General features: G+C 36.8%; 3 protein-coding genes across 3 annotated transcripts; 1 reads left to right on the forward strand and 2 right to left on the reverse strand.

Moving 5' to 3' along the window:
* Positions 1–49,728: 49,728 nt before the first annotated feature.
* On the reverse strand, positions 49,729–66,585 carry FBXO15 (F-box protein 15). The gene is made up of 10 exons (XM_070942423.1): positions 66,416–66,585; positions 63,243–63,350; positions 61,973–62,077; positions 60,677–60,922; positions 60,314–60,523; positions 59,208–59,337; positions 56,836–56,915; positions 52,685–52,830; positions 50,530–50,654; positions 49,729–49,998 (listed from the first exon to the last, which is right to left on the reverse strand). The coding sequence occupies exons 1-10, from the start codon at positions 66,577–66,579 to the stop codon at positions 49,729–49,731; spliced, it is 1,584 nt and encodes a 527-aa protein (XP_070798524.1). The 5' UTR covers positions 66,580–66,585.
* Positions 66,586–69,716: 3,131 nt separating this feature from the next.
* TIMM21 (translocase of inner mitochondrial membrane 21) lies at positions 69,717–76,796 on the forward strand. Its single transcript, XM_070942424.1, has 6 exons — positions 69,717–70,239; positions 72,988–73,050; positions 73,150–73,247; positions 73,880–73,953; positions 75,583–75,688; positions 76,285–76,796. Exons 1-6 carry the CDS (start codon positions 69,945–69,947, stop codon positions 76,375–76,377), a joined length of 729 nt encoding a protein of 242 aa, XP_070798525.1. The 5' UTR covers positions 69,717–69,944; the 3' UTR covers positions 76,378–76,796.
* Positions 76,797–91,476: 14,680 nt separating this feature from the next.
* Positions 91,477–106,890, reverse strand: CYB5A (cytochrome b5 type A). The gene is made up of 5 exons (XM_070940647.1): positions 106,602–106,890; positions 99,203–99,331; positions 97,824–97,853; positions 96,485–96,519; positions 91,477–95,139 (listed from the first exon to the last, which is right to left on the reverse strand). Exons 1-5 carry the CDS (start codon positions 106,749–106,751, stop codon positions 95,061–95,063), a joined length of 423 nt encoding a protein of 140 aa, XP_070796748.1. The 5' UTR covers positions 106,752–106,890; the 3' UTR covers positions 91,477–95,060.
* Positions 106,891–110,601: the final 3,711 nt, after the last annotated feature.

Genomic DNA, 110,601 nt, shown 5'->3' on the forward strand with positions numbered 1-110,601 from the left:
GAAAAATAGAATCTAATGACTTGTCATTCATACTATTATTGATTTAAGCTGTCATTTGTATTATTTTTATTGAATCTTTTATTTTAAAAAAGTTAAAAATTGATTCAATCTAATATAAAAACAAAAAGAAAGAAAACAAAGAGAACAAAGCATAAAGTACAAGAAAAGAATAAAAAATAAGAAAAAATAGAAAAGAAAACAAATACAAAAATGTGGCTTTTGATATTCTTCACAATAGTTATAAATGCAATTATATTTTGACTCTCTCTAAAGTTACATCATAATATTCTTCTTTCTATAATCTATCCTGTCTAATCATCAAATTACAAGTTCATTTTTTTCATTTTTACAGTCCATAAATTTCCCACCACCAATAAATGTGTTTATTCCATTTTTACTCTAATTAAAGAAGTTAAATTTATAACTAAATAAATAAATAAATGCTATATTTATTGTTTTTCCCTATCTTCTGATATCAATCCAATAGTATTAAATAAATCATATACCTTACTAACATTGATATATAATATACTTTTTCTGACTTTTTATTTGACCTATTAAGAAAGCCTGGAAAAGTATATTATACCTCAATGTCATTTATGTTTCTTCTCTTTGGTTTTATATGTTTATGTGCTTATTTTATATGTTTATTTTATATATACCATATATTTATTGTTTTTAGACTGCTATGGAGTTTTTAACTGTTATGTTGTCTGCCACTTGGAGTCATGTTTTTGTATGAAGCTTGGCTATATATGTATGTGTAATTCATTAATTAAGAAGTTCAGAAAAGCAAGAAGTACAGGGAGTGTATCCACAAAAATTGAAATATTTCTTCTCCAGCTCTTCATTTAAAGAGTGTTATATAAGTAGGAAGGGTAGAAATAAAGAAGGCACAGTTTTGTGTCTGACAGCTGTAGCTTCTAATCACACTGGTTTCACAGACTGTGCTTAACTACAAAGGTGTTCCATAAATTAGAAAATGTATTTTGTTTCATACAGAAGTTCACTCAAAGAGCTCCAGAGCAGGTCACAGTTTGGCCAAATCAACCAAATTGAGAACATTTTGATTGTCCTGAATTGCCATCAAAGCAAATTTAGAAGAGTCTTTCATGATGAGTACAGATCAATGAATGAACTTGCCTCCTTTCTTCCATATGACTTTTGAGATACCACTTCCCCTTCTTCCTTAACCTTCTCTTCCCTCTGTTTCCCTTTGCATCTCTAATTAACCAATTAATCTGTCTCTTCTTCCATGACCTTCCTTCAACTTTCCTTGTATTACCTTCCTTTGTTCACCATCAGTGTTCTTCTATCAGTCCTTTGAGGTAGATCCAGATAAGAAGCACAAACAGTGAGAACTAATACTACCTTTAATGTAAGGTTACAGTAGCAGACTCTTGCAAGTCCCAAAGCATTTCTCCTGCACTTTACTTATACTTTCCAGGAAACTATATCTCCTTCTGAGATGCTTACTATGTCTCTTTTCCTTCTGTTGCTTGAGATAATTTTTGCATAACAGTTGTTTAAACCAGGAGTCTCCAAATTTAGCAACTATAAGACTTGTGGATTTCAACTCCCAGAATTCCCCAGCCAGCATGTCCAGAAGTCTTAAAGTTGCCAAGTTTGGAGACCTCTGATATTAAGCTGTGGCTCTTCCTCCTGTCTCCCAGAGCCTTTCCCACAGACCATTACACCTTCTTTATTTCTCTGCTTCCTCTGGCCCAAATTATCTCTGCCAGGATTACGTGAGATCCATGTCCAGTTCCAACATATGTGTTCCAGGTCTCTTCCCAGAACTCCCTGCTTCATACATAGAAGAAATTTTTGCAGAAATCTTCTTAAGTAACATATAAAAGTGCTATGTATATATGAATAATATATTGTTCTATGCTTTTTTTTGTCAGGAGCAGTAATATTAATAGAGGTTTTAGTTAAAAAAAACCTCTTGGAAAATCCTAGCTATTCATATTTCTCTCCTTTAGCATTCCATGGTTCATCAGTGTGCTATCTATCATTTTCATAACTACCTCTGACAAACATTGTAGGAGGATAAATACTCCCTTTATCAGAGCCTGCTTCCTAAATGTAGAGCTGCTCATGAAAAAGAACTACTAAACCAATTCATTTGAAATCTGTCACGCTTGAGTCCCTTATCTTGGATTGAGACTGGCTTTCTCCCTTCATGAAGAATAGATTTCCTGAAAAAATCATTCAGTTTTTCAAAAAGTGAGAGCTCCTCATTAATTTTTAATTGTAGTTAATAACAGGCGCAACACTTTGAATTTCCACCTAAAGATTTGAGTTCAATAAAGCAATTTCAGAATCATGCTGTTAAATTGGGCTATATTTTTTAATTGGAATCCAAAGCACATCTTATACCAGCACCAGTTTTCTTTTTTTCTTTCTTTTTTTTTTAATAGTTTTTATTAATAATAAAAAGAAAAAACAAAACCAACATAAATACATTGAAACAACATACAAAACGAACACACATCAATTCAGTCCAATGACTGACTCTTAGAAGATATTACAACGGTGGGTTATTTTTCATATTTCTATTTGTATCAATATCTACAGTCACCTATTTACTTAGTTATATATGTGCATATATAGTTGACTCCTTATTTACTTCTATGCATTTCTATTAAATAGTCGAAAATCATCTTTATATTCCTATTTTTGCCTCCAGCCAGCTGTACCATCTTTGCCATACTAAATAGTAATCAGTATCATCTTTCTCTTGTATTTCTTTTGTGAGCTTATCCAATTCTGCACATTCTGTAATTTTAGCTATTATTTTGTCTTCTGTGGGTAGCTGTTCAGATTTCCAATGTTGGGCAAAGAGTATACGTGCTGCTGTGAGGATATGGATAATCAGATATTTTATTTCTTTGGTATATTGTGCTGTGATTATTCCCAATAAAAAGGTTTCCGGCCTCATTTCCAGTTTTTGTTTCGTAATTTCTTCAATCATTGTTTTGATTTGTTGCCAGTATTGTTTTGCCCTTCGGCATAGCCACCAGAGATGATAATATGTCCCTTTCTGTGATTTACATTTCCAGCACATCGGAGATGTATTTGGGAACATCTTGGCTAGGCGCGCCGGTGGGAGGTGCCATCGGTAGAACATTTTGTAAAGGTTTTCCTTGTAGGGTATAGACAATGTCATCTTGTAATTTATCTTCCACAGATTCTCCCATTTATCCAATTCAATAGTATATCCTATATTTTTGGCCCATATTATCATATTCTCTTTGACAACCTCCTCTTCTAATTTGTATTTTAATAGGTACTTATAAATTTTGGTAATCATTTTCTGATCTGTACTTTGTAATATTTTATCCAATTCATTTGGTTCATTTTGGAATCCAAATTGTGCCCGATCAATTTTATATCTTGATTCTATTTGCATGTATGGCCACCAATCAATGTCTATACCCTGATTTTGTAATTCTTGTCTTGTTTGTAATTCTCCTTCACTGTTCAGTAATTCTTTGTAAGTCCTCATTTTCTCTATATCCATGGCATTGGGATATATTAGTGCTTCCATTGTCGATAGCCATCGTGGAATCTTGGTATAATGTTTCCTAATCTCTTGCCATGATTTGTACAGTGATTCTCTGATAATATGTTGCTGGAAGTATCCGTGGTGCTTGTCCTTTCCCTCCCACAGCACCAGTTTTCATGAACTCACTACACAATTTTTTAAAAGGCAATTCCCATCTATTTTCATGATTCATGTTCAGCATGAATAAGGAGGAAAAATTGTGATATCGACTGCAAAATTAAGTTGAAATGTTGTAACTTACAAGAGTAACTTTTTAAGTGACTGAAATAGTTGGTAACTTTCCATGGATTGCTGAATAAGTTATTATCTCAGTCATTTAACACTAACTATTATTCTATTGCTAATGATCTAATTAGAAGAGCAATAAGATTCTAAGAATATGTCAACCTCTTGCAGAGAACTCAGAAGAGTGTAGCATCTGAGGATATTCTCTGCATTGCCATCTCCCACTGGGGCATGAAGACAAAAAGTTTTATTTTGATTCCACAAAGAATATCCTTTAGATATTAAATGTTTTCATTTTCACGATTGCTAAAATCCATTTAATAAACTTAATGTTCACCAAATGACCTTTTGCGTTCGACAATACTGTAAATGGCAATGGAGTGAAATTTTTACAAGCAAAACTTTGTACTTTCAATAAGAAGATAGGATAGGTTTGTTAAAATGGGCAAGTTACTTTAAATAAGTGCGTATAAAATTAATTAACTACTGACTATTTACTTGGCCAATGCTTATGAATAAATTCAAAACATTGCAAAAGAATGAATTATTTCTGCCTCCATAGAAACTATCCAGTTTTCTCTGGATCTTCTCATCACTTAGGGATAATGTAAAATAGATCCCAAAATATTCAGGAGAAAAAAACAAAAGCCAGTGTTTATAAGCAGCTGTTTATAGTTATACATATACAAATCTACTGGTTTTCTGGAGCATGGGAAACTAAGAACTATGATTCATTGGCTGTCAGTGAAGAGATACACCATGTTCATCTTGTAACCTATTTCTACAGACAGGAAGTAATTCTTGACGCTACAGCATTTTAAATTTGTTAAATTGTAGAAAAATATCTACTAATACCTACAGTTATAATAAAGAGTGTGTTTTATAGCAGAAAAACAGTTTGAGAACAGTGGAACAACTACTTATCATTCATTCATTCATCCATCCATCCATCCATCCATCCATCCATCCATCCATCCATTCATCAATCAAATGAATATAGCTGCCCACCTAAGCTATATTTATCTGTAAATATAACATGAGCATTGTATTATTAATTCTGTCCTGCAAGGATGGACAATCTTGTGATCCTAGGATTGTACACAAAATGGCTCTGTCCTTCATTCAAATCATTACTGTGATTCTATTCAAGGCAATGTTTTATCTTGGAAAATTGAATTGCTCTGCCCTGATGCCACGAATCATCTCAGGCACAAGTCCCATGGATCGAAGCAAGGCAGCTGCACTGACGCAATGCTCCAAAGGGGTTCTTCAGTCAAAGCTTAATCAAATCAAAGCATCTCTGCATGAACCTAACATGTAGTCCTTAGTCTAACTTCAAAAGGTATCTCTAAGTGATTTGAGCAATCTTCCTTCTCTGTGGCAGACCGTTGCACATGGCATGACAAAGAAAATGAGAAGATGTTGTCAGAAAGAAAGAGGAGAGAAGAAAGTATACCGGTTTATTCAGAATTGCTTCTAATTATTTGTGAAACTTCACAACAGGACAGCACACAAGAAGAGCTGAAAAAATTCCATAATCCTTTTCCCCATTCTAAGGATATCCTAAAAGAGAGATTATGGTTATTTTAACATAAACTGACATACAGCCTGCAACAGATTAATCCCCAAGTCATACTCTTGTTATATGAAAAGCCACGTACCTATAGTTTAGCACATTTTAAAAGATGAATTGCACTACAATGCTGTAGCTATTCTCTATTACTTAGAAGGATAGAGTATGTACGTACAATATGTCTGCTTTTTTTTAATAAAGGATCTTTATATGGCTCACTTTTAAAACTCAATGCTGCTAAATCCTATACTTTTTCAGCAGAAAAATTTGCATGGGATGGGAAATGATCACATAGTTAATGGAAAGATTTCCCTTAGCAATCAGGAAAAATAAAATCTTGAGACCCAATCAAAACCTGAAATGCAAAGTATATGAATGCATTTCTCGATGTCTTTTTGAGATTGCTCTTCTGCAACACTCAAGGGAGTCTTTCCTAAAATACCACAACCTTGATCCAAATCACTTGCTCCTTGAAGTTGTGTTAGTGTCTGTCTGTCTGTCTGTCTGTCTGTCTGTCTGTCTGTCTGTCTATATCTATCTATCTATCTATCTATCTATCTATCTATCTACCTACCTACCTACCTACCTACCTACCTACCTACCTACCTATCTGTCAGGCCTGGAAGCCATCTTTTGCATTGGACCTTCAGGCCTGCCCCTTGGAACCCTGACTCTATCTATCTATCTATCTATCTATCTATCTATCTATCTATCTATCTATCTATCTATCTTTTCTTAATAGCTAGTAAACTGGGAGGCAAAAAGGTAAGCTGTATAAATATATCCCTGGAACTGCTTTTAACAGAAGGAAAAGACATCAAGAAATGTTTGTGGTTAGCACCAGCACCCAAAACATATTTGGGGAGACCAAGATTTGTGGGAAGGAAGTTGAATCTACTCTTTGTCTTTCCTTCAGTATTCCAGATAAAGCACTAATGGAATGATAGCTTCTCTTTCTTTAACTATGTAATAGAATGAGATACTGCAATTCATTACTATATATGCAAAGTGATGTCAAATTAGTCAGCCAGCAATCTTTAATCAGTGAACAGCCATGCTAAGAAAAGTTTCAAACCATTTATGTTTTGCATGTTGTTACTCATCATAAAACAATTGCCTCAGGAAAAACGAGGGATGTAGCTTCTTCCCTATATTTAACTTTCATTAAACTTCAAATTAAACAAAACACAATTATTTTAGCTGTCCTCATGCAAGTGTTGGACTAGAACTCCCATCATATTCAACAAGTAAGACAAGCCAGATAAGGAAATTTATTTTTTAACCTGGGTGTTAAAAAAAAAAATTTCAAAGGCTCAAAAACTAAGCCTTCCATATTAGTATCTGGATTCATAATCCATTTGATCATTCCCATGCTTTTTCTGTCATTTTAATTCTCAAACTGCAAGAGAGAGCAAATAATTATATAAGTAATATTTTTCAAAGGCTTACACATTAGTGAAATCAGTTGTCAGCAATTCAAATTGCTGGTACTGTTCAAGGTCCGATAGCAAATCTTGGATTTGATATTTTCCTTATATTCTCTGAGCAAGGTATTCGTTTCAAGGGTGTAAAGACATTTGAGTCACAAATACACAATTGTAAATGGATGCAATTTCTTTGAGACTCCCATCAAATATCTGAACAATTTTATAAATTCCATGTTCTACTGACAGGTGTTTGTTTCTAGTTATTAAGCACAAAAAGACTCTACTGACACTATTAGAAATTGCCAAGTCCCTCTAGCTATAGCCACACAAGCACAAAGTGATAGAAAAATGATGATTGAATGGAAAGCTGCAATTCAATCCAACGGGGAAAGCAACAATGGTGGTTGTCATGGTAACAAGGACATACTAGCAGAGACCATCATTATTTGTACTCCTTTAGAACTTGATTCCCTTGTCACTAACAAGTTAACACCACCCCAAAATACTGGCTGAATTTATACACTACGCTATGACGTAAGTTGTCTTGATGTATAGGTACGTTTACATACATACTCATCATGCTAATCACTTTTGGGACAAGCAATTTTTTTGAATTTTTTTTTTATTTTTTCCAATATAAACATACATATTTTGTGGACAGTGCATTGGTTGGGTCGAATCTTTTTTATACAACATTAACAATAATAATACAAATAATATGTGGGGTTCTAATCTTCCAACTTCGAACAATACTAGTCTCACTTCATATTCCTTTTACATTTTCCCATTGATTCATTTAAGCATAAATAACATTTCTTTGCACCCTGTGTTTGTTATCCTTCCATATTTTAAAAATCACTATTATTCCACCATAGCATCAATATTTCAAATATATAGGATTATACCAATTATTAACAATATTCAATCCATCACGGGAGTTTATCTCAAAATCCCTACCATTTCTAATCCTTAATATTTTAAATTCACAATATATTTTAACACACTGTTAACATTAATACTATAGTTAAATTGCCTACTCTTAATTTACCATCTACTAACCTAAACCTATTGGGGTTATGGTATTTTTCCATTTTATTAATATATTTTCTCATTATCCGTCATCTTTTGATCTTTCTAAAATTCCATCATTTATTGATTTTTTGGTCAGCCTTTTATCTCTCTCTCTTGGAATCTTGTATCTCTCTTTTTTTTTTTTTTTTTGTGCCTACTAATCTTTCTCTTCTGGGTGCCTGTTGTCTCTTTCTGTTGCATTGTTTGAACACCCATCCACAAGACTTCCTTTTGTTTTGTTTTTTTAAGAGGTTTTTCTCTTTTCTCTCTATACCATTATAAATTGAGAGGTTATGTAATTGTCTTCTATTTATTAATCTTTTCTCCTCTTTGTTCTTAACTTCTTGCTTCTCAATTTTGTTTTCCCCTTCCCCTGTTTTTCTAATTTCTCATCTATTTCTTTATTGTGTTCCTCTTTTTCTCCCAGTTGTTGAGTAGCTTCTACATTCATTTTTGTATCTTTAAATAATCTCTTTGTCATCATTCACACATATTTTTAACATAAACAATATTTCTTCATACATCTCTAAATCCATTTTATAGTAATTTAATACAAATTATATAAAGTATCTTTCTATTATTCCAATACCTCAATATTTAAGAAACTGCTTAATCAAATTACATCAATTATACCTCCAAAACCCCACATTTTATTTCATAATAGTTTAGAGCCTTATTGTTCCCCAATTATATATCTCCCAATTGTCCAAATTTTACAGTCTTATTTCCTTCTTCTCTCTTTGTATGTATTAGATTAGCTTTCATTGAATATACTGCAGTTATAGCATTGTAATACTTCTCTTTCTCCAGTAGATGGCTCTCTTATTCCCAAATCCAACATTAAGCAATCTGTCAAAAACAGCTGATAATCTAATAAATTCAGAGGGTTTAAAAATTCAAATAAACAAGTAATTTCTCCCTAAAGTCACTTTCAAATTATTTGAACTTTTTTCCAAGCTTTCTGTACTTTATAACTTCTCTTGGGCTTTTTCTGCCTTTTCGTTTCTGGTTTTTTTCCCTCTCTCCGTGTATTAATTCGCCGCTATTTTAAACTTAGGGCAGAGGTCCCCAATCTTGGCAACTTTTAGACTTGTGGACTTCAACTCCCAGAAATCCTCAGCCAGCAAAGCAAAGCAAAGCTGGTTGAGGAACTCTGGGAGTTGAAGTCCACAAATCTTAAAGTTGCCAAGGTTGGAGACCCCTGCCCTAGGAAAACAATCCATGTTGCTAAAACAAACAAACAGCCCACATTGCATCTGTTTTAGGGGAGGAGGTTCAATTCATTGCCCAGTTGGAAGACTGAAATGAAATGCTCCAAGCTGACAGCATTGCTTCTAATGACATTCGGCTCCAGATCAGATCGGGCTTTTTTTTTTTTTTTTTTTTGCATGAAAGAGGAAAACAGCGAATGAAAACAAAAAGCCTCCAGCCTCCGATGTGAAGCAAATTAAAGCCTCTTTCTCTCCTTCTCTCCCCTCCTCCCCCTGCTTCCCTTTTACCTTTGTTTAATGCTCTGGAAGTTTTTCTCTCCCAGGCAAGAAGCAGCAGGGGACAGAAGCAGCAGCCACTGACTTGCAGACCACATGAAGCCCTTCACATGTTCTCTGGCAAGCTGCTTCCTCTACCCTGCTCTCTTGCGTCCGGAGCCAGTGGGGAACCACATGGCAGCCCACGTGGATCCCAGGCAGCGGAACTCAGGCTAGGGAAGGGATGGGCAATTGTGGCACTTTTACAACCTGTGGCCTTCAACTCCCAGAATTCTGGAAGTTGAAGTCCACAGGTTGTAAAAGAGCCACAATTGCCTACCCCTGGCTAGGGTAGGCTGGCGCCGCGCGAGTGGGAGGCGGGGCGGGGTGAGGGGCGGGCGAGCCAGCAATTTAACAAATGGTTCGGTGTGCTGCGGGGCCAATAAATTACAAAAAAACACCGAACCGTTTGTTAAATTGCTGGCTCGCTCGCCCCATTTTATTGGCAATAAATAGTAGTGCGGAGGGGCGGGGTGAGCCAGCAATTTAACAAAGGGTTCGGCCGAACCCCCTAGAACCGGCAGAATCCCACCACTGAAACCAAGCCAACCATTCAAGGAAGGTCAGTGCAAAAGACCATTATTAGCCCTTTCTAAGTATTCTGCTAATGGACATATAGTAAAATCAGAATGAAATATTACAGTTAGAGGATTCTCCATCTAAATTCTTAATTATTGGGCAAGAGAGACCATTACAAGTTTACGTACAAAAATCTCAAATTAGATCCCTGCTACCTTATGAGAGGCTGAAAGTCTGCCTGACACCTTGAAGAATTGTTTGAGGCAGCAGAGACTACAGCTGACCAACCTTTCTTTAGTTCTTCAAGGTCCCATGACAAGCATTACAGTAAAATAGCACAGCAATAGGAGAAAGAGGAAAGAAAGATCCCTTTTATAACGTAAAAGATTACAGGACCATTGGATTTATCAGAGACTGAATATATTGATTCACTTTAATTTCCTTTAAGGGTTGGTAAGAAATAGTGCTGATATTATCCACTGGCACAATCTTGGAGGACAAAAAAGAGTCACTTGTGACCTGTGGGCTATGAGTTGTCCCCTCCAATATAGAAAACAGCATCCCTGAAATATCACTTTCTCTCTCCATAATCTGTTGCCCTCCAGATGTGACTTCAGATCTCAGAACGTTTATGAGATTTTAGATCTGCAGGTCAAATCCTATGAGGAATGTTTATGGGAATTAGATATATCTAGCCTAATAAGAATTAGGGGTGACATGATAGCTGTCTTCCAGTACATGAGGGCTGGCATGGAGAGGTGTTTGCATTGACTTATTCTCCAAGCTCCTTAGAGTAGAACGAGAGGCAATAGAACAAACTCTTTTAAGCTTGTTAAAAAGAGATGCAACATGGACCTAAGAAGAAACTTTCTTGACAGTGATAACAATTAATCAATGGAACAGCTTGTTTCCCAGAGTGCTGGAAGTTTTCAAGAAAGGATTGGACAACCATTTGTCCGGGATGATATAAAACCTCCTGCCAGGGGCGGAGGACTGGACTAGAAGACCTCCAAAGTTCCTTTCAGCCCTATGATTCTATGTCACTTTATCGGGGGTGGGAGGGTAGGATGGGGAATGGTGACTAAGGTGTGTGAAGAATTACAACAGTCTGAAAATGAAAGAAAGAGACACTAGATAACTAATCAGAACAGCCATCAGCAGATTACTATACTGTGCTACATTCACATCATTTGTTTACCTAAGAGTACAAAGAGGTATATCTCCAGAGACATGAGCATCTCATAAGCCACACAACTCTCTGCTTCAGACTAGGGCTTTGGAGATCAGAAAACAGTTTGTAAAACCTTAGGCAGCTTGCTTTCTTCATCTTCTTATTCTGACCCAAAAGATTTAGGATTGCTGTGCCTATTAACCCATTAGAACTTTGGGAAGCTGACCTCAATACTCACAAGCTAATTTGGATCATGTTCTACCCTAAGCAATTTGCCAAATGAATGTTGTTGCAACGAAAGCGGTAATAGAATGCACAAGGAGGTTGAATTTCAGGACTTTAAAAAAAAAATATCTTCTATGACGTGTTCAAAAACAGCAGAAAGAGCACAGCCTCTCTGATAGTCTACAGTAACCATGTAGATTTATTATACTTAGGTAAATAACTCAGCTTATTTTCTGCAAAGATTCATTAAAAATGGATCATGATAATCAATTTAGAGGACAGCAAATGTTTATTAATCACCATAAACACAGCAGTCATTTAAAAACAAATACAGAACAACTGCTTTTTTTTTACCTTCCCTGCATTTTATTAATAACAGTACAGAATAGAGTACCATCTCAGAAAGTGGTTACAGAAATAGAAGACTGAGAACATTTTGATACTCAGCCAAACTTATTACTCAGATGGAGATAGATAGATAGATAGATAGATAGATAGATAGATAGATAGATAGATAGATAGATAGATGGATGGATGGATGGATGGATGGATGGATGGGTGGGTGGGTGGGTGGGTGGGTGGGTGGGTGGGTGGGTTGGGTGGGTGGGTGGACGGACAGACAGATAAAATGGTCCATGCTTATTTTCACAGCTCGGTCTTTCGTGAAAGGATAGTTAAGCCTTCCTTAAGAAGAAAATAAAAGCTTGAGTTAAGTTCTTGCATTTTGGCATATATTGCTTTGCCTAAGATTATAGTTTAGAAATTTGTGAAGATACGTGTATTTATGTACACATTCTGGCACTTATCTTCATTTCCAACAGGAATTTGTGCATTGCCTATTCATAACGTTATCCAAAACTTGTTTTCTAAAGGATAGACCCCTTTTTTTTGTTATTTGGGGGTGTTTGTCAATAGTAATTGTTTTTTTTTTATGGTAATGATCCTTGACTTGAAGGTGCTGTTCCATTAAATAGACAATCCTCTCTAACTTTTTTAATTAGATTTTTTTTTCTTTTTGAGGGTAAGATGCAAGAGAGAAATTGGGAAGAACATAGTCTTTTTTAGTTTCATTTAGAAAAGAAAGCCATTTGAAATGTTAGTCCCCAAGTGGCATTAATGTTTGTGTGATTCTATTTGTTTCCGTCAATGATCTAAGGAAACAGGTGCTCAGTCTTTCTTCCATTTGACTGGTTAGATTGAAATACATAAACTACACCAAAGAGATCAAAATTAATGCATTTAACTCAAAATCATACATAGCTGAGGCGTCCATTTCAGCAAACATTCACTGTTCCCTGCAGATCTATCTGTTATTTCTATATAGCAAATATGTTTCTAAGTGCATCTGCCACTTTACCTCCATTGGGATAAAAATTAGTGAGCTGTAGAAAGAGGGGTTTAATGGAAAATCTGTTGGTAACCGTTTTTTAAAATTTATTTAATTTAGCCCAGTGCTCAGGGAAGTGTTACTGTTTGCTTGTTGTTGTTTTTTAATGTTTTACTTTAGTCATCAGTCATGGTCTATTTAAATAATACCAAAATGCAGATGTACAGACTACTGTTATCTATTACAACACAATAAATGATGGCACTGATCTAACAATGGGAAAGATTCAGGTTTTTCATAAAACATTAGAGCAGTTTTCTCCAATTTATTCTTCAGCCCATCTTGGCAAAGAAATTTGCCATCCCATGTACAGAATCAACACCAAACAAGAAATGAAATTGTAGTTTGGTGTTGGGGTGGGGTGGGGTGGGATGGGAGAGGAGAGGATGAGAGAGTAGAGTGGAATGGAGGGGTGGAGTGAAATAGAATAGAATAGAATAGAATAGAATAGAATAGAATAGAATAGAATAGAATAGAATAGAATAGAATAGAATAGAATAGAATAGAATAGAATAGAATCAGTGCCTTTAACCAGCATAAGAATCCAACAGCAATTCACAACTGAACAAAACTTTGCTACCCCAAAGATGCTTTTCAAAAGGCAACTGGTCCAGTTGCTTTTTGAAAAGCACCTTTGGGACAACCAATGACTTGGATGATTGAGAATCTCCATAGACAAAACCTTACTACATTCTTGGAAAATAGAGTGGCAAAGTGAACAAGTAAAATGCAAATTACATGTATTTAGAGCAATCCACACAATGAATAAGAAAAAGAGCTTTGAGTCCTGCACACTAAATATAGTAGACTGGTTGTAATGTAGTAAAACATTGCCTATTGATTTGATATCCATGAAGTCGATATGCAAAATGCTTTGTGCAAAAGATGTTATCATGCTTTCCCTCCATCAGTGTCACAAATAAGGCTTAGAATCTTGCTGATCTGAGTGTTCTTCACTGTATGGTAGAGGATATTTTATCAAGTTATTTGCAGAATGTAAAAGAACTATGAAAGACGTTATTGAACTGGACCTATTAGGTTTTAATACTAATAATATGTAATTGGATACTGGATTTCCTTATTGATAGGCCCCAGTTTGTACGAGTTGGAAGAAAAGTTTCCAAATCCATCTCCTTGAGTACAGGTTCCCCACAGGACTGTGTCCTGAGTCTGCTACTGTTCACCTTGATGACCCATGACTGCTGTGCCAAATCTGTTCCAAATCATATTGTGAAGTATGAGGATGACACGTCAGTGGTGGGTTTTATCTAGTAGGACAATGAAGATACTTATAGGAAAAAGGTGAAGACTCTGGTGGACTGGTGCAATAAAAGTAACCAGGTTCTAAATGTTAATAAAACAAAGGAGATCGTTGTAGATTTTAGAAAGAGCCAGCATAGTCATACTCCACTCATTATCAAAGATGCAGCTGTAGAAATGGTCAACAGTATTAAGTATCTGGGAGCGCAGATAACTAACAATCTAAATTGGTCTCTACACCCATCATCCTTAGTGAAACATGCAAACCAGCATCTGCATTTCCTGTGTCGGATGAGGAGAGCACATCTTTCTTCTTCTGTCTTGGCCACTTTTTACAGAGGCACAATAGAGAGCCTTTTAACAAACTGTGTCACTGTTTGGTTTGGTGACAGCAGGGCCTCAAACAGAAAGTCCATACAGAGAGTGGTAAGGACAGCCAAGAAGATTATAGGAAGATCACTTCCTGTTATTCAGGATACTGCTTATAAGCTATGTGTTTAGAGCTTAAAGCATTGTTAGAGACCCCACACAGCCACTTTACATCTGTTTCTTGTTGCTCCCCCTGGAGAGGAGGTTTCAAAGTATTTCTAGCAGGACTACCAGATTCTGTAACAGCTTTGTTCCCTATGCCATCCATCTGGTAATCTCGCAAGATTAGTTTTTCTTGCCATGTACATATATACATCTGAACTAGACTGTGTTATTTCTCTGTGTCATATAATATATGTGGGTATATGCATAATTTTGTATTTATTTATTTATTTATTTATTTATTTATTTATTTATTTTGTCATGTTTATGTAGTGTATATTGAAGGTGGTGACCCTTTGAGAGCTGTATGCGACAAAATTTCATTTTAATGTATGCTGATTAGTGTACATTCAAAGTGACAATAAAGTTATTCTAATTCAAATCTAATCTTGAGGCAATAAACTGAATTTTTAGATTTTTAGAATTTTTAGATCACGAACGCTCTTTAATTACTTTCCTAGCTTTAAGTGATATAAGGATGGAGCAGGAGAGTCACAGAGGGACAAATAATTGGCAGTGGTTTTCTTCCAGATAAATTGCCAGAAGTAATGGTATCTGACAAACTAAGATAGACCAATGATTCACTCAGAGACTTTTATCTTAACCAGTATTTTAGCAAAAGTTTCTCATTTGAGATAGTAGAGATATATTCAAGTTCTAATCACAAAATCACATTTGAAGTAGAGCAGAAAACTCACAGTAAGGTTCTGAAGAGTTTAGATTAGATAGATTCAAAATATGAATGAACCGAACATGTACAAAACTAGCTACCAAACCTCAGCTCCAGTGCTTTAACCCTGAAAACATTCATGTGACTGCTACGCTCCCATTGCAGCTGGGAAATATGATGTTCAATTATATGGTATTTGACATTTTATCAAGAACTTTGGCTTTCTCAGTCTTGAGACTCAACAAAGAAGCAGCTTTACATATATAAGTGGGAGAATAACCTTATTCTTCTGGTTTTAAGGAATATATTCTTCATTGTTCATTATCAATTTTTGTTGATTGTCTTTGTATTCTAAAACTGAGAATATGAAGCAGTATGTTTCTAAGTGATCTAGATTTCATGATAAAGGGTTGAATTAATCTCATTGATATTACATGGATCTTTTTTATTTCTTGTATGTTAATTTGATTTTAATCTTTATAATTATGTAGGGTTTTTTTTTAATGTACAACTGCTTTTGTAGTTTCTGGCTGTTATTATCTGTTATATTTCACCAATACATTTTTTTGAAAAAGATAAATAAACACCTTTACTTCTTTAATGGGATGGCTATTGATTTTCTACAAATAGTGGCAACATCATTTTGTGAAAAGCAACACTTTGTTTTTTCGGTAATGCTTTCCGATAACTCCTGGCCCATAGAAGTGAGGCTTGTCATATGGATCTTGTTTCTTTACTTTTTATTCTCAGCCTATGATAGAAAAAAGTCCCTAAACAATAGGATGAACATGAGTTTTATTAACAGCTTCTTTATAAATGTTATTTTATTTTTTGTTCATTCATTCGTTCGTTCGTTCATTCGTTCATTCATTCATTCATTCATTCATTTTAAAAACCATTCCTTTTTTCTACTAAATGTTATTTCTGAATCTGTTGCTTTCCATATTATTGAAATTCAGTGTTGTGCTGATCAGCTATGATGAGTGAAAAGAAATAACTTGGTACATTTTACTGGACACAGTATCCCTTGTGTGTTGTAGCCTGTTGGCTGCCGGCCCCTTGCACTGCCAAATTAGATGAGGTGAAGTGGGAGTCAGGGCCAGCATCAAGGCAATCTGAGAGCTCCGAGGGGGAAGAGTGAACAGAGCTGTCAGAGATAGAGACAGAGGTGGAGCCTAGGCCATCCATCAGCCCCCAGATGGAGAGGCAACAGCCCCCAGGTCCGGAGGTGGCTGATGAGGAAGAGGAGGAACAGCTGAGTCCAGTGCCTGACATGTGGATGTGCAGAAGGCAGAGAAGAGGAGAGCAGCAGGATGCTATGAGCTAGTCCTGGTGACGGAAGAGCCATCACTGCTAGCTAAGCCCCACCCTAGCTCTGAGGATAAAAGGCAGGGGGTGGAGACGAATAGGTGAAGCAGACAACTATTAGTCTCATATCGGTCAGCCACTGATATTCTGAACTTCTGAATCCTGTCAGGAACGTTATCAGAATTCTTTCTTGGAATCTGCGGCGCTGAGAGCTGGACGCATCTTCTGAGCATACGTGTGTGTATGTGTGTCTGCTGCTGGATAAGAGGACTTCCTTTACGAGTATGGGTAGAGGGAGAGACTCCTCATGTGTTGGGGCCAATTCTGGGGAAAAGCTAGTGAGTGTCGCTTTCTACAGGCTCTTAGAGTTTTCATTAGTCTGCTGTGTGAGAGAGAGAGAGACTCTGGGCCAGGGCTGCTGTCGCTCCTAATAAAGGGAACATTTAATTACAAATGGCATGCTTCAGGGGTGGGTTCTAAAAATTTTTTACTACTGGTTCTGTAGGCGTGGCTTATTTTGTAGGCATGGTTTGATGGTCATGTTACAAACAATTCTTTAGGATTTAGCAGAGGTACTGGTCTACCAGGCTTTTAACTGCTTGCAGAGCTATACCAGTCTACCCATTTATTTTTGGAGCATTCCAGTCTACCTTTTGTTTTTGGGGCACACTGGTCTACTACTTTTACCGCTGATCAGCTGTAGGGTGGCCTTTTGAAGCACTGCGGCAAGAGTTTAAACAGTTTTTTGCCACTCTGCATCGGAAACCGCTTTCAGGCAGCTTGGCCTCAATTGCCAAGCTAACACCACCGAGCGGTTTACAAGGAGTGGATAGGTTCTAGCCAATCAGTTGGGAGACTTCTTGGCTTCTCAATTTAAAGCTAAAGTGTCTTGTTTTTTTCTCTCTTCTTTGTCAAGTGAGCCCTGATTTTTTCCTTCTAGCCGATCAGCTGGGACTCGGGAGGCAGCAAATAGATTGGGGGCGGGGCCAGGCAGAGGTGGTATTTACCGGTTCTCCGAACTACTCAAAATTTCCACTACCGGTTCACAAGAATTGGGGTAGCAACCCACCACTGGCATGCTTGTTATGTTTGGGAGCCAGGTCAGAACATTGTGTATACCAGGTAATTGAATGTTGATCTATCTAGATGGACCTTTAATTTGCTCCAATATGTCATTCTTGTTCTGAAAACTCTAACAAGGTCTGGGATAGTATTTTTAAAAATGGAAAATCCAGGGCAATTATCATCAGTGGCAAAGTGTAGTGATTCCTCCTCTAAAATTTGAAGGCACCTTCCACCACTGTATCATCTGTAATTTAAGATAGGGCAATTTGGGGAATGAGTAGACTCTGTTCTAACCATTAGAAAGGAAATGATTTTTTTTTTAATTCTCCCTTCTCTTTTGACATTCTTTCTATAAAACCCCTGAAACCTTCAAACTCACATCGGCTGTGATTTTCCTCTCCTGGAAAAGTCTCTCCAAGAAAAAGAGAAGGTCTACTGCAGTCTTTACACCCTGGTTTACCATCATTCTGTGGGAGAAGAAATTTGAGGTGTCAAGTGATGTTTTTTAAAAAAGAAACGTGACCAAGAGACTAGCAGTGATATTCTTAATAGCTTCTCTAGACATGTGAAGACTTGCTGTTTAGTGCTGCTCATTTTGAAAAGAAAGATCTGATGGGTCAGAAGAATTACCAGGCACAAGATGAATGAACCGCTACAGTCAAGGTCACTTGATTCTTGGCAGTAGGGATAATAATGGAATCTTTGAAGAATAATAACTCATATAACACTAAAGAACGCATTCCGACTAAAAGTCTTTTATCTTTTTCTCATCTCATGACAGATGAGAAGGTAGACCAAAAAAAAAAAAAAAGAAAGCAAATGAAGCAAATAAAGGTCTTAAAATATTCTATCTCTCTTTTCCAAAAGTTCCATTACAATACGAATATATGCAGTTATGAATCTTTAGCCCTTCTACTCAATTAGTCCTTGCATTTAATACTCTTAGTTATAAATGTAGGTTTCCCTAACCGTACATCAATATTTATTATTCATGTTTTATTTATTTGTTCTTCATGTTTTAACATTAAAGAAATACTTACCTTCAATATAAGCAGAGAAGCAGTTTTCAAAATGTTGGCTGGCTTGAAGTAGATCTAATTTCCATGTCTTTTTATACCAATGCACTTTTGCAGATGTCAAATAATGAGATAAAGCGAACAGAGCAACCAAGAACGCATAAGAAGTGATACAATGGACTACAACTGAAAAGTGAAGTGTTGTGCTATGTATTGCTATTCTATATGTATATATGTATCCATCTTTATTCAAACACACCTGTCTACATTTTTAGGCTGTCCTGGGGGATATAGCGGCAGCAACTGTCTTGATAAAAATCTTCTACTTCAAAGGGTACTACTGCTTTCAAATGACTATTTTGGGTAGGCTTATTAAAGCTGGAAGTACATATGCCAGAGATAAAGGAGGCTAAGAATGGAGGATACTGAGCGTTGTACTTCAAAACCTAACAAGTTCCTCAATTCTTAAGCAGCAGCAATATCTTTGAATAAAGGCAGGATTTCTCCTTTGGAATAGTAATATTGCCAACATGTGCTTAGAAAGTTATGTATGGATATGAATAAATGTTATCTACTTCTTAATTGAATAAAGGAGAAGTACAGCTCCGGTGAAAATGCAAGTTAATGAAGTGAGTCTATCATCTTTTTAAAATAATCCTGTGTTCTCACATGCAATGAACATTTAACCCCACAAACGTTTGTATCTTTTTTTTTTATTGAAAAAGTTTTTCAAATACAGATTTTTCCCCCTTTCCCCCCCCCTCCTCCCTAACCCCCCTCCCCTTCCCCTCCCCCTGTGGTTTCTCCAGAATAAAACCCAAATTAATAACAGATTATATAATACTTTACCATCCTTTTTACTCCACCCCCCCATATGCTGACCCTTTCTTTCTAACAATATTATTATATCCCCCTTATACTATATATTTCAAAGCAACATTCAGCTGTAAAATTATATAATAAATCCTAATTCTAATCCTAATTTCAACTCATAATCTATCCATTTCCTCCTCCCCCATGCATATATCTCTTAATTCAAATCTTTTATGTATATTAATATAACATAACATCCCTTTTCCTAAACTAAACAATCAGTAAGCTAGCCTATCACCCACTTCCCTGCAGGTCTACCATACATAATATTTTCAATATCTTTGTTCTTCTGCCCACAAAAACTAAAAAATATTTCCATATATAGATAAAATCCTCAAATGACTTTAAGCTTGTAATCCATATGGTATCTTCTGTAATGTCTTTCAACTGGATTGTTAATTCCATCACCCATGTTAGGGTAACATCAAATTCTAGTTCCAACAGTATGTTCAGTATCTTCAATTACCATCTGCCCCCATCAATAATAAATGTTTTTGTATATAAAAAACCACCCAAGTGACTTTATATTTATATTCCATATAGTGTCTTCTGTAGTGTCTTTCACCTAGATTATTAATTCCAACCACCGTATTAGGGTAACAACCAGATCTTCTGCATGCCCCAGTCCCATAATTCTCTTGCCTTATAGCTCAGCATAAACATAATCCATTTGTCAAAGAGTCCAAAATAGAAAGTTCCAATCCACTCAGTTAAAGGCCATCTTCCACATCCCAAAAACACAGCACTGCAGAGATCTGTCACTCTCCTCAAAATAGTACAAACCAATACTTTGCCTCAACTATATTTTCATGTTTTTAATCGTCTCTTAAGTAACTGGCATTACACTGTTGTTTAGTCTAAAAAATTTTATTTTTGTAGGACCTGCTTCTTCTTTTCTTAACTTTTTGTGGCTTAGATCTCCATCCTGGTTGCCTTTCTAGGAGTTGTATATCAACTGATTGATTTCCATGCTGGTCTGTAACTTGATAAGTCATCACATTAGAATCCAAAGCCGCCTCTCTTGTATTTATAGGTAATCCAACTATAACCTCTGAAGGAGAATCCATAAGCGGCTCATCCACAAAAGCCTCTGTAAATTGTTGTTTTTCCATTACCTCCGCCTCCATCTGCTTAGCCTGGGTTTCAATCTCTTGTTGATTTTGCTTTTCTTTATTCCCCTCGTGTATTATACATGGAGATGTTGAATCCATTTTAAGAACCTTATAATAAAATTCTTCCGCTTTTTCAACAGTATTTAGTTGATATCTTTCTCCTTGATATCTCAATATTATTCCAACTGGAGCATCCCACCTAAATGGGATGTTTTGTTTCTTTAGCTCAGTCACCCAAAAACCAAAATCCTTTCTATCTTTTAACATCTTGGGCGGCAGCTCTTTAAATATCCAAATCTTCCTTCCATATATTTCAAGAGTGGAGTTAAAAGACTTTTGCACAATATCATTTCTTATTCCTTTATTGGTAAAGTAAATCACCACATCTCTAGGCAACTGCCTTTGCTTTGCCACCCAAGAATTTGCTCTGTAGGCCTTATCAATCTTACAGGATACCTCTTCAGGACTAACCTTTAAAATCCCAGCCAGAACTTCAGCAGACATCTTTCTCAAATCTTCTCTTTTATCTTCCTGTATTCCCCTAATTCTGACTGCAAATTCCATAAATCTGAATTGCATCATTATGACTTCATTTTCAATCCTTTGTTTTATATTATCTGCATTGTAAGTCTTGTAGTCAGCTTCCTTTATTTTTGACTCTACTTCTGAGCTATTTTCTTGAATCATTGTTAAATCATTTTCAATTCTTTGTATTTTATTATCCAAATTATGAATTTTATAATCAACTTCCTTCATATTAGACTCTATTTCTGAATTAAACTTTTCATCCATCTTTATTATTGCGTCTAAGAAACTTATCATATGTTGCTTGAATTTATCATACTTTTGTTGAACCAACTCCTTAATTTCCTGTCTAAATTTTTCAAGGTTCTGGTTCACAATATCATCATGTCTTGCCATCTCCTCCAATACAAATTGTGTTAGATCTTTAAAACCATTCCTCTGCAACTGCAAACTCAAAGCTTGTTCATGTGATTTATAAATGGGGGAGCCCCCCCCCCCACAGCTTGTTTGTCTGGCTTTGTGAGTTTTAACGCCATCCTGCCACACAAGCAGATTTTTTTTCTTTTTTTTCCCCTTTAAAAAAGAAAACTTCTCTCCAAACAATATCAATATCAAGTCTCTAAGAAGGAAGAAGCATGAAATAAGAATTTTTCTCTTCACTTCTAGCCAGCACTGTTATCTCAGTTACTTTGTAACATATTAAACTAGTCAAACGGAAGGACTTTCACTTTCAGCTCTTCTCAAGCCTCAGCCAGTCGCCATTTTAAACTTTCTTTTTTTTTCCCTTCCACTCTTCTTTGCTTTTAAAATCAGTCTTAAGGTTGTTAGAAGTACTTGCAATTTAGGGTCCCAGGTCCGGATTTCATCCTGCTTATTCAGAAGGTCTGTTAGTTTTCGTTAGTTGGTCTGGTCCCATCGCCTGGCTCTGCAAAGCGCAGAGTTCTCCCGAAGCCCAGAGCAGCAGTGAGGAAAATGGAGAGCCTCATCCTGCTTCCTCCCCAGAGGTAAAAAAGAACCCTGGGGACTTCGCAGAGGGCTCTACCTGCCCTCGCCGGCTCTGTCTCATGTTTCCTTACAGAAATGGAGTTTTTCGAGCTGCCTTTCAGCTGTAAAGGCGGCTCTTTACGGGCGACGGGGCTGGCGGTCTCAAAGGACCGTCTGGCGGTGACGGAAGCCAGACCGGAAGCCAAACGTTTGTATCTTTTAAAGGAGGCATTTGCTGTCAACAAGCAGCTTAAAACTTGATTCAAATTACCTCACTGTGTCATTTTATGGATGGCCATAAAATAAATCTGTGTCTGATTCAGGGATAAAATGAACCACAATTTACACTTCTCTTTAAGGTTTTAGCATTACTCTGAACTAAGTACCTGTTTGTTTCAATACTGAAATAAATTCATGAAGACTAGATTGCCTTTTAGTTATATATATTTTACCAGAAATATCGTATCATATCTTGAACCTTCAAATTTGCATCAATTTAAATTTTTATTATTTTATTTTCTCTGAAAAAAATTAATTAGCAAAGAACATACAGTTGATAAGTAATTATTCAACTAATGCAGGACATACTGAACTGTCAGTAATTTATAACCACACCCAGTGGAAACTTCAAAATATGGGTCAGTACTATCATCAGAAGAGTCAAAACATAATCTTGAAGTGTTTATTTAATCAATATGTAGAGGACTTCTCAAAGTTTATCCAAGCCAGAAGCCTCTGCAGGGGGATAGGAGCAAGGAAAGGAACATATATTGTGGTTATAATATAAATCCTGTGGCTTACACATTTGCACATTCTGCCATTTTTCCATCAGGGCAGCAAATGCCTCTGAAGAGTTTTACTTTCTTTTTTTATGGTTTTATAGTTTTTGCAGTTTTATTGTTGCAGTGAATTGCTCAGATTGTTCCAGTTTTATTGTGGTTGGTTGTAAGCCATCCATACAAATCATTAAAATAAATAAATAACAGAAATTGCAGCTAGAAAAAAAATGCAAATCCATATAGAAGGGTTCTTTGAAACCAGTGGTGGATAATCAGATTAACTCCTGGGTCAAGTAGGCATGTATTAACATAAATGTCCCAACTCCTTCACAAGCATGTGAAATGCACATACATTATAGAATTCTTTATTGGCCAAGTGTGATTGGTCACACACAAGGATTATTCTGCATTGGCACACACGCTACAGTCATCCAGGTTCCAATTTTGTCACAGTGGAGACAGTGGGAGGCGGTCTTTTTGATCTGGAGGTGATACTTTGCTGTTGCGAGAGTGGCAAATGACTCAGAAAAAAAAACAAGACAGGGAGGCTCTTTATAATAATTATTTACAACACAGACCATAATGTCAGGTTTCTTTCTGCCAGAGATATTTCCCTCTAGCTTTCCTGTTAGCTGCTTTGTTTTCATCTCCTTTCTCTCCAAGTCCCTCCCAGCTTTCTAAGCTAACAAGAGAGCAGATGAAAAAGAAGGAATGGACAGGAATTTAATAGTCATGTACTTAGCATGCCTGGGATCTTCTCCTGTTGAGCCAAACACTTGATTCTCTGTTGGATGAAGAACAACTCTCAGGGTCTTCTATTCAGTCCCTTCTCAGACACCAGGGTTCATCAGCTTTCTTGGGTGTTGGGTGAAGTTGACACCTGCAGCCAGCATCTTCCCATTCTTCCCTTCTTCCCATCTTTAGGTCTTGAGTGGCTCTCTAATCCCTCTAGGTCTTTATTTCCCTCCTTCCAGGAAAACCACACCTTGATCCTTATTCTCTCTACCTGATCAAGAACCAACATCTGCTCTGCATACTTAACTTTTCTCTCCAATTTTTTTCTACAGTTACTCCATTCACCCTGTGCCAGTTTTCTCTCTCTCTCTCTCTCTCTCTCTCTCCCTCCCTCCTCCCCCTCCCTCTCCCTCCCTCCCTCTCTCCCTCTAATTTTTAGTCAGACTGGCTACATGCCCTAGCAATAAGGAGGTTCCAGAACTGAGTTCCCAACCCTGTTTACCAGACTGGACCAATTGGATTGCTGTCTTCAATATTTACCCACAATAGTCTTGCTCAGTCAGTTCACCAGAGCTTGTGACTATACAGATGCTCTTCAAAGTCACAGTACACTTGCTTTCCCCCTTTTACTCACTCTACTGGCTAGCTCACATCACCAGAACATGCCAGGCTACCAAAATACATATGCCACAACTTTACTTTACTTTTCTCCTAGTGAGGGAAGGCATTGATTTTCTGCAGTCACTGGACCTCCCAGTAAATTAAGAGATCCATTCTTGCAATACAAGTCTGCATGCAGTCCATGAGTAAATTATGTAGTATCCATTTGTCCCAAACACATCCATACAGTAAGTAACTATGAGAATGAATAGACTGGAATTTGCCTATACTTAGTTCTTAACTTCCAACTTTCTACATTGTACAATATCTGTTCTTTTAACTGATATCAAATCATTAATGTTAAACAATAAACATAAACAAAATAAAAAGAATAGGTTTTAGTGTAAATAATTCATTACTAAATAGAAGAAATTCCTGATCATTTCATTTCCATAGATTCATCCCTTTTCCCACTGCTTTCCATTCTTTTTCAGATGACTATTGTGTCCCAAAACTCAAAAGAAGAACAGGAGGTTCTGGTGCATGGACAGATGGCATCTATGAGTCTCTGGATCAACCCCTTAAATAAAACACATTATTTGAACCAAAATAATGATATTTTAGATTCCATGGGCATTACAAATTTGAAGCAATAGTTCCATATGAGAGGAGCTCCTAAAAGAGCAACTATCAAATTACTGTATTCATACTAGTCTCCTCCAAACATTCCAGTGGAAAGAATTTAGCTATGTAACAGTTTTATCTACTTCATACAACACAGCATGAGATCTATGCTACTTTGCTGATCTATGGAGTTTTTGAATGAAATGAGCAGACTTACATAAACATAGGCAAATGATAAATGGATTTTGTGATAGCGGAAAAATCCCATTCCAATATAAGCTGAACTCATCAGTTATAGGTAATTTAACATATATCTACTTCATCTAGGAACATGGGTTCCGCATTGGATAGTAGGAAAATCAAAGAATTTAATCAGCTTTGATGTTTGTATTAATTAGAGCAATATTCCAATCTAACAGATGTGGTTCTTAAAAAATAAAATAAAACTCTATAGAAAAACTTCATAACTGTTTTCATTCTTAACTTCTCCTAACCTAAACAACATTAAACAAGTCATCTGATAGTTTATGTTGCTGCTAAACAAATTATCCTACTTTTTTAAAAAAACTATATAAAATACTTCTCTTTCTTGGGACATGCATTTCCATAGGGCATGCTTTTTTCATGTAAACTTCTGCAGTGCCAATTCTCCAAAACAATAAACAGATTTTAAGGAAATTCTAAATCAATCCAAGTATGTAAATAGTATTTAAATCTTGGGTTTAGTAAAATATGGGTGGAGGATCCAGTACATCCAAATGTCTTAAATACAAAAGGCATTTGTCATGTGTTTGTATCTGAAACCCATCTACCATTTTGTTACATAGCACAAACGGGTATGCAGCCTCAAGTGTACTGCAGCCAGCTCATCTCCCAATCTTACCAGCACCTTCCCATCGATTTTCATGGCTGGCTGCCCAGATTGATTGATTATGTGCCATCAGCTCATTGTCGATTCAGAGCAACCACAGAGATAGATTTTTCTCAATGACAATGTCCCTAACCTGATCTTTCAGGTTTTCTAGCAGTGCACTCATTGGCACTGTAACTGAGTCTATCCATCTTGCTGCTGGTCATTCTCTTCTTCTCTTTTCTTCTACTTTTCCCATCATTGCAACCTTCTCTAGAGCTAGGTTTTCCCATAATACAGTATATCTGAAGTAGAATAATTTGAGCCTGGCCATTTCAGCCTTGAGGGAGAACTTTGATCTGATTTGTTTGATGATCCATATGTTTGTTGTCTTGTCTGTCCATGATATTCTCAGGAATCCTTTTCAGTAGCCTGCCAAGGACGGTAGTAAAACCTTCATTTAACAGACTATTATTTGGAGCAAATGTACAGAGTTACATTGCGCCCACTGCATTCAAAGTCTGTGAAATCAATTTTTACTAGGCACAGAAACCAAGAAGAAAATTGGGGAAAATTGGAAGACATGTTCAGCATTGTATCAGTTATAAGTGCCATGCGTCATGAAATGCTGGCTGTGCTTTGGTTTAGATATCAAAAGAATAATTCAAGTCACAAAATCCACAGTTAGAATTACAGGAGGACAATTGTTTATTGACTGGTTAAGAAAAAGCAAGGGTGCTGTTCACAAAGTAAAAACAATAATTTCCATGTGGACATCAATTACAAATAACAGCTCAAATTCCAAATCTTTACTTATCATGAGCTATATAGTTACACCTCAGAATACACAGAAGCATTCATTGATAATAATTCTTTCCTATGTCAATCAATCAGCAAGCTACAACATAAATACATTTCTGATTTTTAATTGAAAGCAATGTAATAGCATCTGTTCACACAACAAGCTAAAGGCTATCAATGAAATTTGAAGCACAAAAAAAGTCATTCTGAAATACTGGAAATTTAAAGCAATGAAAAGGAAGAAAACGCATTTAAGAAGTTAGTCTGAGAAAACCACAGGCCAAGTCATATGGTATTTACAGATAATCCTCGATTTACGACTGCAATTGAGCCCAAAATTTCCATTGCTAAGTAAGACAATTGTTAAGTGGATTTTGCTACATTTTATGATCTTCTTTGCCACAACTGTTAAATTAGTAGCATAGCTGTTAAGTGAATCTGGATTTCCCATTAACTTTGCTTGTCAGAAGGCAGCAAAAGAGGATCACATGTCCCCAGGACACTGCAACAGCCATAAATACATGCCAGTCGCCAAGCATCCAAATTTTGACCATGTGTCCATGGGGATGCTGCAATGGTTGTGTGAAAAACCATCACGAGTCATTTTTTTCAGTACCATTGTAACTTCAAATGGCCACTAAAAAAATGGCTTTAAGACAAGAACTATAGATGGTTTGGTCCATTTCTCTAAGTGTTTTGAACAATTTTCATCATTTTTGCTAGATTGCCTATCCTTAATCTGCCTTATATGAACATAATAGCTTACATTTGCTTCTCTCCCTTTCTGCTTCACCATGCTAAAGTGAAGCTACAATAACCATATTATTGTTTCCTATTCAACATATCTTACGTCCCATTTCTTTGTGAAATGAAGGTTTCTAGTATATGTGGAATAGTTCCCTCATATGCTAACCCTTTGTTCCACAGACAAGTATACTACAAGCATGGAAAACTTCTGTTCACTTACATCCTCAGCGTGACTAGGGGAACAGAAAAGGTGCTGCTGTCACTTCTTTCAAATTATAGTACTCAAAAAGGAAATGCTTGAAAAACAATGCTTTTTTCCTCTTTATGCTTTCAATAGGTTGTAAGAGCAGGAGGATAAAATATTCAGAGGAATATTTTAACTGGAGGTATAGCATGAAGGAGGATTGATAATTAAACTTCTATTACACAGAGAAAAGTCATGGAGATCCTGTCATATGTATCCCCAGTACATCAACTTTGTCTCTGAAATAAAAAAAATAAATAATTCCACAGTATCACACGAGCACCTTTCACCAAACCTGGCTACTAAACTGACATACTGTACTCCTTGTTTTTTCTCTGCAAATAACCATCATTCTGAGACTGAAGCTGAAATAGGAGTGTTCAAATGCCATCTAGAGGAGGCTGTTAAATTCAAAACAGTGCTGATGGAGAAGACACTGAGTTCCTGCTTAAGAAGGCTGATACAGATTTGGCTCTGCTGTCACCTGATGGTGAGTGGAAAGAAACAGAGAGCACATAATCTCTCAATGATGCTTCCAAAGCGGAGAGAAAAATCAGCACTAACTTTCTGAAGGCTGCCATTTTTTGTGTGAAAAATCAGAGGCTGGTAGCCATTAAAGAGTACAAGGCAGCAAAGCTTATTGCCAAGTAAAAAGATAGTGAACAAACTAACTTGGATATTCTGGTGAACATGACAGGTCTAACCCACCTGTCATTACCCACAATAGCAAGATTACTGGCTATTGATGATGCTGGTTTATACTGACCCACTTAATAGCAGGGATTCTCCAAAGAAAGCTATTTTCTCAAAAGAAAGCTATTTAGCTCCCCCGAAAACATTTCTCTCTCTCACAGGGGCAGAGTGATGGCCCAGGATATGGATCTATGACTAAATTTTCCCTCCCATATTTGTATGTTCAATGCCACAAAGCAAGGGGTGCAACTACAGTCATTTGCACAATGGGCTATTTGGCCTTCTCCAATATTTACACCTAAAAATAACCCACTTCAAAGTGTTTTCTTCATTCGTCCTTTTGCTTGCAATTTAGCTAAACTCATGTCCTCTGAAAATGACCTCTAATCAGTAATTTTACCACAGAGAAAGCCACTATAAGGCGAAAATAACTAGTTCGCATACAAGGTATGTCTGCTACCACATAATTTTCAGGAAAACAGTGACAAATTGCTGTCTTAGTCAATAATACTGGAATTGCAGATCATAGAAGCTCCCTTTAGTCAAAAATGACTGCACTCGATTTAAATGTGGTTACATATCATAATCGATTCAAAAATATCAGAAGGCTTCCTCCTCTCTTTTTCTGAGCGCATTTGTATAGTCCACCAAAAGCTGCAATATTATTTACCTTAGAAGAACTTATTATTTACAAATGTCCATAAAGGTAAAGGTAAAGGTTCCCCTCGCACATATGTGCTAGTCGTTCCTGACTCTAGGGGACAGTGCTCATCTCCATTTCAAAGCCAAAGAGCCAGCGCTGTCCAAAGATGTCTCCGTGGTCATGTGGCCGGCATGACTAAATGCCAAAGGCACACAGAATGCTGTTACCTTCCCACCAAAGGTGGTCCCTATTTTTCTACTTGCATTTTTTACATGCTTTCTAACTGCTAGGTTGGCAGAAGCTGGGAAAAGTAATGGGAGCTCACCCCATTACGCGGCACTAGGGATTCGAACCGCTGAACTGCTGACCTTTCGATCGACAAGCTCAGTATCTTAGCCACTGAGCCACCACATCCCTTTTTTACAAATGCCCATAGAACATTCCTAGTCAATGCTTCCCAAGGTCTCTTTCTGCCATTTCATTATTTAAAGAAAAGGGAGCATTGGGGGGGGGACACATGGGGCAAAAGAGGGATCCATTCAAACTTCCAGCCCAAAGGCAAACATGCTGGCACAAATGACCCAGATACCCAGCCTGAAATGCAGACTATTAAGAGACTTCTGTAGGGTAGACAATATAGATCCTATTAAGAGTATATTCTACTGAATACCTGGGCTTAAACTCTGTGGCGCCGACACCTTCCCCTGCATTTTCAATTTAATGGAAAAGAAACTCCTTTTGAAATGTCATTCAGGGAAGAAATTTCTCCTTTGAAAAAGGATTTCAAAGCTGTCATTTTGTTGCACAATGCAGTTGATTAGTTTCAAGGAAGATGCCTCAAAGCCTGATGAAAACTAAGCAGGCTTCAGCACTTTCCTTCAGCATATCAACCCTTGCAACCTATCTCCCATTAGTTTATCTTTTCATCCATCTAGATATATTCCTGATCTGATCACACTTTAAGGCACTTTAACTCTTGCCCAAATTTTTACAGCAATTTGTTCAACATTTCGACAGGAATTATCCATCCCTTACCCTGCAACCTGCAACCTGTTGCTCAGCAGAAAAGGTATTAGAAAAAGGAAGAAAATATGTAAGAAAGTAAAGACAGGATGTCAGAAAGACTGGGAGAAAACAAGGAGTTTCTCATTTTTCATTCCCACCTCGTCCATAATATGCTTCATTCTCATCTATATTTGAAATATGATTTTGGTGGGATTTTTAAAGGTATATATATACTCATATATAAATCCATCTGCAGATAAGCCGACCATGAAATCCCATCCAACATGACAGGAAAAAAAGTGCCACCCACAGGTAAGCCAACTCTCAAAATTAGAACCAAAATACTGTTTATATATTTAATATATTGTTAAACATGGAAAAAATAGATCAATGTTAATTTATCTCAAATTTTCTGGCAGCAACAGAATGGGTTGTCTCCTCCACTCTGCTAATAACTTTTAGCTTAAGAGCTACATCATATTCTAATCATTAGCAATTTCCAGAACTGAAATTGATTACATATCTACCAGCAAAGTTTACAGCAAAAGACATGAAGCTGCAAATGTTTACATCATCATTTAAACCTCTCAATTAAAAACAAAAACCTACACTTGGTCCACCAGATAAGCCAATTTTCAGGGTGTATTTTGTAGCCCAAACTCCTCATCGTCTTTATAAGTATATATGTAGTATATGTAGCTAGTGAAACACATTTTGTGAAAGCAAATAAAGGCTACATAACCTACTATCCTATATAAAAAAAATAACCTCAGCCAATTGCAAAGTTGTTCTTTCCTTGCTGCCACAAACCCAGATGGGCATAATGGTCCATCAGTCAATGGAGCCCAGCTTTACTACTTCACGAACAATCTTTTCAAGCTGAGAGGCATCAGAGGTTGACATATGGCTGGATCACTTAGCAGATGCTGTAGTCTCAACTTCAGAATGTTCCACATTTAGGAAAAGCTAATATAATGACAAAATACAAATTGCAGTATAAAGGAGAGAGGCAAAGTGTTTACTTCAGACAGTTAACAACTATAGCAACAGAATGGCTGCCAGCTGCTGTCAATGCTGCTTATCTGAGCTGTAACCAAGTTGCAGTGCTTCACTAAGTGACATGTTGGTTCTGGGACAGGAGATTAAAGCATCCCTGTTCCTGAACAACATAATAGGATTACATTCCCAAATATTCAAAGTCACGAGTTGGAGAGATTAGCACTCCCCCAAGGAAAGAGGCTACATAGATCAGCTAAGGTTGTCAAACTATAGATGAAATATACTTCATTCCTTAACCCAGGGGTGTCAAACTCAAGGCTTGGGGCTGGATTTGGCCCACAATGTGGTCAGATCCGGTCTGCAGAGCTATCCCGGAAAATGTAAGAGGCCAGCCTGCATCGCTTCGGCCCGGTCTACCCAATGTGAAGGGGAAACATCGGACCAGCATCACTTCGGCCCAGGTTACCCAGTGCGAAGAAGAAACATGCCAGCAATTTGGGGAGTGGCGTCAAGCTGGCCATGCCCACCCAGTTGGTCACTCCTGTCCAGCCCCCCGAGGTTAACCACAGCCCTAATGTGGCCCTCAATGAAATTGAGTTTGACAACCCTGCCTTAACCTATCCTCATTTTTTGAGAAACTCGGATACCATTTGCTATGGATCATTTTTCTCTATGCAGAAAGATAAAAAGGCAAGATTCTCCCTCTCCAGGCTTGTCTCCTGGTGAGTAACATACACACTATGTAATTTTCTTGGCAATAATACATTCCCCCCACCCAATTTTTTAATTTCATATTCAAACCTACAGCTCCAAGATTTACTGCAGATCTCCTATCCATGTGCACAGCAGCTATAACTTGGCTTAGCTATTTTCAAGTTCAGTGAATGTCAAGCTAGATAGTGCTCATTGCAATATATATTTCCTCAGAATTTATAATACGCCCGGTTTCATACACCACAGTAAGTCATAGTTAGCCTAAGCTTTATTTCACAGCTGGGTTCAAACATTATGCTAAGTCAAACTAAGTTAAAGTACTTGTTGGCCTAAGGTGGTACGTGCATGTCTCTTGAGAAGGACTACAGCACGGATTTTAAGAAAAGAAGGCAATATACGTACAAAGTAGCTGTTCCTTTCTTTTCTCTTCAGAGGACCCGTTATGTGGCAAGTTTACCAATACATTCCCAAAGGGAGAATACACAATATGAAACCTTCTGCAAAAAATGAAGTTTCTTTAATAATCAAAGAATGTGCAAATTCACTGTGACCAAGAAGGTACTGTATTTTTCAGAGTATAAGACACACCGGAGTAAAAGACGCACCTTAGTTTTTGGGGAGGAAAATAGGGGGAAAAAATGTCTGCCTACCAGGTATTCATCTGGCTAGTCCTTAGCCTGGTCAGCTTCAGCACATTAGTTTGCTTGCTGGTTTTGAGGTTGGGGTTGGTTGGGGCTAAAAAACTGCTTCTAAAGCACAGCTGATCATCGGAGACAGCAGTAATTAGAAAAGCAGGCAAAGCACGGAAGATCTTTCCTCCCGTTGGGACTGAAAAACAGCTTCAAAAACACAGCTGATCCTTGGAGGGAGCTCCAGTAACTAAAGCAAGCAAAGTGTGGAAGGGGTAAGAGAAGGCAGCAGCTGTTCCGGGTAGCCATTTTGGGCACCGCACGGGGTTACATTCGGAGTATAAGACGCACCCAAATTTTCAGCCTCTTTTAGGAGAGAAAAAAGTGTGTCTTATTACTCCAAAAAATACAGTATTTTGCAAATAAAGCTCAGATACCTAAAAAGGTAAAGCAAAAGTTAGATCACAGGAACAGAAGTAGGTATGCTATTGTTATTCTATGATCAGCAGTGAAGTTAAGATCCTTTGGAAGTCTAGGGAGTTTGTGTTATATCAGTATCCACTTGTCATTTGCTTCAGATAGCAAACTGCACTGGATGGGAACAAGGGAAAAATTCTTCCTTTTGACAGCTAAGGCTTCTCCTTCCAACTTCCATCTCCTGTTGCTGAATTAAAGTACAAAAAGAGCCCCAGAGCACTGAAGACAAAGAAATGCTATTTAAAAGTTATTTATTCTCACAGTTGAATCCTTCACGCTGGTGACTTTCCAAAGGTCCAATACTATAATAGAATGGAAAGTAATGTGAATAATAATGAATAAATGGGCATCACCAGTAGGAAGGCAAACAAATTCATTTTAGCCTCAGGAGTATTGAGTGGGTTGCTGTTTTTTTCATGGAAATTAGCATGCATCAGCAAGTGACAAATCAGATTGAATTTTCATCTTCAGCTTTGAAGCCACCATTTATACGTACAAATTCATGCATCTTGGGTAATTATAATCAACTGAAAATATATATTTGCTTTAGTGTTTAGAGCACATATTTAATTTCCTCTTAGATATGAAAGATTCAGGCAATGGAAAAGAAACTCTCCTCTGTTAAAGATGTCATTATATTCATTGTAAAGCGAAAACAAAGATCATTTTAGCAAGAGAAACTCTTCCTATTACCAGCTTTGACAATAAGATGGCTAACTTGATCATGTTGCTAGATCTCCTTTTTTGATTTTTTCCTTCCCATCTCAGTTTTGGTCAAATATATGAGTTTTGTTTTGTATTGTTATGAACCCATCAGAGGTGGGATTCACATACTGTACCAACCGGTTCGCCCAGCACTGGAAATTTGAGCATGTGCGCATGCTTGCTTTGCGCGCACACTCACCGTCCGCACATGCATGCGGCATCACAAAACACGGCAATTCGCTCGCACACACCATCCACACATGCATGCGATGTCAAACAACAGACAATTCGCTTGTGCCATCCACACATGCGTGTGGCATCAAAAACACAGTGATATAGGACAGGACTGCGCTCGGGCCAGTGGGTGGGGGCGGGGCCACCTGCAGTTTGCCACTATCGGTTGGCCCAAACCAGTCCGAACCGGCTGAATATCTTCTCCGGAACCCATTTAGAAGATTCATGACTGAATCAAAAATATGAGATATACATTATCTTCATAGTCAGTGAACTACAAACTGTATTTTATTTTTTAAAAAAAATAATCTTCAAACATTTTTGGCTGCATTTGTACCCTATCACTATCCCAGTGTACAAGTAGTCCTTGCCTTACAACAGTTCATTTAGTGACAGTTCAACGTTACAACGGCATTGAAAAAAGTTACTTATAACCATTTTTCACACTTATGACAGTGGCAGCATCCCCAATGATCAGATGGTCAAAATTCAGATGCTTGGCGACTGACTTATATTTATGAGTGTCCTGGGATCATGTGATCACCTTTTGCCCCTTTCTGACAAACAAAGTCAATGGGAAAGCCAGATTCAATTAAAAGCCGTGTTACTAACTTAACAACTGCAGTAATTCACTTAACAGCTATAGTAAGTAAAATGAAGTAAAATTCACTTAACAACTGTGGTCATAAGTTGAGGACTGTACTGCTTTTCTGTGATAAGTATTCATTTGAGAGCAAATCATTAAGGATGCACTGGAAGAGGTTGTTTTTGTAGGAAGTCCAACCACTGCCAAAAAAAAAAAAAAAGTGACTAGAATTAGGCAGTTATATTATTTATTTTGATCTTTCTCTCCCACCTCACCCCCCCCCCCCCGCCCCAAATCTGCAGATGTAAAACTGATACCAGGCAGAACTAGGGGCAGAGAGTGGTTATATAACCATACTTTCGTATTAAAAAAGTAAAATGATTACAGAGAGGAAGTTCCTAGGGAAATTTTTTTGTCCCTAGACCACCTCTAAGAGTTGTGGTAAGCAATAGCAATAGCATTTAGACTTACCGCTTCACAGTGCTTCACAGCCCTCTCTTAAGCTTTTTACAGAGTCAGCACATTGCGCCCAACAATCTGGGTCCTCATTTTACCGACCTTGGAAGAATGGAAGGCTGAATTAATCTTGAGCCGGTCAGGATTGAACTGCTGGCAGTCGGCATAATTAGCCTGCAATACTGCATTCTAATCACTGCGCCCCCAAGGCTCTTCTAATGTCATGTCACGTCACTCATGTCACTTGCTGGCAGCAGGAATAGGTGCTTTGAGTTGACTGGAGGATGCTTCTTGGGTTAAAATTAGGCTTTTCTATCGCCACAGCCAACTGCATCTTATTCATTCAAACTTACCCTGTTCATAACCTATAAGTGTGTCATCTGAACAAGCCCGTGATTTTTTTATCAGGAGACAGCATGTGGCAGGAGAAAACTGAGAATCGCACTGTGTAAGTGCAGAGTTATTGTTTAAATCTGTAGCTCCCTTTCTCTAATAGGGCAACTATCACTAAACGATGATATATTCTTCCAGATACTTTAATAGAATTGCTTACTTGCTTCAGTATGCATTTGTGCAATTTGCTTTAGAGTTCATGATCACAAGAGGAAGCCAGAAAATCAATACACCTTATTAAATAAAGATACTTATCCTCAGAGAGCCATTGGGTCAAATGTCAATCAATTAATGGTCCCCTCAAAAATGAATTTAACATATTGCCTCAGTTAAGTACCTTTGATTTAGCTAATCAAAGTCTTCATGGAAAAATGGTTTCGAGTGCTCAAAAGTAATGAGAAAAGAGAATGGCCAACATACAAGAAGTACAATATTTCCTTCCCTGACAAATCTCTCTTGAATAATTCAGCATAAAATGAATGAGCATCCCCTCTTAATTTACTATATACAATCTATATAATTCACCCTCTTTCCACTTCTACATATGTATACTTTTATAAACCCTATCACGTATAAGGAATTTGGTATATTCCAATAAATGTGTTTCATTGTACCTGTACATTATTCACTGACTTATAGTTAATTGATTGATAAACATGGTCTACAAGCTTCCCTTATTCATTATCATGTGAGTTACTGCACTGCCACTCTAAAATCTGTCTTTCAGTGATGGAGAAATCATTTAATTCATTTTGTTGTTGTTGTTGTTGTTGGTTGCGCTCCTGAAAACTTATTTATGTGCTTCCCATTTCTCGAGGCATTGCATAGAGCAGAACGGAGGGGAATATGCTAGATTTTTGACAAGAATGCTTATTTATTATGCTATTTTGACCATCATAATTCTACCTCCTGAGCCGGCTGTGTGTGCAAGTACATAAAGCATAATGAAAATCATATCTGAAAACTATCATCCGTTTAATGCACATAACACTTTATGTTCAGAGAACTGTCACTCCAGAGCTAGGGTTGGTAACACATGGTTGAACCTAAAAATATAGCACCCACAATTTCCCATGGCCAAAATCGTGTGAAATCACCAAGAGTTTGCAGGAAAACCTATAAAATTTTATTTTTCAATCATCAACTGTTTTGTGGCCAGACCACTCTATGAGACTGTAATGATGTACTCAAAACCTAAAAAGGCTGCCAGTACTGAGAGGGCAGCTACAAGATTATGTCTGAAAAAGTGCCTTAAGCTCTTGAAATATACTGTTTAACCTGTTTATATACATTTAAAATCTAAGCATATAAATAGTTGATCAATCCAGTTCTCTGTGAAGACGTAGAATTGCACTAACCCAGCATTAACATATACAGTAGTAAAGATCAATGTTTCCCCTGTCGAGTCATGTCTAATTCTAGGGCACAGTGCTCATCTCCGTTTCTTAACCGAGGGAGCCAGGGCTGTCTGAAAATATTTCTGTGGTCATGTGGCCAGCATGGCTATACACCGAGGTACGTGGAATGCTGTTACCTGTCCCCTGAGTCAGTACCTATTTATCTAATCACATTTACATGCTTTCGAGCTGCTAGTGGGCAGGAGCTGAGGCAAGGATCGGTGCTCACGTCATCACGTGGCACTCAGATCTTGAATCCAGGCTGTCAGCTTTCCAGCTGATATATAGTACCCTTAAGCTATTGTTGGAAGCCCAGCTCCAGTATACCTGCTCAGATCTGTTTTATCTGAAATGGCATGGGGCTGGTTTATTTGAGGGGCTGCCTTTCTCCAGTTATATCTACCCATCTCATCAAGTTCAACAGGAGGGGCATGTTACAAATCTTGTCTGCTAAGGAGTTCCATCTTATGGGATCCAGGAGGTGTTTCTTTGCACCTTTGGAACATCATCCATCATGAAGTGAGAGTACTTCCAGCCTGACTTTTTGGAAATTTCTGCTAATAACAGTGTGCCTCTTTTAAAATGTAGCCACTGTTAAATTCCCTGAAGTGTTAATCAAGGGCTCCAATTAAAACTTGACAACTTCCTATGATCAATGAGAATTCTGCAGTATTTTTGCTCTGCCTTTTTTCCCCAGAATCGCTCCACCATCTACCAGTAGCATTTGTAAGTCTGAGAGATCATGTAACAAGATGTTGTTTCTCTTGGACTTCCTGCTTGCTTCTCATCGCTGCCAGACGGTCCCTCGGGACCGCCAGCCCCATCGCCTGTAAAGAGCCGCCTTTACAACGGAAAGGCGGCTCGAAAAACTCCATTTCCAGGAGGAAATGTGAGATAGAGCAGGTGAGTGTAGGTAGAGCTTTCCGCGAAGCCCCCAGAGTTTTTTTTTTACTCTTGGGGGCGAGCGGATGAGGCTCCCTATATCACTCGCCGTTTGCTCCGGGCGTTGGGAGACCTCTGCCTTTTTGCAGAGCAAGGCGACGAAAACAAGCTTTTCAAGATAATTAACAGACTAAGTAAAGAGGATGAGATCTGGACCTGGACCTGTGACCCTAAATCGCAAGTATTTATATTTATTTTGTAAAGGATACTGAACAAAGTAAAAAATAACTTTTAAAATGGCGACTGCCGAAGTTTGAGCAGGGAAGCTGAAAAGGGAAAGTCCTTCCGTTTCTTATTAAGCCACAAAGTAGCGGAATAAATACTCCTGGCTACAATTGAAGAAAAAGCTCCACTTTTGTGTTTTCTCTTTCCTGGAGATTTGGTATTGATCTTGTTTGGAAACAAGCTTTTTTCTCTTTCTTTGTTTTTCTTTTCTTTTCTAAGAGAGTTTGTCTGTGTGGAAATATGGCGTTCAGTCTTACAAAGCCAGACAAACAAGCAATGGGGGGGGATTCCCCCATCTATAAACTACATGAACAAGTTCTAAACCTACAGACTCAGAAAACTGATTTTAATATAATTGAATTTCACTTGGAGGAGATTGTAAGAAGGGATGAGATTGTGAATCAGAACTTTGAAAAATTTAAGCAGGAAATTAAAGAAATGGTGCAATTAAAGTTTGATATTCTGCAACGAAAGATTGCAAAAGTGACTAATGGTTTTTCAGAAATTGTTATGAAGTTGGGTACAAATATTGACTTATTAGAGTCTAAAATGGAGGAAATTGAGGATAATTTGGACAATAAAATACAAAGAACTGAAAATGATTTGATAAACACTCAAGATAATAGCTTAGAAGAAAAACTTAAAATGGAAGCTGATTATAAGACTTGTAATGCAGAAAATATAAAACAACGGATTGAAAAAGAAGTTTTAATGATGCAATATAATCTCACAGAATATGCGATTAGACTGAGAGGATTACAGGAAAGCAACAGAGATGACTTAAGAAAAATATCTTCTGAAATTCTGGCTGGGATCTTAAAGGTTCATCCTGAGGAAGTATTTTGTAGGATTGACAGAGTTTATAAAATAAACTCCTGGATTGCAAAGCAAAGGCAATTGCCAAGAGATGTGGTGATTTATTTTACAGACAAAGAAATAAGAAATAATATCGTGCAAAAATCTTTTAATTCTACTCTGCATTTGTTTGGAAGAAAGATTTGGATATACAAAGAGCTACCACCTAAGATGTTATTGGAAAGAAAGAAATTTGGTTTTCTGGTGACTGAGCTTAAAAAGAGAAATATTATATTTAGGTGGGATACTCCAGTTGGTATAATATTGAGATATCAAGGAGTAAGATATCAATTAAATACTGTTGAAAAAGCAGAAGAATTTTACCAAAAATTTTTGAAAATGAGTTCAACATTTTTATGCACAACACAAGATAAGCAGAAGGAGTTGGAAATAAAGGAAAAATATTGAGCAACAGAGTCCTCTGTAGATGAATTGCCTTTGGATTCTTTAGATACCTCAGCTGGATTATCCACAAATAAAAGAGATGTGGCATTGGATTCTAATGTGATGATTCATCAAGTCACAGACAAGCATGGAAATCAATCAGTTGATACACAACTTATAGAAAAGAAATATGAGTCACAAAAGCAAAACCAACAAGATCAAGCTATAAATCAGAATGAAAACCGATCAGTCGATATACAACTCGTAGAAAGGAAATTAGGATGGAGATCAAACCCACAAGTCAAGAAAAAAAGAAATAGATCTCGCAAAAACAAAAATTTCTAAATTAGGCAACAGTGAAGCCAGTTATTTAAAAGATGACTGAATGCATGAAAAGAGAGTTGAGACGAAGTATTGGTCAATATTATCCTGAGGAGAGTGACAGACCTCTGCAGTGCTGTAATTTTGGGATGTGAAAAGGGCCTTAAATTGTTGGATTGGAATTATCCATTTTGGATTTTTTTTTTTTTTTTGATAAATATATCATGCTTATCCTGAGCTATATGGCAAGAGAGCTATGCTGGGGCATGCAGAAGATCTGGTTGTTACCCCATTATGATGGTGGGAATTAATAATCCTGAAGAAATCCACTACTACAGATATTATATGGAATACAATTATAATGTCACTCGGGTGGTTGTTTTCCTTTTTTATATACATGAAGATATTTATTGCTGATGGGGGCAGATGATAACTGAGGATTTCTTGAACATTCTGTTGCAATCAGGATGCTATGTTACCCTAATATGGGCGATGGAGTTAACAATCCAGTGGAGAGACATCAAAGAAGATATTATATGGATTATAAATTTAAAGTCATTGATTTTATCTATATAAGGGAATATTTTTTTTAGTAGGGTGGGTAGAAGAATAAAGATATTAAGAATTGTTATGTATGCTAATTTTGTAGGTAAGTGGGTGGAGATAGGTTAGTTTATTGATTGTTTAGTTTAAGAAAAGGGATGTTTAAGAGATACATTTATGGGAGTGGAGGAAATGGATAGAGCTGAATAAATGTTAAATTAGGATTTATTATATAGCTTTTTAGGGGAAGGCTGCTTTGAAATGTTATATTAATATACATTAAAGATTAAATGTTAAAATAGGATTTATTATATAGTCTTAAAGTGGAAGGTTGTTTTGAAATGTTATATTAATATATAGATATATGTAAGGGGGAGGAGAAAAAGGGCAGATTATTGTTAAATTGGGAGTTAAAATAATGTTATTATGCTAAACTAGAAGTTATTATACAATGTTACAGTAGAATGTTATTTTGAAATGTATGGTAAAAGGGGGATGTAATAATATTATTAGAAAGAAAGGGTCAGTATTTGAGGGAAGGAGCAAGGGGATGGTAAAATATTATATAATCTGTTATGAAGTTGGATTTTATTTTGAAGAAGTCACAGGGGGACGGGTGGTGAGGGGGGGTTAGGGAGGAGGGGGGAGAAAAAAGGGGGAAAAATTTGTATTTGAAAAACTTTTTCAATAAAAAAAAAAGATGTTGTTTCTCTTCTCCATTCAACATGGTTCTGTGAATTCGCCCTTGTCAAATAGCTCAGAAATTCAATCTAATTTACATAACAGTAAAAAGAATTGCACTTGGACAAATAGATATGTTTATAATTATAAGCCTATTCTCGCTATTATAACTCAAGTTATGAAAGTACTGTGTCATTTTTAAACACTTTTTTTTAACAGTACCCAATTTAATTGATTAAGACTCAAAATAGCCTCAAAAGCCACAAAATATATATCTTATGAGGATTGGGGAGATATTTTGAGGGGGAGAGAGTGAAAGATGGAAACTAACAAGTCCATATGTGTCTTCTATTGCCTCTATTCTATACTATATCTACAGCATATTACTGTAACAATTGCAGTTACTATATTCAGGTGTTATTCAATTACTATTATAGTACTACACACTAGAAGGAGCCATGAGGACTCAGTGTTAAAGACGTTGAGTTTGTCAGCTGGAACTGTTAGCCCAGGTTTGAGACCCACGCTCCCTACAACATATTTCCCATTACTTGCCCCAGCTCCTGCCTATCTAGCAGTTCAAAGGCATGCAAATGCAAGTAGATTAATAGATGCCACTTTGGTAGGAAGATAACAGCATTCCACGCATCTTTGGCACATTGTCATGCTTAAGGTTGCCAGATGTCCACTATTTGAGCGGACAGTCCGCTTTTTTCACATTATGTTCACTATTTTTTTTCACAAAATAGTGGACATTTTTTTTATTCAAAAGCTTTATGATTGTATATTTTTTAATATTTCTCAACGTTGTACTGAAATTAAAGAATTATTCCTTAAACACAAAGAATTGATCAAAGCTGCACAGTCAAATAAAAAATACACACGACAGCAAAGTAAAATGTAATTTAATATTTTACATATTATTATATTTGATGTTTTGAATTTTAAGTAAAGTTTTGAAGTGATTATTTTAATACGTGATAAAATGTTTGTAAGAAAATATAATTTAATTGTAATTTTTTTTTTTTTACTACTTAACCCCCCTCACCCCGCTTGTCCACTATTTTTTGGAAGCAGACCTGGCAACCCTAGCATGCTGACCACATGACCACAGAAATTGTCTCCAGACAATTCCAGCTCCCCAGGCCAAGAAACAGAGATGAGCATCCTGTCCTAGAGTTGGATATGACTTATAGGGAAACCTTTACTTTGTTTTTATTACAGACTATAGTATTATTTAAGAATGTTTTCTTTATAAAAACAGTGTTCTGTTCCATGCCTTGAAATCTATGTTTTTCTTCTTTTGCTGCTGGCCAGTATGTACTTTCCACACTGCCTTTATATTTGCTCTTTTCCTTTCTGTGCCTCTATTTTTTGCTATGTGTCTTTTCCTCTCAGCCATTTACTCCTTGTGAAGGAAAAACACCTTTGATTCTGCTGCTTTAACCTGTTTGCTGGTGACTGCTGCACTTCGCTTCCAAAAAACACATCTTCTCCCCCACCTGCTTCAAGGTTGTAGATTTCTTGACACTTCTATCATGTTGATTCTGGGGACAATGCTCAAATCGGCAGGGACAAAGACAGCATTAAGTTCCTGCAATGTTTCTAACCAGCTTGCTCTTCCACACGCTTCGTACTGTAAGGTATCATTAGGACAGCTGAGCTTGCCATAGATGGCAGAAAGTGCAGCAGATTTAATAACAAGCTTAGTACAATTTTTCCCAGGTTCCGCTAAAATGCACACAGAGGGCTTGCTGAGAATCTTAAAAAAAGAGGCCAATGCCAAGTGATCTTGCTTCCTTCTTGTCACCTGAGAAATTCTCCCTTTCCATTAAAGTGAAAAGCTAGCCATTTTTCTGTTCATCAACCTTACCTGTGCAATTCTTCAGGGACAATTGTAAAGTTATAAAATCTGACTATGATTTGACAAAGTTACTCATCGTATCTCGTTCTTTGACAAGCTGTGATCTTGATATAACAATTCATTATCTTGCATTTAACACAACCTGTTGAATCCAAAAGAGCCATATGTTTTATGTAACACCGAATTCAGTCTGATGGGAGATACTGATCCATCCTCTTAACATGGGGATGGGGGAAGGGGAGCAATATCATTATCATAAATCCAGAATAATTAGGAACTTTAAAAACAGGAAAAGAATTGAGCCTGGGTAGTAAGAAATAAATGTGTTATTTTAATTATTACAAGTGATATTCAAAAGAAAAAAAAACCCTCAAAGGCAATTAGACCAAACTACATATTGATGATATGTACATTATAAAAGAAAAAAGAAAAAGAAGCAGCCAATCCCTTAATTAAGAATTTGTGAAAAGCTGTTAGTGGTTAAAGATTTTTCAATATGTATAAAAGTTAAAGTTTGTGTTTGAGGTGCTGCTAAAATGCTTTTATGTATGGAAGTCCAGGTAGCTAACAGTGTCATTGCAGCTGCATTGCTGCAAAGTGCTAATACACAATAAACCTTTAAAGCCAAAATGCATTGGAAGCAGATTACCAATAAATTTGTCTATACTTTTAAGATTTGCCTAGGAAGGCATGTCTTCGAATACCCCATTAACGTCATTTATCATGGCAAGAATCAGTGACAGGCTCTTTTCATTTGCAGTCCAGAAGTTACAGAATTTCCTCCTAGAGGAGAGCAGTCAAACTCGCAGCCCGCAGGCCAGATAAATCATGCGCTGGCCACACCCAGTTTAGCGAAGGGAGGAAAAGTCATGATACATCACATGACACCAGTTTGACACCCCTGTCCTAGAGGACCTAAAGTTGGCTCATTTGTTGCCTTTTCTCAAAATTCTGAGCGCTTCCTGTTTTCAGTGTAAGATTATAGATTCTAAATGCTTATGTTATGATACCGACTAGTGTGCCTGTTTTAAATTGTTTTGCTTTGGTGATGTAGAACTTGAAAAATATTTTAGATACTTGTTTCTTAAATTACAGCTAGTCCTTAACTTACATTCTTGCATGGTATGGGAGCAGCTCTGTAGTGGACAAAAAAGCTCTACAGAGAATCATTAAACTGCCCAGAATATTATCGGACTCCAGCTACCAGCCTGGACAACATCTTCGAATCTCACTGTTTGAGGAAGTTGCATAACATTCTCAGAGACTCTTCTCATCCTGCTTACAATCTTTTTGGACTGTTGCCTTCTGGCAGAAGATACAGAACAATTAAAACTCGGACCACACGTTTTCTGAATAGTTTTTATCCCATAGCTATAATTGCACTCAACAATGAACTAAAGGGCCACCAACAGACAGCTGTTGGTCTGTTGTGTGGATGTTTGGATGGTTTAGGGGTGGGGAATTGTGGTGGGTGGGAGTGTGTTTGGGGATTGTGTGTGTGGAACCTGGTCTTTGGGTGTTAAGTAAATTTCTTTGTATGTGTATACTGTGTATACACATACAATGACAATAACGTTTATTTATTATTATTATACATTTGTTTAGTAACTGAAGTTACAACAGCACTGAAAAAGGTGACTTTCCCCTTTTTCACAATGAGTCTTAAAACATCCCCATGGTCATGTGATCAAAATTCAGATGCCTGGCAACTGGCATGTATTTATGACTGTTGCAGTGTCCTGGGGCAGTAGTGGGTTTCAAAACCCACTCTCTGGAACCAGTTACCTCCTGAGGTCCGGACACCCCCACCCTATTGGCCTTCCGAAAAGCGGTGAAGACCTGGCTTTTCTGGCAGGTCTGGGGCCGTTGATCTTGCTGTTGCGATCTTGTGAGATCCGGCCATAAATGGTATGAATGGGTTTTAATGTTTTAATTTTTAAATGTTTTTATAATGTTTTTTTTAAAATGTATTGTAAGCCGCCCTGAGTCTCTGGAAAAAGGCGGCATATAAATTAAACTAATAAATAAATAAAACCCGGTGCTACCAGTTCGCTATCGGTAGCATGTGGGTGCGGGCACTCACTTTGCAAGTGCGCGGTGCTTCTGCGCATATCATTTTTGATGACGTCTGGGTGGGTAGAGCCACCTCCCACCACCACTACCGGTTCATTCGAACCGGGGCGAACTGGGAGCAACCCACCACTGTCCCGTGGTCATATGGTCACCCTTTGCGACCATCTGACAAGCAAATTCAATGGGGAAGCCAAATTCACTTAACAATCATCTTACTAACTTAACGACTGTGGCAAGCAAGGTCATAAAACGGGGCAAAACTCACTTAACTGTCTTGCTTAGTGACATAAATTTTGGGCTCAATGTAAGTTGAGAACTACCTGTAGTTTGTTTCATGGATGTATATCCCACATTTCACTGAGAGCTCAAGGCAGCATACAAAGTGTTCCCCCTCTGTCATCCTTGTTTGGTAGGTTGGGTTGAGAGTAACTGGCTCAAAAATTACCCAATGAATTTTTGTAGCTAAGGTTAAACTAGAACCTTCTGCACATGTCCTGATTCCTAGACCAGCATTTTCGTGGACCTAGTCCAGACTGTTCATAGACCACCACTTCAGTGGATATAGTCCAATCCATCCCTAAGCCAGCTACTTTGCTCTCAAAGACATAATGTAGACATAGTGAAAATCAGTTGTATCCAAAGAAACAATGCCATTGGAAAATACCATTTTACCCTGGAACAAATATACATTGAGGGTTGGGGCATATCTTTTGGGGAAGAAATAGAAAATAGAGAGGAGTGGTGCAGTGGCCTAAAGGTAGAGTTCTCACCTCACAATCAGGAGGCTGTGAGTTCGATCCTAGGTAGAAACAGATATTTCTCTCTCTGGGCACGATGAGAATATATCTGCTGAATATAATTCCACATTGGCGACAGAAAAGGCATCCAGCCAGTAAAAACTCAGCACCATTCAGTTGCCCAGACTCCACTTCGCAAGGGATTATAGGGTCATTAGAAGGAAATGATGATGATAGAAGATAGAGAATCCTATTGCATAAATTTAAATGCACTCTCTTAACATTAGATGTGGTTCAATAAAGACAAACTTCTGCTAAAGCAGAAACTTCCAATAGTGAAGGCCAATTAAGTAATCATCAGCTTCTGAAATGGAAATTTATATTATATATACGGCTGCAAGAAAGAAGCACACATATAATTAGGCACTCTGTAAAGTCAGAGTCAGTCCTTTGAACATCAGGAACCCATAATCTATTAACTAGCTTCCAAAAGATGGATGATTCATTTATTTGGCAAATAGTGAAACATGAATTATATTAATGTTCTGTAGGGGATTGTAGTTGAAATGAACTTTTGATTAGTCATAATAATATCTCAAAGTGAATGTCCCACTTTTAAATAGATTGTACTAGCTGCTTAATAATAGCAACAGAGTTGCTATATGTTAAATTTAAAAAAAAACAGGAAGGATGCATGATAATTATAAACATGAGCTTAGACTTTCAACTGCGTTACCATACGTTAAGTAGCACAAAAGTTGCATAGAACACATAATTACACAAACATTGACCAGAGACACTGTTAATACAAACCTGGCTTAGCTGAAAGCTTTCCAACAACTGCAAAGTAGACATAATTAGAAAACACTTAATTTCATACTCTGCTTAGACTTATGTGGAAAAAAATCGGTTCTCTGAATTTTTCCATATCTGCCACTGAATGTTATGAGCTATACAGGTAGTCCTCATTTAACAACAACAATTGGGACCAGTAACTCCATCACTAAGTGATGCAGTTGCTGATGATGTTTGTCGTGTTCGAAGAGGACCTAGACATCTAGCAGGTTGTGGGCTGTCCACGATGTGTCCACAGGTGGCTGGTAGGCTTATACTGGCACGAAATGTTCTGCCATATGTCGGGCAGACATGTGTGGGCACTGTTGTTGCAGCATTTGCAGCTCTGGTTTTGCGGAGTGCTCGCTTCTCTTATGCTATGGTTGTTCTTCTGTCCTCAGATGTCTGGCAGCCTTGGTGGATCAGTATGCACCATGTCTAAGCAAGATATCAATGACTACAACTTGAGATTTTACTGGCGGCTTCTCCTCTGATGACACTTGTCAGAAGCCAGCTGTAAAACGCATAAATAGCAATCACATGACCAGGGACACTATGATGATCACACATGCCCACCAGTTTCAAAACACCTCTCAATCATGTGACTACAGTGACACAGCAATGGTTTTAAGTATAAGGAAGGGTCATAAAATTACCCTTTTCAGAGTCATCATAACTTTGAATGTTCAGTAAATAGGGCAGTCATTAAGAGGGGGCTACTTGTTCTGATAATATTCACTTTATTGCAAATATTTGTTCAGCTGAATTGTAGGTCAGCTGATATTGACCTATAATGATATTGTCAGTTGCATCTTCTTCATTATCTTGGGTCATAGTAGTATATTCTTATAGCATAACACAGCTAGCATTGATTATTGAACAATTAAAAAGTGTATTTACAGATCTAAGTAATGCAATACCATATGGGAACTGAGACATTGTTAGTTTTGTTTTGTTCAAAGTGTGAAACACTTTGAAGTATTTAAGTTGGAGTTTAACATTGGTGGAATGTTTTGATCACTGTTCAATAAACCCTCCAAATAAATGTATTACAAATTAGACGAACATGAAAACAGTAGTTTTTAGTGGTATTATTTGATTTGTATGGGTGCCCATCTTATTTAATTGATACTGGGCAGCCATGTTTGTTATTAAAATTTCCCCAAAAGCCCACAAATCCACCAATTTACTGAGGGGCCTGGAAAAATCAAGTGTGATCCATCTTAATATTTGAAGTGCTATGAGGTAATGTGTCTCACAAAGCACCAAAGCAGGACAAGCTGGTAATGTGATTTTATTTATGCCTGCCAGCCTTGGCACATTAACAATAGGAAAAGAACAGTGTGCTTCAACAGGTAACTGCAAAAATAATCAGTGTCTTTCCACAGAATTTCAGTAGTTCATGGAATACAAAAAATCCTCCATTTTCTTCACACAGAAAGGAAAACAAATATAATCTTCTCTATATTTGGAACTACAGTATAATATGCATTTGGCCAATTTCCCAGAAATCAGAGTTGCTGGAATGCATGAGAAAGCTGCCTACCCATGAAGAAATATAAATGTTCACATATAAAATAATGATGGTGACATGATACTGAAGTATAGTGACCAGGTTTAAAAGCTGCAATTTGGTCATAAGTTTTGCTTCTATTTGGTCTAAGCAGCAAAAATCAAGATGAGAAACTTTACAGTGAGAGGTTTTCTCATAGGAATTACTTGTGTAACTGGGAAAATGAAATCTGTGTTGGAATTGTGAAAAATTAAGATTGGGTTTCTCTGATAAAGTTGAATGTAAAATTTTACAGTGTTCCAGATCAATCAGTGAGAAAGTCTCCACAAATGCAAACAGTTTATCCTCCTGCTCTGCAGAACTTCACAATCTAATGTTTAAAAGCAGTTTTGCAATTTGCAATTTGTCTTGCACTACAGATGAATTAAGTCAGCCTAGTTTTTCAACATTTGTTGTAAAACAGAATATAAATTGAGAGCAAACCCACTCCCTATTAGCACTAATGATATTACCTAGTTTGGTTAATGAAACCTCTCCAAGAAAACAACCAAGCTCAGAGAACACCCCTCATGTTGTAAGATTAGAATTCAACCACTCCTACTGATTCTTCACCAACTAATATGCAATATGGTTCATCTTTTTAAAGTCTGTTTCTTAATTAACAATTAAGGCCTAAGATATACTTCTCTGCCCTAAGCAATATCATCCTTTCTCTTTTGACAGGGAATTTCAGTGAAAACAACTGCTCTGTTGTGGTCCCCTGGAAGCAGTAGTTTTGAACATTTCTATTTTCATAAGTCCAAGTTTAAAGGGTTGAACTAACCATACGAAGACCCAGGACCTTGTTTAGCTTCAGCCACAAAAACGTCCTAATGATTTTGAACTACTTTCTCTCTCAGCACAACCTACTTCATAAGGCTGTCATGATAAAGACAAACAGGAAAAGAAAATGGTGTGTGCTGTATATTTTCGGTGTTCCAGGTATCTTTTTAGTTTAGATATTTTTTAAGTCTGTAAGTTAACATAATGGAATGTGGGGAAGATACAAGATAACTTAGAAACTTGGTAAATGTAGAAATAAGGAACAAATTTGACTTTAATATAATACAAGTACTCCCTGACTTTATGACCACAATCGGGACCAGATTTTCCATTGCTAAGCATGGTAGTTGTTAAATGAGCCCCACCTGATTTAAAAAAAAATTTTTTTGCCATGGTTGTTAAGTGAATCACTGTACTCATTACGTGAATCAGTTATTAAGTGCATTCGCTCACTTTGCTTTATTGGAAGGCGGCTGGGCAGATCACAAATAGGGATCATATGACATTGAGACACTGAAATCATGCTAATACATGCTAGCTAATACAAGCACCTGAATTTTGATCACATCACTGTAGGGATGCTATGACAGTTGTAAGTGTCAGCAGTGGTCATAAATCAATTTTTCAATGCTGTTGTAACTTTGTTAACTAACTGAATGTTTGTAAATCGAGGACTACCTATAAACTAAAATGGTTTATAAACATGTTCACTCAGTTCAGCAAAATTTCTACATTCTATTAATATTAGTCTACCCCAAGATTAACAATATTCCTAACCCTGGCTCCCTGATGGGAAAAGTATTCCCAGTCTAGGACTTTGAGCATCCTGCAAACTTGTCCTTTTCCAGACTGTTACAGAGCTATCTCCCTTCTTTATGTGGAATATAACATAGGATGAGATTCCCTATGGTTTCATCATCTACTTCCACTACTCCTATTATTACAAAATATACAGAGCTGAACTCCAGTACAAAAGGCTATAAATCTAACAAATAAATGTCATGAAGAGAGATTTATATATAAACGTACTCCCTCTATACATAATATAACACTCAAAGTTGATTATGTTTTGCTTCATAACCTTCTATAGGTATTATTTTCCAAATAAAATTTTCATAGGGAACCATTTCATACATTGTGTGCTATAAGGACAAATATAATAATGTTTGTACCAATGTATTGGCTATTTTATTCAGCAATTAATTTTAAACTATAAATGAGTAAATCAGTATATACAGGCATACTTACAGGCATACTTGGTTTGTATAAACACAGTCATATTAATTCCCATATGGCTTCAAAATCTAGAAAATTTCCCTAACATGTGTGTAATGTTTTTAATGCAATGTGGAATTTTCTCAAACAATAACTCAAAGAGAGAATACGATTTATTTTACAAATATAAATAATCAAACTATAAGACTATCCCCAAAATAAAAGCTTTTCTTTTTTAGTCAAACAACCAAGGAAGCCAAAATTTTTTGTACAACAAGCATTTATAACATTATAAATGTTATATATTTTAGGGAGAAAAATAATAAAAAAAAGAATTATTCTTAAGAAAATCCGTACTGCTAAAAAAAATCAGTAATTTGTGCCAAAACGACTATTAACTTTCTGGGTGCTCAAATAAATGACTAGATTAACTATAAGGTACTCGTTTGTTTCTTCCATCCATATTAGTTCCATGTATACTTTTCCAGTTGAATCCTTATAATTCATACAATAACAAGGTCCCAAAAATTGATAAAGAGTAGATGTTTTGACTGATAATTTCATGTCTACTGGAACACTAATACACCAAAATGGTTTTTGTGAATCATCCAGAACAGTCAGATCCATAATGAAACAACTCTATAATACAGCAGAAAGAAAGAAAATCAATCTTTGTGTCTGTCATTTCCATTCCAATGAAGAATGTAAAATCCTTTTCATAAAATACTCCTTTAGCAGGTATAGAAAATAATGAAAAAATATCATAGCTTTAAAAATCTTCAAAAACAAAATTATTAGTGAATAAGACAGATATATTTTTGTTTTATAATTATAATTCTTGATTATAAAAGACAGTTAAAATGTGAGTCTTATATTCCAGATTAGTAAGAAGCAACAATTTTTTAAAGTAACCATTATATTATCATTCTTGATAATCCATCAAATTTGTTTGCATAATCCATTTCAAATCTACTCTGTATCAGAAAAACTGCATTCAAATTAACTGCATATTGAGGATTATTGTTTTTTAAGGTAATTTTATAGAACTTTTTTATAGTTTGTGCTGCATTTATTTATTTACAGTATTGTTTTATGCAGTACACTAGCCACATGAAAACTTGTTTTATAAGCAGAATAAACTATTTCCACCATTCAGTAATTGCAAATTACCTTGATAATGCCTTCAAATGCATCTGTCCTCCAAGACAATCCAATGTTTCCATCAAGAGGAAGATGTTGAGCTTCCTTTTTGTAACTGATTACTGTAAGCCTGAGATATCCATTTCTAATGTAGTCTGAAAGTAAATTAAAACATAATTATATCATGTCATGGCCAATAATGATATGTTGAAAGAGTATGTCAATTTTTTATGTCTTTTCTCAGTAAGATTTATGCTATCTATAAATGAATGAGGAATATTTCCTAGGTTATAGTCATGGTCCATTGGAAAATGGAATAAAGAGAGATTACAATACTATCAAAGGCAGTAACAGTTTTGTTATTTTAATTTTTTATGACATAATGACTAGCACTATAAAGTACTGCAATATTCTGTTATATGACTTAACATTCTTGAGCTACTTTGGCTACCAAACTGATTTTTTAAAATGCCATTTCATTTTAACTGCAGTAGTCTCAATTATTTGCTAGCTCTTTGTACTACCTGTCTTTGGTGACACCTATAGAACAGTAAGCAAATGTTTTTGGAAAATAAATTTTACAAGAAATACCATTTATCAAACCCAGATTGTGGACAAAAATATCTTTTGTTTGATTTTCAACAGAGGAAGCATCTTACGGATGAGAAATAATAGACAAACATAAATGTCTAGCATATCATGAGATGCTAGAATTTTGTTAAGAGGAATACATAATAAAATCAAGAACTGAAGCAGAATATAATTGCTAATGTTTTGTTATTTACAGTTATTAGAAAGATTTACGGTGGAGAAGAGTTTATTGTTTTGAACATTATAAGACTAATTTTGAAATAAAATTGTGTACAAATGAAAAGCATATAATTGTTAAAATGTATAAACTTTTTGAAATTTAAAACAGAAGAACAAGTGAAAAATGTATGACAAAGAGGGCTAAAAGAGCACTTCATTTTTTTTCTTGGAAATATGAACAAGAAGGAGCATTTTATGTTTGATAGATATGTAAAAGCTAGGAAATTTTGAATTCAAATACATACACTGATTCAGAGGATTTTAAAGATTAATGTATAATTGAGACCAGGAGTCTGTATTTCAGGATTGATGAACAAACAATAGGGGGGGGGGGAAATCAAAGCATTTTGTTTTTGTACATGAGAACTGCAGTGAAATTATTGTATGAGAAAGATGGAAAGATTCAGAATTACCCACAATGGAAGAATAGTTGGTGAAGATGGAACTTGATGAAAAGATCAGCTTGACTTCTTTGATTAGAGAAAATATACTATCTACATTTATTGCTGACTGGAAAACCCTTATGAGTTTTTGGCATAAAACAGACAAAAGTGAATTTATCATTTATGGATTTATTATACAAATTATAGAAGGAATAAAATCATGCTGTAACCTCAGAGTAAGAGCTTAATTTACCATTTTACTTAAACTGCTGTAAACAAGATCAGAAGCCACTTCTTTATATATTTTACTTTTTCTATTTATGTTTTTTCCTTTCTTGCATTTTTAGCTTTGATTTTTCTTTTTATTCTTATATTAGTTTGTATCAGTTTTTATCTTACTTTTTAAATATATATAAAAGAAATGCCATTAATCAACTTCAGTGTGAATACATATTCTTTTCTGTGCTCCTCTACTCAAAGCTTTAAGTGTCTTTGGCGGGCAATTACACTGAAGGCTTTTAGAAGTCAAACTGAATGGTAATCTTTATTCAAAAAAATGTTTTCATAAATAAAGATTTGGGCTTGTACTATCATAGCTGGCTGTAATAGAAATCATAAAATTCTTCAAAATTAATGCTAAGTTGTGTTTAAAATTTTGTATTTTCTTCCTCATTTTCTTACTTGCCATGTCTGTCTAGTTTGTAAGCTTCATCTCAGGAAAACAAAAATTCTGTAAGCCAGGTAAACGTTTAGACTGAAGACTACAATTAATTAAATAAACAAACACCCCTTCCTTTATTGGTTCACTGTAGATATTTAACTCTGGTTCTATACTGAAGTAGAAAAATCTAACAAGGAAAATTACTTATTAAAAATACTGCATCTTTGAAGTAATTACACTTATTGAGATTGCATGCTTATTTCTCTGAAAATTGTACTTTAAAGACACTCCCCCCAAAGAAACATTATCAAATCTGCAGTTCAAGCAGTACCTTTTTTACAAAACAAACTGCGAAATGTACTACATATATAATTATTTCCTCTACTCTGTAAGTCAATATGCAGCTGATAGCCATGCAGGCCATATTCAGGATCAATATCATCTGGGATAACCTTAATAGGGGCTCCATAATGTCTCCTGGAAAAAAAAATAGATGGAGAAGATTGCATGTATGATTACATAAAATGTTAAATCATGAACTGCACATGGGGAAAAAAGTTTTCAGTCCAATTTTTCAGAGCTAGTTTCAGCTCTCAAATATTTTAATTTAAATTTATATTGGGTTAGCATCTGAGTAGTCTTTAGCAATTAAAATTTAATTTAAATATATAAAAATGAATCTCTTTGGGTGGGGGATTTGAAATATGTTTACTGAAATTGTAAATGTCTGTTTATACAATCTTATCCCATGTTATGGTTGTGTAAACAGCTTACATAAACTCTTTACAAAATAGACATTTGTGTTTCTTATTGACAATTGTTAAAACTTTTATGTGGCAGGTGTTTGTTTGAGTCTTAAAGTCGCAGATCACTTTAGTTTCTTCATTTTCTATTACTTTGTCTATTTTATGGTTCCAGCAGATGGTATTTCTTGCAGATATTCCAATCCTTGTTGTTACTTTGTCATCCTGTTGTTTATAAGTCAGTTTGTGTCATCTTCTTGTAGCAGCAGGTGATCCACTGTTTCATCAGCATCTTTGCAGAAGCATTTGCTACTTGTTGCTGTCTTCTTAATTTTGACTTTGTATGCATTTCTTCTCAACGATTGATCTTGTGCAGCCAGAATTAGACCCTGTCTCTTTCTTCAACTTTCCTGCTCTTAGGCATTGTCAGATCATCTAGTTCAGGGGTGTCAAACTGGCAGCCCACAGGCTGGATGTGTCACCTGCAGGCCACATCCACCCCAGCTCTGCAAAGGGAAAAAAACATCATGAAACATCCTGTAACAGCAACGGGACACCGCAAGTTTGACACCCATGATCTAGTCATTTGCTTTGCCTGGTAGTTTTTAATGTACTCGCCATGTAATATTTTGTCTTGCTATGTCTCTTCTGTTCTTTATTTGGTCTTTCATGTAAGCCTATTTCATCTCTCCAATACTCAATAAGCCTTCCTGTTGTATTAGCCTGTGCATCTTCTTCACTGTCCTTCAGATATTCTTTCAATGCCCTTTTTTTTTTCAACTGTCTGCTATATTTGGAACATTTCTATTTCCCTTAGTAAGTAGAGTCTGTCAACACTGCTGTGTGGATGAAGAGCATGATTCATTGTCGTTATTTTTCTCATCTTCCTATCCAGGGCTTTTAGTTCTGCTTGAACCCAGTCACTATTCTAGCTGCATATCTAATGATATGCTGCATATCGAATTGCTCAGATGCTAATTGCCTTAATGGTACATACTCTATTGAGTTTGAACTTTAAGATATTCACTTTCATGATGTATTCACTTCTAATCTTAACTTCAATGTGCTTGAAGTCAGCTTAAAGAATGCCCAGGTATTTGTAGTGATTGTCTTCATCCAGACTCTTCATGTTATTTCCGGGCTTGATTCCTTTAGTTTTCACAAACTCCATTGCTATATATATTTCTGATGATGTTTTTCCATAAAAGTTCAAATCGTCCATGTAAAGGGGGTGGGATAGCCTGACAGATGTTTTTGATGTTTGATATCTATGGCCTGACTTATTGAGTATTTTGACAGAAGAATCAGTGCAATGACAAACAGTAGCAGTGATAGTAAGACTCTGAAAGATTGCTTCATTGATATTAACTGCTTCCAGTTGATCACCACTGACCAGCAACTGTGTCTTATTGTACCATTGATTATTATTTTTAAGAAGTCGTATCTAATTTTGCTTCCCACAATTTAGAATAACTTCAGTAGTTACCTTAGCACCAGCTGAACAATGTTATTGGTTATCCCACAACATATATAGATATATACCCAGAAAGGAATACAAGAAAAATTAACTGTTTGTTCAAAGGGTAGCATAGCTACTCCAGATTAACACAATCTGAGAAAACTAAGTGGGATCTTAAGCCAGTTCTTTTTATATTACCACAAAAATTCTTTAAGCCTTTGTTTTACATGTAGATACAGTTGTGCTCATAAGTTTACATACCCTGGCAGAATTTATGATTTCCTGGCCATTTTTCAGAAAATATGAATGATAACACAAAAACCTTTCTTTCACTTGTGGTTAGTGTTTGGCTAAAGCCATTTATTATCAATCAACTGTGTTTACTCTTTTTCAATCATGACAACAGAAATGACCCAAATGACCCTGATCAAAAGTTTACATATCCTGGTGATTGTGGCCTGATAACATGCACACAGGTTGACCCACAAGGGTATGAATGGCTATTAAAGGTAACCATCCTCACCTGTGATCTGTTTGCATTAGTGCATTAATTAGTGTGTATAAAAGGTCAATGAGTTTCTGGCCGCCTGACAGACCCTTGCATCCTTCATCCAGTGCTGCACTGACGTTTCTGGATTCTGAGTCATAGGGAAAGCAAAAGAATTGTCAAAGAATCTCCGGGAAAAGGTAGCTGAACTGTATAAAACAGGAAAGGGTTTTAGATAGGAAAAGATATCCAAGGAATTGAGAATGCCAATCAGCAGTGTTCAAACTCTAATCAAGAAGTGGAAAATGAGGGGTTCTGTTGAAACCAAACCACGGTCGGGTAGACCAACTAAACTTTCAGCCACAACTGCCAGGAAAATTGTTTGGGATGCAAAGAAAAACACCTGAATAATTTCAGGTGAAATATGGACTCTCTGAAAACATGTGGTGTGGCTGTTGCAAGATGCACAATAAGGAGGCACTTGAAGAAAGATGGGCTGCATGGTTGAGTAACCAGAAGAAAGCTATTACTATGCAAATGCCACAAAGTATCCCACTTACAATACGCCAAACAGCACAGAGACAAGCCTCAAACCTTCTGGCACAAAGTCATTTGGAGTGATGAGATCAAAATTGAGCTTTTCGGCCACAACCATAAATGCTACATTTGGAGAGGAGTCAACAAGGCCTATGATGAAAAGTACACCATTCCTACTGTGAAACATGGAGGTCGATCACTGATGTTTTGGGGATGTGTGAGCTACAAAGGACAGAATTGATGGCATGATGAATGCAGTATGTTATCAAAAGATACTGGAGGACAATTTGCATTCATCAGCCCGGAACCTACGCATGGGACGTACTTGGACATTCCAATATGGCAATGATCCTAAACACAAGGCCAAGTCGACCTGTCATTGGCTACAGCAGAATAAAGTGAAGGTTCTGGAGTTTCCATCTCAATCTCCAGATCTCAATATCATTGAGTCACTTAGGGGAGATCTCAAACGTGCAGTTCATGCAAGACATCCCAAGAATTTACGGGACCTGGAGGCGTTTTGCCAGGAAGAATGGGTAGCTTTACCATCTGAGAAGATAAAGAGCCTCATCCACACATACCACAAAAGACTTCAAGCTGTCATTGATATTAAAGGGGGCAATACACCGTATTAAGAACTGGGGTATGTAAACTTGTGATCAGGGTCATTTGGGTAGTTTCTGTTGTCATTATGATTGAAAAAGAGTAAACACAGTTGATTGATAATAAATGGCTTCAGCCAAACACTATGAGTGAAAGAAAGGTTTTCGTGTTATCATTCATATTCTCTGAAAAATGGCCAAGAAATCATAAATTCTGCCAGGGTATGTAAACTTATGAGCACAACTGTATGCTATGGACTCCTTCCTGGCAGAATTTTCTAAGGTAGGTAAATTGAGGACCCAGTTTGTGGGGGCAATAAGCTGACTTTGTATAAATATACAAAAGTATGAAGGCTATTGTTTAATGCATTGTAAGCCGCCCTGAGTCTCCGGAGAAGGGCGGCATATAAATCAAATTTAAAAAAAAATTACTCCCATAGTATTCCTCTCTACAAAGGTACCCATCTGCACTCTAATTTTCTCCAGTCATCAATACCAAGGGGAGAATTAGTATTATGCTCTACAAACATTTTGAAAAGTAATATTACTAAACAAATATTACAACACATTTCTTAGAACACATCTTTCTTTTCAGAGCTGAGGAGGATCTCAGATATGAATATCTCTGTTAAAACAACTAAAATCAGTACTTACAATGTAGCAGAACCAAAAGTGCTTCTTTCAATGAGTTGGTGGTAATGAAGACTTGCCATAACAAAAGCAATCTCACCTTTCTACAAAATAATTACAAATAACATACCTTTCAAGATTAAAGTATTTACTTTTCTGAAAGGTTTTTGATAAGCAAAATCCATTTAAGACAACATAAAGGCATTTTTTGTTCTTGTGTGATCACAATCCATTTCTGATGTTTTTAAATTATACAACTACAGTATTAAAATAAGAGTTTGCACAGACTACATCATCTTTTTTAATGATCAGAAACAAAGTTTCAAAAATAAGCAATTTTAGTCCAAGTTATTCCATACATAATCAGATTACACTTGAACATGGAGTGAAATGAGATTTGGAAAAGGGAAGCTCTGTTGCTCAGTTTTCAAAAGGATTCAATGACATTTTCAGCAATATAGAGTTTACAGTAACTGTTTCATCAGCTGAAACAGGTACAGGGACCTTTGAACTACTCACCTGTATAAATTATTTAAGTTGTTGTTTGGAACTGCAAGAGCTCCTTTTCCAGGAATTACCTATTCCACATTTTAGTCAGAGATGACAATTCCTCTTCCTGAATGCAGTAGGGCCAAATATCATGGTTGTGGTAGGAATTAATGGACTAAACTTTTCCATAAATTAAATCAGTTAGCTCATACAGCTCAGAGACTATTCAAGACAAGAGATTGGACAAGATAATGACATGGAGAATTTACTTAACTAAGGATATTCCTGACCCTGATATAAAATCTTACTAGAAATCCAAAATTTTGAGAGGGACTAATATAATTTGATAGTATCACTATCTCAAAGTTCACAATGATTTGAACCAGATCTTTTCATTACTAAATCAAATTTTACCCCACCTGACTCTGGTATTTTATATATAATGCCAAATTTTTATTTTTGGTGGAACCACCACAGAAATACACATTATAGCAAATCAAAGCTGAAAAGTGAAGACGAGAGTCAGAGCTTTGTGGATGCCTACATCTGAAAGAAAACATGATTTTGAAGTAATGAAAAATCTTTTCTGAAATCGTTGTGCTTCACCTCAAAATGTGGGTTTTGCCTGAATCTGAATTTTTGTACAAAAAGAAAAACCCTATGAAGGAGAAACAGAAGCCACTTTAAGTGATTACTATCCATAAAGAAAAATCAGAATGATAAATACCAGTTTTTGCAGTAATTTCTTACTTCCCCTTTAATCTAAATCATACTAAACAATATGAAGTTGTATTCATTATTCTATAATCGCAAAGCAATACAAGAGGGGTGAGCAACTTCATCCATTTTAAATATAAACAATAATTTAAGATTGCCGCTGTATTGCAGTGTATCTCCCATGACCAAAAATTCAATGCAACAAATTCATAACACCAATTATTAAATGTTAATTCTTCATCTGAACAGTCAGTTGTTTTTTCCTAGGCTATCACATTTTCAATAAATTTCCTAAATTTTTAACAAAAGCCAGACCTGGTACAAATCATCTAGTGTTTTTCTAATGGTTTGAGGTTTACCTTCCGAGTTTATTTTATATCGTTTTATCTACGATATGATGTAATATTGGCATTGGACCACAAATGAATAAATCTTTTTAGCTGAAAAAATATCACACAAAACGGAAGTTTGTTTTGCATTCATTCTGATTTGTAGAGGAATTTCATTCCTATTTATAAGAGGCCGAGGTGGGTAAAATGAGGACCCAAATTGTTGGTGGCAATATGCTGACTCTGTGAACCGCTTAAAGAGGGCTGTAAAGCACTGTGAAGCGATATATAATTCTAAATGCTATTGCTATTGCTATTCTGATCAATCCACAGTAATCCCAATATTTATTTTACATAATTTCTATACAATACCAATTACAGCACTGCCTCATGTAAAACATCAGAAAACACAAACCCAATAAATGTATGGCAATAGCATCCCTAAAAGTTATGTCCAAAGACCCATCAAATGAGGATTGATTTTAGTTTTCTTCTAAATGTTAACAGAAATTGTATTCCATTTGTGGCAAGCCACAGAGAAGGTGGATGTCCAGATCCTTACCCCTTTAGCTTCATTGGAGGAGAGGTACACAGCATGGCTCCCTTACTACTTAAACAAGTCTACAAATGTATATAAATTCTTCCAAGGAATAAAGCAAGTACTAAATCATTGCTAATCAGCAAAATTAAATAATTAGTCTTACGGTAATTTTAAAAAATAGAACAAGTCAGCAAATATTAGCACAAACAGTTCTGTCATACAGCATTAGCTACATTAACATACCCATTTTAATTGCTGTGCATAAGCAGTAAAAACAAATATTTTCCCAAAAAAGTTGTTTATTGAAAAAATAATCTTACCTTCCAAAGACCCAGCATGAACCCTTGGTTAATATGGTAGAGTTCAATAAGTGCATCACAACCAATCATTTTTGCATTTTCAGTCATGTTAGCCAACTTGTATTCAGAAACTAAAGAACGTTGCCATGGGCTTTAAGGATATTAAGTTAGTTAAACACAAAATGCCCAGTTAGTAATTGAAGTTCAAAAACATTTCAACTTTTTAATGTGCAATTACTAGCAATAACATAAACTAAAAGCAGTTCCAAGTCCATTGATTTTCAATTAGTTTATAAGACCAGCACTATACATTTCTTTATTTACATCCCACCTTCATGCCATTCAAGGTGACATAAATAACATTTTCTCTCTTTCCATTTTCTAACACAACCATCTTAGGTGATAATGTTGGGCTGAGAGAGAGTAACTGCTCCATAATCAGCCTGAGATTTTCTGAAGCTGAAGATAAACTGGAACTATTTTCCTCACTGTTAATCCAACCCTTCTCCAATTCGAACCCTCCCAAGAGCTTCTTATTATGGGACTATTACGGAATGGAAATCAACTTTCGTATAATTTAAGGTGAACACTGTCTCACATCTCTCAATAGTAAGACAGGAAAGATACAGAATCAATGGAAGAGAATATTTGTAGCTCAGGGTTCAACTATGGAGTCTTTGGTGCTCACCGAGTTTAGTTGTTTTCTTGCAGATGTTTCATTATCTAACTAGGTAACTTCATCAGGGTCAGAAGGCCTTCTAGTGCTGATGATATTACATACAGGTAATGAAAAGTCTTCAAGAAAACAACCAAACTCAAGGAGCACAAAGACACAGAAATTGATCATTAATAATACTTCCTTGGATATAGAAGAAATCATCATATTTCTGCCATATGAAGCTGCATATGCATATCTTTTTGCTTCCCTTTTTTTCTGCCCTAGCTAAAAATAACAATCATGATATTAAACAGTCTGAAACAGCATTCCGTTGATTTCCAGTCTGATCACTACTTTTACTATTGTGTTGTTCATAGAAGTTAAAATGCATCTACAGAGTATTACACTAATAAATGAAAATTATACCGACAAAGATACAACCTAAAGAGCAACTTTTAAATTAACTTACCCATTACGATTATGCAGTTTATCCTCACCCAAAAGTACTGGGGTCACTCCAAATAACTGCAAAGTTGACAAGGTATCTAAGGCAGGCCATTTATTATTATACCAATATACAGTAACAGATGTTTCATTAAAAGAAATGTCAGCCTGATCCATTTCATGTTCCTTTCCATTTTGATCCTTTAATAAGATTACCCATCTCAGAGCAGAGATTCTGTGATTGGAAAGGAAAAAGAAGTGCTGAAGGTTTTACACCATCCCTTTAATAAGGAAATATGTTCCCCTAATTAACAGAAATTTATAAGTAAAATATAAAGCTATTAAATGTAACTTTTTATTAAAATCTTATTTTATTAAGACTTCTTACTTGATAGCTTCTTTGGTTTTAAGTGGAAGACCAGTGTAAGTGTTTATTGGCTTAAGAAGCTGAATTACACAGGATCTTTGAGCAGTTATTTTTTTCATAAAATACTCTCTTTTCCAGCATTTTGACTTGGAATCTTGCAATTCCGGAAAGCTCAGAGATGTGCAGTCTTTCTCCTGGACAGATTTAGTTCTCCACACTTTTCTTTTAGGTAGAAAAGACTTAGAGTATATTTTGAACCAGATAACACTATTGAAAATACACATACAAACACAAATACTATGACAATTACCAAAATCATTACATAACAAAACTTAAAAATAAGCCAATATTCAGATATGCATTCCAGAGATAAATTACTAACAGGATTCAATCATATATTTGAATTTAATGTAAGAAAGATCTCATTTAAGGCTGTGGGTGGGACAAATCCAACGATATGCTGGAACTGGCTTACACCTACATATAAGAGCCAATTCCAACTTTCTGGAATTTCGCAAACTGATTGATAGCAGAGGTGAGACTTACTATTTAGTACACTGTATGCCAATAAGCTGTCCTATGGCTAGCAACAGGGCTACAATGAGCCAGCTGAGCTACATTAAGAATCCAGTTAATTCCATTTACCACTATGCCATTTACAAATCCATTTAATTAAACCAATGGCAACAATTTCACTAATAACAATGAGCCAGCACTATTACGAGTATAGCCAATTTCATAATTTCAACTCCTTATTTGGATTTATTAGTTATTGCTGAAAAATTAAATATGATTGCCAAAGGATGTTATATTCCCTAATCAATTTTTATCCTATCATTTTTCTAGCAAAAAAAATATAGTAAATTGCTCTTTATACTTTAAAAAATAAATACCACTTCAAATCTACAAGTTGTTTTAGTGAAAATAAGATGTTACTGATCATCAAAAAAATTAGCATCAATAGTGCTTATTAATATAAATTGTTTGTAAAAAGACTAATATATATAAAATAACTACAGAACCTCATATGCATATGTTGTTGTATTTATTTACAGTATCATCTTTAATCAAAATGGTTCTTACTGCAGTGAATGTGAAAGAATATATAGCTTAAGACATTACCCAGTCAATTTCTCTCATGTAAACATTAGACAACTTGATTGGGTAATGTCTTTTAAACTATGTATTCTTCTTCATTCACTGCACTGAAACAGTGAAACCCTTTCTTTTTCCCCCAATACATATTTCAAAGATTTTTATAATTTACATTATATTGGCTACTATTATATAGTAGCCATGACCCATGCTATTCCTTACTTGTCATTGGACAGATCATAAAAAAGCTTGTTCACACAGCCAATACACAGTAGAGATGCAACATCTAAGTAGGATAATATTTTCAGAAGTATTTCTGATGGTATGCTGCAGAAATGAACATGAGAAAACAATGTAGTAATTTCAGTAAAAATAACTACTGTACATGCAATGTGTGTTTTAAAGAATATAATTTACAAATAAACTGAAGATTTATTACAACTTCATGAAATCAAATTAAAAATCTCAAAAACTACTAAGTCATCCACAAACGTAAACTGAAGAAAATAGTTCTTCAAAGCACAGAAAACTTATGCTCACAATATAAATTACAATAGGTAATTTTGAATCATCCAGGGTAGATTATATCAACAAAGGCTTTGTCCAAAGATTATTGAATATTTTAACAATGTAATAAAGAAAAATAGTTGGTAGGAACCTTGGAAAACATTGCATATGGGACCTGACCAAAATTCACTATACATATATAATGCAAATATTCATATAATACTGCATTATATAAACAGGTATACTTCTTTACTTCTGGCTAAGTATCATCAAGATGCTTCCTTCAAATATCTCAAGTCAAAATCAAATCTTATGCTACTAAAGAAGCCTAAAGCCATGAACAGAAAAAAATTCTGCATTTTGAAATTATTCTGAAAAATCACTGTAATTTCCCATTTTCGACCAAATAATGGTCCTAAATTAAAGAATATTTCAATTCTACTACCTATTATTATTTATATTACATCCTATTAATTACAACTGGCTTTCTTCCTTTGGATTGAATCAGTATTGTTTATGGGACAAGTTGTCAGTTTAAATCATCAAAGATAGAATCTTCTATCTTGAAAAAAAGGTAAAATGTACTTTTGGTTAAAGATTCTTCCACTGAAACTAAAGACAAATACTGTATAGTAAATATCAAGAGTTATTGATGAGTCAATGCCTTAAAAACGGATGAAATAAAAATACTGATGCTGTTTTTGACTTTTTCCTTCGTCGATGGTAGAGTTCACACATTGCACTAAGTCATAAAGCTTTGTTCAGTTTTGGCTTTGTATACAGCTTGTTTATAAGTTTTGTTTTACCATGTTATTGCCATATAAATTCAATCAGTATGGTTTAATGGTATGCACAACCAGACCATCAAGGTTATGATAATTATATCTTGGTTTACTTTTATGTGAGAATATAACCAATGAAATTTACATACAGTATCTGAGTGAATATTTTTCAGTTACTGCTATAAAGTAAAAATGCATCTTACCTGTCAAAATGTATTACAGATTTTGACTTATTTGGCTTCCTAAATGGCCAACTGCGTATCTCTTTCATTTTCGAAAGCTTCATTATTGATGAATATTCTGACTCAGCACTAGAAAAACAAACAAATACTTCATCTTAAAACTATTCTGACTCAAGTACTGTATGAATACTTACTATGCTTTGAAAAATATTGGTAGGCCACTGCACATTTGAAAGACCCAATTATTTTACAATAGGAACCCTCTTCCTTTGCCAATAACCTAGTCAAGCTTTCCCTACAGAATATTAATGGTGGATAATTACTAGTTCTATGTGTCACATTGCTATTAAAAGTGAATAAAGGAAAAACCAAGAGAACAAACTGTAGCAGTCCCTTATACAGAACATCATTACTCATTTAAGGAACACTAAAACTGGAGAGTCATTATGCTAAGCAATAATATATTTATTAAATTAATATGCCAATCATCTCACTATTGAGCAACTCTGGGTAACAATACAATTTATTTTGAATATAACTGAATTGAATTGAATGATTTACTGAATATAAATTCAATAACTATAATTGTATGGTATCAATAACTATTGAGCAACTCTGGATAATAATAAATTTATTTTGAATATAACTGAATTGAAATTAATGATTTACTGAATAGTAAATACTGAATAAAATGCCCACTGGGAAAGCTGGATTTGCTTAACTACCATAGTGATTCGCTTAATGACTGCTGTAAAAATATGATCCGACTCAATTTACAACCGTCGAGTGGTCCTAAGTTGAGGACTACCTGTATGCAGTTCAACCATAGCTAAAACAACCATGATTAATACCACATATGAATCCAATTGTACCACACCCCAAATTCAGGTTTGTCTTAACATAAACTTAACATTTAAGACATGAGAAATTTATTAAATCAGGATAAATTTCTTATTTGCTACATGGTTAACTTTTCATTTTAACTTATATTTCAAATGGTGCCGATATCTGTCGACCCTTGTAATCTAAATGTAATAATAGATTTATAATTTTAAAATGGCACTTAAACGCTATTCAAGAATTTATCCTTAATTTTCTAAATGTCAACTTTCTCCCAGGTAAACCAGTTAGGAAATATAACCAGATGACCTAAATCTGCTCATTTCCGTTCTCTCCTTTCACTAATTCATCTCTTTCACTAATCATATTGATGTATTTTGTTTTTGTTTTTCCTTGTTGATTTTATTTTTTCATTATTTTACTTTTGCTATGTTTAAACTTCCTTTTTATTTCTGTTTTTTATGGAAGTGAACCACCTAGAGTAGCCCCACGGAAGGACAGGTAAATACATTTCATAACAACAACTCCATCAAACAGATAGGATATCTGCCTATCCCAGGTTCAATTTAACTAGACAAAAATGCCAAATCCAACATTTGACTCACTACGCAACAAACCATAATAATAATAATTCTATTTTATTGGAAGGTTAACAGAATCTTCCAAGACTGAAGATACCAATTTCCTGTCTCCATTTTTAATCACCCAATCAATTTCCACCTCTGGCCATTAAATGGGGAGACTCCTTCCTCTTTTCCCCTTTCCTGGAGATCATTTTCGCCTACCTTTACACTTATCCTTATAATGCTTATAAATCTCCTGGTTATTTACTCTGTTCTATTTTTTCCTCCTTTTTTTATTCTTTTAAAAAAAAATACAATTAAATCTTTAAAACTGCAGCAAACCAGTCTCCAGTAGGACAACCCTGCTAGCATAGAATTACTTTTACATTAAAGGTTTTCCATTAATTGCTAGTAAGTATGTGTCCCCAATTCAAAATGAAGATTATTACTTTTAGAGTTCTAAATAGTACAGCACTAGAATATAGCATTCAACACCTCACCGCAGCCAAATTTGCTTGTTTGATGCATTCATCTAGAGCAGGGGTGTCAAACTTGCAGCCCGCAGGCCATCTGCTGGCCATGCCCAAAGGGGGCAAAAGTCATGATATGACGATTCTGTGAGAATGCGAGTTTGACACCCCTGATCTAGAGAAAGCCTGCTCAAAGTCACCACTCCTTGGGAGATGCATGAAGAGTGGAGCGTAGGGCAGGGCGCTTCACTGTAGTGGCCCCCATTCTATGCAATACACTCCACACACTGTCTACATGCTCCCCTCAGTGTGACTGTTGGCTTTCACATCAAATTGTACATAATTCCACTGTGACTGGCTGTAGGTCGAGGGCATATACTGGTCCAGTATCTTATTTTTTTTCCTCCAGATAAACGATGCTATGCTTCAGTGGCCAGATGGCCTAGGCTTTGATTTCTGAATATAGATCTTTTTAACATTCATATTTTACTGTGCTTTTAATCTAGGTGAAATCTAAATGAGGACCCAGATTGTTGGGGCCAATATGCTGACTCTGTAAACCGCTTAAAGAGGGCTGTAAAGCACTGTGAAGCGGTATGTAAGTCTAAGTGCTATTGCTAATACATGTTGCAAGCCCATTTACGCTATGCCACACACTAAATAAATGTGGAATATTTTTTCCTCCAAGTATATTCAGCCCTTATTTTCCTGATATTTCAGGAGGGGGGGGGGAACCTAAAATAGCTTTATTCCCATAAGATTTTGGACCTAGTTGACTCGTTACGGGGAGTTATATTGAATTTATAGCAGTAGTTTTTTAATTTATATATCTGCCTTGTGTGCAGCAGACCACCACACTGAGGCTCCATGACGGGTTCAGGCTATATAGTTAAATATTTTAGAGGCCAACCTTGGGACAACCATAGTTTACCTTTCTGGCGGTTTATATACCCTTACATAACCAATAAAGGAAGAAAACCATGAATGAAACCCAGGATCATAGCAATCCAGCGGTTTAAAACTAGCCACAAGCAGAAACTTGAGAGATGAAGTTCTCCACAGGGACGCCAAGAATTAAGGCGGCAATCAATTGCCTTCACTAACCCACCCGTTCCCTTAAGAGACTGTGTAAGTGTCTTTAACACAGGCCCACGAAAGGTGAGCAAATTGGCGGCGTCTGTCGGCGGTGGGAGACCTTTCCACAGGGACCGGGAGACAAGAGCAACAGCGGGCAGCCTAAATGCTGCTCCGCGGTTAAGACCGCCTCTTCAACTCGGCTTGCCCCCCAGCCATCCCTCAGAGCAAGCGAATTCGGGGTTACCCATCTCCCGCTGAAGAGCTGACCGACAGGGATCTATCTCCGGTGGGCAGGATAAAGAGGGGCGGCGTTGAGGCGCCCATTCCCCGCCGAGCCACGGCGGCAACCGACGAGCTCAGGAAGCCTAAGCTGTGCTGCCTCAGAATCCAACCGCGTCCGGTTGCCATAGAGACGGGCCTCCGGGAGATAAGCTTTGGAAGGCAATGGGTCGAAAGCGCACCAGCCTCCTCGTGCCCGCCCGGGATCCCAAGCCCAAACTTTCTGTCAACGCCCGGACGCGCTTTGCTTGGAGACGCTCGCTTTCCGGGCTTGCTTTTGGCCCTTTGGACAAGGGGCGTGGCGAGCAGGCCAAATGGGAAGGAGCACACGTGATTTTCTTCATTAAATTTGCACGCTGCCCCCTCTCGCTCTCCCAATTTCCCGTTTAATCCTGAGGGTTTGCAGCCGCTGAGGCAGAGTGCTTCAATCTAGCAGGGGGGGGGGGGGGGGGGGAATCAGTAGGATCAGTGGATCATTTAGTCCAGGAACTCCCCACACTTACAACAGTTCTTTTAGTTACACTTCAAAGTTACAAATGCACTGAAAAAAGTGACTTATGACTGTTTTTCCACAGTTTACAACTTTTGTAGCATTCCCCCATGCTCCTGTGATCAAAATGCAGATGCTTGGCAACTGGTTCATACTTATGACTGTTGCTGTGTCCCAAGGTCATGTTTTGCAACCTTCTGACAAGCAAAGTCAACAGGGAAGCCAGATTCACTTAACAAGTGAACAAGTTACTAACTTATCAACTGCAGTGATTCACTTAACAATTGTGGTAAGAAAGGTCCTAAAATGAGGCAAATGGGGCAAAACTGCCCCTAAAATGAAGCAAATGGGGCAAAACTGCCTGAACAAATGTTTCACTTAACAACATAAATTTTGGGCTCATTTGGGATTCCACGTCGAGGACTACCTGTACTGTGATGTTCTGCATCACTCCTCAAATATTTATTTGCTAATCCTATTGCCTATGCTATACCCAGCCATGGAATGTATATGCCCTGGCCTGGCAGCATCTTCAGCGGTGCCCCAAGTCCAGTGGTGGGATTCAGTCAGTTCACACCACTTCGGGAGAACCGGTTGTTAACTTTCTGAACAGTTTGGCAAACTGGTTGTTGGAAGAAATCATTAGGGCAAAGAACCGGTTGTTAAATTACTTGAATCCCACCACTGCCCAAATCTTCCACCCAGAACTTTGCTTTCCGTTCATCCCAAGTCTCTGAGACTTATTGGCTTTCCTCCCCACAGCTGAGTTGAAAAGTTATGCTCAATTTGTCCTTGAGCTGGCAGAAATTATACTAGTATAAAATATACTTCCTGGGTGTTGATGCTCACTTCTTGCCTCTGTTCCCAGTTACTGACTTAATGCTAATGAGCAGCAAAGTTGAACAGATTTTATATATCTTGAGTCTGTCCTTGATTGGGATAAGTGAAAAAGCACTACAGACACTCCTTACAACCACAATTGAGACCAAAATTTCTGTTGCAGAGAGATTTGTTAAAACAGAATTTTACCCCATTTTACAACATTTAACAGTTCTTCACTGAATCACTGCAGCTGTTAACTTAGTAACATGGTTGTTAAGTGAATCTGGCTTCCCCATTGACTTTGCTAGTCAGGTCACAAAAGGTAACCACATGACTCCAAGATACTGCAACAGTCATAAATATGTGTCAGTTGCCAACCATGGGAATGCTGCAATGATCGTAAGTGTGAGAAATTGTCATAAATTACATTTTTCAGAACCGTTGTAACTTCGAACACTCACTAAATGAACTGCTATAAGTCAAGGAATACCTATATTCCCACATTTCTTAGCTTCAGCAACTTTAAGCCCTTCAACTCCTAGAATTCCCCAGCCACCAGTTCTGGGAGTTGAAGTCCATTCATCTTAAAAATTACTGAGGTTAAGTAATATTGCACTACTCTAACACTAATATAGCTAAGCAGGAGTTAAGCCTCTTTCATGGACAAAGTTGAGATGAAGATTAGATAACCATCTGTTCGGGATGATATAAGGACTCCTGCCTTGGGGGTTGAGGGGTGTTGGAGTAGAAACATCAGAGATCCCTTACAGCCCTATGATTTTATGAAGATAAAACCCTGGGACATGGCAGAAAAGCTAGGGGAAAACACCAATCATAGCATTGCAGCAGGAATATTCACCATAGCCTGCTGACCTGCTTAAAGGGACCCTATTTTGGGCCCAGTGTAGGTGCCTTTGTTGTGGATCTCTTAAAACAAATCTGCATACATTACTACAGCTGGTCACAAAGCCTTTTTTTTCCAAACATCAAAGGCCCTTTCAAGCGAACGCTTCTTAGAATTATGGGAATTGCATTTATATTTATCTTCAATATCTAAAAAGGAACTAATAAACAATTATGCTGCTGACTCTACAATATCACCATTTTCTGATCTTTTGATTTGTCAAGCTCACAAGAAGTTTGAATGAAAAGTATCTGACACTAAGGTTATGTGTGAGGAAAAGCTTTGTAAGAACTGTTCAGAGATGTTATTTTCCCAACTCATGTAGTCCAGTAGAACTCTGTGTTTGTGTTTCTTTTAAAATGGTTCTGTACTTTGTATAGCAAGCAAATCCATCTTTAAAGCAATTTAAGAGAACGTTGTTAAACCCAAGCTCTGTTTCTTAGAATGAAATGCTGAAATACCACCAATAATGGCTTTAAAATTTATGGGAGAAAGGTGACTTTTTTCATTAGTGACTTGAAACTCACAAAAGTCCAAGAGATAGGAGCAATAATTATTTCAAATGCCACTCGTAGGATAAGATGCATTTCTTTTTAACTTGGGGCTTTCCAGTTGTGTTGGACTTCAACATATGACAATTTCTATAAAACTCAAACTGATAAGAAATCACAATTTAAAGGCTTTTGGGGTCAGGTTTGGAGATAATCCCCCGTTACAACAATATGCCAGACGCACGGCATTTGATACTATTCTCTATTTTGAACTTGAATAACGCATGCTATACGGATCTCTGTTTTTTTCTCTCTTGTGCATTAGCCGTAATAATCAAATTCCCCCAAAAGCTCCCTCTCTATCATTTGCGGCCGCGAACTGAAAGCCGGAACTCTATTTCTCTCCTATAATGCGCTGTCGGCTCTATGGAAAGTATCGCGCCTTGCATTTTGGGATTTGAAGTCCTTCATTTGTTTTCTCTGCAGATCAGTGGGCAGATCCGTATCTGCTGCAAACTACGGTACCCACAATCGCTTGCAAAACGTAAATGGTGCGGCTAGTGGCAAGTACCTGGGACCGTAAAGGTCGTGGCCGCCTTTGCTCTGTTCGAATTAATTCAACAAGTGAAAGCTGCAAAGAAAAACATTGCAATGGGTCGTTCAGCGGCTACGGGCGCTTTGCACCGAGAGTAAACTCTAGAGGGATGCCTCCGGCTGCTTGCACAGGACTCAAGGGAGCTGGAATTGATTCCTGGGTCTTTGGGGCAGAAACAGCTAGTAAATCATAATGCTTTCCGTTTTTGTGCGAGGAATTTGCTGTAGTGACCAGCTGCTGAGATCTGCAGTGAAACAGGCGCTTGCACGACATAGGGCGGCATTTCTAAACACTTGGGCATGGTCCAGAGTAGGGCAAGGGCTCAGTCACAACCATGTCTTGAGTCCTGAGATAGGCTACGAAGTCATAAAGCGAAGCCTATGGGTCCCCCTGGGTGGCCTGAGATCCGAAAAATCAGAGAGCAGGAGCTCGCAGGTGCCTGTGCAAAGTAAAAAAGGAGACGTTTCACTCTCAGCTGCTCAAAAAGGTAAGGAGGGAGAGAGACCTTGGTTTCACTGATTAAAACGCTCAGGACTGTAAAACGTTCCTTAAAATGCTGCAGTTTTCCATGTTTCTGAATATCTCTTTGTTACTCTGCACGAAGGAAAAATGCGGCCCACCAAAAGTTTTAGGAAATGGGATTTAGAGTAATGGACAATGCTCTTTGCGTCTGGACAATTTCAGTATTTGAAGGGTAAAAATTTGCCTGTTTCCTTGAAAAAAAAAAATCACATTGGCCTAATATAGTCTTAACAATCTCAGCCTGCAGGGCCAAATATGATAATTGCAAGAATGAACCTTAAGCAATTCTGGAGGGCATCATGTGGTTGCAGCAAAATGTGGAAGAGGGATAGGGATCTCGCAGCCAGTTGAGTTTTGCAGAAATAGAAATACTAGCGTTCTTCATTTTGCTGGCATTTGTAGTTCAGCCATTATGCTGGCTGGAATTTAGGTAAGCAACCCTTCGAGGTATTTTACCCAAAGGTAAAATACCTTGGCAGGCATAAGGCCTGTTTCCACTCAAGTTGAATGTTTGGCAGAAGACAAAACGTACTGTCTCTGCTATCTGTCTATTTCAAGTCACCTTGGGCACCTGATTTATTATCAGAACAATGGGAAAGCAGCTTAACAGACTTGGATGTTGCTTTTGGATGGTGACAGAATTAGGAGAGACATAGTAGTTTATCTTAATACAAAAAGCAATTTAAAGTTAACTCATTTTTAGGCTAGGGACAAGCCTGTGTTCAATTGGACTCATTCTTTGTCATTCTCCAGTGGCACTTTGAGGCATCTCTTCCAGTATTTCATCTCACAGAGCTCCTCTAAAAAGCAAGCAACATTCCAGGTTCAGCACATAATGAGAGATTTCATAGAAGCAATGCCACCCAAGGCTGTTATCCCTCCCAACTCAAGGCTAAGATCTCAATCAAATTGGTATTTGGTGCAGAATGCTAATAGGTCGTCTTCCTAGTGGGGAGGGCAACACCAGCAAACTAAAAAAACAGACCATGAAAACTGGTGGTATGTCCTCAACTGCCACATCATGTTACAATTGCCTGGAGACAAAAAACAGATCTAACGTCTCCCATGGAGCCTTCATGACTTGGGTCAAATCTGTGTGGCCATAGTAGCCATGAATTCCTGAACTGCCACAGTCTTTGTGGCATCTGGGACAGTTATAAGTCACAAAGAACTGTTAATCTTGGCAACTCTGCTGCTAAGCTACCAACAGAGTCCGGCGGTTCAAACAAGTATCTCATTATACAGCAGGCAAGCTTGATACAGCAGTGTCAAACAGTATTGACCAGAAGGTCTCACATCCAATATGTGCAAAAGAGAAACTGAAAAGTTTGTCAGATAATAATTGCCACCTACCCTCTCCTTCTCTGGGATCGTGGCTATTATCAGATTTGTCACCCAGGCCTCAGTAATGAATGCCAAATCAGCTGTCTTGTCCACAGCAACCTTATTACCAACCTTACATTCAAAATAGCAAAAACTGAAATCCAGAGCCATGCAGAATCCAGTGTCTTGGAATTGGGATGATACTGATTAATTCTCAGAAGAAGTAAAAACTATTTCTTCCTAATTAAGCAGTATTTCTTGGCATAAAGTTAACTGTTATACTACTATACTATTTATAAGATGTATGTTTTGCTGAAGGGTCCTTGGTGCTCTCTGAGCTTGCTTGTTTTCTTGAAAAAGTTTCATTATCCTAACGAGGTAACATCAGTGCTAGTTAATAACATCAGTGATTATGTTACCTCGTGAGGGTAATGAAACATTTGCAAGAAAACAAGCAAGCTCAGAGAGCACCAAGGACCCCTCATTTCAACCCTGAGCTACGAATACTCTACTTTATATATGTTTTACTATTTGCAAAATACATCACACCTGGACTATTCTAGTTTTATATTTATTGGATTTTATTCTGGTTTTTATTGCTGTCACAGCCTTCGCTTTCTTTTTGTTTTTAGCTGGTCTATGATTTGTAATAGCATATCTCTCTAAATATACAAGCTCAAGAAACATTTTGGTAGTCAGGTTTAGCTTAGTGTATTTATGAAGTGAAAAACACAACACAGTTGAATCTTTTTCAGTTAATCAAAAACATGAGCCAAGCCATGCCAAATTTTAAAGAACAAATGAAAAGAATCATGGCAATAATGATTTACCTCTGCTGTTTTTAGAACTGTTATCTTTGTTCTGGATTAAGTATTTTCTTGTCCATCTTGTCTCTGCCATGCTAGTCAGTAATTTTAAGTAAAGGGAGAAAATAGATATTGGCAGAGATTCAGTCAAAAGATTTGACTAATCCAAAAGATTTTACTGCCCGCATTAGCGGAACATCTTCTATATAACAAAGTAAACAAGAACAGTATCCACTAATCAAAACTAAATAACCATAGAAAGTTCCTAATCAAAAATCCATCCAAACGGATATATTCTTCACATTCTTGTGAACAGAAAACACAAGTACTTCTTCCTGTCCCTTAGTTCAATAGCAAGACTACATTACATTCTTAAAGAAGACATGGAAAATGAAACAGCTGTAGAATGTTAGCACATGTGATAGAACTAACAGTTTTAATGCTTTTCTTACTGTTCTCAAGACAAAAGCTATTAACATGTTTTGATTCTCAGAGGAAGCTCTAAGAGGCATTAATTTTAGAGACTGCACTTTTTTATCTGATATTTTACAGCTATCTTGTTTTCTTCTTTTTTCTTCTTTCAGTGAAAGAAGCAGGAAGAGATTTCACTTACTTGATAGTGGTGATCATCGGGATCGGTGTGACAGGTGATTGAAACAGGAAAAAAATCTAGTTTACAAGTGCTTTACTAATGGCTTTTTAGAAGATTTTTTGATTCATTGGCATCTGGTTTTCTTCTCCTTCAGGTGGGTTATTCTATGTGATTTTTAAGGAATTATTCTCTTCTTCCAGTCCCAGTAAAATCTATGGAGACGCCTTGGAGAAATGCAGAGCTCACCCTGAGGTTTGTTTCCAAATTTCAATGAAAAAGATGTTGATTATAGAAAAAAAAACTCTTTATTTTTTTTAAAAAAATTCTTTAATTGATCCCCAGAATCAATGAAATTTGGCTTGCTCATTAAAAAGTGAAAATAGTTTTCTTAAAGAGAGCTGATTTTCAACAAATGAAAGTAGGATTGGCCATTCTTCTGTCATACCAGGTATACATAATCTACCTAAAATAAGCCACAGATGGTAAAAAGAGTATCTGTTCCAACTGCTCTGTGGTTTTTTTTTTTTTTATGAATTGCCATTTTCAATATTCTTCATAAATTCCAACATGGCTTTCAATCATTCAACATCAAATGCAAGGAAACCCAAATTTTATATTAAAAAATTACAGAGGGAAGACCACAAAAATTATGTAATTGCAATGGCAGGTAATGTTAGACCAGCTGAAAAGCATGTGAAACTTTTTCCCCAAAGAAGCATGCCTCCTCCTCATTTTGCTAAAATTTTGAAATCAGTATAGTGAAAAGATGTAAATTATGTCTGATGGGAGATTATATAACATTAGTAGTTATTCTGATGAAACTATTCCCTAGTCCTGGATAGAAAGTGGATAACTAAGCATGTTGTCTTCTTGTAACTAATTAGGTAATAGGAATTTTTGGTGAACCCATAAAAGGCTATGGTGAAGCTACACGCCGTGGGAGAAGACAGTTGGTCAGGTATCTATTACTGGAACCCTTAACATTTCTATTAAATGTTATTTTCTGGTTGTTATTGTCTTTGAACTTGTTTTTACATTTATTTAATTCTTCTTGTATTGCACTTGAAAAGTAGTAATTTAGCCTAACCTAAATTTACCCCTAATGAATGCAATAATAATAACAAAGCTTTGGATAATTTCTTAGCAAGTATACAAGCATTTGTTTGGTAGTAATTGTTGACCATGTCAGTTGATGCTGATATACGTCTTATATTGTTATGGTACAGGTAGTCCTCAGCGGCCACAATCGAGCCCAAAATTTATGTTGCTAAGTGAGAAATTTGTTAAGTGAGTCTTACCCCATTTTACGACTTTTACTTTCCACATTTGTTAAGTAAATCACTGCAGGTATTAAAGTAGTAACACAGTTGTTAAGTGAATCTTAACATTGACCAGAAGACAATATATTGAATTCATGGATTTCCACAGGCTAAAAAAAATGAAAGTTTCTCTTTTTATATATTCCTATTACTATTAGAATCTTCCAGGAAACCATTTCGGAACTGAAAAATCAGATTTTGTTTCTTTTTTTCACAGTGTAGAAATCTGGTTTTGTTTTTCTTTCTCTTTAAGCATATTGTTTTCAATAATGCAATTTTTGCTTAAAGAAGTAATTTAGAATGTAAGTTATGTGCATAGGATTTATATAATGACTGGGTAAGCAGTTTTCTTAAATCTTAAACTTGTGTCATATTGAAAGACAGCTCCAGGTTTACGACATGCCAACAGTGGAATCAAACATGTGTTATACTATAGCTGAAGGGCAATGAGTGTCATTTTCAGTGTGAAGACATGGAAGATTGCCTGGCAGGACTATTTGTCAGTTTACTTAAATTAAGACCAAAAAATGCCATATACAACTGCCTAGTACATTTTGTAATATTTTAACTGTAAATTCAAGATTGCGTGTGGATCCTTGATGATATGTATTACTTGAGCCTTGATGATAGGTATTACTAGACAGGAGACTCCAAAGCTAATATTTACTGAAGAAGGAGGTCCATATTACTGTTGTATTCATTGGCTTCTGACTTTAGTCTTGTGTACACTTGATTCAGTTCACTTCCCCTAAATACCCTTGATGAAATTTGCTTTTGAATAAACTTGATAGAATCAGACATGAATAATATTTATCAACATAGTCTATCTGATTGTGTTGGTGGATTTGGAAGTCAAACCCATGAGCCTAAGTAGGTTAGGTATAAAAAGATTTAATTACATTCTAGAAGGAAGATAATGTTTACTGTGTCACAGATCCAAAGGACATGAATATAATAGATGGATGGATCTAATCAAATAAAATCTAGGAAGCTGATGTGTCTCAACAAAATAGTTCAACATTTTCCTATCCTTTCTTCACACTATATCGAAAAACATTGACATTTCATTGTAGCAGTATTGCTCACTACCCACCTTTGAAGGATTTTGTTTACTGTGTTTCCATCTTCTGTTATTTAATTGTTTACCATTGGCTGCACCATACATTTAAGTTTTGAAGTCACAATTGCTTTATCCAAAAATGCACATGTAAGATTTGAAGAATGGTTTTCTTAAGTTGGAAAAATATTTCTTTTGTGCTTTTCATCAGCCATATTGAGTTTGTAAAAGATGGATTGAAATATATGCGTCTAAAATTCTACATTGAGGGATCTGAAAAAGGAAAACAAGGAACTGTTCATCTTGAAGTCAAAGAGGTACAAAAATTCCAAAAAAGTATAGACCATAATTTAATACTGACATTGAAAACCTCCAGTTTGTAGAAGTGTAAGTGGCAATCTCAGGCTCTTTCTCAGAGTTGCATACCATATAAACTGGGACATGACAACATTGTGTATTAGAGTAGGTTTACCTATAAAGGAGAAGACAGGGAATGTGAAAACTGACTGTTTTTTAAAAAAAAAACACTGTAGGAGACCAGGATTTTCCCGTGTTTTCCTGAAAATAAGACTCTGTCTTATATTTTTTGAACCACGAAATAAACGCTTGGCCTTATTTTCGGGGAGGTCTTATTATTTTGGAGCATGTGGAGCAAGATGGGGCTCCACTTGCAGACTTACCTGATTTCCAGCTCTGTGTTTAAATATTTTCAGGGAGGGCTTATTTTCACGGGGGAGGCTTATTTTAGTGCATGCGCTCAAAAGCCCAATTGGGCTTATTATCAGAGGATGTTTTGTTTTCGGGGAAACAGGGTAGGTTTTCAGCCCCTGAAATCTCACATCTCTGATTTAATACTTAAATTACCCACATCTTCTCTTCTTTTTTAACAGAAATTACCCCTTTTTTTTAACAGAATCCTGAAAGTGGAAAATATGAATATCGTTACATATTTGTGGATATTGATAGCTACCCTAGAAGAATGATAATTGTTGAAGACAATAGATAGCAGAATGATTGAGAAAAGTCTTTCATTGCTGGGATTGATTGATAATATGCAATGAACAACAGAATAATAAACATGAAAAAGGTAACAAGGCATTCTGCATCCTTACAGATTATCAACGTAATTCAGCAGAACTAGTGGAATATTATACATAATGAAGTTGCAATAAATATTGGAAATAGAGAATTATGAAAGTAATAGAAATGCAAATAATTTTGTTATTTTTATATAAAATTGGCAGGAGGTTCTCATTGCAGCAAATGTGTGATTCATCAGATATTGTAAATGAGTGAATTAGTTTTTATGTATATGCAATCCAAGAAGCAAACATGCATAAATTTCTAAATTTTTGGAATGTATATTTCTGTTTAAACTGGGATTTCATATCAATATTAAAATAAATAAGACCTAAATGTACAAAATAGTGTTTTTATAGAGTTTGTGTGCACATGAAGATGATCGTGTATTTTGCCCCTCAAACATTAGTTTAGAACATTAAGTAGCAAAATACTTTATTGTGTGTGTGTGTGTGTGTGTGTGTGTAGGTCTTCGGTTATTCAGGTTTTCTCCCGCATAAAATTGGAAGTGTCTTAGCAACGTTTCGACAAAGTCTCATTCGTCATCTTCAGGCTGGTGTTTTCGGCTTTGTGCTTCTAGGAGCAATGTGTGATTGCAGCTGTTTCTTCCTTTTAACTGCTAGTGGGGGTATGAACTGATTGGGTGGGAGCTTGGCTGTGTTCTGATTAGGTGGAAGTGCGTTCTGATTGGTTGGGGGCTTGCCTGTGCTCTGATTGGATGGATATATATATATATATATATATACACATACACACACACACACATATATACATATACATATACATACATTACATTACATACATACATACATACATACATACATACATACATACATATATATCTTGGGAGCAGTTAGATTGAAATTAGCATACTATTAATTTTTTTGCACATACCAGAAAAGCAGCCAATAGTGAAATGGTGCCTTTTTCAATTGCATCTTTGGCCATGGTCTTTCATTTATTGAATCTTTGTTAGGAACATGAATGATTCTATCAAATAAGCTATCATACAACAGGTCAATATCTATCTAGAAAACAGTATTTACCTTATCTAATATGAGTGTTGACTAGAAACTAATGATAGCATAAAACTAGCTTTGAGTGAAGCAGTATCTCTTGGGTCAGTCATGTTGGTAGTTAGGTAGCACTAAGAGAATAGCATCCTGTTGTTCCATTAGTCATTCCAACCTTCTGGTACATTGTAACAAAGTCTCTCATATTCCAAAATGAGATTGGAAATAATCTAATCATGTTAGATGATAATCTCCAAATAATTCTATACAATATTTAGCATACTTGGCTTCATTGAAGGTAAAGAATGTTGCCATCTGGTGGTTTTAAGGGAAATTGCACCAATTTCTTTCTAACTCATTCTTTTCCATAGTTTATTTACATGTAGATCTTCCTTACGCAGTTAATGTATGCCTCAAAGTCATTGCATTGTTCAAAATTTAGAAAATGTTGGAATGTTTGAAAAATATGGGAGGGAGGGAGAAGGGAAGGAAGGCTTATACTTTCAAATTAGATAATTAGAAATTTAGCACCTGGCAAGTTTTTTTCTGATTTTGTTTGCAATATGGTACTCTTATCACATTTAAAAGCCTGTATGTCCCATTCCCTCCATCACCACCACCACCCCGCAAGTCTCAGGGCAGCATGCTAGCTGCAAAGACAATATAACACAATTTAACAAAACACAGTTGAGCAGTGTCAAGTCTCAGCGATTGCTTTTTTTTTAGGCTGCAGCATGCCTATTGACTTTATGTACAGGAATAAAGAATATAATTTCAGATGCTGAAATCTGTGATAGGCCCAATTTGGGATATACAATAAGTTGCTAATTTTCAAGTAGTCTATATAACGGTAGGAAAAACATTTTTTTAAAAACAAAGTACTCTGCAAAATCAAATAGCGATGCAGAATGTAATTTTGGCCACTGACCACTTTGGGAAGAATAACTTAACCCTATATTTAACCGTCCACAGAGGAGATCATAAACAAGTAAGCTGAAAATGTGTTCATAGATTGCCTAGACTGGCTATTATAGACAGAGAAGCACATGGAACAGTGGAAACCTGTCTAGTAGAAAATAGATGAGTTTGCAGAAACAGTTTTCCTAAACTGGAGGTTTCTTTTGTGTTAGTCAGTTTTTTTCTTGCACACCTATTCTTTCCTTACCTCTTGCAAAACCATCTAGATTGGGAAAAGAGTCAGTCATGCTTTTGGATAAGGGGGAAACATTTCAGAAAGAGGCTTATACTAAAGACCGCTGCCTTAAAACTCCCAGCATTTTGTTTCATATTAAACATATTAATGCCCAGCTGTAAAAACAAAACACCCATTTCAAAGGATTGGAACTAATGTAGTTTTATTCATTCATAAAGTGAGAAAACTTGCCACTTCAGCATGTATTCCTAATTCTACTAATATATGATGAAATATAACTGCAAAATATGACTTCATTACTAATTTGGTTGCCAAGAAACACATCACAATAGAATTAATTAGTTCCATTTTATTGGCATCCATTTCTCTCACACACACATGCATACACCCATATATTTCTGTATTTTTAAAAAAGCAGCAGCTGTGTTTTATTATAAAAGACTGCACAATTCTCAAAACTGTAATTGGAAGAGTAACAAGCATCAATAACAATTACACAGTTTAAAGTGATAATGCATTTGTATCCATTGAACAAATCCATTGGCTAATGGATTTGTATTTTTTAATTTAAAAAAACTTAGAATACATGGTATTTACTTAGCATTGAAGAGACAAAATATTCAGCTCCACTAAATTTTGTCATCAGTGGGACTGTCAAAAGGCACTGTGATGTCAACCACCATTTCTATTTCCTTATCTTTCCAAAGTGATCTCTGAACACTTTCATTTCTGACAACTCATAGTTGAAGGCTTTGATTGCAGCATAACTATTATCAGAGACGATGATGATGATGTTATCCATTCAGTTGTGCCAGGGGTGAAATCCTACTGGTTCAGACCAGTTCGGGCGAACCATTAGGGATTATGGGAATCAGTTTGCCCTCCTTGGCCCCACCCACACCTGGCCAGTCGCCGCTCACCTCTTCCAGCCACTCGATATTCCACAGAATTCAATATTAAATGCAGCAGAGAGAATGCTAACTTTTCTCCCTCCATTAAGAATGGAGCTGCTGCAGCCTATCCCTTTTAAGGTAGTCCCCAGGAGGGAGGGGGACGGGAGGAGCAGGTGGAATGGAGCCATTTTTGTGAAAGGCAGGAAAATGGGGAAGGAGATCTCAGCACAGACTGAGGGAAGGATGGTAGACAGGAATATTTCCCTCCCCATTTTCCTGCCATTCGCGACAAGGAGTGGCTGGGACGGGAGGGGCCGGTGAGGAACCCCTGTGAGTGATGTTGAGTTGGCCATGCCCACCCAGTCACATGACCTCCCCCCAACAAGCCACACCCACAGAACCGGTAGGGGAAATTTTTTAATGATTCTATGGACCATCTTCCAATCTTGCACTAATTCTATGCTCTGGCTGGTGTCAGCTTTTCAGAGAAGGATGATACTCAACTATGGAGGAGGTGTGAAGCTGTCAAGTAAGCATTCTTCTCCAGACAACGGAAATTCTGGAGCCAGGAGGAGAGGCAGTGCAAGTGTTTCTTCCGAAAGAAAATAGATCATCCCCAACTTTGCTCAGGGCTGCTTGTACCATTGCTAAGCCAAAAGGAAAAAACTAGCTCAGCTTTTGGAAAGTGAGAACAGTTTTAACATTTCAACAGAACTAAGACAAACCTGTGAGTGGTGCAGACTTCATGTGGAAGTGCAGTGAGAGATGGGGAGGAACCTCAAGTCACAGTTTGTTCCTACCTAGAAAACAATGTACATTTACTTAACTACATAAAGTCTACCTAAATAACACTTTGGGGGGCATTTTTCTATCAAATTCCTGCCCATAAGGCTAAAGTATTCTGCCAGAATAGGAAACAGGTACTTTTCATGTTTACGTTTGTTGTGATTATGTTGTAGGTCAAGGGATGGAAGGTTATATTTTTATCTCTTGATTTCATGAAATACTGGCTAACCAATGTATTTTTATACTCAGCTAGACTAAAGATAGGATTTAAAGGTAGGATTTGTCTATCAAATTTATATAGCTGCCCAACTCGTATAGCATGAGTCTAGTAAAAAGCAAATCATTTGAAAAGTTATTTAAAAAAACATTCCACGTTTCTGATCTAGATTATTATGTGTGGTTGGGGACACTTAAAGCTTATTTCTTCAGACAAATGCTTTGCAAAATTGCAACCAGAGGCCATACAATAAATATTTTCATGCTTTTGAGAATTCTGGCTTGAATAGTATCTTTTTTCTAGGATCACAGCTTTGGCATATTTTGATTTTCTTATATATTTATTTAGAAAGTAAACCCAAATTCAAAGCCTATATTTATTCTAGCTACTGTGCTTGTTCTGTACCTGTGAGATAGCAGATATTTGAAAATACATATGAAAGGCTTCATATACAAAGCTCTTTAATTTCAGTGATTCTAGTATGCTTCCAGATTGAAAGCTAGATTGACAGCACTATCAAAGGCCAAAAGATATCCCTGGGATTTCACACACTGGAGCAGATTCCTAGGGAACAATTTACTGGACTTGCAACATTATCTGCTGGTTTCCCCATTGGCTTTGTTTGTGGGAAGCCAGCAGGAAATGGTTGAAAATGGTAATAACGTGATATAGTCTTCTGAGACATTATAATCATGATCTGGGCACCCAAGCAACCATATCAATTTTATATGACTACAGGCACGCTGCAATGGCTAGAATTGTGAGGACAAGTTGGATGTCCTCCAGCAGTTCCATAATTTTGAGCAGTCACTGAACAAAGGGATTACAGTTTCCTGTATTGTACATGGAGACGAGGTAATATACAGATAGTCCTCAATTTATGGCCACGGTTCAGCTCAAAATATCCACTGCTAAGCAAGATAGTGAGCTTTGCCCCATTGTATGATCTTTCTTGCCACAGTTGTTTAGTAAATCACTGCAATTATTAAGTTGGTAACACAGTTAAGTGAATCTGACTTCCCCATTGACTTTGCTTGTCAGAAGGTCGTGAAAGGGGATCACAGGTCACTACAATTCTCACAAATATATGCCAGTTGCCAAGCATCCAAATTTTCATCATGGAACCATGGCGATGCTACAACAATCATGAATGTGAAAAACAATCATGTCATTTCAATACTGCTGTAACTTCAAACGATCACTAAACGAATAGTTATATGTTGAGGACTACTTGTACATAGGTTAGAAAGAAATGTGAGGACAAAATAGCACAGAGATAAGGTATGCCAATTAGAACATGAGAAATTAGGCTATCCCTTATTAGGAAAATAAAACTTGAAAATTCCAGAACTAGATATCTGTGGGCTAATGACCATAAAATGCTTTGCACCTTTATTTGCAAGAGGCCAGTCACACAAATGCTTTTGGTTTCATGCTAAATAAAACTTTTTTTATTTCTGCTGTCTGGCATTTTGACCCAGGTGAGGAACAAACCAAAAAGAGGAAATTCTCCTAACTAACCACGTTTTAAATTGTGTTCTATTTAACTTTCAGATATCAGGTAGCCTCTAAAACAGGTGTCAAACTCAAGGTCCGGCCTGCAGGGTGCTTAGATCTGGCCCATGGGGCTGTCCTGGAAATAGCAAAGGGCCGGCATGCATTACCGCTGCTAGCGGCCCACCTGTGGCCCATTTTTTTACCTGGACAGCCTCCTCTAGCACTCTGTCAGCCAAAATGGGCCGTGGAGGTCTCCAGAGATCTCCCCCGACCTGTTGCTGGCTGAAATGGAGTCTCTGTGGGCCACATTTGGCCCTCTGAGGCTCCGTTTGGGACTCGGGAGGCCTCTCCTGGCCTGTTACAGGCTAAAATGGAGCCTCTGGAGGCCGGATTCAGCTGTCCCCATCCCATTTCCCATGGCTTTACTGTATTTACTTTTCTAAGAGCTCCAGAAGAGGCTGACCCACATGGCAGAGAAGCCAAAGTCTTATTCAGAAGCCCATGAAGCTGTAAGAAAGTGAGATGTAAGGAAAACAGCTTTCCCCATCTGAATAAAAGACCGGCTTCTATGCCATGAGAGCCTGCAGGCTTAGTTTGGGCCCAGTCTGGCCGGTGACGAACAGCCTCCTGCTTGCTGCTGACTGGCTAGTTTGAATGAGCAACTTCAGGGATTGGGCCGTGGCAGCCAATCAACAAGAGGCTTGCAGTTCAGCTCGATGAGACGAAACAACTTCATTGATTGGCTGCTGCTGCCGCCTCAATTCCTGAAGCAGGAGGCTGCTGTGGCCCAGTCCAGGCCTAGGCTGAAATCTTTTACTCAGAAGCTGGTGAAAATGTTTTCCTTAGATTTCACGTTCTTACAGCTTTGCCATCATCTGAATAAAATACTTTGGCTTCTCTGCCAGTGGGTCAGCCTCTTCTGGAGCTCTTCAAAAAGTAAGTAATCCATGGGAAATGGGATGGGAAGGAGTAAGTGGAATCTGGGATGCTAGCAAAGCAGGCCCAGTCTGTGGAGACCCAGTGGGGCAGGATAGGGGGTAGCAATTGGGACCCCAGGGTAGCATTAGGTATCTCAGTGGATTGGGGAGGCTTTGGATGGCCTGCTGCAGCACTAGGCCCCGCATGCTCTTCCCCACTCTGAGATACCTTGTACATTCGATTAACAAATGCATTGGGGAAAGCAGGGAGTGAGCATATTCATTTAATGTGATTCAGTCAAATGAATCCTTGGGTTACGAATGTAATTGGCAGGCTCTATTACATTCATAACTCAAGGATTACCTGTATAAGGAGTGTGAGGGAGGGTCTCAGGAGTCCTGCCTTAGCACTTGGCCACCACAAGTAGCCCCCACACAAGTGCTGTGCCATGCCCACCATGGCCACACCACCTCAGGCATGCCCCACCCCCGGCCCTCCAAGGTCAGACACAACCATGATGCGGCCCTCAATGAAACTGACTTTGACACCCTGCACTAAAACAATAAATGAATCCACTGCATTATTTTCAATAAATAAATTCACTGCATTTCTGAATTTTGTTGTCTGATTCATTGCATACTATCCAAATCTTAATTGATTGGCAGGGATGGCAAATAAAATAAATGGTTGGAAACATTCAATTACAACTGCACTTGAACTGCATCCAAATCTGCAGCTTTCCCATCAATATGAGTTGCACTTGGTTGCACCTTCAGCATCCGTTCATTTTATCCACATTGTAATCTAGGCCAAATTCTCTCAAGATTCATGATAGCTGCCAGAATGCTGGAGAGAAAAAGAAATAAAATAAATCTTAGTAGTAACTAAAAGCATGGCCTAGCCTGTCTCCACCCCCACCCCCCCCATTTTCAGCCATTTGATTGATAGAAGCCATTTCAGCACGAAAACATATTTCACTGTTTCTACCACAATTTTATAGCACCTTACTTTTTACGAGAAGGGCACGCTGATGGACTGTCAGATCTCCTAGTAAGGAAAGTCCATCATACACTTTTGGTCTTTCATTTAGGACAAATTTCAACGCTTCGCCTGGAGACACTTACGTATGGGAATTCATCATAACAACTCTTCGAGGATACTACCTCAGTTAATTTTATTTATTGTTCAAACAAACATAGTATGAAGAAGTGTGTTTTGACACAGTCATCAGTCTCTACGTTGGCTAGTTGAATTCAGATTCTTCAGGTATCCATGCATCAGCAATCAGCCAAACTGCAATTAATTGACCCTTTTAATGATTTTTGGGAGCATTCTACTCCCATAAGGTGAAGAAACTAGAGTTGACAACTATATTTATGTGATCTATGTATATTTTTTATTTTTTATTTAAATTTATTTGATTTATATGCCGCCCTTCTCCGGAGACTCAGGGCGGCTTACAATGCGTTAAGCAATAGCCTTCATACTTTTGTATATTTATACAAAGTCAGCTTATTGCCCCCACAAACTGGGTCCTCATTTTACCTACCTTAGAAAGGATGGAAGGCTGAGACAACCTTGACCCTGGTGAGATTCGAACTTACAGTAATTGCAGACAGCTGGTATTAATCACAATGCTTTTAGTCTGCTGAGCCACCAGGCCTCTCTCTCTCTCTCTCTGTGTGTGTGTGTGTGTGTGTGTGTGTGTGTGTGTGTGTGTGATTGTTATTGTGCTCCAAAGTTTTCCAATGGTTACAACAGAGTATAAAGCTAAAATTAATATCGCAATAAATGATCAAATTAATACATCTTTTTTTAAAAGTGTGTTTCGAGACCTTTCTAAATGCTAAGAACAGTTAGCTCAATTCGACAGGAGGCATATAAATTAGATTTTAATTTAATGTCTACATTTGTTTACCTGTTTTGATCTTGGTTGCAAGGAAAGGTTGAGTATAAATCAAATAGTCCTAATATTAGGATTAGGAGTAGGGATAGCAAGATTCAGTTTAATGGCCAAAGAACATGGCCATTGGGAAAAATTACCCTGATGTATATAGGCCTGTACCTCTTTGTATATAATAGAGCAGTGTTTCTCAACCTCAACAACTTTTAAGCTGCGTGGACTTCAACTCCCAGATTTCTCCTGAGAGTGGAAGTCCACACAGTTTAAAATTGCAAGGGCTAAGAAACTCTGCGATAGAAACTCTGATCTTAGAACAGCATGACATTAGTTTTGAAACTGTTAAGTGAGTGAGCCAAATTAATATACCAATTTAAATAACAGGAGAAAAATACAATCCTCAGAATTCCATTTAAAATTAAAGTATTTTAATTATAACCGATATTAAAATGAAAAAGCAATATAAATATTTAACAATACAAGGAAACATTTGGTTAATTTTTTAAAATTTCAGATTGAAAAAAAAAACCAGGAGTCTCAGCCCTGTTAACGTTAATCAAATACATTCTGTAAGTTAATGAAGAAATAATTATTTACGTATTTTGATGCACACCTGTTCCAACGCAACATAAAGCAATACAGGTGTTTACACAATATCCCACTTAACTGGAAAGTGTTTAGAAATTAATGGAAGTAGCAAGCATTAATGTTAATGAAGTCCTCTGGGAAAATCAGCACTATCAATAGCTAACAATATTATCATCTCCTTGCATTACCATGTAAGGAACCAATCTCTATTCCTCCAAGGATAAATAGCATTTTCTATCGCTCGTTATCATTGTCTCTACTGCCTAAGGCTTCTGGGAGTTTGAGTTCCCCAACTTCCAGCGTGATCTGGGCAAACACAAAAGCTTCCCCACAGCAAGAATAAAATGATTGTGCATAAAAACTAGGAAAAATAAAATGTAAATATTAAAAAATGAAACAGTATTTCAATCTCTGCTAAATAACCCTATACTTTTCAAATGGAAGAGTGTACCAGTTCTGCCATCTTGTCTTAGAAATGATCCTGTGTTCCCTGCACATGTCCCAGTGCCCATGGTATGTCAGTGAAATGTAAGGATGATGTCTGCAATAACATGATTGGAGCCACACCCTTTGTTACGTGTATTCATGCAATGCATGGTAAACGGTTGTGGTTTCAGTCATGTTGCTGTGGGCAACAGCTTGACTCTTTTGACAGCAGTCCTTGACTTATGACAATTGCACCCATAATTTCTGTTTCTAAGCAAGACAGTTAAGTGAGTTTTGCTCCCATTTACGACCTTCCTTGCCAGCTATTAAGTGAATCACTGCAATTGTTAAAAGATAGTTTATATGATTGTTAAGTGAATCTGACTTCTGGCTTCCACATTGACTTTGCTTGTTAGAAGGTCGCCAAAGGTGATCACATGACCCCAGGACACGGCAACTATCATAAACACGTCAGTTGCCAAGCATCCAAATTTTCACGTGTCCATGGGCATTGTTCAACAATCATAAAATGTGAAAAATGGTCCCTTTTTCAGTGCCATTGTAACTTCAGTCACTAAATGAATAGTTGTGAGTTGAGGAATAGATGTTGGCTGCGGGATTTTAGGAGTTGAAGTTCCCTCTTCGTAAACTAGTCAAGGCTGGGAAACACTGCCCCAGAATAACCCAAGTTGTTCCAGGCTGAGAACTGCTATTCCTGTCAGTCCTAGGCAGTTTTGTCTCTGTCAGAGGGTTTCTTAGAAAATGTGTCCCGGTATAAAATATGGATATGCTTAGAGATGGTGGGGAAACATATGAAAACGAGCAGAGATGCATTCATTTCAGATTACTCTTATTTCACAACTTCTGTTTTTATTCTTTTAGATGAAAAACCATTACTTCCCTCCCCACAAGTCTGCATCTCTCACCATCTTTTGTTTTAATCATATTTGCACAAAAAAGACAGAAAGTCAAGGTGGCAGTAAATAAAGTAAAATTGAGCTGGAAATTGCGGCAGCAGATGTATAAATTGTAGAAAAGAAACAGCCAGAATAGTGAAGCTACAAACCACCTGTTGTTAAGGTGCAGAGACAGCAGTGAATTGTTTTTATAGCTGCAGATCAAAAAAGTGAACTGGTATAAAAGAAAGCAATCGCAGAATTTACATTAAGGTTTAACCATTTATTCCAGGGGTGTCAAACTCAAGGCCTGCGGGCCGGATTCAGCCTGCAGGGTGCTTAGATCTGGCCCCCAGGGGCCGGCCTGGAAACAGCCAAGGACCAGCCTGCAGTGCCTCTGCTAGTGAAAATGGAGCTTGTGGGGGGGCATGCCTAGCCCCCCCATGCCCCATTTTCAGTCCCGACGGCCTCCTGCAACTGTCTGCAAGCGAAAATGGAGCTCGGATTTTCACTAGCAGAGGCACCACAGGCCGGTCCTTTGCTGTTTCCAGGGAAGTCCTGCCTTAGCACTTGGCCACCATAGGTGTCCCCAACACGAGTCCAGTGTCACGCCCACCATGGCCACGCCCCCAGCCATGCCTAACATGGCCACCCCAGCCGTGCCCCACCCCCTCTCGGCTCTCTGAGGTCAAACACAACCCTGACGCAGCCTCAATGAAATCGAGTTTGACATCCCTGATGGCAACTTGAAAGTTTTTTTTTTCCAGAAACTTGACACCTGATTTATTCCGTTCTGACAGGAAATATGATAGCCAGTTTGGTCTAGTGGTTAAGGCACCAGGCTAGAAAGCAGGATACCCGGAGTTCAAATGTCCGCTTAGCTATGAAAGGTGCCATGGCAAGGATGGGTTCTATTTACCTTTACTACCGGTTTGCAATGGGGCCGCGTGTGTGTGCTTTGCTTGTGTGCGTGCATGCTCCTCTGCGCATGCGCAGAAGCATATTGATGTTAGAGTCAGTGGGCGGAGCCTCCCGCCGGTTTTACTACTGGTTCTATAGAACCGGTGCAAACTGGGAGCAACCCACCACTGCACCGTGGTGACTTTGAACCAGTCCCTCTCTTTCAGCCAAACCCACTTCAGAGGTTGTAGTTGTGTGGAAAATAAGTCTGATAGATACTACTGAGAAAGTATCTCATTTATTTATTTATTTATTTGTTTAAATTTCTATACCGCCCTTCTCCAAATAGGACTCAGGGCGGTGCACAGCCTAAGTAAAAACAAAGCATACAAAATTTAAGAAACAGTATTAAAATAATTAGATATTCTGGCCGTAAATGATAGCCAGTCTCATACATACTCCAAAAAGGGAAAGATGCTTCTTGAGCAGAAAAATGCTTTTCCTCCTATGAAGTCATTAGCATCATAAACCACCATTATCTCAGACTACCCTATTTCATAAGATTCTTGTAAGGAGAAAACATAGATAAATGATGCCAACTTCAGTATACAAATATGGCTGAGGAGGAGCATGGATAAAAGTCCCCAGCTGGGGAAGTGGGATTGGTAAACACTCTTGAATTTCAAGAACTAGTCATAGACAAAATGCCTGGGATAGTAACACAAAACACAAAACCTTTCCAATACCCTGGATACCTCCATTAGAAGTACATCCTCAATAAACAAACATTTAGAGACCATTCAAAGTCAAATCAGCACTGAAAAAAGTGACTTATGATCAGTCCTTACACTTATGACTGTTGCAACATCTTCATGGTCATGTGATCAAAATTTGGGCGCTTCGCAACCGGCATATATTTACCACAGGGGTCATATGATCACAATTTGAGGCCTTCCCACAGCAAGTTCAAGGGGGGGGTGGGCATATTTGCTTAACAATGCAATTATTCACTTAGCAGTAGCAAAAAAAACGTAAAATTGGTCATGACTCACTTAACAATCAAACAATGGAAATTCCAATTCTGGTCCTAAATCAAGGACTACGTGTAACTTCTTCTTCCTCATCCAGGTAGATCTATTGTCAGGGTTCTGATGTATATCCTAATTAAATCATGAGCCTCGAGCCATGCTTCAAAAGAAATCCAGTTATTTATTTGGAGCTTCATATCGGCATGTTCCCAAGTGAAGCCAGCTCTGACCCTACGTAATTTACACCCCAATCATGACCCTGTTTCCCCCCTCCCCCCAGGGTGTGTCATCAATTACATTTGCCAATCGAGCAATTTCGTGGGTTGTATAGGTCACTCCCCTCCGGCCGCTGTGGATAATCCTGGGATACAGCCTTGAGAGAAATACATCTGGAATGTGCATCTGTCTTTGGTTGCCGTGCCGTTTCACCAGTTTTCCATCCCCCCTGGCCTATGGCAACTCGAGAGCAGGCCAGGGATGGTTTGCGAGTTGACATCTATTTCACCTCAGTTTTTCTTCTTGGTTATTCTTGGAACACAATATCCCTTTCTTCCCATCTGTCCCATTTCCGTCCTGTCTCTCCCTTCTTTCTTTTCCTACATAAAAGCCTACTATAATGAAAGGCATCGTTTTGTACTACTAACATTAGTAAAAAGGTGTTGGCATAGAATGGCAAAGACCCTATATGACAACCATTTTATTTAAATCACAACATGCTTTCACACATTCTAGAGGACTTCTAATATACATTCTCACCAGGTAAAATTATTCCAAATTTATTCTCTTAAGGAAGGCATTAAGAGACTGACTAGCTGCCATTCCAGTACCAAGGGAATGAAAAAAAAAAAAAATCCTCGGTTTTCTAGATTGAAAATAAAGCTTCTGAAACGGTTGCAACTCCAGTCATCTTAATTCAGATTCACAAAGCTGATATTGGACCAATGTACTGAGAAACTCCCACATTTAATTCATTTAATTTCTTTGCTGATTGCTTCATTGTAATTTTGACAAGTATTCTTATAAGTGCTTAGCTTAGCTGGTATTTCGGCTTGATTAGTTATAAGACTTTTGGATCAGGCTGCAAATTTTCTGACCCTGACCTTGTGATACTGTGTTCTTGATCATGAATTTACATGACGCAGAGGATTTTAGTAGAAACAAACAGTTTATGAAATTGCTGTTTTGAAGGACAAGTGTATTTTGCTGTGGAGTTTAATCTAATTAATGCAAGACTATCCACTATATGGTCTACAAAAGTAGGCACCAAAAAAGCTGAAGTGTTTTGCTTGTTCGCACTACAGAATCAGATTTGGAACTAAGAGTTTCACTTTGCAAAATTAGGCAATCTGAGGTTCTCCCACTGCTTTAGCCTCAAGTTCTCTTCAGTCTCAATTGCTAAAGCAGTGACAAGGAATTATGAGAGTTGTATTTCATAATATGAGGATGGCATCAGGTTATCTAGATCTGCATCGTACTGCAAGCATCTTATTCAAGCAAATCTAACCAGTTAGGGCAGTGGTTCTCAACCTGTGGGTCACGACCCCTTTGGGGGTCGAAGGACCCTTTCACAGGGGTCGCCTAAGACCATCGAAAAACACATATTTTCAATGGTCTTAGGAATAATTTTATGGTTGGGGGTCACCACAACATGAGGAACTGTATTAAAGTGTCATGGCATTAGGAAGGTTGAGAACCACTGAGTTAGGGCCTGGTGATATTCAATTTTCTTCCTCATCAAATGCCCAAGCATCTAGTCATTTGTAGGACAGAAATGTTCTTAACAACAAATAAATTTATCGTTAATGTACTCTCTCTCTATGATTTTTAAAAACCAATTTCTCAGTTAATGGTATTCTTTTAATAAGCGAAATCACTTTTTCAGTCTAAGACTATTATCAGGCTGTTTCTTTTTTCATCAGAGGATGAATAATCTTATTCTGCAATTATTGCCAAGGCACATTTGCAAATATTGTTAAAAGTCTATCTAGTTTTAGAAAGTTCTAAAAAAAGAACTTTCTGCTTTTGAGATGGCATATTCTGTTATCATTAAATGTTTTCAAGCTTCATATGGCTTTAAAGTATTGCACATTATGTATACATTTTGATGAGCTCCACAATACTTTTCCAGTCTGAATGCGAACTAGAGCCTACCTCTATTAATTAAAGGGCCACACTTCTGTTCTATCATCATCTCATTCTTAAATTTTGGAAAATAAAACTTAATATTGCTTTGCTTTAATAAAGAGCATCCAAAAATCCAAGGCCTAACCATCTAGAAACAACAATCACCAAAGATTTTTCCCCCCAAAATACAAGATTACACAGAACATCTGTATGAAAAACCAAATTCCAGTTCTTCAGCTGCATTTTTTTTAAAAGGAGGTAATGAACTGTGAAAACATTCATACATCTAAGTAATATTATACCTTAGGCAAGAAGTAATTGATTTATACATACAAAACAAATGCTGAAAATTTACCTTAAACTTACTCATGGCTATAATAAAAATGCTGTTGCGTTTTCCAAGTTGATTCTCTTCAAATGTGTTCAGTCTGTAGCTCCCAAAGAAAAGAGACAAAAGAGGGGTTGCCTTTGTTTCTGATTGGAATGTTTTTATCCTGTTACTGTGTGTTTAATGGACTTACGTTTTATGTATTCAACTTTTTTGTCAAGTTATTTCAGAAATATAGAATATAAAGTAGCAAATAAAACTTCCTACATCAATTTGTGGTCATCCATTTATGTATTTGGCATATTAAAATGTATTTGGGTATGGCAAAGCAATATGTATGGTCAACTTCAGTAATTGTATTTATTTTTTATATATACAATATCAGTTATAACCTGCCATAGTCATATACAGACTCTCATTAGCAATCATATTATTGGAATTAATAACACCTTTAATTTTCAGAAAGAAAAAGTAACCTATAAGTAGCAAGAGCAATCATGAAATTACATGATGACATTACAATATTTGAAAAGTTGTCAGTTCATAGCATTATCAAACCTTAAAATTAACCAAGTATTTGTGTCTTTTAAAAGAAGTATCCAATTATTTAAATCTAGTTTACAGAAAAACATTTTCCTTCCATAACTGTTGTTTTACTTTTAGTCCTACAAATTGCAATTTAAAAAATCCAGATATCTTTTTGTTGCCCAAGATAACAAATTTATGGATACTTTCATTCAAATTATGGTCATTATAAACTCAAATATTTAGAACATTTACATTTAAAATATCAGTTATTGAATTATACAGAACAATAAAGTAGCAATTCCCTGCTGTCATGAATTACGTTTTTAATATTGCTTAAAGCTTTTTAAAATACAATTTCATGGAACTTTGTTTTTATATATAACTAGAGCAAGATTATTGTATGGAGAAAGATGGAAAGATTTGGCAAGCTTATTACAGGAGTAGTTGGTGAAGATAACAGAGCTTGTTGAGATGGCCAAATTGTTTGATTAGAGGAAAGATGTATATTGATGACTGGAAACTCCTTATGGACTTTTTGCATTAAAAAGTGAAAAAATGAACTTATGTTCTATGGTTTTGACAATTAGATAGGACAGATTATAAAAAGAAGAATCATGATACAACTTTAGAGAAAGAAAGAAATCTACAATTGTACTTACAACTACCAGCTTTTTTTTCCTTTTGGCACTTTAACTTTCTCTTTTATTTATTTATTCCTTTTTTCCTTCTTACTCAATTTTAGTTTGTATTAATTTTTATTCATTTTTACAACTTTTAATAACTTTCATTTGTCCTAGTGTCAGGGGACAATCACTTAAACATGAGCCAGGAGTGTGCTGTAGCCACCAAAAAACCCAATGTAGTCCTAGGCTACATTAATAGAAGTATAGAATCAAGATCACGTGAAGTGTTAGTACCACTTTATAATGCCTTAGTAAGACCACACTTGGAATATTGCATCCAGTTTTGGTTGCCACGTTATAAAAAGATGTTGAATCCAATCTGGGTTGGTCACCTGGATCATAGGTTTAATCTTCTGAGCTTTCAGATAAATGAAGGTTCCCGTAGAGAGACGTTCCCGGAGGATGAGCTCCAGCAGGGGTCCAAAAGCTCGGAAGACTAAACCTCTGGCCCCAGTGACCAACCCAGATTGGATCCTGCAACATTATCCTAGGACACATGTATTTGTCTTCATTCATAAAAGATGTTGAGGCTCTATAAAGAGTGCAGAGAAGAGCAACAAGATGATTAGGCGACTGGAGGCTAAAACATATGAAGAACGGTTGCAGGAATTGGGTATATCTAGTTTAATGAAAAGGAGGACTAGAGTGACATGATAGCAATGTTCCAATACCTAAGGGACAGCCACAAAGAAGAGGGGGTCAACCTAGTCTTCAAAGCACCTGAAGGTAAGACAAGAAGCAATGGATGGAAACCAATCAAGGAGAGAACCAACCTAGAAATTAGGAGAAATTTCCTGACAGAACTATTAAGCAGTGGAACAGCTTGCTTTCAGAAGTTGTGGTGTTCCATTACTGGAGATTTTTAAGGAGAGATTAAGAGAACCATTTGTCTGAAATGGTATAGGATCTTTTGCTTGAGCAGGGGATTGGACTAGAAGACCTCCAAGGTTCCTTCCAACTCTGATATTTCAAACAAATTCTACTAGTGTTTAGAAGAACAGACCAATATAATCATTTGACATTTTCAAAACCTAGTATCATTTATATTTGTTTAATTATTATCTATTCTAATGATCAATTCAAGGCTCTATTGTATGAAAATGATTTTCTAGATCCATGTTAATTCAGTTTTAGGGATGTTTATAGAATAGAAATCATCTTGGTCACCCCGTGGGATAACCTGTAGCAGGAAAAAGGTAGGGAGAATATGACTCTTTTGGGCCACCTGGATCTCCCAGTTTTTTGATACTACCAACCATGGTTACCTCTTGGATAGTGTGTCAATGTTGGGTTATGGGGATACCGTAGAATGGTGATTCTACTCCTACTAGGAAGGCCACTTCCAAAACATGGTCTTCGGGAGTATTCTTCTGTCTCATTGTGGTTGGGTGACATGGTGTGTCCTTCAGGAATCCATGGAGTCCTTCAGGAATCCATTTTATTGTCCATGCTCTTTAACACTTACATGAAGCCATTGAGAAAAGTAATTCAGGGATGTGGGCTAAACTCAACATGCAGCAAATGGGAAATGGGCCTAGGATAAGTATCAATATTTTTGTAATATAATTATAATATTTTACCAAGGGAGCATGAATAGGTGCTGGAAATTAGGTAGTTGCTTTTAGCTACTGAATTCTGCAAGGCAGGCAAATCTTATAGGAACATCTTATATATCATAAGTTACATAAATATATGAACTCTAATGACATAGTATATTTAGGAAGGTAACTGAAATCCATACCCAGGGTAACTTACAACAGACTTTCCAAACTTCTTGCTGGCAACACAAATAAGATGGAATCATTGGTACTTTTTTTTTCTTTGTATACAGACACAAGAAAATGTTTTATTTCTTGCACAAGTTTTTGAAGGGACACTATCCTGCTGTTCATACCTGTACAACAATTTAATAAATCAATGATCCATAATACAGCCAAGAACCATACAGCACAGTACATAAGCATTTTAAGATGAAGTTATTTAGATCTAGATTTGCTCTCAATTAATGTTCCCTATGACCTACTGTTTAACACATATACCTCTATCTGCCATTGATTGTTTTCCTTTGTTTCTTATGAAGTTCAATGGATCTTATATAAACAATGAAGACCACTGAAAATTTTGTGCCTATTATAAATCCTCCCTATCTCAAATCATTTAAGGATAATTAGTATTTTATTTTACACAATGAAATATTTGGATCCACAGCAATATCCTTTTTAACAAAATTGAAATTATTTTGAGTGTTTATCATTTCCCATACTGAGAACTCTTTAAAAATAATACAGCTATACGACAAAGAAAATATATCAGAACATAAGCGATGGCAAAGATGGGAAAATTTGCATAGAGACAAACTTCCATGTACTTATTTTTGTAAACGAAGCCTAAAGAAGAATCATTAAAAAGAATCAGACAAATTTTAAATAGTAAGAAACTGAAGACTTATGTGAGTGTTCTTAATTTTAAGAGCAGCATTTTAGCATCATACGATTAAACGATAGACATGAAGATATAAAAGAAAAAAATATTAGTATTTGAAAACAAAATAGAAAAAGGCAGCATTATGTAGGACGGTATTAAAACAATTTAATTCTGAATTTCCGATAAAAAAAGGAATACACTTCTTTAAAGTTGATTTTAAGATGCTGTCCTGATGCGGCGTTCCTAAGTATATATTTCATTTTCTTGCCCAAAACAGAGTGCCCATTATTACTTCTTACTACTGGGTTTACTCCGACATGTAAAAGCGATACATAAGGGCCACAATGATAGCTGCTATTGCTGGAATCACCCAGTTGGTCCATGAACTGGAAAAAACAACAACCCAAAACATTATTTTCATACTATACCCACTAGTGACAAAATGTTTCAGAAGATATATTCATTTATAGGTTGTCCTCATTTAACCACTGGTTGCTTAATGACCATTTTAAGTTACAATAGGCTCGAAACAATTTTCTTATGACCTTCAAAGTTACAACTGCTGCACTCCCTCCCACATTTCAAGTGCTTGGCATAAAGTTCACTTTATGACTGGAGAATCCCATGGTCATGTGAAAGTTGTGATCTGCAACTTTCCTTTTTCCTGTTTTCCAGCAGAAAATGGCAAAAATCACCCATCAGAGATGCTGGATTTGCTTAACTGGATTTACTTAATGATCAATCCCCTGATCACTTAATGACTCTAGTGACTTGTTTTACAAAGATCATAAAACCGACATGATATCAAGACAGATCACACAGTGACCTGTTTAATGACTGCAATGACTTACAACCTAAATTATGGGCCCAGTTGCAGTAGTTAAGCAAGGACTACCTGTATTTTCAATAAAGCAATTCTGAATACAGGAATAAATTAACTTGTTACCACATGGTTAGGCAAGCAGTGAGCCTATCTGCTTGGTAGTAAAATAAATGCTTTACACAACAATGACTGAGTAAACATCCCCAGCTGCTGGCTGGGGGATTCTGGGAGTTGAAGTCCACCCATCTTCAAGCTACCAAGGTTGAGAAACACTGTCCTAAGAGAAGGCAGACTTCTCGAGTTGAACTATATCATGGGAGAAAATGAAATGCAAAATAATAAAAGTTTGTTTTTTTAGTTAAAAGAAGGATTCTTAGATATAACCCGACTTAAGAGAGGTTTTCTATTTAACAGTCTGAGCTGTTCAGGAAGATATAAGCCCAATAAATTCCTTTGTATTCTTACAACTGTATACCTCTCAAAACATATCCAATATATTTAGGAATTCTAAAAGGATTAGTGAAAGCTTCAGGAGGAATGATCAATATTCATCCCTGGACTGCAGCCATAAAGGATACTTAAAGCATACTAGCTTCAAGTATCCTTCCTAGTTTTCCAAATATGATGATACATCTTACCTGAATATATATGTTATGATATATACTAGATTAACCATGTGCTATGGGAACTAACTTGCTTACATAATAAAAGCATTCATACTTAAGAAATTAAGATAAATTATTACACACAAATTATTATAGATAAATCCCAGCTATAGTAACTATTAGCAAAAAGCAATTCTGCCCACCCATTATTATCCCAACCTATTCTTAATAGAATTAGTGCAGAATTATAAAAAAATATTAGAACACAATACTATCAAATTGCAAACTGAATAAAAATTGTACCTGATGTTAGACTCAACAGTGGTAATATAAGGGCCCTGAAAGACAAAGACATTTAGTTACAGACCTTAAATGATTTCTAAGTTTCTCCTTCTTAATAGAAAAATAGCTCATACAATGACTGAGGTAATTTTTCTGCTGGGATTCTTCGAATTACCCCAGCTTTACTACTGTAACTTGTCCTACCTATTTTGAGATATAATTAAATATTGGTGCTTCCTTGTTAGTTAGAATTGTTAGAATTCTGATTCACTGACTTCTAGAGTGTTTTAAATGGGATCCAAACTCCGCACAAACATATTAATTGTATGAATTACACTGCGTTTTTATGGAGTTCCATTTGGAGCATTTTGACCAGACCTGTCAAACTGGCGGCCCACAGGCCGGATGTGTCACGCACAGGCAACATCCACCCTGGCTTCGCCAAGGCAAAAAATATCATGATATCACATGACATCACGTGATGCGATCAAGTTTGACACCCGTAATTTTGACCCATGAAATTGGTCACACAATTCTCCAAACATTCAATCTGGTTGCTAAAAACATGAAACTGTCTGCTGAGTTATACAAATGATTAACATTAAGTACTACATGTGCATTCCATTTTCTTTCAGAATGGAAAAAGCTGGTAGAGGCACTACAAAGAATGCTTGCCAATAAAGATCAATTATCCAAGTTTTATTACAAAGTTTAAGCATTCACAAGGAACCAACCAACCACCCATTTTTTCTCCTAAAATGTAGATAATAAAACTGATTTTTTTTCTCTATTTACATCTTGGAGACTATTCAGTAGTCCATTTCAATAAAGTAGATGACCACTTTATTGCTGAAAATTGAGGAATGTGTACATTAATAGTTTGATTTTGCCCAATATTACCATATTTTAGTTTGAAATCTCAAATTTCAAACCAAAATATGTACATTCTACCCCCATCCCAACCCAGTGGTAAAATCCAAATTTTTTTACTACCAGTTCTGTGGGCATGGCTTGGTGGGTGTGGCAGAGGAAGGATACTGCAAAGTCTCCATTCCCACCCCACTCTGGGGCCAGCCAGAGGTTGTATTTGCCGGTTCTCCGAACTACTCAAAATTTCCGCTACCGGTTCTCCAGAACCTATCAGAACCTGCTGGATTTCACCCCTGCCCCAACCCTAAAAAAACTTGAGATAAAGAGATATTGCATTAGAAAATATTTGACTGGGCTGGAGATAAATAAAAACTACAGTTCTGTCAACATCCCCAAAATCTGGGATTCCTATAAGAAAATGTAGCCGTAGTTTATTATGATGAAATGTTATGATGAAATGGGATTTGAAATTTGAAAGAGAAATGCTTACCGTTGGTTTTTCAACTTTTTCCCAATCATCCTGAAAGATTAAAAAAACATTTTATTTTGTTAGAAATATATATCTAATCCATTCATGAATTACTCTTTGTTACCTCTTCAAGAGATAAATTATTATCTTTCCTTTAAAAAAATTAGACAAGTGTTTACAGCACAGCATTGTACATAGTATAGCACATCTTGAATCACAGCAATGATTGAATCACAGAACGATATGCAAGGTGGTATTAAAAGAATTAACATGTACAAAATCATGGTGAAATACAAGTTTTACACAGATTTTCTATTGCCTTTGTAATGGCCAAAGCAGCAGGAACAGATATTTTGGAAGGTAAAGTTCTGAGATATCATTTTAATAGAGGCTGCTAACATTAATTCTTGTACAGAATCCAGCAAGGGCTGTATATATATATACCAAAGCTGTACTTTTCCAGAGATAACCATTAATCAGGAGGTGAGCCCATTTACAAAGAATGTAGAGTGAGAAATCAAAATATACATCAGTTTTACATATGTTAATTCAGAATTTTATTTACATTTTCATGGGGGAGCCCTGCAATTTTGAAATAAACAGACCACAGTATTGAACAAAAGGATTAATAAACCTAATATACCATTAGCAATAGGAAGATGTTGCTCATTAATAATGTCCCTTTTTTCTTTCCTGTATCAGGTTGCTCTGTTATTTAAATTTATAATATTTCCTAATATATTTTGAATTGTAAAAGTACGATATAGAAATATATTATAAAATATAATAGTTCAATTATTGCACTTTAGTTAAATGAATTATCCAATGGTGCCACTTTTTGCATCCTACAAAATACTTTGAACAATTATTGAAATTCCTGATCACAGGCTATACAGTGACTGGGTAATACAAAAATATCTGGAGGAATCTGGGTTACAGAAGAATGTTTTCAACAATTCTAACTTAATAACTTTTATTAAAATATGAAAACTACAGGTAGTCCTCGACTTACGACAATGGAGCCCAAAATTACTGTTGCTAAGCGATACAGTTCTTAAGTGATTACAATCTTTTTTTTGCCATGGTTGTTCAGTGAATCCTTGCAATTGTTAAGTTAGTAACATGGTTGTAAAGTGGATCTGGCCTCCCCATTGACTTTGCTTGTCAGATGGTTGCAAAAGGTGACCGCATGACCCCAGGGCACTGTAACTATCATACCTTTGAATCAGGTGCCAAGTGTCCGAATTCTGATCACGTGATCATGCAACAGTTGTAAATCTGAAAAATGGTCATGTCGCTTTTTTCAGTGATGCTGTAAATTTGAACAGTGACTAAATGAACTGTTGTAAGTCGAGGACTACCTGTATAAAAACATGAATATCCATGCTTTTTGTACTTACTGGATGAAGCTCCCCTATAATAAACGTTTCTGACAATGTCCGGGCATCTGTAGAATGTCCAACATCTTCAAAACTTTCTGTTGCATCTCCACCTGCTTGTTCCCTTAGCACTTCTTCTCCACCAGGATGCTGTTAAATAGAAGAATGCATGAAGGCTTCAATCTATATATACTTTAGAATCAATAAGCGTTACTGTAACTTACACTAGGAAAACTGATCTATTTTGAGCATAATTTATAGCATTCTAGTATTTTTAATGTACGATGTGAAAATAAAGTTCATTTTTTCCTGTTCACTAATCAACTTTGATCTTTTTTCATAGTTCAATACCACAGTATTATAACCCCTATAATTAAATAAAGTTAAATGCCCGTTTAACCAAGCCATTATTTAGTCTCCAGATTTATTCATTCAATTTATGTCCACTGCAATTAAGGAGAAACTTGGTGGTTTGCAATTCATCCATAAACAACAGAATAAAATCTCTGCAGTCCAATAAATAAAAATAGCAATAACAAGATAAGGCAACATAATAAAACCTCCATAATACAAAGATAAAATGAAGATAAGCAGACAGCAGTTAATACATAAGCAATTACAAAACAAATAAAATCAATCACAATGCTTCATATTCCTAGTGCTCTATTGAATAATTCTGTTTTTAATAACTTGCAGAAAATTAGCAATGTGGAAGCTGATAAAAATTTCAGGGTGAAGTAATTCTAGAGCAGGGACAAAGCAATAGAAAAACAGTTTCTGTGTGCTTCTCTCTCCTTTATTTCAGAGAGAAGTAAATTAGCAATCTCTCATTAACAGATCTTTCCTATTGCATATTAGCTAGCCGGCTCCAAAATTTACTTAAAGATCATCCTGCAAGTATCTCAGTATCAAGCCCCATAGAGTTTAAATGTTAAAACTAACATATTGAACTGTTGAGTATTTGGAAGCATATGAAGAAGTGGGATCCAGAGTACAGAATTCACATACTCAAGCTGACTTGTACCAGCAAACAAATAGATGTTACATTGTGGGTCAACAGTATTTTCCAGATGGGTCTTCAAAGTCAGCCGGATATAAAGTGTAAGTAAAATAATAGATAAAATAAAATGTAGTTAAAATATTCACAGAGAAATTCTTAAGCAACTCTCACAGTATGATCCACTGTCTGTTTCTAGCATTCATCAAAAATGCATTTGCTGATAACAATATTCCTGGGAGGAAATCAAAATTACATGTTCATAAACAGCTCAACAGAAAAAAACAACAACCTCAGCAAATGTATATCTGCAGTATAAATGGGCAGCCATTAGCTCAGGGTAGGAATTATGTTCCTATTTTATATAAAGACAAATATATTTGAGTTGTTGTTGTATGTAAGAGTTAAGAATTAGTTTCTTAGGGCAGAGTTATCGACAACCAACAGTAACCCAGCTACAAAGTCAAAAGAGCAAGGCAAAAAAATATATTAAACTGTGTGAAGAATAGGAAATTAAGCCAAATGAGTGAAAGACAACTCAAAATTATAACCAATACACGATCTCCACATTCCATCATAGTCTAATTTCAATAGCTGGCTTGCTTGTTGTTTTTCTATACTAGCATTACAGAAGCTTCTTGGAACAAAGTCCCATTTCTTTATGGAAAAACCAGCCAACTGCATAGCATGGATTTTCACCTACTGGTAATCCTCAATTAATAATAATTCAGATTAGAATTTCAGTACTAAACAATACAGTTATAAAGGACAATGACATGTAACTACATCACTTACTGACCAAAATCCCAGCAGTTCCCATTGCTGTCATTAACCAAATCCCACTGGCTGTTAGACCCAGCCTGATCCAAATCATTCCCACCATTTTTCCATAACAGGCATCTTTTACCAAAAAAAAAGAGTACAAAAATAGGTCCTGGTTGGTACACAGAGGCCCTGAATGGAGCAAGAAGCCCCCTATGCACCAGTGTGAATGGAGAACAACAGCTTCAGCTCAACCCTAGTGAAACCAAATGGCACCTGATTCCAGGATCCCCTTCTTCTGAGGACCTTCCATCTCTTATTGTAGGTGGAGTTGCACTGTCCCAGATCCTATGAATTATCTGGGAGTCTTCCTGGACTTATGGCTCCTGTTTAAAGCCTTTGCCCAGCTTTGCTTTGTGCTCTGATCACAGTCACTTGTGCCTTAAATCACTTTCCAACTGGATTACTACAATGTGCTCCAAATGAAGCTGCCCTTGAAGAGTATTTGGAAGCTTCAGCTGGTGCAAAATGCAGCGGGAGGATAGTTTTAGGTGATACCTCTACTCTGCACCTCTGCATCTGAATTCTCCAGACTGCAATTTAAGCCCTTCATGGTCTGGGGCCAGGTTTCTAATGGGACTGTTCCTGCCTAGTGATGTCTGTTGCATTGTATTTTTCTGGATCATAAGACGCATCTAGAGGACAACTCCTAGAATATATTGTTTACCTGATAGCCTTCCTTCTGCTCCAATGAATCTGAGCCTGCACGAACAATGGCCATAATGATGGAAAATGCAGGACGACATATCAGGAGGATAGCTGTCATAAGCAAAGCCATATGAGATCTCACCAATGTCGATCTAGGACTGTGCAATCGAAGGTGGGATACAGATGAGAACTCTTTGAGGGAGATGGGTGGTTCATAAATGTGAAAAACAAACAAACTAACAAACTGTAGCGCAAGACCTTTGTATAGGCATATATCAGTGTTAAAAATCTCTCATCGCTCATGAAATCCCACCTGCATTGCTCTCTCCAATGTTAAGTGCAATCTTTGTCTATCGGGAAACTATTCGATTCTGAACATTGCTCTAATCCAACTTTCAAATATAGATAGTCACCCAACATAAATAGGTAGTTTAGAACTGTTCTGGTCAAAGAATTAAGAGTACCTCAAATCCATAACAACAACATACATTGTTTTTGTTCTGTTCTTAAGAGCTTTTTAATGCTATTTATAATTAATAACTAGTTTGATGGATTTATTTACTGATTTAGTTTTGTTGTATGCTGCCCAGGGTCACTTTTGGCGAGATGGGCAGTTTCATAAATTCGACAAATAAAATATTCGACAAAATCTTTTTTAAAAAATTGTGTTGCTAACAGTAATTAAGATATGTGAATTTTCAAAAGTTATTTTTTTTCCTAAACAAAACATTCAGGTTAGAAAGTATAGAATGCTTATGCACAATGACTAAGCAAAAGTGCACAGATTAAAGATTATGCCTGGTCACCAATTCAAAAAAGGTTAAGGAAGTGCATCCAAAGAAGTTACACAAGACTGACATGCAAATATGAGAGGCAAATTCTGCCCTTGAATCAGTTTTGATAATGAAACACTCCAGAAAATGGAGCAACAGTGTTAACGATTAAAAAAAAAAAAAAAAAAACCCAACCCACGTGCTTTAAGATGTACTCTTAACCAACTGAATCCAGAATTTACCTAAACACTTCAGAACCAAGAAGCATAGATGTCAAACACTCAATATTTTTACATAGTTTTGTAGCACTACTACTGCATTAATAATAAACACAGGCTTTTATTTTATTAAAAGCCTGAGAAAACAAACTAAGGACATATTTGCTCCCTATGCAATTTTCTTACACAAGGATTTTTTTTAATAGAAAAAATCCACTTGTTAATGGATCTAAAATGAATCCAAATATGTAATATTTTGTTCTACAAGTAAAAGATAAGCATGTACATTGAATGTACAGAAATATCAAAAGTTAGTAGGATTAATTTAGGCATTCAGTTCAGTAGACTTTAGATGGAAATCGCTGGGGCTAAATTTAGAAACCCAAGTGGTAATAAGTGTACAGTAGAATTTTGTCCTCCTTTAGGATTAATTATATCAGCTTTCCCAAACTGTACTATCAATGCATTGATCCCAACAAGGCAAAGTAGACATCTAGTAAGATCTAAGGTATAACTATATGTTCCATGGGAAAAAAGTCATTAAAAACAATCACATATGTAAATTCTCACAGAGTAAAAATACAATTATTTTCTTTACTCAAAATATATTCTACATGCAGTGCTCTGGAAGTCAAAATCACTCACTCCATATAAAGATACCAAAGTATTGTTCTTCATTAGATAAACTATGTTTTCAAAATTAATACACACATGAGATATCCATTCATTCTGTACTACACAAGAGAGTTGTACAATAAGGTCGGGACAAGAGAAAAACTATTTCTTGGTTGTTAAAAGCAGTAAGAAACCTGGAATCTATCTGACTCCATCTGAACCAGCCTTCTCTGGTTCAATAGATGTAGGACAACTGCCAGAATTCCCCAGCCTTGGAAAGAATTTGGAAGTTCCCCCAACCTTGAAAGATTAGAAAGACAACTCTAACATTTTGTTCAGAAAAAAAGCTAACACCAGGTTCAAAGACTGCATTTTGGCAGCTGCTCCCGCCCGCCCAATGCAAACTCCTCATGATTACTGACATTTTTTTGAAAGGCCAAAGTTATATTGTTATATTGTATGACAGGATCTAAAAGCCAGCAAGATGGCATCCAGTTCAATCCAGTTCTGTATACATTTTCCTCAAATTCACCCAGCTTGTCCCAACCTTTTCCCTACATACCTTCTACGGAATAACAGAGATTTCAAAGGTAAACATTTCTCTTTGGCAACTATCTAAACAAAAAAACTCCAATGGACTGAGTTATACATGGACTATATCATCTAAAATCTGCACATAAATAGGTATGCCAACAGTTTCCAAAGATGCTGATAATTCTATTGTACCTAGAATTTGTGTGGAAGATTTTCAGTATATTAGCATTGCTCACAGCATAGGTCTGGCAAAGAGGTAGTCCTCGATTTACAACTTCATTTAGTGACCGTTTAAAGTTGCAACAGCACTGAAAATAGTGACTTATGACTGTTTTTCACACTTATGACCGTTGAAGCATACCCATGGACACATTATGAAAATTCAGATGCTTGGCAACTGATTCATATCTTTTTGACAGTGGCAACATTTTGGGGTCATGTGATCACCTTTTGGGATCTTCTGACAAGCAAAGTCAATGGGGAAAGTCGGATTCATTTAACAACTGTGTTACTAACTTAACTGCAATGATTCACTTAACAACTGTGGAAAGGTCGTAAAATGGGGCAAAACTCACTTAACAAATGTCTCACTTAGCAACATAAATTCTGGGCTTGTTGAGGACTACCTATAATAAGCTTGCTATTATTCCATACAAACTGATATATGCAGCTGTGGATTTACAATACATGATCATGTAACGCTGCGATCTTTGAAATAAGATTATTCCATTCTTTCTTAACAATGCCATTAAATTGATCCATCTCAGCATGCATTTCTATGTTCTATTTTGTTTGGCCTGGCCCCCAAACACCATAAGGTAAAGGTTCCCCTCGCACATATGTGCTAGTTGTTCCTGACTCTAGGGGGCTCATCTCTGTTTCAAAGTCGAAGAGCCAGCGCTGTCCGAAGACATCTCAGTGTTCATGTGGCCGACATGACTAAACGCCAAAGGCACACGGAACGCTGTTACCTTCCCACCAAAGGTGGTCCCTATTTTTCTACTTGCATTTTTTACGTGCTTTCTAACTGCTAGGCTGGCAGAAGCTGGGACAAGTAACGGGAGCTCACCCCATTACGCAGCACTAGGGATTCGAACTGCTGACCTTTCGATCGACAAGCTCAGCATCTTAGCCACTGAGCCACCGTGTCCCTTCAAACACCGTAAGATACCCCCAAATACCCTAACCATGCTTCTTTCCCCAAGCCAGATAAACTATAAACACAATTTCTGTTTAACTCAGCAGAGTCCCTGAGAAATGGCACCATAAGTATGTCGCAAGCTAAGCTAACCTTGTAACAATACCTACTAATATTATCATCCCCCAGCCCAGAAGATAAAGAGAATTGAGAATATCGTTCCATTTACTTGAATGAAAATATAGGCATACTTTGTATTTCTTGTTATTGGATAATCCAACTTGGTAACATATTATCTTTGGGAATTTTTTTAATTTATTTTAGGAATAATTATTTCTTCTTTTGTATCAAAACTATTTCACATTTCCAGGGAGTTCAATGCATTTTTAGAAATATATTTCATAGATATAATACACTTAACTACTGAAAAGTTCCAAAATTTTAAGAAACCTTATCAACAAGAATTGAAAATCTGAAAATTTGATGTCCTGTTATATACACCTAGTCCAAGATAAAAGCAAATGAGATCATCTTTTCTCTACTGTGAAATCTATTTGGCTATGATTAGATTTGAAATATGTTAGCAACTGTGTAGGTTTCTATGTATTAAGTTAATACTATTAACTATTAGGTAAGCAACATGTATAATGCCACTGGCTTTTTAATCTTATATATTTTAAACATGCATATTTGTATTGCAATTTGATAGATCAAAGAGTATACGAACAAGTTTTAGATCTAACCAATGCAATAGTTCACACCAGGTTGGAGCGAGTCCACAACAGAGGAGCAAGTCTATATTCATTTCCTCTACTTACCCAACAGACATAACTTAACCTTGTAATTTATGCTGGGTAGGTAGCATAAACAAAAATTAAATATTTACATGTTATACCTGCAGATATTCACACATAGGCAAATATATTTCAGCAGAATGAAACAGCTTGATAGCTATATCTACTCTCAAACATGTGAAGAAATGGTATGTTTTGTCCAGCCTGAGTTTTTTATACATTTTAGATTCATAATCAATTATCATTTTCCCAATCTCCATCTTCCAGTATCTCTCTGCTATAATTATTAAAAATCGCATGCTTGTCTATGCACATATTACTGCAAAATGATGACTTGTCCTTAATCTTTCCTCATTACAAGAAACACATTGCTCAACCATTTATCTATGAAGATCTGGTAGGTGAAAGGTACGTTACTTAATGGAAGCAAACAAAGGATTTCGTTTCATCATAGCAAATCCTAGAACCTTAGCAATCTTGCTTTCCTAAATTATATCAAACTGGTTCTTTCTGTAATTATCACTTTTATTCCACAAATACCCAATTTTAATTTCAAATAAATATAATCCGTTGTTTTAAAAATACTGTTGTTTTTTTTACAACGCAAGCACCTTGTTGTATTTAAAGCAGCTACCAGTAAACTGATGTAACAGTTTCCTAACTTCCCAACTGAAGCTAAAGGTTATGTCAGTTTGAACCCCTGGCACAGGCAAAGCACAACTCTTAGGGAGCACCACTTTTCAGTAAGCATGCAATCTTGGAAACCTTCCAAACCTAATCAGTTCCACCGTTAATTCTTTCCTGCAACTTTAGCAGCACATAATAGCGGCCAGCAATCCTCTCTCCTAATCCCTTCTCATTTTCCAGCTCTATATACTCACTTCTTCTAAAAACTTTGAGAGATCGTATATGCGACGGTGTATAATAATCCAAGTACTCTGGCTATGATTGTGTTTCTGGACTTCCTCGAGCGTGTAATAGCAACCCCGCCACGGTTCTTTCTCGGACTTGTCGCCGCTGGACTTCGTCATCGCCGCTTGGTTCGGTCCCCTTTTCTCCTTTTGCAATGGAAACTCAGACTTCCACGCGAAGCAGCGGCAGCAACTGCAGCGGCAGCAACCAGAGCGGCGGAACTGAAATGCGCAGTGACCTATGAGCCTCTCACCTCACGCAAGCGCAAATAAAGTCTTTACGTGAGCAACCCTTTAACTGCACGCACCACCCTCTGCTCGAGGGGCGGGGAGAAGGGGGGGGAGGGGAAATAGCCTTTGTCGGCTTCTTATTGGTTGACTGGCTGCTGCTGGGTTGCTTTTCTGAATCAACCCTCTGAAATTCCAAGAAACTCTTACTTTCTTACGCCAGAAGGGGAGGGGAGGAGCAATTGACGAAAGTAATATAGAGATAAAATCGTGAAAAGGCAGGACAGAAAACGGAACACGGGGATGCGAATGATAAATTCTACTACAGATATTAGTTCGACTGTGGCAAACAAACTGCTTATTTGTTATCGAATGGCATTGCTAAATTGTTTTCTAGTGTTGCAAAAAAATTTGTACGTTTGATATAACACTGATTGTTCAATGAGTATTTATGGTATATTAAAGTATATCCAAAGCCAGCTGCATTGTCCACAAAAGATGATCTTTAATAATTTTTGTTGAGATGTGTGATTCTTTATGTTATTTCAAGTTGGGTATAGTTTGGCTGTTCAAAATTGATGTAAATTTGTGGTATTATTCTAAATAGCAGATCCTTTCTCACACATTACTAAAACTTTGTGTCTAAGTTGAACATCCATGGTGGCGTAGAAACACTTAAAGACTTTGTTATCTCTATATTTATTTATTAAATTTATATGACTCCCATCTTGTTAACAAGTGACTGGATAGCTTACCACATGATGCTTTCCAACACCATCATTTATATGACAAATATCTCACTATGGTCAGAGAAAGAGTCTTCATGGTCCAATGATAATTTCTTTAACCTAATTACTCACCTGCATTTTCCTGATACTTTATTGCAATGAAAGTAGTGATGTTGAAATGTGGATGAACTATTACAGCACAAAGACTAATAGGGCAATGACTTGAGTTTAATATCTTCTCAAATACAACTTTTTAAAGCAAGAAGTTCTCAGATAACAGACTTAGTTTTCATGAGTAATAAATTAGACAAAACATTCTGGCATAAGAAAAAAATAAAAGGCAAAAAGATGGAAAATCTGGCTCCTCTGAGTATTTTGAATGTTTCCAGTATCAATCCCACTTTTTTGATGGGCTAGGCTAGGTGAATGAAATGGGATGAGAAAACTCATTTATAAAACCTGAGGTGTAAATTCAGTGCAACTTCATTGTAGGACAGAGTTTTCTGAAATCCTGATAGTGCAGTCCACTATGATCAAGCTGAAAAGTTAGTGGAATGTCCAAGAAAACATGTGAAAATCAAAAATAACTGTTCCGATTTCTTAGGAAAAAAAATAAACCCAATCTTCTACAGTTGGACAATATCTTTATCAGGGAATAAAGTTCAAAATAAACTTCTGAATAGCTATCAGTCAGTATGATCAGAGATTACAGAAATAAAAAAAAATGTTTTGAGTTTTACGGAGGCGCTTTATATTTATTTCCACGTGGCACTAAAACCTCCCGTCCAGCAGTTCGACAGAAATTACGTAATCTACTATAATGTCAGACTCAGATTTAAGATCTTTTGAAAAGGCTGGGACATTTTCCCCTGTACAAATCAGAAGGAAAAAGATTGCCTAATTCCACTTTCTGTTCCCAGCTCCGGCATGCATCGAGGCTGCCGCAAGACTGAAGGTTATCACGTGCTGCTGGACTTTGGACCGGCAGCTCAGCCGAATCCATAGCTGCGTTACAAGTCAGCGCTGACTTCTTACCCATCTGTCAGTCAGTGGCCTTGAATTGCACCACAGATACTTTTGCTAAATACATACATACGCTACCATACATTCGCTTTTGCTAAATCACCATTCCTATCCGTGAGTGCTTTCCTCTCTTATTGAGCGCCTCGGGACATAACGTGCAGTGCAAGGAAACGGAATGCGGAGAAAGAAGGGAAGAGTTAAGATCTGTAACTGAGAGAAGCCCACTCTTTTTTTTTTTTAGTCAGAAAGTCAAATCGACGACTTTCCCCGCGTGGTTTGCTCCTTCTCTGCGCCTTTGTCTTTCACTCGTGCTTCTGCCTTTATTGCCCACCTCCATTGTGCGCCATCCCAGGCGTAGCCTTTCTCTCGCCTCACGACATTTTCCCGCGTTTTTTTTTTTTTTTAAGAGAACCTGTTTCTTGTCTACATATTTTTCCCAGCGCTTTTGGAGCTGCTGGAGATACGGCACAATAACTTTCTCCGATTCCTAATTGAGATTGTTCTTCAGTGGCAGTTTTCTTACCATAACATGGCTTTCAGACAGTTGTGACTCATCCATCAACTTGATATAGTCTTTAAATGGATTTCACAAACTCCATGCAGAACATGTCCTTCCAGTCAAACTAGGCTACTTAGGCAGTTGATGTCTTACTTAGTGGAAAATATTTATGTGACAAGTTCCCAAAAGTACATCATTTGCTCTCTTTTTTTGCAGAATTAAAGACTGTGAGAAAATTGATGATATATAAAGCAGAAGGAGGCTCCTCCTATTATACCTGTGGTGACTCAGACATATTAAAACAAATATTAATTACTTAGTTTTCCTCTGGTCAACAAAGGAAGAAAACGCTATCAGCTTATCTTGTAGGAAGAGAAACAAAAGCTATGTGGTTTAGTTTGTGTTTTTCAGGTTTTCCCAGGCTGTCAGGTTTAGGCCTGAAGACAAAAAAAAAAAAGTTAAAACAACTCTAAAGTAGCAGTTCTAAGGTTACCATATTTAAAAAGAGAGAGAGAAGAAAAAGAATGAGTGCTTTTCATCACGTTTTTTCTCACACCTCTGAGAAACAAAGATTATTTCTGACATTCTATGTATTCTGTCATTTTAGCTTTTTAGATGAAATAATTATTTTAATAGAGTCAAACTTTGCTTCAGTTTTTAAAATCTGTGTGGTAAGATTTGCAGATAAAAGTTATGACTGAAAATGATAGTCATAAATATAGTAACATCAACATAAGTTATTTAAATTTTTATTTATTACTTGGTCTTGTATTCTTGCTCATTCTCAATATGGTTATCAAACTTCAAGCAATTTGTCCTCATGTTCTCCATCCAATAGGCATAGCATAATCAAATGTTGTCCAGCTTTTCGGATATCTAACTTGCTATCTCTTCCTGAGCATCCTTTGCCCTTGGTGCAGCACTTCCCTAACAAGTGTTGGGCAAGTTAACAAACTCAACTTTGTGACCTTAATTAAATGATTAGTACTTTCCAGCCAATTGCACTGCTGCCTGAAATTATAGGACCTTAAATCAGTTACACCCTGAAGACTTTTGTTTCCTAAGAGGCTCTAAAGCATTTCTGTGATTGAAAAACCAATCTTTCTATTCCTAGCACCTGGGGGTATTTACAACCCTTTGCATGTTCACAACTGGCTTTCAACAAACAGTCAATGGAGAAGCCAGCAGTAAAATTGCAACTTGGAGTCATATCATGCTTAATAAAACCAATGTATCAGTTTTATGATTGATGTCATAAAACCGATATATTCACATGATCTCTCACTTAACAACCATGTTGCATGTGATGGAATTGCTAGTACCAATTGTGATTGTTAAGGGAAGACTACTTATACTCACACAGGACAGGTAGACCTCGACTTACAACAGGAATTGAGATTGGAATTTCCTTCACTTAGTGTCACGGTCATAAAGTATGATGGCATTGCTTAGCAACAGCAATCTCTGCAGGCTCAGTTGCCATTGTTAACCC

This window comes from Pituophis catenifer, unplaced genomic scaffold (assembly GCF_029215685.1).
Source record: "Pituophis catenifer annectens isolate HBS135680 unplaced genomic scaffold, rPitCat1.0.hap2 SCAF_3, whole genome shotgun sequence".
Lineage (NCBI taxonomy): Eukaryota > Metazoa > Chordata > Lepidosauria > Squamata > Colubridae > Pituophis > Pituophis catenifer.

What these genes read in the sequence shown, in the direction of transcription:
- TIMM21 (XM_070942424.1), top strand. Translation starts at nt 69,945, where the DNA reads ATGCTTTCCGTTTTTGTGCGAGGAATTTGCTGTAGTGACCAGCTGCTG. An exon ending in ACTCTCAGCTGCTCAAAAAG is followed by an intron (nt 70,240 to 72,987) that starts GTAAGGAGGGAG and finishes TTCTTCTTTCAG; the next exon opens with TGAAAGAAGCAGGAAGAGAT. An exon ending in TTCATCTTGAAGTCAAAGAG is followed by an intron (nt 75,689 to 76,284) that starts GTACAAAAATTC and finishes TTTTTTTAACAG; the next exon opens with AATCCTGAAAGTGGAAAATA.
- FBXO15 (XM_070942423.1), bottom strand. Translation starts at nt 66,579, where the DNA reads ATGGCAACCGGACGCGGTTGGATTCTGAGGCAGCACAGCTTAGGCTTC. An exon ending in ACTTTTGGTTCTGCTACATT is followed by an intron (nt 52,831 to 56,835) that starts GTAAGTACTGAT and finishes TTTTTTTTCCAG; the next exon opens with GAGACATTATGGAGCCCCTA. An exon ending in CATTTGAAGGCATTATCAAG is followed by an intron (nt 49,999 to 50,529) that starts GTAATTTGCAAT and finishes GCTGTATTATAG; the next exon opens with AGTTGTTTCATTATGGATCT.
- CYB5A (XM_070940647.1), bottom strand. Translation starts at nt 106,751, where the DNA reads ATGACGAAGTCCAGCGGCGACAAGTCCGAGAAAGAACCGTGGCGGGGT. An exon ending in TCTCAAAGTTTTTAGAAGAA is followed by an intron (nt 99,332 to 106,601) that starts GTGAGTATATAG and finishes TCTATTTAACAG; the next exon opens with CATCCTGGTGGAGAAGAAGT. An exon ending in ACTGTTGAGTCTAACATCAG is followed by an intron (nt 95,140 to 96,484) that starts GTACAATTTTTA and finishes TGTTTTTTCCAG; the next exon opens with TTCATGGACCAACTGGGTGA.